The sequence below is a fragment of the Dipodomys merriami genome, unplaced genomic scaffold, assembly GCF_024711535.1.
Source record: "Dipodomys merriami isolate MVZ:Mamm:240054 unplaced genomic scaffold, mDipMer1.0.p SCAF_3, whole genome shotgun sequence".
NCBI lineage: Eukaryota > Metazoa > Chordata > Mammalia > Rodentia > Heteromyidae > Dipodomys > Dipodomys merriami.
Window position 1 is genome coordinate 65,288,649 of NW_027204492.1, and position 144,179 is coordinate 65,432,827.

The 144,179-nt window shown below is 40.7% G+C and overlaps 1 protein-coding gene, 2 long non-coding RNA genes and 2 pseudogenes across 3 annotated transcripts; 3 read left to right on the forward strand and 2 right to left on the reverse strand.

Moving 5' to 3' along the window:
- Positions 1–634: 634 nt before the first annotated feature.
- LOC138840240 (polyadenylate-binding protein 1-like 2) lies at positions 635–4,149 on the reverse strand. Its single transcript, XM_070040192.1, has 2 exons — positions 2,439–4,149; positions 635–1,913 (listed from the first exon to the last, which is right to left on the reverse strand). The coding sequence occupies exon 1, from the start codon at positions 4,099–4,101 to the stop codon at positions 3,499–3,501; it is 603 nt and encodes a 200-aa protein (XP_069896293.1). The 5' UTR covers positions 4,102–4,149; the 3' UTR covers positions 635–1,913; positions 2,439–3,498.
- Positions 4,150–43,656: 39,507 nt separating this feature from the next.
- Positions 43,657–49,096, forward strand: LOC138839512 (uncharacterized). The gene is made up of 3 exons (XR_011375984.1): positions 43,657–44,036; positions 44,741–44,818; positions 47,768–49,096. It is a non-coding gene; the product is annotated as an uncharacterized lncRNA (long non-coding RNA).
- Positions 49,097–61,653: 12,557 nt separating this feature from the next.
- LOC138839831 (TAF5-like RNA polymerase II p300/CBP-associated factor-associated factor 65 kDa subunit 5L) lies at positions 61,654–102,451 on the forward strand (annotated as a pseudogene).
- Positions 102,452–126,579: 24,128 nt separating this feature from the next.
- On the reverse strand, positions 126,580–127,242 carry LOC138839513 (uncharacterized). Its single transcript, XR_011375985.1, has 3 exons — positions 127,161–127,242; positions 126,844–126,986; positions 126,580–126,706 (listed from the first exon to the last, which is right to left on the reverse strand). It is a non-coding gene; the product is annotated as an uncharacterized lncRNA (long non-coding RNA).
- Positions 127,243–133,375: 6,133 nt separating this feature from the next.
- Positions 133,376–141,978, forward strand: LOC138839832 (cytochrome b-c1 complex subunit 2, mitochondrial pseudogene; annotated as a pseudogene).
- The last annotated feature ends 2,201 nt before the right edge of the window (positions 141,979–144,179 follow it).

The window sequence follows — 144,179 nt, forward strand, 5'->3', positions numbered from 1 at the left end:
AAGGAACATATTTTTTAATGCTTATATGCTTATATAATGGCAGTTGAGTTCTAGAATAGTGAATAGAAAAATGTAAATTTAGACAGAATACAACCCATATAAATGTAGACTACACATGATTTTCAGTATGATTTAGTACTTGTTTTAAATTTACCAAAGGCAAGTTGTGCAAATGCATAAATGGCTTAAAGTGATTGTATCCCAGCAGTCCACTTGAAAAGTGAGATAAAAGAAAAATCTACAATCAATCAATTCCACATAACCTAAAAATACTAACCTAAGAAGATGAGCAGAAGCTGGGCACCAGGGGCTCATGCCTCCCTATGCAATCCTAACCCTAGCTATTCAAAAGGGGGAAATGAGATGAGAATCACAGTTCAGAGCTGGCCCAGGCAGATGTGTATGTACCTCCAATTAACCAGCAGAAAGCTACAAGTGGAGATTTAGCTCAAAGGGTAGCATGCCAGCCTTGGAAAAGCCTAGTGCCAGCAAAACTAAACAAAAAGAAGGGTAGAGAAATGTGGAGTTTCTTATATTGTTGGTGGACATAAATTTTATGGAAAAAGCATGTGGCAACAGATGGCAGGGTATGAAAAGCTATTAAATATTTCTAGATATTAGCAAATACTCATATACAAGTGTTCCTTTAATATAAAATTTATTGTGGGGAAAAGCCAAGCGGCTTTAAAATATACCCAGGGGCTAGATTTTAGAAATCACAGATCTTCTATAAAATGCAACAATTTAAAACAAAATAGGAGGGTATAGAATATTCTGTGGATATAAGAAAGACGATATGGTGAAAATCTCATCACATTTTAATTTTAGAGATAGTATGTTTGTGTGTGCTGTACTATGGCTTGAACAAGGCCTTGTGTTCTTACTTGGCTTTTTCATTCAAGGCTGGTACTCTACTACTGGAGCCACAATTCCACTTCTGGCTCTTTGGTGGTTAATTGTAGATATAAATCTCAGAGTTTTGTCTGCCCAAATTGGCTTTAAATCTCTATCCACGGATGTCAGGAATTGAGTAGTCAGAATTACAGGCATGAGAGACTGGCCTCAGGTGAAGGTAGTAATTTTTATATATATATCCTATCCTAAATGTTTCAAAGGTGATAGGATTAGAAGTGATTTGTCTCTTTTCCTTATCAGTGTTTTAAGTGTTTCTATTATGATAATGTATTGTTTGAATAAAGGTAAACAAGACCAAAACTAGCTAATTATCCTGTTGAATTCCCAATGGAGTGCATAAGCCATAATTGTATAAAGTTCAGAATATTCCCCACATGACCATGAACTCACAAGAATTGTGTCCTTATAAAAACAAAAGGGTATCATCATGAATGGTAATTCACTACTGAAAAAATAAAGATATTTAACCTCCTATACCCTTTATTTTACTTTGAACATTATTTTGGGGAATAATCTTAAATGTCAAGAAAGGACTTTGCACATTGATATTCTTGGCAATACCGGTTTGGACAATGAAAAAATCTAATGCACATATTCAATAAAGAGTCATTAGTTAAAACATAACAAATATCCAATATCTGTATCTAAATACAGATATGGATGCATAATACTTTGATCCTTCCATTTAGTACATTCATACTCTGGAGCACTAAAGAGCCACAAAAAACTATTTTAGAAGAATATTTAATGACATGAAAGGAAGTTCAAGAATATCTATACATCTATGTCTATAATCTATATATTATATTTTATGCATGAAAAAGCAGATATTGAAACAGTATATACATAAAATTCACATATATATATATTTCACATGAAAAATACAGGGCACATACACATGAACGTGGGTAGTCATGTTCGTCTAGGTATGGGTAGTCTTTAGGATTGATAGCTGATGGCACTAATTTTCTTCTGTTGACTGCTTTGTAACAGTTTTCCTGCAAAGAAGCTGAATTATTTTTCCGACAACAAGGAAAAAGACAGGAAGGGGCAGCTGAGGAAAGGGGTGGTTAACAGCGTTCAATTCCAGAGAAACAATCAAGGACAGCGAAATACCAACTGCAGCCCATCAAGCTCTGGCCAAGACACACACACACACACACTCACACAAGCACGCGTACAGGCATGCGCACATACGCACGCACGCGCACACACACACACACACACAAACACACACATACACACTGATTACAGTGGACCAGGAAGGAAACTATACAGAGGAAAGGGGCATACTCGTTTTACTAGCTGCGCTGGCTGGCACAAGTGCAAATCAGTACAATGCTTAGGAAGGGGCCTTTTGGCAACACACAGGAAGTCTTTGAAAGGTCTGCGTGTGGATCCTGCAAGTCCACAGTTAAGCAGACCATCCAGAATGCTAGCAAAGATTTGGCTTGACAAGGAAGGATTCACTCATCAGAGCACACAGTGTTGGTTTTAAACACAGGGAAAGAACTAGGCACCACCTGAATGTCCAACAGTGTGGAATGGTTACAGAAACGTTAAGGTCCATGGATGCACAGGAGCACTCTGCAGGCACTGAAGATGACGGTTGGTTGGAAAGCCTGTTGAAGAACATGGAAAGAAGTTCAGTGGGTTGATTTCTGTTTGGTTTTAGTTGCTGAAAAAGCAGGTTAAGAAACACCACATACATGAACCACTCTACTAGAGCATGTTAACAGGGCAGGTGAGGAGGGGTTGGGGACAGGGGCGGGGCCAGAGGGGGCCAGAGAGGAGAGAGCTGGCCAAACGTTTAAGCACACCAAAAAAGGTCAAAAGTGGTTCTCTGGGTAGCAGGATCATGGGAAGCAACTACACTCTGGGGGTTTCCCCTCCTCTGATTGCCTTCTTCTTTCTGAGAGCTCTGCCATGAAATGGTATCTATCACCTGTGCTGTGAACAGAGCAAGAAAATGCCTTTCCAAAGCAAAGCAAACCACAGGGCAAGAAGCAGCCTTCACCTATCAAATGGCACAGATTAGTAGTATTAATCACAACTCCCTTGGTAGGGGTAGGGGGGGAGTGGGGGTAGGGGTGGGGTAGGGAGTGGAGGGCAGGACAGAAACAGAGGAGGGGAAGGAGAAGTTAGGGAGTGGGAGTAGAGGGAAACAAAAGGGGAGGGAGAGGGGGAAGGGAGGAAGCCAAAAAGGAGGGAAGGAGGGAAGAAAGGAAGGAAGGAAGGAAGGAAGGAAGGAAGGAAGGAAGGAAGGAAGGAAGGGGGTCAGGAGGGAGGGAATGAATGAATGAAAGGAGGGAAGGCAAGGAGGGAGGGGGAGAAAGCCAGGCCAGAGGGACAGGGGGAAAGGGGGAAAGGGGAGAAGGGACTGGGCAGGGGTGAGGCAGGGAGGCAAAGGCAAAGGCAAAGGGAAAGAGAGGGAAGGAAGGGGAATGGGGTGGCAGAGAGAGACCTGCACTCTCCATACAATACACTGCTGGTGGGTTGGGGGAGGTGCGGGGGGGGGGCGGGGGGATTGTAAACCGGGTGGGAGCCAGGGCTCGGCTCTACTGGGTGGCTCCTGGGATATCTTCATCGAAAGGTGGCCTCCTCGTCGGTGTCATCCTCGAAATCCCTGACGTCAGCGCTGGTGGACTGCCTGGCCCAGGCGCCCCTCTCGGCCTCTCTCTCTCTATGCGACTTGAAGCGGCCCACGAAGATCTTGCGGTAGTTGAGGAAGATGCCATTCATGGCATCGATGGCGCGGTCGGCCGACTCCTGCTTCTGGAAGTGCACGAACCCGTAGCCCTTGGGGCCCTTCTCGTCGCAGGCCACCTTGCAGGACAGGATGTTGCCGAAGGCTGAGAAGATGTTGTAGAGCGCCTTGTTGTCGATGGTCTTGCCCAGGTTCTTGATGAAGACGTTGCCCACCCCGCTCTTGCGGAGCGAGGGGTCCCGCTGGGACCACATGATGCGCACCGGCCTGCCTTTGATGACGTCGAAGTTGAGGGTCTCCAGGGCCCGCTTGGCGTCCACCGGCTGCTGGTAGTTGACATAGGCGTAGCCCAGGGAGCGGCGGGTGATCTTGTCCCTGCAAATGCGGATGGACAGGATGGGCCCGGCCGGGCTGAACTTCTCGTACAGCATCGCCTCGGTCACCTCGGGGTGCAGGTCGCCCACGTACAGAGAGGCCATGGGAAAGTCTGGGTTCCCGTCGTTGTCCTCGTCCGGCCCCACCCCCGCATCGGCCGCCGCCACCGCCGCCGCCGCCACCACCGCCTGGACTTCGGCCTCCTCCGCCGCCATCGCCGCCGCCAACTCCTCATCCAAATCCACCCTGGCCTCCCCCAAGGGGGGCGCCACCGCACCGGCCTCCGCCGCGGCGGCCGCTAGCGGGGCGCCGGCCTCCGTCACCTCCCCCAGGCTGGCCTCGGCCGCCGCCGCCGCCGCCGCCGCCGCCGCGGCCTCGGCCTCCACCTCAGCCTCCACCTCGGCTTCCGCCTCCGCCACGGAGGCCTCCGCCACGGCCTCCGCCACGGTCGCCGCCGCAGCCTCCGCCGCTGCCGCCGCCGCCGCCGCCGCCGCCGCCACCGCCGCCGCCACGGTCGCCGCTGTCGCCACGGTCGCCGCTGCCGCCGGGCCGCTGCCGCGACCTCCCTCGCAGAGACCTGAAGGGCCGGAGAGCAGGGGAGGGGAGAGTGGGAGAGCGCGAGGTCCGGTGGGCGCCGGAACCCGGGCCGGGGGCGCGCGAGGGGGTCCCCGGAGCCGGCCCGACCGGACCGAGCGAGTCACCTGGGCTGGCGAGCGCTGCCTGGAGCGCGCCGCTGCGAGTTCCGCAGCCCGCCTGCAGCTGCTGCTGCTGCTGCTGCTGCTGCTGCTGCTGCTGCTGCGCTGTGGCTGTGGCCGTCGTCGCCCCGCCGCCGCCGCCGCCGCCGACTTGGTCGTGGGCTAGAGTGTTGGGCGCAGGCGGGCGGGCGGCGTGTGGTGGGGGGCGGGGGTGTTGGCGTCTGTGGTCCGGGCAGCTGGGAAAGCTTCAGTCTCTTTGGTTCCCCCTGTGGCTGCTGCGGGGCTGCGGGGCTGCGGGCGGTGGGAGGGGGACGTGTGGGAGGCCCGGCGGGGAGGCGGGGAAGGGGAGAGGTGGGTGGGGTGACACAGCTCTGCCCCTCACGTCGTCGCCTGCCTGTTTCCTGGGAGCACGCCAGGAAAAGGGTGCCACTGTGCATAGACCCAAGGCTTTCGGGGACCTGGCATTGGAAGGGTGGGGGTCGGTGAGTGGGAGGGAGTGCTGGGGGGGGGGAGGGGGCGAGCTGTGGCCCTCTCTCCAGAATGACACATTCCAGGATGAAATCAAGTGCCTTGCAAGAGTGAAGGGAGGCCTGGAAGATACACTTCTTGTTTAGATGCCTGCCTAAACAAAGCCAAGAAAAAGGGTTGCTCACGTTGGGGGAGGCCTGTTCCCTGCCATGAAAGCACACACACACACACACACACACACACACACACACACACTCACTCCCCAGTGTCATCACCACCTTGTGGAGTCTTTCCACTGAATTCTGGGTTCTGAGGCTCCCCAGGTCCCCCCAAGCAGCAAGCCAGATGAACCATTTTCTGAGAGCTCTCTCTCCCCTTTCTCCCCTCTCTCTCCCTCTTTGCAGCTCTCTCCCTCCTAAGCAACACTTGCCAAAGAGAGAGAGATTCTGTGTTCATTCACAAGTCCCTGCCCCCACATATGGATAGGACCAGAGCCAGTTTCTAGGGATGCAGGGAGACAGCAGGACATGGGCCAGATCTGAGCTTGTCCTGGGGGCACAGCCTGGGCTGGAAAGCCTACCACTTGACTCCAGAGCACCAGACAAGATAAAGCAAGGGTCTGCATACCTGCTAAAGCCCACAGGCCTCCCAAGCCTCAGTCATCATTGCCTACAAGGGGAGGAATCCAAGAGACACCCTCATTCCCTCTTTCCCAGCCTCTGCGACCCCCCTGCCTCAGCCTGACCACTGTCACCAGTGCCCAAGCACCCTGTCCTCCATGGGAAGGTAAGGAAAACTAAAGGAACAGGGTCTGGTCCTCAGCCAGGTGCTCCATCTTCACAGGCCATCCTTGCACTAGTGGGGGCTAAAAGACATCTTCTGGAAAAGGAGCAGTTGGGGTTGGTGTGTCAGAACTGGGTTGGGGGAAGGGAGTAAGGAGAGAGGGAAGCCCAGGGCCCAGTGGAAGCAGAGGAGCTACACAGGGCTAATTGTTCAGGGGACAGCCCAGCTAGTGAAATGACCAGGGTAGCTGCTGGGGAGTGTTCTCCAAGGTCCTCCATGCAGGGTCCACCTCCTTTGTTATAGTCAGGTGGCTGGCAGTTTCTGCCACCTGCCATCCAAAGTCTTGAGTGCAAAGCAGTGAGAATCTACTGGGGTATCACTGGAGAGAGGGAGAGGAGCTTTCTTGTGGGAGAAAGCACTATTTATCTCCATTCATTCGTTGGTTCATTCATTCATTCATTCATTCCTCAGGTTTTTATGGAGGGCCTGCTATACATTATGGCTTCTTTCAGTCAGATCATCCCTGCACTCAGGGAGTTTACGTCCTAGTGTGGAGGCAGACTAGACACCCCTCAGGAAACTTATCAAGATTTCTATGAACTCCCAGCAATGGGAACAGGTGGTTTGGTGCATAGTTACCTAGGAAGTCAGGGAAAGCAGAGTAGCAGCTAGGACCTGGGGGAAGGCCTTTCTGAAGGCCAGTAAGGAACCTGTCTAGCAGCAAGAGCTGAGATTCCCTGGCCCTGTGCATGTCACAAACAAAGGGGCAGGGGGTGGAACAGAATGGCTGCCATCACAGCTGGAGCTCAGAGAGAGAGAGAGAGAGAGAGAGAGAGAGAGAGAGAGGACACAGAGGGAAAGAACAAGGGAGGAAGGTGCCTGGTAGCCCAAAAAGAAGGGCTGGGTTCTCTCTCAGTGAGCTCTGGGGAACCAAGGAGAGGCTGAACTAGGCCTAATTGGTATTCAATCTAATTGGTATTCAATCATTTCTATCAGGCTACGGAGGGTGGAAGATATGAAGTGCGAAGGGCACCAATGAAAGCAGGGAGATTCTTTGAGAGCCTCCAGCCCCTTCAGAGTCCTCCACCTGACAGAGTCAGTGCTTTGACTCAGAGTGCAGGCATCAAAAACAGTGAAGATGGAGCAGGCCTCACATGGTACTTTGAACCTAGAAGAGACAGCCCTTGGGATGAATGAAAGGCATTGGGTGAGAGATCTTCAGATGGGAATGATAAGGACAGGCAGTTGTTTTTTGCACTTCCTCTCTATGGAGGTGCTGTGTGTGGTTGTGGGCAATGAGGGGGGTGGGGTGGGGTAGGTATGGAGACCCAAATTGCCAGGTTTGTGTGTACCCAGGTTGGGTGGAGTGGGGGATGGTGCCCAGAGCTTCTGTTCACAAATGTTAAATTACTAGTGCCTATTTCTCATCTGCAGATGCTGGGGAGATTTGGGAGAATGAAGAATTACACAGGACACAGAAAGTGTTTAAAGAACTGAGTCTTGGTAGGATCTGCAGGAGACAGGCCAGCCATGTGTGCAAGGCTACTCCCTGAAGCTCTGTGCCTTTTAGAAGTTGGGTTGAAGAGGACAAGCCAGCAAGAGAGTAAACAGACCTTGTCCCCAAGGTCCTGCATGTCTAGCCACAGTGTTCCCACTCAGGTCCTCCCCTCAGTGGCTCTAGCTGCACGTGTGTGGGAGAAAAGAACAACTGTGGCTTTGGACTTTACTTTCTCATTGTTTCCCAGTAGAGCCTTACAGACACAGACATTCAAGCCAAGCACTGCAGCTTATGCCTGTACTCAGAGCTGCTTGGGAGGCAGAGATAGAGAGAATGGCAGTTGGAGGCTAGACTGGGGGGAAAAGCCACAAGATCCTTTCTTGACCCATAGTGGAATGCGTCTGTCAGATGAAGTGTAAATAGGCAGTACACAGTCCAGATGGGGGACCCAGGAAAGAAGCGAGAACCTTTTCCAAACAGAAGTGTAAGAAAGAAGTGCCTGCAGGCAAGGTTCAGTGGTGGGGCACCTGCCTAGCAATCACAAGCCTCTGAGTTCAAAGCCTGGTACCACATTTAAAAATTACAAGTTGACATAAACCTTCAAGTGTGATCTGCCAGGCTGTTTCCCAGGAGCCACCTTCTTCTTTGTTATCATGTGTGGAAAGCCTGAGAACAGAGGATCTGTAGAAAGGACAGAAGAAAGAAGGGGATGGGACACCAGTGTGGAGAGGGAAGGTGGCTTCTCTTGGCAGGACTGAGCCCAAACACCAAAGCAGAAGTCCACTTAAAGAATCCTCTTCTCTCCATGATTTGTTTTCCTTGCCACAGATCCAGGGAGGCTACTTAGGGGAATGGATGGAAACCAAGCTGTTTGGGGGAGCAGAGGAATAGTTTTGTGGTTTCACACTAATTCTCACTCCATTCCTCGATCCTCAAAAATAAAAATAGTTATGGGGTACAGGCCAACAACAATTCTGCCATAGCCTTTATTTAAGGAGCTTTGGGAAGTGCTTGCTCATGCCTTTGTAACTTAACAAATCATAACGCTGAATATTAAGTTGTGCTGAATCAATGCAACCACTCTCACATAGATCTGTTGGATCCTGTACAAGTGAACAGTTGGGAGAGACAGATGTGTCATTCAGGAACGTAATAGGACGTGGTCCTATAGAAATGAGATCATTGGGACCTCTGGCCATGCCCCAAGCATGCTGACCACAGAGCAGTCCGTATTGGACAGCAGACAAAATAAGTGAGCATGTTGGACCAAGTCTGCCTCTGTCAACTGTAGTCATTCTGTGGGTTCTTATGAAACTATCGACGGGCAAACAGCATATATATATATATATATATATATATATATATATATACATATATATATGCACATACACATACGTATTTTTAGAGACCCTTTATCTACCTACATATGCTGATTTTGTTAGATTGGTCAGTAGTATGCTTTGGCAAATGAAAAAAGTTAGTTAGAGAAGGGAATGTATATGGTCCAGATTTGATTTGGGAGGTGTGGCTGGGCATGGGGGAGAAATGAATCTATCAGATGAACGCACACTTTTTCTGTTTGACCTCACTTTGCCTCTGTTAGCCTCTTCCAAGGCCAAAATGGAGCTCCTGCCCTTCCCTTCCTTTTTTTTGTTCTCCTAGTTTTCTACCTTGACCACCAGCTTTCCCCAATGAATCCTGAACCAGCCAGCACTGATCTGGCAATTGCAGTGAAATATATGTAAAACCTCACCCCTTGTCCAGCCTCTCCATGCGGTCCTCTGGCCACCTGCATATCACTCAGCACTTGCCATTGCCTGCACCTCCCCCAAACCAAGGAAAACTTGAAAACTCTACTGGAATCCAGCATTGTGCTTACTGTAGCATGTCCACAGCCCATAACTAGCCATCCTTTGTTCCACCTCCAGTCTCCATCTAGTGATTAGAAGGAACACTATGAATGATGAAAACTGTCCTTTGACTGCCCTTTTTAGACCCCAGAGTGGCTCTGCATTTCACTTCAGAAACAGTGCAGACTGCTCAATGTGGCCTCAATGTAGTGATCTCCATGGTATGGCCCTTGTCCCTACTCCAACCTGTCCCACTCTACAGCTTGAGCAATAATAAGAAGTTGACTTAGTATGTTTGTGCTAGTCCACCTCCATGCTCCATCCCTGCATCCCTCCTGAGGGCATCCATCTACCTGAAAACTTTCTCCATGCTAATCTCTTAAGAAGGACATTACAACATGCAGACATTGAGAGTGACTCATAGAACACAAACTCGGGTACACAGCACAGGACTGTGAAGTATTCACAAGCACAAGAACAGTTGTTTCTGTACTAGCACAAAAAGGGTGACTTTTTATTTTTTGCCGCTATGTTTAGATTGAAATATAAAATACAGCTACCACTCCCTATGCATCCCTCTCCCATCCATTCCCATGTGTCCTTCCTCACAGAGACGTACCTAAGTCACCTGTGCAGGCAATTAACGGCAGGAAAGGAGCAAGAACTTGTCATCTCCTATTTCCTTCCCTGTTTCTGTCCCCTTCCCCTCAGCTTTCAGTGAGGTAGATAATTTGTTTGCCTCTTTGGTCTCTGTCCCTCAAAGTGCACAACCTGGTTCACAATAGGTGATGTTTTGGCTTCAGGGTGGTCATGAGATGAAGGAACCTGTATGCTGTCACTTCTTTCCTGTGCTAGAATTTGAAACCTACAGTGCTATAGATCAAAGATTGACTTTGGAGCAGGATGCCAGGAGGTCACTGCTATAGTCCTAAGCTGCTCAAGACACACATTCTGAGGGTTCCAGTGTGAGGTCATCCTGGGCAGGGAAATCCTTGAGACCCTTATTCCCAACATCCACCCAAAAGAGCCAGAAGTAGAACTGTGTTTCAGGTGGAAAAGTGCTAACCTTGAGCAAAAGTGTTCAGGGAGCCCACCTAGGCCCTGCGTTCAAGCCCAAGGATAGGTGCATGCCCCCCCCAAGATAAACCTAGGAAAGCATTTAACCCCCTAAGTAGGACTTCGAATTTGAATTTCAGAGGTTCATTTATATGGTCTTGTGCATTTCCTTCCAGGTAAATACCCTTGATCCTACTCTGATTTGGTAGCCAGACGACTCATTGCAAGTATTTGATGGTTTCAACATGGTCACTTGGGCAATTTTCTCTCTGGAAATCCTTCACTTTCCTATATATGCTCAGAATTTGCCTGGCACCTACTTCCTCATAGTGTTATGTGGTGTGCAGGAAGGGGCTGGTAACCCTGTGCTGAAGATGTCCCAGAGGCCATGGTTTCCTCTCCTTGCTTACCTGCCGAAGTTGCTTTCCTTCTTTTGTTCTTTTTAGCCTTGGAGTCCTTATCTGTTTAAAGGAGTTCACTCTTAGCTCAGAATGTGACAATTTGTTGTTGATGTTCCTTACCAGTGCCTGGCTCACATTCAATGCTCCACACAATAGACTCTTTTCCCTCCTCTCCCTCTGTCCTGACAGGGTGCTTGCTAAGCTGGGTTCTGAAGGGCAGTGTCCTGCCTTTCTGCTCCTTAGAAGGCCTTCCAGTTTCCATCTCATCAGGAACACAGTGTCACTCTGTGCTTCTGAGTGCCATCCTGACAATGGGTGCACTTCATTCCTATGACTAGTGATTCTGCAGCCTGCAGGTCCTCAGCTCCAAGTGTTTTCCACCATTCTCCCAATTACCACAACTCTAAGAAGCACTGATTTATTTTCTGGGGGATGGGGTCTGAGGATATTGCAAACCAAAATCTGAGACCATTGCACAGATTCCAAATTCAAGAAAACCCCAAAGCAGTGCTGGTACTTGCTAGATGAAATAGAATACAGAGTCAAGAATAAGATTTCTCATCACTTTGAGGACCTTCTTGGGAACCAATTTGGGCCTAACTACTGAATGAATACATGCCTTCCAATTCTGTCCCGTGCTTCCAGTGTAGCAAGTGTATTTTCATGGCCTCGTGTCATCGCTGGAACAATATTTTCCACATCCACAGCAGTGTTGGGACACATTCAATGCTTACTGAAGGGCAAGTGGCTGATCTTTGGTACCATGGGTTGGTTGCTGAGCAACTGAGGTTTCCTCTGTTTAACACTTGTCAGATGCAATCTTGTTTGAGTTGGTAAAGTCTTGCTAAAGTCATGGTGATAAAGCTTGGTGATACTCACCATCCACATGTAGTGATCATAAAGCTGAAAGGAGTCCTTGAAAAGCAGCAAAGTTCTGAGGTTCAGGGCTTCCTGCTCCTCAGAGTTCTCAGTTAGACCATTGTAATGGGTTGTTTCCATAGCTCTGCCAGCGCAATCCACACATCTAAATAAAAAGCTGTTTCTCCTTTTAAATTTTTTAAAAAATGTGATTGAAAAGGTGGTGTACAGAGGGGTTCCCGTAAGTCAGGCAATGAGTATCTTTTTGAGTGGTGCCACTCCTTCCTCATTCTCTCCCAGTTTTCCGCCTTCCAATTTCTCCCTCCCCCCAAATTTTGTAGTTCATTTCCCACATAGTGTCTGTGGGTTTCACTGCTGAAAATTCATCAACCTTAGACATCACGTGACCATAGTCTACCAGAGAGGCAGTCTATGTCTGTTTCTTTCTCTCAATTTGCATACCTTCTTGTGATTTTTTTAAAATTTAATTTTATTTTATTTGTGAACATACTGTACAGAGGGGTTACAATTACATGGGCAGGATAATGCGTACATTTCTTACCAAGCATTGCAGCCTCCTCCTTTGTTTACCCTTCACATCCCTTCCCAGCCTCCCCCCTCCTCCCCAATCCCAATCCTTCTCCTTCCCCCCTCTTCCCCCCCCCCCCACCGACGTTGTAAACCTCGGAAAACGGTACCAATTTTTATATCATGTGTTTAACTCTTTTATTTTTTCAAGATTTCTTGGTTTCTTTCTATGTAGGATGGTACCATCAGTGCCCTTGCTTTCCTTGACCCCTCCTCATCCCCCCACCCTTCTTTCATTTACATCCACTTGTGGAAACCTAACAAATCCTGTGCACCTGGAAACTGTGCAGGCTGTAACCTTTCAGTGAATCTGTAATATTGTGAGTCCTGGTTTCCATTTCTTCACTGAGTGCAGGCTGGCTCCCTAGATGGCGGTCAATCCCACTAGCAAGTTTGACTCATCTAATTTTTGTCTTCCCAGAACTTTGAAGGTGTCTGCTGCATGCCAGCTTAGTTTGTGTTTGATGTTTGCACCAAACACATTGCCCTTGGCTCTCTCACACATGCAAGGACTGACAGTGGAAGTCAGGGATGGGAATCTGCTCTGTTCTCATAACTCAGTTTTTTGCCCTGGCTGGGCCCACTGACTACTCCCTGGGGAGGGGGCTTTCACAATTTCTGCAGCCCAGTCTCCAGCCCAGAATCTCAATCTAAATATGAGTGCCCCCTACCGCTACCCCACACCCCCATGTGATAAGGGCCAGAGCTCCTGGCAGCAGAAAGGGCAGGAGACTTGCCCAAACAATAGGTTCCTGGAGCCACATACACTGAGGAAAGTCTTTGAACCCTCCTGCTACCTGGGACCCAGCCCCCTCCCATGACCTTACTTAAGTCCCTCCTTCCCTGCCCCCATTATTCATCCTGTCTCCTGACTCTCTTCAAGTCACCAGGGCATCCCACTTCAAGTTTCCATTAAAATCGATCTTGTCTGTTGAGTTTGCTTTTTACTCTTTTTGATGGTAATACCCTTTGTGACTCAATTTCCTCACAGTCAGGCCAGTGTTTCCTAACCTTGTTAAGCCTGGAGCAGCCTATGAGATGGAGAATATTCTAATGTCCACTTTTCCTGTGGGAATGCTTTCCCGCAGAGACCAAGGGTTTTCCCTGAATCAGTGGCAGAGTCTGGGATGCAAGTGGTGTAAGGAATTTTGGTGACAACTGGGCTGAATGAGCACTATATTGTTCTTTGCTCAGCTTCTCCATCTTGGTTAATCAGAGTCCATAAATGTTGCCCTAATCCATGTTCCTTATACAAATGCAACAAAGCAGAGATCAAAACACCATGCCCAACAATCCCCTTGTTCTCACAAACTTCACTGATCTCAGATGCCTGAAATTACAGAGAAACAAATTAAATGCTCTTTTGTAACATTTTATCAATCCCATGGAACTACAACAGAATATTTTGGTATTTTCCTGAGCAAGGCTTTCATTTTTTCAGCAGGGAATAATACTTACATTATTTCTGAAAGTTGTCAAATTCCGAGAGCAGGTTAGCACAGTTAGATCCAATTAATTCAATTGTATTAAAATGTGCACCACCATCCACACCAGGCATGCAATGAACTTTACTTCACAATTCTGTTTATTTCACAAGTTTGCTTTTTCAGTCACACTTTTCATCAGTGTATATCATTTCTCAGCCCACCTTCTAGAATTTTTATTTAAGTTTTTTTTGTCAATTTTCTTATAGTAGGTCAACTTTGTATTTTTTCTCTTGCTTAGAGGTCATACATTTTAAATTTGTAATTCTGCCTCAGATTTAGAACCTATTTTTCATTTTCTTTTGTCTGCGACCAGCATTCTAACTTGGTACCGACACTTTTGGTCATTGGTTGGTGCTCTACCAACTGATCCATGCCTGCAACCCCAGATTTACAACCTCCTGCACCAGTTTTTCATGGAGTCCTGAAGCTTGAACTCAGGGCCTCAAGCTGTTACTTTTTTGTCAGTAGTGGGAATTGACCTTGGGAACCAAGGACTATCCCCCTCAGCTTTTTTGCACGATGATAACACTTTGGTAGTTAATTGGAGACTTTGCTGTCCAGTATATCAGGCTATGGCTCAGTATTTTTATTCACATCTGGCACTCTACCGCTTAAGCTCTACCTTCTCTTCTATCTTTTGGTTGCATACTCTCTTGGCTTTATCTTCCCAGTTTGCTCCCAAATGTGACCCTCAAATCTTAGCTTTCTGAGCAACTAGGATTACAGGTATGAGATGAGCCAACCACACCCAGCTTTCTTCTAAAAATTTCCCAAGGTAATTTGATTATCTGCAAATTGTTGTACAATGGAGTTGTATTTAACATGTTCATTTATGTGTTTAATACTTCTTTATCAGAGTCACCACTTCCATCTGTTAATAGTTTTGTGCTTTTTGTCTCCATGTCTTTTCAGTCACTAATTACACATACATTGGGCTAGTTGAGAATTCTCCTGAGTCAGTGAATTACTTCACAGATTTCTATGTTTTTTTTGACTCCTTATTGAAGTATAACTGACATACAACAAAATTGTTATTTATATTGTTCAGAAGCAGATAGGGTTAACATAGTTTTGCCAAAAATTTTGTTCCTAGCCAGTTGCAGGTGGCTCATTACTTAGTTACTAAGATTGTACTTTAAGCATACTTTTGTGTCTGTCTCTTACCTTTTTCCTGTCAATTTTTGCCTTCTATTTCTTTGGAAAAGCAGTGTCCCATTTGTCTAGCTGCTTCCTGATGTTTTTGTAGGAGAATTTTCTGATGGGACACATAATATTTTTCTTTTCCAATCCTCCTGGTTGGTCTTAAGAACCCTAATAGTGAATTTCATATAAGTTGAGTATGCAACAGGTTGTTTAGAGGATAAACAATCCTATAATCATCATAATAGTTACATCAAAGTGAAAGACAACTAACAGAACAGTTGGTAGCCTTTGGATCCAGAAAAACAAACTAGAAAAATCAGTGTATCAGTTTGGCTCCTGAGGCCACCCAACATGGATGGACCCATGTTTGCTGGTCCCACTTTTCCTGTAATAGAGTAGCGTGTTGTCTCATGTTTTCCCCTCTACCTGAAGGGAAGTATTTATATGGGTACAACATGATCTAACTGCAATAGTACATACATTCCCTTGTTCAGCTATTGTATAATCCAGAGCCATTCTATTATCTAGCATGATTTTTGTCAAGGTATCTAATGAGCATTATAAATTAAAAATGAATATAGTAGGTTCATGAGCTATGATAAATCGGGTTTAGGATAGGTCTCAAAGCAGCTATTGACAGGCAGCTATACCCCAGCAGCGAGAGAAAGAGTATCCAGAATGATTCCAGGATTGGTTTGGTATTCCCTCTGACAATCCAAAGTTCACACTAGAAAAAAAAAACAAACTTTAGTTTATCTAGTGAGCTGGTTCATACAAAGAGTGAATGGGGAATGGCACAGAGCATCCAACAGGCATTGGGTAGGGGCAGAAATATTTTTAGATAGTTTGCTGACAGGGCTGTTCACTAACTTCACAAACACACAGCAGTTTTGAAAGTGTACGGAAAACCATTTTTCTTAAAATATTACACTGTGCCACCAGAGTGAAAGCATTTCTCATCTTGGATCCCAACATGTTCCATCCAAAGGTGATTTTGGAAAAAACAATTGATTCTTATCATAATTTCCTTCCTAGGAAATAGAGTATATTGGGCTGGGAAGGTGGCTCAGTGGTAGAGCACTTGCCTTGCATGCCTGAGGACCTGGGTTTGATTCCTCAGCACCACATAAGCAAAAAGAAAAAGCGGTAAGTGGTGTTGTGGCTCAAGTGGTAGAGCGCTAGCCTTGAGCTGAAGAGCTGAGGGACAGCACCCAGGCCCAGACTTCAGGCTGACATACAACAAAATTATTTATATTGTTCAGAAGTAAATAGGATTAACATAGTTTTGCCAAAAATTTTGTTGCCAGCCGATTGCAGGTGGCTCATCACTGTAATCTTAGCTACTCAGGAAGCTGAGAATTGAGGATTATGATTCTAATTCAGACTGGGCAGTAAAGTCTTTGTGACTCTTATCTCCAACAACCTATGCAGAAAAAGCCAGAAGTGATACTGTGGTTATGTGGCAGAGTGCTAGCCTTGAGCACAAAGGCTCAGGGACAGTATCCAGGCCTTGAGTTCATACCTCCTGGCAGGCAAAAAGAAATTAGTTCCTTGAGTTGCCTGCCCTTTAGAATGATAGGAATGGGTTTGAGAGGGAAAAGAAATGACAATTTTATGAATTGCGTCCTAATGACCAAATGACTGCAGACCTCCTCCCAAGGAGAAAAATAAGATAGTTTCAAGAGAGCTCAAAAGTCAGAAACTTCATGGAGTCCTGGTTTCCCAGTGGTTTCAATGTTCATTCCTCTCTGGACTGCTACTACCTAACACTTGTCTCCTGCTTGTGTTAATGCTCTTCCATGTGTTGGCAACTATTTGTGAGAAGTCTAACAAAACTTTTCCTTTGGAGGTAAAGGAGCATATCTGGTGAGATCACCTGATGGCTCAGTATGTGACTGAATTCTCTTAGGAAAGAGAATGGGAAGCACAGGAGAATAACAAAAATAGGCAACAGCCATACCCACTATATTTGAGTAATGGGACAACTGAAGTGATTTAGTTACTAAACTAGTGACTTCAAGCATACGTTTGTGTCTGTCTCTTACTTTTTTCCTGTCAATTTTTGCCTTCTATTTCTTTGGAAATGCAGTGTCCCATTTGTCTAGCTGCTTCCTGCTGAGGTTGGAGTAGGGGAATATTGTGATGGGACACATACATCTGAGTTTTCTCATTCTCCTGGTTGGTCTTAAGGGCGCTAAGAGTGGATTCTTCTATATATTGGGTGTCCAATATACAGTTACACCAAAGTAAAGACGTCTCACAGAACAGAGTTGATACCCTTTGGGATCCAGGAGAACAAACTAGAAAATCAGTCCATCAGTTGGGGCCCTGAAGCCACCCACCCCTGTTTCCTATAATCAAGTAGCATGTTGTCTTTTCTTTTCTATGTTGACCTCAACCTGAGAGAAAGTATTTATATGGGTACAACAGGATCTACCTGCAATAGTACATACATTCCCTTGTTCAGCCATCATATAATCCAGAGCCATTCTAGTATCTAGTATGACTATCTAGTATGACTTTTGCCAAGGGATCTAATGAGCATTATAAATTAGAAATCAATAGTTTCATGAGCTATGCCAATTCAGGTTTAGTATAAATCTCAGAGCACCCATTGACAGGCAGCTTTACCCCATCAGGGAGATAAAGAGTATCCAGAATGATTCCAGAACTCATTTGATTTTCCCTCTGACAAACCAAAGTTTACATTTAAAAAATGTTTAGGGGCTGGGAAGGTGTCTCAGTGGTAGAATGTTTGTCTTGCATGCATGAGGCCCTGGATTCAATTCCTCAGCACCACATAAGCAGAAAAAAACTAGAAGTGGCACTGTGGCTCAAGTGGTAGAGCGCTAGCCTTGAGGTGAAATGTTGAGGGACAGCGCCCAGGCCCAGAGTTCAAGCCCCATGACTGACAAAAAATAAAATAAAAAAGTTCAGTCAGGCAGATAGAATCTCAGTAAAAACTACTGCCCTTAAAATTAGGGAAAATGATAGGGAAATGCCAAAAGTTAGAACAGAAGTGCATGAGCACAAACTGCTGTGGAAGCCCATGCAAGGAGAAAAATTTGAATTATAATTAATAAATTTCTGGAAGTTCAGCATGGAGAAATCTGACTGATGAAAACTCGCATGACCCAATCTTGGAGGTTTCTCAAACTTTTATTAGTTTTGTATCTTTGAACTCAGTCTAGTTACCAGTGAAAAATTATTTTATACATTGGGAAAGAGAAAAGAAATATACCACATTTTCTTCATCACTCATCTACTGAGGGGCATCTGTGTTGGTTCCATATCTTAGTTACAGTTAATAATCCTGCGATAAACGTAGTTGTGCTCGTAACTTTAGTATGGCCTTGTTTGTGATTGTTTCAGTAAATGCCTAAAAGTGGGGTTGCTGGGTCATAAGGGAGTGCTAGGTGTAGTCTTTTGAGGAACCTCCATACTGCTTTCCAAAGTGGTTGAACAAATTTACCTTCCCACCAACAATGAAGTAGGGTTCCCTTTTGGCCACATCCCCTCCAGCATCTGTTATTAGATTTCTTGATTATAGCCATTCTAACTGTGGTGAGGTGGAATTTCAATGTTGTTTTGGTTTGCATTTCTTTTATAGCTAGAGCAGTTAAGCATTTCTTCATGTGTCTATTGGCCGTTCTTATTTCCTCTTCAGAGAAGTCTCTCTAAGTCTTTTTTTTTGGGGGGGGGGTCTGGTCATGGGGCCTGAACTCTGGGCCTGGGCGCTGTCCCTCAGCTCTTCAGCTCAAGGCTAGCGCTCTACCACTTGAGCCACAGGGCCTCTTCCAGCTTTTTTCTTTTTGCTTATGTGGTGCTGAGGAATCGAACCCAGGGCCTCAGGCATGCAAGGCAAGCGCTCTACCACTGAGCCACCTTCCCAACCCTCTCTCTAAGTCTTTAGCCCACTTATTAATCAGGAAATTGTTTCTTTGATGACTTGTTGTTGGAGGGTTTAATTTTTTGAGTTCTAAGTATATTTTAGATATGAGGCCCTTGTCCACTGTATAGCTAGTTTCTTTGCATGTTCTTCCCCCATGGTACAACCCCTGTTGTCACTGTGTTTGATTCTGGTGTCCTGCATCTTGTATACACATTTTTCTTATTGGAGCTGAAATAATGATACAGGCTGACCCATTGTAACAATGAGATGTACAAGACAGTATGCTGAAAATGAACTTTACAACTTTTCTGGGGGTGGGAGAGGAAAGGGAGGAGTTGGGGAGATGGGGAGGAAAGAGATGGTAGGGGAAAAATAAAGGAGGGTGTAACAATGCTCGGTAGGAAATGGACTCATTGCCTTGCTCATATAACTGTAACCTCTCTGTATAGTATCTGTACAATATATATATATATATAAACCATACTCTCATAAGGGAGCTAAGAGTTGTCATCAAGATTACCACCCAACATAATAAATTTAAGTTTTAAAAACTAAAAAAAGAAATATTCCATTCCTTGAGTTCAGTTCTTCTTAATGAGATCTACATTTAGAGAAAACTGTTTAGCCAATGACTGACCTATTAGGGTTTCATTAGTGCTTAAGTGACATGAAAAAAAGAGGGAAATAACCAACTGCAACCCACTCTAGCTACCCTATTCCATCAAATGAAGTGTAAAAATTTGAGTCATAAGTGAACATCAGAGCCCAGTAAGACAAGCTCACAAGAATACAGACCTACTCAGGACTTAAAAAAATGCCCATGTACACACAAACCCAGTTACACAGACACACACCTTGCCACATGAATGAAAGCCTGTTCAAATTAATGCTTTCAAAGGAGTACATTATATTACTTCAAGAAAACTATCACATGATACAATAAAAAGCAAAGGACATAGTTTGAAGAGACAGAGTAAGCATCACAATAAGGTTCATATATTTTTAGAGTTTAGAATTGTTCTGGAATAATGAAATAATTAATAATGGAATAAATAACAATCAATCTAGAATTTAAAACTACAATGAGCCAATGTTATGGATTCAAATAGAAAATGTAGACAGAATGTAAGAATAGATGGGTAACAAATAGAGAGATGGGAATCCTAAGAATCACTATGTATATCACATTGGAAATGAATGTCAGTGGCTCACATCTGTGAAACTAGCTACTTTCAGGAGGCTGAGATCTAAATGACTGAGATTTGAAACCAGTTGGGACAGAAAAGCTATGAGACATCATAAATGCCATGTATGACTCAAAGAAGAGCACCAGCTGTGACTTGCTGTGAGCTGTGAGTGAGAGCTTGAGTTCCCTGAGTTCAAGCCCCAGTACTAGTATAAGCATGGATATGTGCACATATGCATGTGTGCATGTGCACACACACATTCACACACACAAAGATCATGCTGAGTGTAGCTGGTTGGGGGTAGTAATCAGAAGGAGGGGGATGGTGCATGGAGAGACTGAAGAGGGGTGTGAATATGAAGAACTTTATATATATGTACATGTAGAATAGTGAAAGCTGTTTAAAAAAATCTTTCAAAGCTAAGCCAGGCACCAGTGGTTTGTGTCTATAATCCTAAGTAGAGAATAGAAAGATTGTGGCTCAGGCTAGCATGGGAAAAGAATTTGCAAGACTCTGTCTCAACAGAAGAAGCTGGTATGGTGGTAAACACCATGTCATCCCAATTATGATGGGAAGTGTAGGTTGGTTTATGTTAACCCAGGCAGAAAGCAAGACATTGTCTTCAAAATAACCAAGTAAAAAGAATGGAGGGATAGCTGAAGAGGTAGCATTCCTACCCAGCAAGTAAGAAGCCCTGAGTTAAAAAAATAAATAAAACAGTTTGCCCTAGCTACTCAGCAGGGGGATCACAACTTAAGGCCATCCCAGGTGAAAAGTTAGCAAGATTCTAATCTCAACCAATAAAATCTGGGTATAATGGCATTCCCCTGTCATCACAGCTATAGCAGGAAGTGTAAATAAGAGTGTCATGGTCCAGATCAGCCTGAACAAATACATAAGACTTTATTTGAAGAATAATTAAAGCAAAAAGATCTGGCTCAAATGGTAGAATGCCTGCCTAGTAAGTACAAGGCCCTGAGTTCAAATCCTTATAACCACTAAAAATTGCTTATAAAAGGAAAAGATGAAGAATAAGAAAGAATAATATAATGATGAATTTGATCAAAGTAATATTATAAATATACATGAAAGTATTACAAAAAATTTTATACAATTAATTATAAATACTTAATTCATGAGTCTCTTGTCTCCAAATAATTACTAAAAAGCTGGAAGTATAGCTGTGGCTCAAATGATAGAGCACCAGCCCTGAGCACAAAAGGTCAGGAACAGTTCCCCGGCTCTCAGTTTAAGCCTCAGGACTGGCACAAAAAATACAAAAAAATACTGATATAAAGTGGTACAAAAGACTAATACACTTTAAGCATATCATAGTCCCTGTTTAGCAACAGAGGATGAAAATGATAAATATAAAAACTTTAGGATTAGAATAAATAAATTAAAATAAATTTTTGCTTTTAGAAAAACTCATTAACCTGGATGCAGGTAGCTCACTACTATAATCTTAGCTACTCAGGAAGCTGAGATCTAGAGAATCACAACTCAAAGCCAGCCTGAACAAGAAAGTCTGTGAGACTCTTTCCTCCAATTAACCACCAGAAAAAAAAGAAATTGGGGTGTGATTTAAGTGATAGAGTGCCAGCCTCGGGCAAAAAGCCAAGTGAGAGCATGAGGCCCTGAGTTCAAGCCCCAGTACAGTACATATGCACACACATGCACAAACAAGCTTTTTGCCATCTCCTTACTAGTTTTAGAATAGAATTTCTAATAGGCATACTTAGTCTTATAGAATATGACACCCTCAGGAGGATTATATTATAGTTCAAATAAGTAACAAAAATAATATAAAATTTTAATAGCAAGAAAGATCATAGATAGTCTTGGATATACCCAAGAATGTGATCTTTCAAATAACAACCTTTGCACTCAGTGATATAAGGACACATCAACTGTTATGAAAATATAACTTCTTTGAAATGTTTTAAGTTTTAATCTGAGAATAGTTTTTATTACCAAGTATACATGTATAACACTTTTTGTTATTTCAAAATATGCATACCATAAGTGTTTAATAAATCAAAATGCTATTTTTAAAACATCATATTGGTGCTGAGGATGTTGCTCAGAGATAGAGTACTTGCTTAGCTTGTGAAATGCTATGGGATCAATCTCTAGTACTACAAAAATAAAAAATAAAGAAATCTTAAACCATACTCTAAGAGAAATCTGAAACAATGAGGCAACAGCCATTTTTGTTAATAAGTTAACTATTTCAAGTATTTTGTCAAAATTTTAGAAAGCCAACAAACATAGTATGCACTGGCAAGGGGTTAATATCTAGATTAGAAAGTGAATTTTAAAAATTCAATAGCAAAGATAAATAGTCCAATTAAAAATGGGCAACAGACCTAACCAAACATTTTTCAAAAGAAGACATATAAATGGCCAGCAGGTATGTTTTTAAAGTGTTCAATATCACTAACCATCAGAGAAATGAAAATAAAAAAATACGATGAGTTATCATTTCACTCCAGTAAGAATGGTTATTATCCAAAAAAACATTAGATAATAAGTACTGAGGCACATGCAAAGAAAAACAAATCCTATACAATTCTCTATAATTTCATAGAAGCAGGGAGAACATTCCATAATTCATTGAAGCCATCAATGCTCTAATTGTGAAACAAGGCAAAGTCATTATAGAGCAAAAAACACCTCTCATCAAAGTGAGTGCAAAAATCCTAAACAAAGTCAACCAAAATACAAATTAATACAGCCATTAGGGAAATCAGTATGGGAGTTAATGAAAAAAATTGCAAATAGAATAACCATATGATCCACTAATTCTGCTACTGGGCATACATCTAAAAGAAATGAAACCAGAATGCCAGCGTCATCTGCACTCCCATGTTTAATGCAGCACTATTTACGATATCAAAGAAATGGACACAGCCCCAATCTCCATCAACTGATAGAGAAAGAAAATGTGGTATATATTCACCATAAAAAGAATGAAATCCCAACATTTGTGATAACCTGGGTAGAAATTGAGATAGTTATGTTAAGTGAAATAAGTCAAGCCCAAAAGACATCTTTCCCATGGACAGAGAATATAAACAAGTTGGTCTCATACAAGTAGAGAATAGAGTGATGAGTAGAGGATAGGGAGAGTAGCATGTGACAGTTGGATTGGGAGAGGTTGATGAATGGATATTAAGGTACAGTTAGATAATTAGGAAGATGTTCTGGAGTAACAGAATAGTAGGGTAACTGTAGATTATAATAATGTACTATGTATTTTTAAAAATAGAAGAAAGGATTTTAAATATTTTTGCCACAAGGACATTTTATATGTTTAACCTAAATTAAACATTGTGGAAAAACCAGATGTCTATGGCTAATGTCTGTGATCCTAGCTACCTCAGAGGCTAAAATCTGGAGGACTGGAGGTTCAAAGCCAACCCAGGGTAGAAAAATCCATGAAAAATTAATATCTTAAAAATAATCAGCAAAAAACCTGGCTAGGGACAAACAAGTAAGCACAAAAGTTTAAGCCCTGGTACTAGCAAAAAAATATTTTACACAGACCTGTATTTATAACATCATATAGTATTCTATGAATATGTATAACTTTTGTGTTTTAAAGTATCAGTTCAAATAAATTTGCATGTGTCAAAACATCATGCTGTACACCATAAATATGTACAATTTTATTATGAATTTTAAAATATATTAAATTAAAAAAATAAAATAATTAAAAAAATAATTAAAAAAAATAAAATCAGTGTAATTCATCACTTCAATAGGCTAAAGAAGAAGAAAATTACAGAATCAACAAAAGGGAAACTCAACTCTGTATCTCACCTGAGTGACACAGTTAAGTTAAACTTCCTTCTGGAATAGATCTCTCCTAGAGCATAGCTATCTTTGTAAGAATAAACTGGACACAGATCAAAAAAAAATCCCTAATGATATTTGCCAGTACAAACAAGTTTCTTGTAGAGGGACACTTGGTCATAGCTCAGACATTTAGGAATTAGGCCATATATTAGGTCTAGAGTTTATTGACAATCTCTGGAAAGATCTGAAGACCAAATTGGAAAGAGTAAAACAGAATGTAAGTATTGCTTAGATACTAAATTTGAACAAGGACTCAAATAGGAAAAAAACCTCAACATAAAATAACAGCAATCCACTTTGTTGCTTTGTATGTCCCTCCCCCACAGTATAACCCTTGCTTTCACTGTATTTGATGTTGGCATAATTTGTGGAGGGAAAGGGGAAAAACAAGTCGTTTAAGTAAGGATACAGGTGGACCCGTTGCAACAATGAGAAGTACAAGTTGTCATGTGGAAAAGAACTTTACAACTTTGGTGGGGGGGGGGTGGGGGGAGGCTGGGAAGGGATGGGAAGGGTAAACAAAGAAGGAAGCTACAATGCTTGATAAGAAATGTACTCACTATCTTGCCCATGTAATTGTAACCCCTCTGTACAGTATTTTCACAATAAAAAAATAATAGCAATCCAGATGCAACAATATATTAAATGCTTATGTATTACAACGAAGTAAGATTCATCCCAGAAATACAAGGGTCAGTCCAGAAGGAACAAAAACCAACAATCCATGTATAAAATCTAACATCCCTCAATGATGAAAAACACTTAGCAATGTGGGAACAGAGCAAACTGGTCTTCATGAAGGGAATTTATGAAAAAGAGACTTCTTAGTTAATCATATAAATCATTGACAATTGTGAAAATATGGAAGCACTTCTGACAATTGTGAAAATATGGAAGCACTTCTCTAATATTAGGGAGAAAATAAGAATGCTTTCTCTCACCAATTTTATTCCACATTTTAATGGCTATACCAGCCATAGTTTAATTAATCATATGAAAGAAAGAAAGCAGGCAAGAAGGAAGTTGGAAAGAAGGAAGAAGAGAGTGAAGAGGGGAGGAAGGAAGGAGAGTAAGAAAGAAAAGCATGTAAGTTAAAGCAGAAGAAATAGTTATATCTCTATGATGATGGCATTGTTCTCTATATAGAAAATTTCAAATAATCCATCAAAATATTGAAATGAATAAAGGAATCAACCTATAAAATTAACACACAAAAGTGATATGTATTTCTATATACATTATGAAAATGTTGAAATATAATAATGATCAGTATGATATGAAACCAAGAGAACAATTCCATTTTGTAACACAATTAAATGATAAAATATTTAGTAACAAGATTAACCAAACATTTCTGCATTTCAGTAGGAGTATACACAGAAAACTATAACAAGGAACATCTTGCCTTATGCTTCTTTTGCCATCTGTATAGTCTATTCTGTGAAATGTCTGTTCTTTTGCCTATTCTGTAAATAGAGTATTTTTACTGTAGTATTTTAAGGGAAAAAACTGCCCATTAGTAATAGTTCTACTGAATAGGAAGCATTTCACCCTAGATGGTAGTTATAGCCTCATGAGGCTATATAAAGTAATAATTCTTTCTGGTGAATTCCCCACTTCTACCAGCCTTATCAATCTCCACCATATCTGAGGCTGCTACCTATGTTTACAGACAAAAAATGGCAAAACAAAAATAAGTAAGCATATAAGCATTTATTTAAAAGAAACAACTGAAAGAGGGAAAGAAGGTAAATGTGGCAGTGGAGGTGTCTACATAGTTTCATAGGTCTGTGTTTAGGGTATGCATGATCTTATGCCCTGGAATTTCTGTTTGTAATAATCATTTCCTACAAAGGAAGTTAGGGGGTCAACTTGTTCTGAGAATATTGTAATTAGACTTGGGGATTCTCCTGGTTTATCAAGAAGGGGAGAGAATTTAAAGGGAATAAATTGGAGGGTGAGAGATTAGAAAATAGATCTTACCCAAAGCATCTTTTGAATAATTCAGAATTTTCCTAAATGGGGTCATGTGAGACTCAAGGGGAACATCAGGTTGACAAGCACTGTCTTCAAATTTATCCTGTATAATATCAATAACTCACACCTCTTATCTGAGTTTTTGTTGGCCTGCAGAAAGAAAGCAAATCTCCTTACTCTAGCAGTCTAATCACTCTTGTCACTTATCACTTCATCTAGCCCTAGGGCACACTCCCAAGATCCTTTCCTCAGAAATGTTGTGTGTGTGTGTGTGTGTGTGTGTAGGACTTGGTCTAGGGTTTCTGAAGTCTGTGATAAGAATTAAGGTAGGAATGTCTGTTCTTCTCCACCCCACCCCCACCCCTTCGTATTCCACCCCCACAGATCCTTGAGCTAGGAAAATGCACCATTTTTTGAGTCTGGGCTACTTTTTTTAAAAACTTAATCTTTAGAAAACACAATTTAGGCAGTAAGTGTACCCATTGAGCCTAATCTTATAAAGAATAATTTAATTACTACATCGATAACTTCATCCTGTTTCTATACTTTTAAGGTAGCAGGAAAAGTCTTCATGTAATTTCCATTGGCATAGCTCCTATTTGAAAAATAAGCAGAAACACCAATTTCTCTATAATAAAATAGAAAGCCTCTTTTAAAAAGACAATTATGGGGTTTGTCCCAACAAATAGAATAATGTGTTGATAAATAAGTCATTGTTAGAGAATGTTCAGCTAGGTGTCACAGATCTAATCAGAGATGCTACTGCCTGATAAACAGTCTTTGTCATTTGTCAATAAAGGTTTGAGTGTTGAAGTGTGGCGGCCCAAAAATTTGAAAATCAAAGGGCTGATTTCTATTGTACTAATTTAATGTTTTAGGTAATCAGTAAATTGGACATTTTTCTGCAGGTTTATTGATTCTAAAAACCAATTGCCTATTCTTTTTATTTTCCCTTTCTGGGATGGTAATATAAACTCTTCCCTGCTCATTTGTACTATTACAGATACTAGACTGCTGCTGTCCGGAACCTTTACTATTTAGTGTTAACTGCTTCAGTTGTGACTCTCTGATCCATTCAAGGTTTCTCCTAGACAGTAACTACAGGGGCACTGATTATCTTGGCCTATCTAACTGCTGGCCGTTCACTTTATGGACTGGTAGCTAGTCCTGTCCACACAAGAATCCACATAATTTTAAAACATATTTAGCCAGACATCAAAGCTCATTTTATGTTAAAACTAAACATATTATTTTTCTCGAGCACAATAAGTTGAAAGGAGAAAATGAGCAACTGTCCTGCTCAGAAATTTGTCTCATCCACTGCTTGAGTTAGTATTCATTGAAAAATTCAGGCCACATAACATGAAAGGGAAAACTTTGTCATGAATAAAAATAATCAAATCTGAGACTCTATGACAAAGAATTCTCATGTGTCATTATTTAACCTTTTAGACCTTGGATGGCCATGTATTGCATAGACCTCTCCCTCTAGCTCCTGAAACACAAAATACTAAATTAGAAGATCATCCTGTCTTTTCCTTTTGTCCTATCTGCTTTTCTTGTCCTTCTGTTTTTACATCTTATAATAAAGAGGCTCAAAGTATAAAAACATGTGTAATGGTCAAAAGACTGGAGTCAAACTCAAGGGATTAAAGTGCTCAGGGTACCACTGATTACCAACTCCAACATCTTAGATTGAAACGTAGCACATCTTCTATCCCTTGCAACTAGCCACAAGAAGAATTGGTTGCCAACTTTATATTGTCTTCTACAAACATGCACTAATCTTGGCATAAGACTTTGTAACAGAAACAAAATACAAGAAACAGACCCAAAGTTACCCAAGTATATTAGTGATAGAGAAATGATACACTTTCAAAAAGTGGGGAGAGTGCTTTTGGTTTTTGTTTTGTTTTGTTTTTGTTTTGCTGCCTAAACTCTGGGCCTGGGCGCTGTCCCTCAGCTCTTCAGCTCAAGGCTAGCACTCTACCACTTAAGCCACAGTGCCACTTCTGGCTTTTTTTCACTTATGTGGTGCTGTGGAATCGAACCCAGGGTCTCATGCAGGCAAGGCAAACATTCTACCACTGAGCCACTTTCCCAGCCCTGAGTGAGTGCTTTTATTTTTATTTTTTTGAGAGTGATTGCTTTTATAACTGCTTAACTGTGGGAAATTTGGATGAAATCTTACAATCATGACATGACCCCAAGTATGCATCACAAACAAGTTATTGCTTAAAAAATTAAAACTAAAATTAAAATGATGCACAACTGGGAAGAACAAAGCATACCAATATCTTAATTTATTTTTGTTGTATGTTTGACAAGATGAATAAATTATTTATATGCTATACAAATGACTTTTTTGATATTTTTCTAATAAAAGGAGATGTGTAATTTGCAAATCTCTGTCATGCTGTGTCTCTCTCCCTCCTCCTCTCTTTGTCTCTTGTTATCTGTCTCTCTCAATTCAAAAGGACATGGGGGGTATTCCTAAGCAAGCAAAGGCCCTGAGTTCAATCCCCAGTGCCACAAAAAATGTGCATGTTTTATTTTTATTGAGTGTGTATTAAATGATAGGTTTCCTTGTGATATTTCTGTAGATTTACATAATGTATTTTGTTTACATTCATATCACCCCTATTTCCCTATTACATCCATCTTTCTTCTCCCCTAGTTCCCATTTTTTCAGGATCCCACATATGAGAGAAAGCATGTGGTATTTCTTTCTGAATCTTACTATTGAAATAGGGATGCTGGACCTAACCAGTGTCATCTGGCCACATGGTGGATGATAGGGTATTGGGTTTAACTGGTACCATCTCATCTTCATGGTGGAGGCAGGGAAGTCCCACCTCCCAGGTGATGGGCTTGCTTGAATTCCTAGAGGTAGGGATGAGGACTTGGACAATAGATTACTGGACCTGCCAGTCTTGAGTCGTGAACTCTCAAGCTCCCTGTTACTCTGCTTCATGACCTGACCCTATTTAGGTGCAGAACAGCTCAGGTACCATTTCACCATGCCTCCTGTTCTCCTGTCCTCTGTCTCCTGGCTCTCCTCTGGTCACCATGGTATCCCACTTCAGCTCTCCATTGGTCTGGTTTGTTGGTATTGTTTTTCTGCTCTTTCTTTCCTCTCCTGTTCTCATGGCTCAGTTTTCTGACAATGTTAAGTGTATTTGAAGGGCTGAAGTCTTTCTGACAAGTTGACCTGCGGTCACTGGCTTTCTGATACAGACTTGTGGATTCAACCTCTCAAAATGTGGCTTCTCAGTTTCTCGTGACTGATTTACTTTACAACACTATGAAATGATCATGATATAGTTTCACCCATTTTTGTGCAAATGAAATAATTTTGTTTTTCTTTGTGGTTTAACAATATACTCTTGTATAGATACACCACATTTTCTTATATCCACATCCATTGATAGGTACCTAGGCTGATTCTATAACTTGGCTACTGTGAATAGTGGTGCAATATAGATGGGTACATATGCACTGTGTTATTGTATTACTTGAGGTATATACCCAGGGGTAGTATAGCTGATCATAATCAAGCTCTACTTTTAGGATTTGAGAAAATTTTATACTGATTTTCATAGTGGCTGGTCTAATTTACACTTGCAAGCACTTTCCGACATCTTTCCCACATTTCCTACCCTTTTCTACCTACCACACCCTCATCAGTATTTGTTATGTTTTGATTTGTTGATGATTTTCATTCTTGCTGAGCTGAGATGGGAACTCAATAGGGTTTTGGTTTGCATTTTTGTATGTGACAGTACTGGGATTTGAAATCATAACCTAGCATTCTTGCTCAGCTTATCACTGGCATTTGATAAACTACAAATGCTATGAACAAGATTGGATTCTATATGCAAAGAGACCTCACTGGGTTTTGAGCCCAACACTTTAACCACTAAGACATGACATATCCTCATTTATCTTTATCTGCACAGTATATTTCATCCTTCTCATGTTTTTTTTTTTGCAGATACCAGAGACAAACAAAGAGCTAGGCCCACGTGGCTAGTGCCTGTAATTCTAGCTTAAGCACAAAAAAATAAGGTAAGGGACAGTGTCCAGGTCCTGAGTTCAAGCCTCAATATTAGTACAAAAACAAACAAAAATCAAAGAAAGGAAGAGTATGTAAATATCTGCAAAACATATGGCATTTATGACCTGTAAATGAACTATTCTGATATACAAAACACCCAAGAAAAAACCAGGCAATAAGTCAATGGGAAAGGTCCAAATAAGCAATAAAATAGACTAAAAATATGTGTTATCTCCCTACTAATCAAAGAACTGGACCTCCTATTATTGTTTGATGTACAGATGAAGGCACTATGTTAGGTAGGATAACTTGCTATTTGAGAGCAGAAGGGCGACTGGTAATGGCCTTAATACACTAGAGTGAAAATGTTTGCTCTCTTACATAGCTTTTATGTTCTGCTAGCTATTTCACCTCTGGTAACCCTCTACTCCCATGGCCATGTTTTATGTTTCAACAGTTGTTCCCCTGCTCCCACCACTTTCATTCCCATGGCCTTTAGGTTCAAGGCAAGGCAGATCTGCCCCAAGACCACTGGGAGGTATGTTATTCTCAGCATAGAAAGCACACATCTGCATTGTTTCTGCTGTCAACCATTCACATTAATTAGAAGACAATCAGGGTTGGAGGAGGGGAAAGACAAGCATGTTCTGTTGGATGGAGTGCTAGTGAGGCCAAGTTGGGCCAATGAGAGTGAATGAAGATAGATTCTTGAGACAGATTATCAGCAAGTATAGAAATAGAAATGAAAACTCTTGAAAGTGTATTAAAAGGAAGTAAGGGAGATTGATACTGTAGGGTTTATTGGAATATATTTTATACATATGTGGAAATGTCGCAATGAAATCTTCCTTTGTATAGTTTATATACACTCATTTAAAAAAAAGAAAAAATTCAACCAGGGAAATATATTTAAAACATATAATATAAAGTGTTAAAATCATTGAAATATTGTGCTTCTTCAAATACATAGTGGTATTCAAGTCCAAAATATGAAAAAGATTGTTAACCTGATAGAAACCTGAGTAAAGAACACTAAGAAATAATTAAGTAAAGAAAAAATTAAAATATCTGAAAAAAGTTGGAACTTACATAAATTAATTTAGATCAAATAAATGTTAACCAAAACAATCATAACAGATAAGAATGAATCCTTGCCAAGTAGATGTGTGATGGTTTGGAGCAGCATATTGGAATGTGCTACATAAGAAGTTGGCTAAAGAAGAAAGGAAATTTGCCAAGTAGTTAGAACAAAGTTCTTGTACTTGTACAGAAATATCATACAACAAACAGCAACTGTCAAAATAAGCTTTTACAGAACTCTGGAAACAGACTAAGTCAAGTTTTATAGCCACAACGTTGACATAAAATCAAGAAAAAGGCAACTTTAAAATGATATTAAAGTTGTGTGGCATTTTTCTGCTTTTATCTATTTTTATTTTATTTGTGTTTTAGATTACCTTTAAGTAGTTGTTTTAAAAAATACTCTTTTTATTATCTTTAAGCAGTTGTATAAAGAAGTTGCCATTTAACAAAGCAGTTTAAGAATATATCTTAATCAATATCACCCCTTTCAACTTTCTCACCTATACTTCCCCTATCTATCCCTTCCCTCACTCTTCTTAATTTTATAGGATATACACTGATTCTTAACTTTGTTCTTCATACCTTCTCCTCTTTGTCTACCCCCTTTCAAGTATCAGCTTTCTGGTGTCTTATTTTGCTGAACTCTGACTTTGCCTTTCTAAGGAGTTACTTTATTTTAGTTCTGCCTTGAATCTACTATATTTCAGTTAATATATTTGTATACACTTGCATACCACCCAACATATTTCCTTCTGAGTTTATAAGCTAACTCTAGCTTCTACAAATAGGGGAACACATGCATAATTTGTCTGTTTGGGCCTGACTTACTTCACTTAACAATTTTTTCCAGGTCTTTCCATTTCTTTATAAATAGTACAATATCATTCTTTCTAATGGTTGAGTAAAATTCCATTGTGTATATATATCACTTTTTTTTTTTTTTTGCCGGTCATGGGGCCTGAACTTTGGGTCTGGGCGCTGTCCCTCAGCTCTTCAGCTCAAGGCTAGCGCTCTACCACTGGAGCCACAGCACCACTTCTGGCTTTTTCTGTTTATGTGGTGCTGAGGAATCGAACCCAGGGCCTCATGCTTGCAAAGCGTGCACTCTAGCTCTGAGCTACCTTCCCAGCCCCCTATATATCACATTTTCTTGATCCATGTTTCCATTGAGGGGCATCTAAGCTGATTCCATACCTTGGCTATGATGTATAATGGTGCTACAATGAACATACTTGTGATGGTGGCTTTACTATATCCTGGTTTGTAATCTTTTGAGTAAATGCCTACGATTGGAATTGCTGGATCATAGAGTAGTTCTATGTTTAATTATTTAAGAAACCTCCTCAGTGCTTTCTAGAGTGGTTGAACAAGTTTATATTCCCACCAACAGTTTATTAGTGTTCTCTTTTGGCCACAACCTTGCTAGTATCTGTTGTTTTTTTCTTCATAATGGCCATTCTAACTGGGGTGAGGTGAAATCTTAATGTTGTTTTGATTTGCATTCTATTTTTAAATTGTGAAAATACCATACAGAGGGGTTACAATTACATGGGCAAGGTAATGAGTACATTTCTTATCAAGAGTTGTTGCCTCTTTTGTTTCCCCTTCCCATCCCTTCCCATCTCCTTTCCCCACCCTCCCCCACCCCTCCCCCGACACCAAAGTTGTAAAGTACGTTTTTCCACACAACATCTTCTACATCTCATTGTTGCAATGGTTCCACCTGTATCCCTATTTAAACAATTTGTTTTTTTCCCTTCCCCTCCACAAATTATACCAACATCAAATACAGCAAAAACAGGGGTTATATCATGGGGGAGGGACATACAAAGCAACAAAGAAATATCTTATAAATAAGTTAGAAACAATAACAAGAAAGAAAAAACATTTGAGTCCATATATTGGGGTTAATTTCACCTAACATCAACTTATCTGACCATTTCTGCTTGTCTCGACATATACTAGTTATTGCAAATAAGGGAAACCATGGGACCTATGTTTCTTTGGGCCTGGCTTACCTCACTTACTATAATTTTTTCCAAGTCTTTCCATTTCCTAACAAATGGGGCAATGTCATTCTTTCTGATGGAGGCATAGAATTCCATTGTGTATATATACCATATTTTCTTGATCCATTCATCTACTGAGGGGCATCTGGGTTGGTTCCATATCTTAGCTATGGTAAATAATGTTGCAATAAACATAGTTGTGCTGGTAGGTTTAGTACGGTCTTGTTTGTGATCATTTGGGTAAATGCCCAAAAGTGGGATTGCTGGGTCATAGGGGAGCTCTATGTGGAGTCTTTTGAGGAACCTCCACACTACTTTCCAAAGTGGTTGAACAAGTTTACACTCCCACCAACAATGCAGTAGGGTTCCTTTATGTCCATATCCCCTCCAGCATCTGTTGTTATTAGTTCTTGATTATAGCCATTCTAACTGGGGTGAGGTGGTATCTCAATGTTGTTTTGATTTGCATTTCTTTTATGGCTAGGGAGGTTGAGCATTTCTTCTTGTGTCTATTCGCCATCCTTCTTTCCTCTTCAGAGAAGATTCTCTGTAAGCCTTTAGCCCACTTGTTTATTGGGCAGTTGTTTCTTTGAGAATTTGTTGTTGGGGGATTTACTTTTTTGAGTTCCAAGTATATTTTAAATATGAGACCCTTTTCCGATGTATGGCTAGTGAAGATCTTCTCCCAATCCATGGGCTTTCTATTGATCTTGCTAGCTATGTCCTTTGCCATGGAGAAGCTCTGCAATTTCATGCAATCCCATTTGTCCAACCTTTCTTTGATTTGTTGTGTTTCTGGGTCTGTATTAAGAAAATGTCAGCCTATGACAAGGAGCTCTAGGGTTTCTCCTATTCTGTCCTGTAATGTTTTCAGAGTGTCTGCTTTGACTCCGAGGTCTTTGATCCAATTGGAGTTGATTCTGGTGCAGGGTGATATAAAGATATAGCTTTAGTTTTCTACAAGTCATTAACCAATTTTGATTTGCATTTCTTTTATGGCCAGAAATAGACTTCTCTCCCACGCTACTAGAGCTGATTCAAAATTTTGGTAAATTAACAAAATCAACCCATAATAATCAGTATCTTTTGTGTACTCTAACAACAAGAAGATTGAGACTGAAATCAGGAAAGTAATTCAATTTGAAATAATTCAAAAAATAAAATATTTAGGAATTAACCAAAGATGTGAAGGATCTGTATAGTGAAAAGTCTAAAAATTTAGAAAAGGAAATTGAATAAGACTTAAGAAAATGGAAGGACCTTCCACGATCCTGGATTAGAAGAATTAATGTCATGAAAATGGAAATACTGCCCAATGCAATCTACAAATTCAATGCCATACCCATCAAAATCCCAACATTATTCTTTAATAAGATAGAGAAAGCAATTCAAAAATTTGTATGTAACAATTAGACACAAGAGCAAAAGCATTCCTTAGCAGGCTGAATAGTATTGGAGGAATAACAATATAAACTTTCAAATTCTAGTGAAAACAGATTGATATGGGTACAAAAACAGGCCTAAAGACAAGGGACAGAATAGAAGACCCATAAAATATTCTATAAGAGAGCCAAAACCATAGGCTGGAAGAAAGACAGTCTCTTCAATAAATGGTCCTGGCAAAATTGGATATTCATGTGCAGAAAATGAAACTAAATCCTCATATATCACCTTGGACCAGCATCAATTCTAAATGGACCATACACTTTCACATAAGACTAGAAACAATGAAAATATTATAGGAAAGAGTGAGTAAGGGAAACATTAGGCCTCTTGGGCACAGGTAGAGACTTTCTGAGGAGAGATCCAGAAGCACAGCAAAACAAAGAAATGTTTGATAAATGGGACTGCATTAAACTAAAATGTTTCTTCATGGCAAAAGACATAGCCAACAAGCTAAAAAGACAGCCTATAGAATGGGAGAAGATTTTTGCCAGCTATAATATCAAAAATATACAGAGAACTTTAAAAATTAAATCTTCAGGTGCTGGGAAGGTGGCTCAGTGGTAGAGTGCTTGCCTTGCATGATGAGGCCCTGGTTTCAAACTACATTTGGAAAATCCTCTTATAACAATGCTTTCTAGGCCCAAAGGAAAAGGCTCTGCCTAAGACAAAAAGTTATTTTACTGTTTTTATATGCAGTGAAATTCTATGCTTCCATCAGAAAGAATGACACCACCCCATTTGTTAGGACATGGAAAGACTTGGGAAAAAATTATATTAAGTGAAGTAAGCCAGACTGAAATAAACATAGGTCCCATGGTTTCTTTTACCTGCAATAATTAGTATATGTATAGGACAAGCAGAAGAGGTCTAAAGCTATGTACATATGACCATATAACCCAATGATAGGTGAAATGAACCCCAAGATAGGGATACAAGAGGTTTTTATCTTTGTTGCTATTCTTCTTAATGTACTTATAATGTACTATGTGATTTTTTGTTTCTTTTGTATGTTCTTCCCCCATGGTATAACCGGTTTTCACTGTATTTGATTCTGGTGCCCTGCATCTTGTATATACATTTTTCTAATTTGAGGAGGGGAAGGGAAATAACAAAATGCTGAAATAAAGATACAGGATGACCCATTGTAACAATGAGATGTACAAGACACTATGTTGAAAACGAACTTTACAACAATGGAGGGGAGGAGGAGAGGGGAGAGAGAAGTTGGGGAGGTTGGGAGGAAAGGGATGGTAGGGGAAATATAAAGGAGGGTGTAACAATGCTCCATAGGAAATGGACTTATTACCTTGCTCATGTAACCGTAACCCCTCTGTACAGTATCTTTACAATAAAAATATATAAAAATGAAAAATAGTTTAAAACATAGGTTAGAGGGCTGGGAAGGTGTCTCAGTGGTAGAGTGCTTACCTTGCATGCATGAGGCCCTGGGTTCGATTCCTCATCACCACATAAGTAGAAAAAGCTGGAAGTGGTGCTGTGGCTCAGCGTGGTAGAGTGATAGCCTTGAGCTGAAGAGCTGAGGGACAGCACCCAGGCCCAGAGTTCAGTCCCTACAACCAACAAAAATAAAACAAAACAAAATAAAGTAAAATATAGGTTAGAAAATCTACTGAGAGGTCGGGGAGGATTGGGTGCGGGGTTGGGGGAGGATGGGAAGGGATGGGAAGGGGAAACAAAGGAGGAGGCTACAATGCTTGATAAGAAATGTACTCATTATCTTGCCCATGTAATTGTAACCCCTCTGTACAGTATTTTCACAATAAAAAATAAATAAAAATTAATAAAAAAGAAAATCTACTGAGAGAGATAAGGGGAAAGCACATGCATAAGGGCCTGGGTACAAGTCAAAATACCATCAAAAATAAAAAAGACAGAAGCCTAGCTTTTTTCTTTTTCTTTTTCTTTTTTTTTGAAATTGAGGCCTTTAAAATGTTTGTGTGGATTGGAGATATTAGAAAGCCACATGCCAATTCTTTCATCTTCTACTGATTTTTAGGCTAATTGGCAAGATTAGAGACTCAATTAGCAGAATGGTATGCAGCCTGAATGAGATTTTTTTTTTTTTAAATTGTATTTTATTTTATTTGAGAACATACTGTACAGAGGGGCTACAATTACATGGGCAGGATAATGCATACATTTCTTACCAAGCATTGCAGCCTCCTCCTTTGTTTACCCTTCACTTCCCTTCCCCGCCTCCCCCCTCCCCCCACCCAATTTTACCCCCCTCCCCCCACCCAATTATACCCCCCTCCCCCCCCACACCGAAATTGTAAAGCTGGTTTTGACATGACATTTTGTACTTCTCATTGTTGCAACAGGTCCACCTGAATCCTTAAACGACTTGTTTGTCCCCATCTCCTCCACATGTTATACTGACATCAAATATAGTGAAAGCGGGGGTTACACTGTGGGGGAGGGACATACAAAGCAACAAAGAAATAATCTTATAAATGCATTAGAAACACATGCATGAAAGAAACGAAAACATTAAAATACATATTTAAGGGTTCATTTTCCTAACATCACATTATCTGGCCTTTTCCGCTTGACTCATACCTATACTAGATATTGCAAATAAGGGAAACCATGGGACCTATGCTTCTTTGGGCCTGGCTTACTTCACTTAATATAATTTTTTCCAAACCTTTCCATTTCCTAACAAATGGGGAAATGTCATTCTCTGAATGAGATTTTTTTAAATAGTCCAGCACAGAATCCATTTTAAAAGACAGATGTCAATGTTTTCTTTGTATATATTTTTTAGTCCACATACATATTTTTTAGTGTCAAAGCACTAGTAGAAAACAAATTAAATGGACACCTCAATGACTACACACAAAAATATTCTCGAGAAGAAACTAAACAAATGGGTAACTAAAGTCTTCAACAATCCAATAACAGAAAACCATGAAGTGAAGGAAAGGAAAGAATCTGATTTTCAGACCTATACATTATAATATTTAAATGTCCAATTTTCAATGAAACAAGAAATTATGACCAACTAAGAGTAACAAAATAAATTGAGTTAAAATATCCCTAAAGAAGCTCAGATATTAAACTTCTTAAAAAATTTTATAACTGCCAAAGAGTTAAAGGAAACCATAAAGCTATGTATTAGTCAAATGAAAATAAAACTTGTAAAAGAAAAAAAAATAAACCAAACAGTGATTTTGATGCTAGAAACAAATCATTGAAGTGAAATTCCAACTATAGCATTACAACAACAGATATAAAAAGTGTTAAAGATCTTTAAGTAGGAGGACAGTGCAATTAAATTATCCAGCATGGAGAGCAGAGGAAAAAGACTAAAAACTAGGCTACCATCAAATGGAATAACATACCGACTTTAAAACCTTAGAAGAAAGAAAAGAAGACTAAGAGATGACAGAAAGAATATTGGAGGTGGTAATAAGGTCAAAAGCCCCCGGAGTTTGGTGAAAGGCTTAAATCTATGCATTCAAGTAATTTGATAGACATCAAATGAAATGCATGCAGAGTGTCCAAACTAAAACATTTACTATAAAATTATCAAAAAATACACAAAACAATGCTGGAAGTAGCAAGAGAGTAATAATCCATTATGTACAAGGAACCCTCAGTAACAGCCAAGTCCTCAAATGAATTATACTGGTAATAAGAAAGTAAGGTGGTTTACAATGCTAAAGAAAAGAAAAAACTAAAAAACAAAAGTCTTTTCTGTATCTTAGTTTAGTTTGATTTAGTTTAGTTTAGCTTGCTGTTTAGTATGGCAATCAAAATAATTATTCTGACCTTATTTGTGACATTAATGGGTATTTCTAATAATTATGATGTTTACATGGATATTTAATCAGATGATTTTAATAGATTAATAAAGTGTCTATTAAAAAAACTGTAAGCTAAGAATTTTACATCTAGAAAAATGTCCTTTCACAATCAAAACAAAAATTAACAAATTTTCAGATAAATAGTAGTTAAGTAAGTTTGTGGCCTGTAGACCTAATCCCAAAAAAATTGATAAAGTGTGTCCTTCAGTTGAAACAAAAACTAGACAGCAACTGTAAGTAATAGGAAGAAATAAAGATCTCTGAGAAAGTTAAATACACAAATACAGCATTATTTTACTATTGGTATGTAATTCTAGTTTTTGTGTGTGCCTATACTTGGGCTTGAACTAGGGCCTTGGCATTCCCTCTTAACTTTTTCACTCAAGTCTGGCACTCTACCACTTGAGCCACAGCTCCACTTCCAGCTTTTTTGTGATTAATTAAAGATAAGAGTCTCATGGATTTTTCTGCCTGGGCTGGCTTTTAACTGTGATTCTCCTATTTCAGCCTTCTGAGTAGTTAGGATACAGGTATGAATGATCAGCAATCAGCTCTATAATTCTTTTGATTTCTTTCTTTCTTTCTTTCTTTCTTTCTTTCTTTCTTTCTTTCTTTCTTTCTTTCTTTCTTTCTTTCTTTCTTCCTTTCTTTTTTTGTCGGTCATGGGGATTGAACTCTGGGCCTGGGCGCTGTCCCTCAGCTCTTCAACTCTACCTCTTGAGCCACAGTGCCACTTCTAGTTTTCTGGTGGTTTATTGGAGATAAGAGTCTCCTGTCCTGAAGGGAACCTTACTGCATTGTTGGTGGGAGTGTAAATTTGTTCAACTACTTTGGAAAGCAGTCTGGAGGTTCCTCAAAAGACTCCACATAGAGCTCCCCTATGACCCAGCAATTGGGCATTTACCCAAATGATCACAAACAAGGCCACACTAAAGCTACCAGCACAACTATGCTTATTGCAGCATTATTTACCATAGCTAAGATCTGGAACCAACCCAGATGCCCCTCAATAGATGAATGTATCAAGAAAATGTGGTATACATACATAATGGAATTCTATGCCTCCATCAGAAAGAATGAGATTACCCCATTTGTTAGGAAATGGAAAGACTTGGAAAAAATTATATTAAGTGAAGTAAGCCAGGCCCAAAGAAACATAGGTCCCATAGTTTCCTTTATTTGCAATATCTAGTATATGTCTGAGTCAAGCAGAAAAGGTCAGATAAGTTGACCTTAGGGGAATGAACCCCAAGATAAGTATTCAAATGTTTTTTTTTCCTTTCATGCAATTGTTTCTAACACATTTATAAGATTATTTCTTTGTTGCTTTTTATGTCCTTCCCCACCGGTATCCCTGTTTTCACTGTATTTGATGTTGGTATAATTTGTGGTGGGGAAGGAAAAAACAAATCGTTTAACTAGGGATACAGGTGGACCCATTGCAACAATGAGATGTACAAGTCGTTATGTAAAAAAACGAACTTTACAACTTTGGTGGGGGGTGGGGGAGGGGAGAGTATGGGAAGGGATGGGAAGAGGAAACAAAGAGGAGGCAACAATGCTTGCTAAGAAATGTACTCGTTATCTTGCCCATGTAATTGTAACTCCTCTGTACGTTATTCCTACAATTAAAAAAAAAAAAAGTGTCTCCTGTCCGGCCTGGCTTTGAACAGTGATCCTCAGATCTCAGCTTCCTAAGTAGCGAAGTTTACAGTCATGAGCCACTGGTGCCCAGGAATTCTTTTTATTTCTAATATGATATAAAAGTAGTGGTATTTTACACATAAATTCATAAAATAGCTTATAGTGTTTGGTAAATAATGTATAAAGATATTGTTTAAAATAATGCTACTCTGACAGCAATATAAAGGAGACCTGAACAAAATCAGCTTTATAATGCGATGTATTCATAATCTACTTTGTTGAATGGTAACTCCTTTGTACAACTAACGATAATAATTTTAGAAAGTAAGTTGGTTCAAATTTTATTGTTAAAATTTCGTACTTTAGTGATAAGTCCTATAGTAAACAACAAGCACACAGCAAGAGAATGTACAAAAAGAAATAAAAGACTCAAACTGGCTCACTACAAAAATGAAAGAACCAGTAAAGGAAGTAACAAAGAACATAAAATATGTGACATATAGAAAATGTGTTGAAAGGTGGCAGGAAAAGATTGTTAGTATTTTACATATACATGCACCAAATTCAATTTAAAAATTAAACATTGGCACAATGAATTAGAAAACATGATCCAAATGTTTGATCTCTATATATGACTCATTATAAATCTAAAAGTCACAAATCGTCTGAAAGTGAAAGATAAGGAAAAGATATAATCCATGTAGAAAGCAAACAAAAGGGAGCTAGGGTAACTATACAGACAGTTCCCAACTGAATGTGTTTTCACTCACATCTTTTTTCCAATGGTAGAGAAGTGGTTCTTTTCAGTAGAATTTGTACTTGAAATTTTGAATTATGACCTTTTCTCAAAGGAACAATATGAATTAATATACTCTCTCAGATATTGGGCAACAGCAGCAAGCCACAGAACTCAGTCAACTTTGTAATTACAAAGGTCAAATAAAAAAACCCACAATATTTTTCAATATACTGTGTTGTTAAACTATCATGTTTAGTGATTAGGTGTAATAAACACAGTTTTTATCTACAATATTTTCAACTTACAATGGTTTTGTTGGGAAGTAACCCCTTGTAAGTTGGACTAATATTATCTGGACTAATATTAGAAAAAGTATGTTTTAAGTCTAAGACTCTTACAGTAGATAAAGAATACTATGAACAGATAAAAGGTGTTGATCCAGCCAGGTGTTGGTGACTCACACCTGTAACCCTAGCTTCTCAGGAGGCTGAGATCTGAGGATCTCAGGCAGGAAAGTCTGTGAGACTCTTACCTCTAAATTAAGTACCAAAAAGCCAAAAGTGGAGCTGTGGCTCAAGTGCTAGAGTACTAGCCTTGAGTAAAAACGTTCATGGATATTACCCAGGCCCTGAGTTCAAGCCCCAGAACCAACAAGAAAGGGTTGATCCAACTTAGCAAAGTGGTTGAAGTCTATAATTCTAGCTCTTGGCAGACAAAGATTGAGAGACATGGCTCAAGGCCATCCCAAACATAGAAGTTCCTAAGACTTCATATTAATTGATGTCTGGGTAGTGTGGTACACACCTCTCATCTGAGCTACAAAAGAAAGCACAAAATAGGGGAATCATAGGCCAGGCCAGCCCAGGCATAAAGGAAGATTATCACAAAAATAATGCAAAAAAGAGTATGGCAGAGTGTCTCAAGTGGTACAACACCTGCTTAGCAAGGACTAGCTCTGCAGTACTGCAAAAAATAGAAGTGTCAATCCACTAAGAAATACATCCATTATGAACATATATTTAGCAACCAAGGTAGCACCAAAAAAATATGAGACAAAAATTGGCAAAATTAAATGAGGAAATAGGCAATATCATAGTTGGAAGGTTCAATATCTTAATTGTGTTTTGTGTATGTGTGTGTGTGTGTGTGTGTGTGTGTGTGTGTGTGTGTGTGTGTGTGTGTGTGTGTGTGTATGTGTGTTTTCCAAGACTGGGGCTTAAACTCAGGGTCTGGGCACTGTCCCTTAGCTTTTTGCTCAAAGCTGGCACTCTACCACTTGAACCACACCTCCATTTCCAGCTTTTTGTTAGTTCACTGGGGAAAAGAGTCACAGATTCTTCTGCCTGGGCTGGCTTTAAACCACAATCCTCAGACCTAAGCCTCCTAAGTAGCTAGAATGACAGGCATAAGCCACTGGCACCTTGCTAAAAATCTTTCTTTTAAATCAATGTAACACCAGATAGAAAATCTACAAGGAAATAGACTTTAACAATACTACATGCTAACTAGATCTAGTAGTCACAGAAACACTCTTCCAAATGGTAAAACACACATTTTCATTTAATGAGTATTGAACATTCTCTAAGACTATAAGTAAAGTATAAAATGAATTTTCAATAAATTTTAAATTTAAATTTCATAACAAGTATATTCTCTAGATTCTTTCAGTGGGAAAAAAGTTGAAAATAAATAAAAGAAAGAAAACTGGAAGTTGATAACTATTTGGAAATTAAATAACACATTCATTTACACTTTTTTGTGCTGGTCTTGGGGCTTGACTGCAGGGTCTGGGTGCTGTCCTTGAGCTTATTTTACTCTACCACTTGACCACAGCTCCATATCTGACTTTTTGGAAGTTCATTGGAGATAAGAGTGACACAGACTTTCCTTCTTAGGTTGGCTTTGAACCATGATCCTAAGATCTCAACTTCTTAGGTAGCTATGATTACAGGCATTAGCTGCTTGCACCCAGCTCTTTTCCACTTTAATTGAGGAATAAATGACAAATTAAAATTTTATACAATTAAGATGCATGATGGTTTGATATGCATATACATTGTGAAACAAATGCTAATCTCAGCATCAAAAAAATTACGTTTTGTATCTATTCTTTTTGTGCCAAGAACACTTAACTAGTTTTTAGCAAGTTTAAGGTATACAATATCATATCTATCGTGCATAAATACAACTTTGTACCCTTTGACCAATATCCCCGAAATTCCTTCTCTCTCCAGCCCCTAACACCCACCATTCTCTCTGCATCTATGAATTTGATTACTTTAGACCTTACCTATAAGTAAAATTACTCATTATTTATCTTTCTGTTTATCTAGAGAAATAGTAGGACAGTGGGAATTATGAAGGCTCTAACAGGGTGGCCAAAAGAAACATGGAGAAACAGAAATAATACAAAAAAGCAACAAACACTCCCAAAACACATCTTCATCTCCCACGAAGGGAAAGAAAGCTGAACATGCAATCATAAGGTAAGCCCTGGAGATTCTGTCTGCATGATAATCCCATACCTGCTGCAAGTCTTAAGCTCAGTGCAGAGATTTGGTGAGACAGTGATTGTTCTGGTGTGGAAGGCTCATTTCAGTGAAGACAGACATTCCGTTATTCTTCTCATCTCTGAAAGCTATAAGCAAGATGGCATCTTGAGAAGAGCCTATTGCTTGAGAATCAGATATGCACTCAAACAAGGAACAATTATGGCTCAGAGAGTCTTGTGGCACTCTGCCACAGTGTCTCGGTAGAAGCTGGCCAAAAGAGGTGGTCATGGAGATCTGATTATGATATCACCAGAGGAGTTCAAGCAGTGGGGAGCTCTGACAGTGAAAGACACAGTGTTCAGAGTCACAGCTCTATCAGGCAAGGAGCAAGTACTATCACCTGAAGTGAAAGATTGAAATTGGGGCTATGTCCATTTTACAATTTACTAACTGCTAATTCTGCTTCTGTAAACATGCTTGTGCTAACACTGACTCTTCCCCTCCCAGAAATAAGTTAAAAAGTTTCAGAGTCCAGATGCAGGCCCTGGGACAAGGTCTGCAAACATAGATAAAGAACAAAAGAGTATGTTCTTCTAAATTCCTGTTTAGAAACTCTCAGCAAGGGACTCAAGATAAAGACCATCTGGTGAGCCCAGCAAACTAGGTCAAATGTCAACCAATCGCGAGCCTGTAACTATGTGGACTCCCCTCCAGAGAAGCCTCCCCCTAGGGAACCAACCAGTTTTCAACAAGTGTTACAAAACTTCCCGCGCAGTTGATTTTTAAGCTGAGCCAATCCTGGGGAGCCTGGGGTCTTATGCTAATCCTGTGGTTTTTGTCTTTAAAAGTGCCTGTAACCACTGCTCGGGGCTTCCAGTCTGCCTTGGACAGGGAGCCCTTTTGCACAAACGCCTAATAAACTCCTCTTGCTTGTTGCATCTGCTGGTTTGGAGTCTTGGTTCTTGGGGTGCCCTCCCGTTGAAGAAAGCATCCCAGTGAGTCTGGGGTCTTTCAGTTGGGGGCTCATCCGGGATCCAGGCGCCCCCCCCAGGCCCCAAATTCCAGGACCGGTAGAGCTCTTGTGTCTCGCGTCTTCTGTGTTTGTCACTTTCGTTTTGCATTCTGGGATCCAAATCTGTATTTGGACTAGAGGGAAAAGCAGACGTGCCCAGTACCCTAGTCCCGCCCTGGAGCCCTGCTCCAGGGTCATCTGTATTTGGGCCAGAGGGAAAAGCAGACGTGCCCAGTGCCCTGGTCCCGCCCTGGAGTCCTGCTCCAGGGTCGTCTGGAGGAAGGAGGAGATCCGAGTGTCTCTCTGTTCTGGGGAGTTAAGGCAAGGCCGGCCACTCCCATCTGTAATTCCTTCCTCATCTGCACTCGGTAGCCGTGAGGCGTCTGGTTCTGTCTCTGTTTAGTGTTACTCGTTTTTAGTGTGTGTTTTGTATTCTCTATAGAGATGGGACAACAAGTGAGTCCACTCCCAGGACACCTGAGACCTTGTCCTAGTTCGTTTAAAAACTGCTGGTTCTGCTTTTGTAACTTGCTTGTTTGTCAATTATGAAACTGCCACTGACCACCTGCAAGTGGCCCCAGTTAGATCTCAGCCTCAGGCCTTGGCTCGGGGGGTCTGAGCGTGGGGGAAAAACCTGTCAGTCTGAGGGGACGGCTGCTAGGGATTTTTCTTTTCCTTTGCCCCAAGATGACTGGGAATTCTCCTCCACCTTGGAAGGCCCCTGGGTAAAAGTCTGCAGGAATCTAAGAGAAAAATCCTCCGGAGGTGAGTAGGGGGGTTGAGTCCCCTGGTAAGTGAATGGTGGTGAGATGTCGCCCCATTCACTGAGACTTGATTTTGTCTTTGTGGCCACTTGTTTGTCTTGTTAACTTTAGTGTGTGCTTGTTTTATGTTTTCTGGGGTAGGAAAGTTCTGGGTGAGTGTGGCAGGCTCACTCAGCAGACTCTGGATTCAGCTTGCTGAATGAGAACAGCACAGAGTTCTGGTAGGGATAAATTGGGTCCCATTAGTCCCCAACTCAGCCTTCAGTTCTTGTCTAGTTCTGTTTTAGAATTGGTACCAGTATTAAATGTGGATTCTTGGTTTTTGTGTTTACCTGTGTTTTTGTTATTTAATTGAACATCTCTGGGGGAATAAAAGTTCCAGCTGGGCTCGGTCACAGACCTGCTATGCCCACCCTCCCTGTGAGGCATGGAAGGTTACTGGGCTAGTTTGGTTCCTTTCTAGCCTCAGGCTGCATTTTCTCCTTGTGGAGGCTGCCAGCAGGGAGGGTGTAGAAGGCTATGTGCCTAGTTTGGACTTTTTCAGCTAGTCCTGACAATGTAACAATTTGTAAAGTGCTCTTGTCTGAAATTGGATTAAAAAAATCTGGCCAGTTTAAAGTGACCCCCTCCCCCAGCCCTCCTCCAACAGAAGGGATTCAAAAGACTAATTAGTGAATTGCCTTGCTAGACAAACAAGCTCTGGGAAAATAAAGCCCAACAAAGGTACCTAGTTTAAAAGAAATACTGTCTTAAATTTTTGTTTAAAAACTTTAAAAGGTGTATGTATGACTGATTTTGATTTTTGCGTGCTTTAAGATCTGTGTGAGTGTTTTGTGTGTGTCTGTGAACGTGTTCAAAGATAAGAATTGTCAGCATGCTGTAACAATTGGGTGAGTTTAAATTTAAAAATTCAAAAGGTTATGAGGTTTGGACATTACCAAAAATTTTTAAAAATCTTCACATTGATGTTTTAAAATGCATAAGACTATTTATACTGTAATTAAGTTATCTGGCTTAACAAAAATGCATTGGCAGTTTGGGATTTAATTCCCTTGGCTAAAATTTGGGGATAAATATTAAAAATTTAAATGTAAAGGTTAGTTTAACACTGTCAAAGATGTTACCTGTTCTGTCTGTCTAAAACTGTGTATTTCATTCAAGAACCAAGAGAAGAGACAGGGGGAAAAACTTAGAACCCAACAGAAGACCTGTCTTTTGGGGGTAAGGGATGAACAGGCAGAAGTGCACTTCAGCTGGTCATGCATGGTGGGACAGGTCCTTGGAGGAGTCCACGCATGGTGAAAGAGGGCAAGCTGGCACAAATGCAGTTCATCTAACCCTAGAGTCAGATTGGGTGTGCCCATTCCATAGAAGGGGCCGAACGGCCCATCTTTGTTCTCTCTTTTCTCTGCAGATAGACACTGAAAACATGATTGTTAAAATGAGTGATGTGATGATCTGATTAGTATTGCTAAAACTTCCCCTTGGATGTGTTAACATTAAAATTAGAAATGGATTTTTAGATATAAAGTTTAAAAATAAAATTGTTCTTAACATTGGCCTCAATGTGCACAGAGAAAAAAAATTAGGATTATCAAAATGATTGCTATTCCAGTTTGCTCTTATAGGTTGTTTTTTTAAGTTTCCAGCAAAGTCCAGAGAAAAGCACAGAGGATTCTTAATAGTTTGTCAGATGTAACTTTGACTCTTAATAAGTTTCAGGTAAGAGCATGCTTAAAAGCTACTTCTTGTTGCTTTTAATTGGAGTAAAATGGCCTTTTATAAGACTCATTGATCTGAAACTGGTTCAAGGCCAGCCCGGGCAGAAAAAGGTTCCTGTGAGACTGTCACCTCTACTCAGCCAGCAGAGTGCTGAAAGAGCAAGCAGAGTTGCTTTGGGACTCAAAGTGGCAGAGTGCTAGCCTTGAGCTGTAGAGCTGAGGGACAGTGCTCAGGCCCCGAGTTCAAGTCCAGTGACCAGCTAAAGGGAAATGCCAATGAGGCATTTATCCCAATGTGGAGAAGACACTCCTGGGACAAGAGCAATGGAGGAGCATCCAGAGGCAGTAAGCCACTGGTTGGATGGCAGAAATGTCAGATCCTAGAGTCACTTGTGCGTGGCCCTTCAAAACTGGTCAGAGCCAGGAGGTCATAAAAAGAGTTTGTAAGCATGCCTAATGTCCATGACTATCTACCTTGTAAGGGACAGGAACTTGCCAGTCCTCTGTGATAGTAAAAAGCTAATGTTATAAAATATGGGAAATAGTTTAAATCTCAACCCCTTTATGTGCCAAAAGCTCTAATTGAGCTGACACTAGTTACATGAAGTTCATCTGCTCAGGAAAAACTTTGTAAACCTGAGTCCATTGATCTCTTTCTAAGGCCTGCAAAGGTGACTTAGGCATTGCTGGGATCATTAGAGATCATATTCCTAAGCCATCTAGGAAGATGCTTTTGCAAACCAGAGTGCTAAACAAGCTACACTGCTGTAGCTGGAGAAAAGGTCTGTGCAGTTGTCAAAATATTGTTCTTAATGACATCTAACCCTGATGGCCTCTTTGTAAAATAGGCTAAGGTTATAGGTTCCTGGCTAGGTAAGATCAACGCCCCTGAAGTCAGCTTGAAAAAGTTGCAGATGGACCTTTGCCCTTCTACCCCCTTTTTAAGATCAAAGGTCCAGAGTCAATTTTGGAGAAATGAGGCAAAATAGATCAAATAATTTTTTAAAAAAGGCATAAAAAATAGTGTTAACTGTTGTAGGTGTGCAAGGTGTGGAGACTGCATCTGTCAGAAATGGTTACAACACTGAGCCTTCTGTGTCTATTTATAAAAATATATCTGGTTAGTAAAAAAGTTGTGATTTTGGTAAATTGTCCTGGGCTATTGTTTGAAGATCTTAAAACCAGCAGGATCAAAGCCTACCAAGCCTATGAAATGTATCTTTAACCAGTCTGTGTAGGAATTTACAGCCCAGCATGAGGTGTGACAGTCCCTTGGAGCCACTGGGAGACCCTGCTGCTGCTGCTGCATACCCTAATGGGTAAAGTTCAATGACGGCCTGACAGCCACCTGGAGGAACTCCTGCCTGATTCCATCACCTGAGTCTGCTTCCTGGCTGCCTGCTGCTAAATCTAAGATCTTGTGGGACATTCTTTTGGGAGATATCCAGAAACCCTCTCTTCCCACAGTGGATATTGGGGACAAGGATATCACTGGCTTGCTTGCCTTAGGCAATTCAGTGCATAGTGACTGGAAATCCACTCTATGGTCACAGCCTAGTTTGGCTCTGGTATGGTAATAACCTGAGTGTGTTATCAATGGAAGTAATAAACTGCAAAGGAGAGGGGGGTAGTAAAGAAAGCCCTGGGAAAGGAATTGGGGAAAAATTGGTATCCCCTTTGGATAAGAAAGGATTTGAAAAGTAAGGATTGTCTTTAAGACAAACCTCAGAAAGTTTAAGTATGTAGCAGATGGTATGAGTATGTCTTAAAATTGGAGCTTACAAGTACAGCTGGTATAAAATTAAGTTAATTGTGATACACGGAGTCAGGACTGGTGGAAAAAAATGTAAGGGGCCCTGTTACTGTTACTTTTGTTACAATCGGACCTTGTATACTCAACAGACTTGTAAAAGAAAAAGATCAGCTCAGTCCATCTATTAGTTCTGAGATCCAAATACCAAGCATTGAGAACAACTGACACCCCACAAGATAATATAGAAACACCCTAAATTTTAAGATTAAAATTAGTCCAAAGACAAGAGGAGGGAATGAAAGATTGAAATTGGGGCTATGTCCATTTTACAATTTACTAACTGCTAATTCTGCTTCTGTAAACATGCTTGCGCTAACACTGACTCTTCCCCTCCCAGAAATAAGTTAAAAAGTTTCAGAGTCCAGATGCAGGCCCTGGGACAAGGTCTGCAAACATAGATAAAGAACAAAAGAGTATGTTCTTCTAAATTCCTGTTTAGAAACTCTCAGCAAAGGACTCAAGATAAAGACCATCTGGTGAGCCCAGCAAACTAGGTCAAATGTCAACCAATCGCGAGCCTGTAACTATGTGGACTCCCCTCCAGAGAAGCCTCCCCCTAGGGAACCAACCAGTTTTCAACAAGTGTTACAAAACTTCCCGCGCAGTTGATTTTTAAGCTGAGCCAATCCTGGGGAGCCTGGGGTCTTATGCTAATCCTGTGGTTTTTGTCTTTAAAAGTGCCTGTAACCACTGCTCGGGGCTTCCAGTCTGCCTTGGACAGGGAGCCCTTTTGCACAAACGCCTAATAAACTCCTCTTGCTTGTTGCATCTGCTGGTTTGGAGTCTTGGTTCTTGGGGTGCCCTCCCGTTGAAGAAAGCATCCCAGTGAGTCTGGGGTCTTTAAGAAGGTCACAATAGAAAGAGAGCACCAGCCCGTGGCTGGTAAAGTATTCAGCCTCCAGAGCCTACCCCATAGTTCTATGTGTTGGCTGGTGGGTAGGTCTGAGGGCATTAAGCCCAAATCCTTCAAGTCATGTGATTTTCAGAGCTTCCTCACCCATAGGGAGACGAACATGACTGGGCACATGGCCCACTCTTGGAATTGCATTCATGCATGTGTTTGCTGGCCAGGTGGGTCTAAGGGACCAGAGACAAAACATTCCAAACGATGTGATTTCTGCAACCTCCTCCCAACCCCCATGCAGAAGTGAAGTTCTGGGCAGGGTCTGAAAGCACTGACACCTACCTCTGGGAACTGCTTTTTGGTGTGCTTTTGCTACAAGACATGTCTGATGACCTGACCCAGGCTCTCTGAATTACATGATTTCCATGGCTTCCCCTTCCCCTCAGTAGGGAGGCAAACTGTTGGACAGGCCTAGAAACATTCCCACCCAACTTTGGAAACTATATCCTGATTTGTTTGCTATCAAGCAGATCTCAGGGCATTGATCTCAGGACCTCCAAATCACATGATCTTTTCAGATCCTCCCCCCTCCACAGAGATGAACTACTGGGTGGTTTCTGAGCTTCCTTCTTTCCAACAGGGAGGTAAACTGATTGACAGGTTCTGTAGGCAATGAGACTACCAGGCAGAAATGTCTAGGGCCATCAGTTTTCCCTGTACCAATGCAGAAATCAGTACTCTGCTCCCCAATTCTCTGACACATTCAGGGGTTACCAGTGTACTTGGAAACTTACCGTCCTTGGGGACACAAACCAGAGGACTTACAAAGCAAGACAGAGCCTGATCAGCATACCTGACATACTTACTCCACACAGCAAGCACAGCAACTGTCAGTAAACAAACAAAGGGAAGCTTCTATAGTGAAAGCAGCCCAGAAGCAGAAAATCAAACCCCTTGTAGGGGGCTCCAGCTAGTTTTGTTCAATGTGAATGGTGATGGTAATCAGTCCCAGTGCCCTGAGCACATAGACAAATGCATAGGTCCTACCAATACACTCTCCTTCTGAATATTGAAAATATTTCAAGAAAAGACTGTACATGATAGAAACTTCTAACCAATGATTTGGTCACAGATTCACAAACCCAAATGCAGAAAGACAAGTAACATAAAACAAAAAAAGAGGCAACATAGCTCTTTAAAAACTCAACAACCCCACAGTAACAAACAACAGTTAAAAGGGTAAAATCTAAAATAATTCAAAAGAAATGATTATATGAGTGACCAATGAAAAGAAAGAGCACAGAATAAATATCTCAGAAAATTCCAAGAAAAATCAAATAACAAACAGTGAAATAAAAATAATGCAGGATATGAAAAAAGAATTCAATAAAGATGCACAAATTCTAAAAAAATAAGGCCAGGTGCTGGTGGCTCAAATCTGTAATTCTTCCTACTCAGGAGACTCAGATCTCAGGACCATAGTTCAAGCCAGCCTGGGTAGGAAAGTCCATGGGATTCTTATCAAAATTAACTACCAAAAAAGCTGGAAGTGAAGCTGTGGCTCAAATAATAGAATGCTAGCCTTGAGCAAAAGAAGCTCAAGAACAGTACACAGGACTTGAGCTTTAGTCCCAGGACTGGCACAAAAAAAATCAAATTGAAATCTTGCAAATGAAAAGTTCAATACTTCAGATAAAACCTTATTGGAAATCCTCTCTAGCAGACTGTCTCAAATAGAAGACAAACTGTAATCATGATGCATTTTGATAATGCCTTATGTTAATGACAACCTTATAACCTTAAAATAAATGAATATACCTTGTTTAATGTACTTTCCATCTTCTCAGCAATAAGGTTGTCATTAATATATGGCATTATCAAATGCATCATAATTACTCAAAGTAATTTTATTAAATCCCACTATGACTGCCAATTAAAGAAGTTGTAAAAATCTTGGGAATTTGAGAAATTCCTAAAGAAAAGGTGACAGTTTAAAAAACCTACAACTCATTTTTTAAGTACAAGTATGAGATTTAGAATAAGAACTAGAGTAGGCTCTGGAGTCATGACAAACATACTTATCAGCAGAATTATTGTTATTTGGGATCCAGAACTTGGGTTTAAGAGCAACTTGGGTTTAATGGTCCTATACTCGGAAATTTCAGGGAGTTACTTTAAAGTTTGAACCCAAGGCTTCTGCGTCTTATCATGTTCAATTGATTTTTACAGGAAGAAAGGTGATTTACAAAATGATCTTTTTCTCACTCTGAGTAGAGATGCTTTCTTAACTAGGTAGTTTAGTTTATATTGAGGAATACTATGCCATAGAACTATGAAAATAAACATGTTACGATATTGAAAAAAAATAAAAAAGAAGACAAACTGTAAAAGCTTAAAGTCAAGGCAGACATATTTGAACAAGCAGATGAAGATAAAGGAAAAAATATTTTAAAAGCTTGTGTGTAGGGGTCACCCATGCTGTCACCTACCATGTAGTCAAGTGAAATCTACAGACACTAGTCCCCCAAAAGTTTCCCCTATGGCCTGAGGCATGCAAAGTAGAGCTGACCTTTGGAAGAAGCCCTTGCCCCCAGCTCCACCCCTGCCACCTAACAAAGAATAAAGACTTTTGACTGAAAACAGAACAAATGGAACATGAATACCTTTAAAAAGTACATTTGAATATAGAAAAGTAAGGAGTGCAAGCTAAACATATAGAAAACACTTAAGGAAATAGTAGAAGGTGTCTCTAACTTGGTGAAAGAGATGAGCATCTATGCATAGCAGACCTTTAGGATTCCAGAGAGAAGACCAGAAAAGAATCTTTCCAAGGTTTATTATATTGAAATATTGAGTGTATGGATTCATGAAATGATATTGAAAGCTGAAAGAGTAGCACCAAGTCATCTATAAGGAAAATTAATAATCATAATATAGATTTCTCAGTGGAAACTTTCAAAGCAATGAGGGCATGAGCTTATTTATTTCAAGTCTCCAAATAAAATAACTGCCAACTTAGATTGCTATCCCCATATAAAATGTTTCATGACAAACAAAATCTTAAGAATGTATGACAATTAAACTATTGCTGCAGAAGATACTTTAAGGAATCCTACACATAGAAGAGGAAGATAAACACATCCATGGAAATATAGGAAAGAATAATCCTCAAAAGACAGGTAGATAAACAAATGGGGCCATTTGTTAAGAAATGGAAAGACTTGGAAAATTATGTTAAGTGAAGTAAATCAGGCCAAAAGACAAATGTTTTCCCTTATATGTGGAGTTTAGTTTGTAAACTTATAAGGAAACACTTTGGGTGATATGCAACTCTATCAACTGAAGTATGGTAGATTCAAGAGAGAACTCAAATCATGTAACTCCTTAGAAAGGCAAAATCAAAGTTCAACAAAATAAATGCCAGGAAGGGGGTACCAGAAAGGGGTTGGTAGGGCCAAGGAGAAATGACAAATGAAAAGGAGGGGTGGGGACAATGCAGTCAATAATCCAATGTATATCCTACAAAATTAAGAAGAGTGAGGGAAGGATTAGGTAGGGGAGGGATGGGTGTGAATGTTGAAAGGAGTGACATTGAAGAGGATGCATTGCATCCATGAACTGATTTGTTAAATGGCAACTCCTTGTGCAAGTACTTAAAGATAATTTTAAAAAGACAGAAAAAAATTAGAATCAAGGGAGAATCCAACAATATAAAACTAATAAAATGGAAAGAATTACTAATGTCTTTAAATAACTCTGAAAAACTCTATTCTCCAATCAAAATAAAAAGACTGGAACTGGAGGTGTGGCTCAAGTGATAGACTGCCAGCCCTGAATGCGGGGAAGAGGACAAAATGTAAATTGAATAAAAAAATAAGACCCAACTATGTATCCCTTATACAAAATTCACCTCACTGAAAAAAAAATAAGCTTAGAATAAAGAGATTGGAAAAGATTGCGGAATGAAAGCAAGAAGGCGTGGATGTGTGACAAAGCAGCCTTCAGTAAAATTTAGTAAAAAGAGACAAAGGGCACTTCATTCTGGTAAAGGAAACAATCCATCAGAAAGATATAACAATTATAAAATTATGCATTTCAATTTTATAAAGCAGACACTGCTGGATATAAATGCAGATAGATAGCAACAATAACAGTGAGTAACTTTATTATTCCACTCTTTTTTTGGGGGGGGGGGTCCAGTCGTGGTGCCTGAACTCTGGGCCTGGGCGCTGTCCCTCAGCTCTTCAGCTCAAGGCTAGCACTCTACCACTTGAGCCACAGCACCACTTCCAGCTTTTTTCTTTTTGCTTATGTGGTGCTGAGGAATCGAACCCAGGGCCTCATGCATGCAAGGCAAGCGCTCTACCACTGAACCACCTTCCCAGCCCATTATTCCACTCTTACAAATAGGTTGCATAGACAAAAAAAATCAAGAAGGAAACTTTAGAATTAAATGGCAGCTATTGATCAAATTGACTTAATGGGTATTTACAGAATTTTTCAACAGCCACAAAATACACATTCTTCTCAGTGGCTCACAGAATTTCTCCAAAATAGATTCTTTTTTTTTTTTTGTAGTTTTTTTTTTGTGTGTGAAAATATAGTACAGAGCAGTTACAATTACATGGTCAAGGTAATAAGTATATTTATTATCAAGCATTGCTGCCTCCTCCTTTGTTTCTCCTTCCGATCCATTCCCATCTCCTCCCCCACCCACCTCGCTCCCCGGCCAAAGTTGTAGAGTTCATTTTTCGACATAACGTCTTGTACATCTCATTGTTGCAATGGGTCCACCAGTATCCCTATTTATTGATTGATTAATTGATTGATTTTATTGTGAAAAAAATGCACAGAGGGTTACAATTACATGGGCAAGGTGAGTGCATTTATTATCAAGCATTGTTGCATACTCATTTGTTTCCCCTTACCATCCCTTCCCATCTCCCTCCCCATTCTCTCCCCCCACAACACGTGCCAAAGTTGTAAAGTTCATTTTCCACATAACGTCTTGTACATCTCATTGTTGCAATGGGTCCACCTGTATTCCTACTTAAACAATTTGTTTTTTCCCTTCCCCGCCACAAATTATATCAACATCAAATACAGTGAAAACAGGGATTATACCGTGGGGGAGGGACATACAAAGCAACAAAGAAATATCTTATAAATAAGTTAGAAACAATAACAAGAAAGAAAAAAACATTTGAGTCTTGTGTTGGAGTTCATTTCACTTAAAATCAACTTATCTGAACATTTCTGCTTGTCTCAGACATATACTAGTTACTGCAAATAAGGGAAACCATGGGACTTATGTTTTTTGGACCTGGCTTACTTCACTTAATATAATTTTTTCCAAGTGTTTCCATTTCCTAACAAATGGGGCAATGTCATTCTTTCTGATAGAGGCATAGAATTCCATTGTGTATATATACCACATTTTCTTGACGCATTCATCTACTGAGGGCATCTGGGTTGGTTCTATATCTTAGCTATGGTAAATAATGCTGCAATAAACATAGTTGTGCTGGTAGCTTTAGTAAGGTCTTATTTATGATCATTTGGGTAAATGCCCAAAAGTGGGATTGCTGGGTCATAGGGGAGCTCTATGAGAAGTCTTTTGAGGAAACTCCATACTGCTTTCCAAAGTGGTTGAACAAGTTTACACTCCCACCAACAATGCAGTAAGGTTCCCTTCTGTTCACATCCCCTCCAGAATCTGTTAGAGTTCGTGATTACAGCCATTCTAACTTGGGTGAGGTGGTATCTCAATGTTGTTTTGATTTGCATTTCTTTTATGGCTAGGAAGGTTAAGCATTTCTTCATTTATCTATTGGCCATCCTTCTTTCCTCTTCAGAGAAGTTTCTCTTTAAGTCTTTAGCCCACTTATTTATTGGGCAGTTGTTTCTTTGAGGATTTGTTGTTGGGGGATTTACTTTTTTGAGTTCCAAGTATATTTTAGATATGAGACCCTTGTCCATTGTATGGCTAGTGAAGATCTTCTCCTAATCCATGAGCTTTCCATTGATCTTGCTAGCTATGTCCTTTGGCATGCAGAAGCTCTACAATTTCATGCAATCCCATTTGTCCAACCTTTCTTTGATTTGTTGTGCTTCTGGGTCTCTATTAAGAAAATTTCAGCCTGTGCCAAAGAGACCTACTCCTATTCCTTCCTGTAATGTTTTCAGGGTGTTTGCTTTGACTCCAAGGTCTTTGATCCATTTGGAGTTGATTCTGGTGCAGGGTGATATATAAAGATCTAGCTTTAGTTTTCTACAAGTGATTAACCAATTTTTCCAGCACCATTTACTCAAGATGCTGTCTTTCTTCCATTCTATTTTTTTAGCTCCCTTATCGAAGATTAGATGGCTATAGGTCTGTGGGTTGATTTCTGAGTTTTCAATTCTATTCCATTGGCCCTGAGGTCTGGTCTTGTGCCAGTACTAAGCTGTTTTTATTACTATGTAATAGAATTTGAAATTTGGTATTGATATTCCTCCAGCTGTGTTCTTTCTGTTAAGGATTGTTTATGCTATTTGGAGTTCCATATGAATTTTTGGATTGCCTCTTCTATTTCCTTGAAGAATGAGGTTGGAATATTGATAGGTTGAATTTGTAGATAGCCTTGGGAAGTATTGCCATTTTCATGATGTTGATCTTTCCAATTCAGGAGCATGGGAGGTTTTTCCACTTTCCAAGTTTTATTTTGATTTCCTTTTTCAGGTTTTTAAAGTTTTCATCATAGAGGTCCTTCACTTCTTTGGTTAAGTGAATTCCTAGGTATTTTATTTTTTTGTGGGGCTATAACGAATGGGGTTACTTTCCTAATTTCAGCCACACTTTTCTCACTGTTGGCATACAAAAAAGCCATTGATTTTTGAGGGTTAATTTTATACCCTGCTACTTTGCCAAAGTTTTGAATCAGCTTGAGTAATTTGGGAGTGGAGTCCATGGGATTCTTTAAATATAAAATCATGTCATCTGCAAAGAGGGAGAGTTTTACTTCATCTTTCCCTATTTGGATCCCTTTTATGTTTGCATCTTGTCTTATTGCTGTAGCTAGGAATTCTAATACTAAATTGAGAAGTGGAGAAAGTGGACATCCTTGTCTCATTGCTGAGTTAAGAGGAAATGGCTTTAGTTTTTCACCATTAAGTAAAATGCTGACTGTAGGTTTGTCATATAAAGCCTTTATTGTATTGAGAAATGTTCCCTGGATTCCTAGTTTTTGCAGAACCTTCATCATAAAGGGTGTTTGATCTTGTCAAATGCTTTTTCTGCATCTATTGAGATAACCATGTGGTTCTTATCCTTGCTCTTGTTGATGTGATGAATTATATTAATAGCTTTGTGTATATTGAACCAGCTTTGCATCTCTGAAATGAATCCTGTTTGATCGTGGTGTATGATTTTTTGGATGAATTGTTGAAGTCGATTGGCCAAAATTTTGTTGAGAAGTTTTGCATCAATGTTCCTCAAAGAAATGGGTGTATAGTTCTCTTTCTTTGATGAGTCCCTGCCTGGTTTTGGGATGAGGGTTATGATGGCTTCATAGAATGAGTTTGGTAGTGAACTTTCTCTTTCAATTTCATTGAAGAGTTGGAGGATTATTGGTGTGAGCTCTGCTTTGAAGGCCTCGTGGAATTCCGCTGTAAATCCATCTGGTCCTTGGCTTTTCTTAGATGGGAGGTCTCTTATTGCTGTTTCTATTTCAGTGCTTGATATGGGCCTGTTAAGATGGTTTAATTAATCTTGGTTTAGTTTTGGCATGTCGATATTTGTTAGGAAAAGGTCCATTTCTGCCAAGTTCTCAAACTTATTAGCATAAAGGTGTGAGACGTATTCCCTTATAATTTTCTGAATCTTGGTTGTTTCTGTGGTGATGTTTCCATTCTCATCTCTGAGTTTATTTATTTCGATGTGTTCTCTTCTTTTTCTGATAAGATTTGCTAAGGGTCTGTTAATTTTGTTAATGTTTTCGAAGAACCAACTCTTTGGTTTGTTGGTTCTTTCTATGGTTTTTTTTTTTTTTTTGGATTCTAATTCGTTTAATTCTGATTTAATTTTTTTATTGTTAAAATACCATACAGAGGGGTTACAATTACATGGGCAAGGTAATGGGTACATTTCTTATCAAGCATTGTTGACTCCTCCTTTGTTTCCCCGTTTTGCCCCCACCCCATCCCCCCAAAGTTGTAAAGTTAATTTTAATTATTTCTTTCCATCTACTGGATTGGGGTTTATCTTGCTGCTCTTTTTCTTTTTTTTTCTTTTTTCTTTTTATTTTTTGTGAACATACTGTAGAGGGGTTACAATTACATGGGCAAGATAACGAGTACATTTTGGGCTTAGATGTCTCATTAAATTGTTGGTTTCAGATCTCTCCAACTTGTTGATGTAGGAACTCAGAGCTATAAACTTGCCTCTGAGTACTGCCTTTGCTGTGTTCAGAGGAGCTGGTAATTTGTGTGTTCTTTTTTGTTGAATATCATGAACATTTGAATTTTCTTTCTGATCTCTTCCATGACCCACTGGTAATTGAGCAGTGTGTTGTTCAGCCTCCATGTGTTACAGGACTTTCTTTGGTGGCTTTTGATGTTGAGTTCTAATTTTATTCCCTATCGGTCTGGAGAATGCAAGATATAACTTCAATATTTCTGAATTTAGACAAGTTTGCTTTGTGGCCTAAAATGTGGTCTATTTTAGAAAATGTTCCATGTGCTGCTGAGAAAAATGTGTATTCTGATGCTACTGGATGAAATATTTGGTAGATGTCTGTTAAATCTAGTTGATCTATGCAGTTGTTTAGATCTGCAGTTTCTTTGTTGAGTTTTTGCCAAATTGATCTATTTAGTGGGGATAGTGCTGTGTTAAAGTCCCAACAATTAATGTCTTTGGATCTATGTGAGATTTGAAGGAAAGTGGTGTTTCTTGGATAAATTTGGATGCTCTGTTGTTTGGCAAATAGATGTTTAGAATTGTAATATCCTCCTGAAGGAGATATGCCTTCATTAGTATGGAGTGACCTCCTTTATCTCTTCTCACTAATTTTAATTTGAAGTCTATTTTATCTGATATTAGGATTGCAACTCCTACCTATTTATGGAGGCCATTTGCTTTGAAGATTTTGTTCCAGCCTTTCACTTTCAAAATGTGTTTGTTTTTATGGGCAAGGTGTGTATCCTGAAGGCAGCAGGTAGAAGGATCTTGCTTTTTAATCTAATTATACATTCTATGTCTCATAATTGGACAGAAGTCTGTTAATGTTGAGAGTTAGGACTGAGAGGTGTTTGGGATTTCCTGCCATGTTATCCACTTTCTTGGGGACTGTGGTAACTGGGTTCTTCCTATGGTTCTTGGATTCCCAGTTTAAGTGTGGTTTCTGGCCTTTATTGTGGTCTTGTTGGTTTTCTATGTGCAGGACATCTTTAAGTATCTTTTGGAGCGCTGGTTTGGTGGAGATATATTATTTTAATTTTTCTTTGCTATGGAAGGTTTTTATTTGATCTTCAGTTATGAAGGAGAGTTTAGCTGGGTACAGTATTCTTGGTTGATTGTTGTTTGTCTTTAGGGCATGGCATACATCATTCCAGGCTCTTCTTGCTTTAATTGTCTCTGCTGAGAAATCTGAGGTGATTCTAATTGGTTTCCCTTTATAGGTGATTGATCTTTTCTCCTTGACAGCTTTAAGGATCTTTCCCTTGGTCTGAATTGATCCTGTGCTGTTTATAATGTGACTGTGGGATGTCCTGTTCTGCTCTGGTCTATTTGGGGTTCTAAAAGCTTCTTGTACCTGAATAGGCTATCTTTTTGCATGTTTGGGAAGTTCTCTGCTAGGATCCTGTTAAAGAAATTTCCTAGACCATTAACTTTTGTCTCTAGGTGCTTCTCTACCCCCATTATCCTCAGATTAGGCCTTCTGAGGTTGTCTTCCAAATGTTGAATAGAGCTATCATATTTCTTGGATTTGTCTTGGATAGTTGTATTTTCTTTCTCTATAATATCTAGGCTGTCTTGAATCCCTGAGATTCTATCTTCTGCATGATCTAACCTACCGTCAAGTCTTTCTACTTTGTTTTTTATTTCTTTTCCTTCTAATTGGTCGGCTTTGATGGCTTCCAATTCTTTGTTGGAGCTTTTAGATCTTGTATGAACTTCTTTACTTCCTTAATTTGGTGTTCCGTGCTTATTCTCAAATCACTTAGTTGATTGGTTATGTTTTCCTTGGACTCCCATTCCTTCTGTCGGGCTCCATTCAGCATTCCCTTCGTGGTCTCCCTTAATTCTTTCAGCTCTGTGTTCATTGATTCTATGAATGCCTCTATTGATCTTTGTCTATTCTCATCCCACTCTCTCAATTCCTGTATTACACTTTGATTAGCTTCCTCACGTTCATGCAATTGCTGTTTTTCTCTTTGACTTTTCTCAGCCTGCTCATGCAATTCCTTTATTTCTCTTTGACTGTTCTCAATCTGCTCATGCAATTCCTGTATCAATCTTTGATTAGCTTCCTCACTCTCACATGATTCCTGTATTAATCTTTGGTTTGCCTCTTCTCACTCCCTATCACGCTCACACTGAGTCCTTTGAAGGTTTTCAGTCTTTTCATTCACTATGTTTACCAGTAGTGTTTGTAGAGCTTTTTGGGAACTCTCCTCTGGATTATTCATTAACTGTTCTGTCACCTGACTATCATGAGTGGGAGTTGAAATAACCAGACTTGCCATTTTTCTTGTGATTTTCCGGCTTGTTCTGTCCATTTGTATGAAAGTAACATCAATTTTGTGCTAGAACACTATTTTAAGGCAAGCATCAACCAAAGTCGTGTAGTTGCACAGTCAAAATAGCTGCAGAAACAATCTAGTTCAACAGATACTATCTATTCAACATCAAAAAACTATGGTTTAATGCACTAAGAACAGCAAAGAAGAATTTGGCAAACCAAAAATTATTAGGTTTAGGGAGAAATGTGGGGAAAAATAGGATTAGAGGGATGTGGAGAGGTAAAAGGAGAGTGAATTTAACCAAGTCCTAATCTCAGAGAGGGAAATGGATTGGACAGAATGATAGGAGAGAGATTAAAAAAAACAAGAAAGAATGGAAAAACAAAAATTTAAATTTAAAATGTGAAACACTTAAAAATTATGTAAGATAAAGAAATGATATTGAGAGAAGAATAGGATGAGAGGAGGGGAGGTATAGAAAGGAGACATGAAAAACTAAAAGTAAAAATTCTTAAAATTAGTTACTTGAAAATTATATAGGTATAAAGAGATAATACTGCTATTAAAGAATTTAAGCCTAAGAAGTTGTGAATTGGGTAATAAATTTCTGGATTAAATGTCTACCCAATTGGGTATAAGGTCTAATAATTGGCAATGGGTATATATCTGGTAATGAGCAGAATAGCAATTAAGTCACACAAAAAAGAAAGAAAAAAATGAAAAGAATAAAAAAGAACCAAAAGATAAGAAGAGATTTTTTAAAAAGCACACACACACATAAATTCCTAAAATAAAAATTATGAGAGAAAAAAATTAATAGAAAACAATTTATAAAAAAAATTAAAAAGTAAAAAGTACAAAAAAGAGTTCTTTGGCTTTTGGGGGGGAAGTGGGGAATGGGAAGATCCTGTATCTCCCCTGTGTCCATAACCAGTCTCTTGGTGGAGTCTCTGGTCTGCTTGTGGTGTTTGGTTTTCCTGTGGCTTGATTGGTTTCTTAAGTCTGTTTGAGCAGGCAGAAAAATGCTCTGCATTACCCAGGATTTTGTGATCCTCTTCCTAGGCTACTTCAGTGGGAGGGAGATCTGCTTTGAGTATCACAAAAGAGGGAGATGGCTGTTTCCTCTAGTTTGGAGATGCTGTGATGAGGCTAGGTTCTGGGTAAGGTAGAGGCCTTTCAGCAGACAGTAGCTTTTCCCTGAGGAGCTAGCTCCTGTGACACTCACAGAGCCCAGCCTGGAGCCATTCTCAGGGTTTATGTTTACTGAATTTCAATTGATTGTCTAGGCTGCTTAGGGAGGGGCAGCCTCTGTCTCTGTTTAACCAGAGGAAAAAAATGTCACTCCTTTGGGGGTGGATCTTTCTCTGCCTGAGCTGGGTGACTTTTCCCTGGGTGGAGCTGAGCCTGGCAGGTCAGGTCAGGTTCCTGTGACCTGCTAAATGACTCTTGTTTTCTTCCAAGGCCTGAGCTGGAACTAGCTGCTCAGCAGGGCCTTTTTCAGTATCAAAGATGGAGATTTCCAGTGATGGGGGAGGGGCGGCCTTCCCTCTGTTCCCTGAGAAGGAGTCAGGATGCCAGGATTGTACTCACACCCGAGTCTTAGTTCCTGGGCCGCGTCTTATCTGCAGGATGAAGATATCTGCTCCTTGTCAGTTCTTGCTGGTGTTGAGCAGAATCTGCTCACCCGCGGTGTCTGGTGCCTTTGTCTCAGACTCTCTCTTGTAGGTATAGCAGCTATGGCCGCCGCCACTGCTGCTGCTGCCGCCACCACAGCCAGGGCTACCGGCAAGTGCTCAGATCTGTCTCCTTGCCTCCTGGATTTTCCCTCTCTGGCCAAATTCTCTGTACCGTGATGGTACATTTGGTGTGATTCTCTAGCCTAGGACTGTTCACTGGAACACTAAAACTGCTTTCTATGCAAGAGCTTGTTTAGCCTCCAGCTTCTCCTCCGCCATCTTCCTCTGAACCCCCTAGATTCTTCTTAAGACATAAAACAGGTCTTAATAAGTACATGAAAACTGAAATAATTTCCTATATTTTATCAGATCACAATGAAATACAGATAGAAATAAATAACTAGAGAAACTGTAGAAATAACTGAACACATGAACTCAAATATTCTCTCTGGAATGCTTAGGGGTCATCAATGTGATAAAAGATTTTAATCAAAACAATTCTAGAATCAAATGAAAATGAACAGAATAAAAATTTGTGACACTATAAAGAAATGCTAAGGCTGGGAACTGGTGGCTCACTCTGTAATCCTAGCTACTCAAAAGGCTGAGATCTGAGGACAAACATTCCAAAGCTAGCCTGAGCAGGAAAGGGTATGAGGTTCTTATCTCCAATTGACCACCAAAAACCCAGAAGTAGTGTTGTTGCTCAAGTGATAGAGCACTACCCTTGAAAACAAAAACTAAAAGACAGTGCCTGGGCCCTGAGTTCAAGCCCCAATACCTACATGTGCCATACCTACCTTAAAAGAAATGCTAAGAAAAAAACTGCAGCTATGAGTACTTTCAATAAATAATCACAGAGGTCTTAAATAAAGAACATAATTATGTCCCGCAAGCTTTTAGAAAAACTAGAATGAGCCAAACAAAAAAGCAGCATATAAGAAAATAATAAAGATTAGAACAGAAATTAACAAAATGGAACTAACAGAGCAATACAAAGCATCAATGAAACAAAAAGGTCTTTTGAAAATTTTATAAGATTGAAAAAATCCTCAGCTAAACTATACATAAAAATAGGAAGATTCAAAATGATAAACTTGGAGACAAAAAGGGTCTATCAAGCCAGGTACAAGTGTTGGCTCACACCTGTTATCCTGTTATTCAGGATAACAGCTTGTTAGCCTGTTATTCAGGATAACAGCTTGTTAGCCTGTTATTCAGGAGGCTGAGATCTGAGGATCATGGTTAGAAGCCAGTCCATGCAGCAATGTCTGTGAGACTCTTATCTCCACTAAACTACCAGAAAAGCTGGAAGTAGAGCTGTGGCTCAAGCAGTAGATCATTAGCCCTTGAGCAAAAGAAGCTCAAGAACAGTGGCCAGGCTCTGAGTTCAAGCCACAGAACTGGCATTCAAAACAGGGCGGTCTATTAAGAAAAAAACAATATCCAGGTGCTGGGTGCTTGTGACTTAGGCCTATAACCCTAGCTACTCAAGAGGCTGAGATCTGATTGTCAGGATTTGAAGCTAGACCAGGCAGGAAAGTCTGTGAGATTCTTATCTCCAATTAACTATAAGAAACCCAGAAGTGGAACTGTGGCTGGAGAGCTAACCTTGAGGAAAAAAGCTCAGGGACAGTGCCTAAGTCCTTAGTTTAAGTCCCACAGCAGACAAAAAAAAAATGGAACTCACAGAATCAATAGAGAATACTGTAAAAACTTATACTAAACTGGAAAATGTAAAAGAAACTGATGAATTTCTAGATGTATATGACATACCAAATTGAATGAAGACAATAAAAAACACTTAACAATGATATTAAGAGCATAATAACGGGTCTCACAACAACAACAACAACAACCAAGAACTGGATATATTCACTGATAAATTTTTCATTATCTTTAAAGAACCAACAGCAGGGAAGCCTGTGCCAGTTTTGCTCAGGGGCATCTATGCAGGGAAGACCCAGCCCACAAATGGAACGATCTTCACATGGCCTGATCACCTGTTTTGGTCTGTACTGGACTCAGGGAAGTGTGGGTGGTGACCTACCCTGCCCTTTGGCAGTGAGTCATACCCCTGCCTTCCATCGATTGTGATTCTGGCATCCAGAGGTTAAGAAATGTGAGCCTACTGATCAGATCCAAGTTGTGATGTCCAGCTACTTCAAACATGGCAATTCATGAACTCTGATAATTCCTTAAAGCATAGCCATTAGGCCTGGGAATGTGGCTTAGTAGTAGAGTGCTTGCTTAGCATGTGAAGCCTTGGGTTTGGTTCCTCAGTACCACATAAACAGAAAAAGCTGGAAGTGGTGCTGGGGCTGAAGTAGTAGAGTGCTTGCCTTGAACATAAGAGGCTCAGGGACAGTGTCCAGGTCCTGAGTCTAAGTCCCAGGATTGGCTAAAAAAGCACAGTCATTAGATGTCACTGACTGCTGAGCAGATAGCTGCCAACCTCAGAGTCCAGTTGGAATCTGGTCCTGCCAACATAGTGTGTGCAGCCACTTGCCAGGCAGAAACCCAGCAGTATGAAGTACAGTTTGGACAACTACTGAGTTTTCACACCCATTCTTATTCCCAGCACAGTCATGAAGTGATGCCTCTCTTCTATCTCCCTCCCCTCATCCCTTGTCTACCTCCACCTTAATCTGGTCCAACACAGCCCAAAGAGCACAGTGGAAAGCTTTACAGTCACTTCCATGGAATGTTTCTGCAGAATGCAAGCCAGAAGGATGCTATGGAGCAGCTGCAGACCACACAGACAATCTAGGACATTCTGTCCAACTTCTAGCTTTGAGCATTCCTAGACAATAAGTATGTGGTCAGTCTCCAAGAAGCCAATAGCTACAAGTACCTTTACTATTCCCAAAGCAATAACACTGCCCTGTGCAAGATCTTTACCAAGCACATCAACCTGGATGTGCAACCTGTTAAAAGGATGGACTAAGAGCTCTATACCAGTGGCAACTCCTCCCACAACGAGAGCAGCAGCCTGAAACCCCCAGAGTTGCCCACTTCTATTCTGCAGAATGAGGCTGCCGTGGAGGTCTTGGCAGGGGAGTCATGAGGTCTGTCAGGGATAGGCCTCCTCTCACTTCCATCTGCTTCTATGCCTTCTATAACACAGAGCAGCTGTTAAACACGGCAGAAATCTCCCCTGATAACAAACTGCTTGTTGCTAGATTTGACAGCTCCTGCATCAAGCACCATAAGTTGTGCAATTTGTGGTCCAAGATACTGAAGTCAGAGCCCCATTACATGGATGCATCCTGCAACCACCTGGCTTTTGATACTCTGGAGGTGGAGGAAGAGAAACAGTGTAGGCACAGAGATGACGATATGGTAGGGGCACTGTGGACCAGTATATAGCATGTGGTTCTTTTCAGACAGCTCCAGGTTGTTGTCTTTTTCTGAAGACACATTATCAGATACTGGGATCTTGAAAGTTTCACCAACACTGTACCAAAAACAAACCTACCATGTGTGGGACCTGGACATCAGCCAATATAGCCTGTGTTTCACCAGTGGCTCCCATGACTGCACCTCCAGACTGTGATCCTTGGATTGGAAGTACCCCACTGAGGATATTTGAAGGGCATCTGACAGATGTGGACTATGTCATATCTCACACTATCTCAAACTACTTGTTCATAGGGTCAACCAACAAGACTGCCAGGCTGCAGAGTGCCCAGCAGGGGAATTCTGTGTGGCTCTTTACCAGTCATGGCAGCCCTGTACACTCTCTTGCCTTTGTCCTCATGGCAAGTACTTAGTATCTGCAGATGAGGACAACCGTTGAAGCTGTGAGACTTGACCTCTGGGACCTTTTTAAAGAATTAAAAACTGGATGCTGGTGGCTCACACATGTAATCCCACCCATTAAGAGGCTGAGATCTGAGGATCATGGTTCAAAACCAACCCAGGTAGGGAAGTTTATGATATTCTTTTTTTTTTTTTGGTGGGGGGTCCAGTCGTGGGGCCTGAACTCTGGGCCTGGGTGCTGTCCCTCAGCTCTTCAGCTCAAGGCTAGCGCTCTACCACTTGAGCCACAGCACCACTTCTGACTTTTTTCTTTTTGGTTATGGGGTGCTGAGGAATCAAACCCAGGGCCTCATGAATGCAAGGCAAGCTCTCTACCACTGAGCCACCGTCCCTGCCCCAGGAAGTTTATTATATTCTTATCTCCCATTGACCACCAAAAAGTCAAAAGTGGAGCTGAAGCTCAAATGATAGTGATAGCTTTGAGCACAACTGCTCAAGAACAGTACCCAGGCCCTGAGTTCAAGAGCAGGAATAGCACAAAACAACAACAAAAAAGAAATTGAGAGGCTACATGGACAACATAACTAGCTTGACCTTCAGCCCAGATAGTGACCTAGTGGTCACCTCTGCCTCCATAGACAACTCTATGATGTCTGGGACATCAGGAATACATACTGCAGTGTGTTTGCTATAATTTCTCCAGTGAGGTTATGGGTGTATACACTACACAAATGAACAATGTCCTGGGTGTGCAGTTCATGGCATGCAATCTCCCCCTAGTGACTGGAATCACACAGGAAAACCAGGAACACTGATTTTTTTATTTTAGTGGCTGTGGACTAGCAAGGCCTAGAAAGCCTCTGGCATACAGAAACTAAATCACTGATTGTGGAAGAGCTCTTCCTTTCCTCCTGAGCACTTATTGTTCAGTACTATGGAAAGAATGATGCTTGAACCCTTGCTTAGAACTAAAGATCAATTGCAAGTTCTCAGAAAACCTGCCTGATCTCATCTTCTCATCTGCCTCTTGTCTTCTCCCTGGCAGGTTTGGCTGGGATAGCTGCAGAGGACTTCTTGGAGCAGCTAAGGCTGGCCATGCCACATGGAAGAAGGCTGGGACAGCAAATAGAAAGGAAGGGATGATCTTGGCAAAGTCTTTCCTTTTTCCAAAGAACAGAGAACAGAGGTGTGTGTGTGTGTGTGTGTGTGTGTGTGTGTGTGTGTGTGTGTGTGTGTGTGTGTGTGTGTGTGTGTGTGTGTGTACTAGTATTTTACAGCTTCAACTCAGGGCCTAGCTGCTGTCTTTAAGCAGTTGCACTCAAAGCTAGAACTTTATCATTTGAGTCACACCTTCACTTCCAGCTTTTGATGGTTACTTGGAGATAAGCATCTCACATACTTTCCTGCATGAGCTGCCTTTGAACCATGATCCTTGGAACTTAGCCTGAGTAGCTAGGATTACAGGCATGAGACACCAACATCCAGTTCTAGGATTTATTATTATTATTATTAGAGAGAAGAGGAAACCTCACCCTGGCAAAGAGGACTTTCGATATTTTTCTTTCATATTTGACCCCTGGCACTGGCTATGCTATTGGAATTTTAGGGCTCCGGGAACTCAGAGCATTTGTGGGCTCAGTGTATGAGAAGAAAGGGAAATCCTGGGTATAGATTGATCATGCTAGAGGACTTTTTTCTGGAAGTGGGTAGGTGAGTTAACTAACATTGGGCTGTTGCAGTGGTGGTGAAAAATATTCTATTCTTGGCTGCATATCTGTCAGGTAGAATTTTCTCCCCTGAAGAGAAAGAGTAGGACTGGCTGAAGATGTAGCTCAGTAGTAGAGCACTTGCGTAGCACAAATAAGGCCCTGAGTTTATTCCTAGCGTGAGCAAAAGATAAAAGGATTATTCTAAAATAATTTGGTATTAATCACAGATAAATATAGCAATGTTGGATTTCTAAATGAACATTTACTCCGAAGTGTGGTTCTCAGTGCCTTTTGCTCCTGTGCTTATCTGTTCCCACCCTACACTATAATACATGTCTGATAAACACCTTCTGAATGAATTATGCACAAACATGCACATCAGACCATGCTTTATTTTTTAAAATATATTTTTATTGTGAAAATACTGTACACAGGGGTAAGATAATGAGCACATTTCTTATCAAGCATTGTAGCCTCCTGCTTTGTTTCCCCTTCCCGTCCCTTCGTATCTTCCGCCCAACCCCCAACCCCTATCCTCCCCCACCAAAGTTGTAAAGTTTGTTTTTCGACATAACGACTTGTACATCTCATCAGACCATGCTTTAAAGGCAAAGCAAGTTCTAATGTGTAAGAAAAAGATGGAATATTTCTGTATTCTGAAAGTTATTTTGTATTTTGCTTTTTATTTTTAATATATATTTTTATTGTAAAGATACTGTACAAAGGGGTTACAGTTACATGAGTAAGGTAATGAGTACATTTCCTATCCAGCATCGTTACACCGTTTGTTTTTCCCCTACCATCCCTTCCCTCCCCACCTCCCCAACTTTCCCTACCCCCAGAAGCTGTAAAGTTCATTTTCAACATAGTATCTTGTACATGTCATTGTTACAGTGGGTCAACCTGTACCCTTATTTCAGCATTTTGTTATTTCCCTTCCTCTCCCCAAATTAGAAAAATGTATATACAAGATGCAGGGCACTGGAATAAAATACAGTGAAAACAGAGGTTATACCATGGGGGAAGAACATACAAAAGAAACAAAAAAAATCACACAGTATACATTATAAGTACATTAAAAACAACAGCAACAAAGAGCTCTTTTGTCCCTATGTTGGAGTTCATTTCACTTAGCATCATCTTATATGGTCATATGTATATAGCTTTTGATCTTTTCTCCTTGTACTAAACATATGCTAGTTATTGCAAATAAGGGAAAGCATGAGACGTATGTTTCTTTGGGCCTGGCTTACTTCACTTAATATGATTTTTTTCCAAATCTTTATATTTCCTAACAAATGGGGTGGTGTCATTATTTCTGATGGAGGCATAAAATTCATATATATATATATATATATATATATATGTATATCACATTTTCTTGATCCATTCATCTAATGAGGAGCATCTGGGTTGGTTTTATATCTTAGTTACAGTGAATAATGCTGTGACAAACATAGTTGTGCTGGTAGCTTTAGTGTAGCCTTGTTTGTGATTGTTTCAGTAAATGCCCAAAAGTGAGGTTGCTGGGTCATAGGGGAGTTCTATGTGGAGTCTTTTGAGGAACCTCCATACTGCTTTCCAGAGTGGTTGAACAAGTTTACACTCCCACCAACAATGCAATAGGGTTCCCTTTTAGCCACATCCCCTCCAGCATCTGTTGTTATTAGAGTTCTTGATTATAGCCCTTCTAACTGGGTGAGGTGGAATCTCAATGTTGTTTTGGTTTGCATTTCTTTTATGGCTAGAGAAGTTAAGCATTTCTTCATGTGTCTATTGACCATTCTTATTTCCTCTTCAGAGAAGTCTCTTTTCAAGTCTTTAGCCCACTTATTAATCAGCGGTTTCTTTTAAACTAAAATCAACAACCCATTTAAAATGTAATAACTATGATCAATTTAGTATCATTCCATGGATGCAAGTGTTGGTCAACATAAGCAAATCAATATAACACATTACAAAACATAACAAAGAGGAAAATCCGCGTGATCATTGCAATAGATGCAGAAAAAGCCTTTGACAAAATTCAACATTTTTCATGATAAAACCCCCAAAGATACAAGAGAAGGAACATATCTCATCATAATCAAGCCTGTATCTGGCAAGTGTATAGCCAACACTACAGTAAATGGGAAAAAACAAAGTATTTCTTTTAAGATCAAGAATGAGACAAAAGTGTCCAGAATTTCCATTTAATTGTAGTACTTGAATTATTATCTAGGACATGAAGGAAAGTGAAGAAATAAAAGAGATGCAGTAAGAAAGGAAGAATTGAAATTATCCATATTTGCAGATAATATGATCTTAGACATAAAAAACCCCACAGTTTCCACAAATATTCTTATATCTGATAAATACTATTGACAAAAGAGCAAAATACAAAATAAACACACAAAACCAGTTTTTTTATGTACTGATAAGAAATTTGAGAAGGAAATTTTTTTAAATCCCATCCTCAATAGCCAAAAAATTCAATACAATCATAAAAATTACCGTTTTTTTTCACAGAAATAGAAGTAACAATCCTCAGACTAATATGGAAGCCAGGCATAATGGCTCATATTTGTAACCCCAGATTCTTGGAAGAAGGAAATTCTTGAGGATCATAGTTTGAAGCCAGCCCAGGAAAAAAGTTCTCAAGGCTCCATTTCAGCCAACAAAACTTTAGATATAGTGATATGCTCCTGTCATCCCAGTTACATGAGAAACATAAATAAGATAGCGGTCCAGCCCAGCCCAGATATAAAGCAAGACCTTATATTTGGGAAAAAAAAGCAAAACTAGTGTTGGAAAACTGGTGATCTACATGTGGAAGACCTCATCTCTCACCTTGTACCAAAACTGATTCAAAAGAGATCAAAGATCTTAATGTAAGATCTGAGACTTGGCAACTACTACAGGAAAATTTACACACACACACACACACACACACACACACACACATATATATATATATATGGAAAACTTGATGATATAAATATTGGCAATTATTTTCTGAACATGACTTCAATAGCCCAAGAAATAAGAGCAAGAATTGATCAATGTGATTGCATCAATTCCACTAAAAAGCTCCTGTACATCAAAGGAAATAGTTACCATAATCAAGAGACAATCTACCAAACAGGAGAAAGTCTTTGCCAGCTATTCAACAGATAAGACATCAATGTACATAATATACAAACAACCAAGAGAACTAATCATCTAATTAGTCAATAAGCAAACTGAACAATTTTCAGAAGTACAAATAGGTATTAACTACATGAAGGAATATTCAATACCCTTTGCCATTAAGGAAATGCAAATTAAATTAACACTAGATTCCATCTCATCCCATTCAGAATGGCTATCATCAGGAAAACAAACATTAACAAATGCTAGTGAGGCTGTGGGGGGAAAAGACCCTCATATAGTATTGATGGGAATGTAAATTAGTACAGCCACTGTGAAAATCAATACATCTTCAAAAAACTAACCCAAGACCTACTTATGACCCTGCTATACTACTCTTGGGCATATATCCAAAGAAGCATATATCAGCATACAAGAGAAATACCTGCACACACCTATTTATAGCAGCACTGTTTGCAATAGCAAAGGTATGGAATCAGTTAATTACCCAACAACTGTTGAATAGAGAAAGTATTTTATCTGGGTGCAGGTAGCTCAGGCCTGTAATTCTGGATACTTTGCAGGCTCAGATTGGTGGGATAGCGGCTCAAGACAGCCTGTGCAGAAAAGTCCTTGAGACCTCTTCTCAATGAAGATGTGGTTGCAGTGGTACACACCTGTAGCTATCAGGAAGCCTGACATAAGTGGATCACACTCAGGCTATGAGCAGGAAGAAAACAAGGCCTAATTACAAAAATCACCAGCAGAAAATAGGGCTGGAAGTGTTGCCCAGCAGCAAGAGTGCCTGTCTGGCAGGCAGAGTTCAAGTCCCACTATCACAAAAAAAGAAAATACATAACATATACACAATGGGGTATTACTCAGCCATAATGAAATTCTATCATTTGCAGGAAAATACATGAAACTTGAAAACATGAGGACATCATATTGAATGGTTTAAGCTAAGCTCAGAAATCCAAATATCACATTTTAGCTCATATGTAGTGTGTAAGTCTGAAATGACAATGCTATAAGAAGGAGGAAGAAGAGAGGAAGAAGGAGGAAAAGGATGAGGAATGAGTATAAAAGAAGGATCGTCAGAGAGGATCAACCTGAGGGGTAGGGGGAAAGAAGAGGGTACTACAGGTTAAAGAGTTTTAAGTGTGTGTGTGTGTGTGTGTGTGTGTGTGTGTGTGTGTGTGTGTGTGTGTAAGTAACATAATGAAAGGCATCAAATACTATTTGAAAAAGGAAAAGAGGTTAAAGGAATATAATGTAGGTGAACTTGTTCAGAGTACACTGTATGCTGGGTGTCTGTAATCCTAGCTACTCAAGAATATGAGACCAAGAGGGTTACAGTTTGAAGCCATCCTGGGCAGAAAAGTCCACGAGACCCCCATCTAGAATTAACTAGAAAAAGTCCATGAAACTCTATCTACAATTAACCAGCAAAATGGAGGTGTGGCACCAGCCATGAACAAGAAAGCAGAGAGGGAGCTCAAGTCCTTTAGTTAAAGTCCTACTGGCACAAAATAAGTACACTGCATGTATCTATGAATGATCACAATGAAATCCCCTTGAAGTATTAATGCATGCTAATAAAATGTAAAAATAGAAAAAAGTAATTAAAATACTTTGAAAAGATAGCAACATGTTTATGCTACCATATATCAAAACATGCTCTACAATTATAACAACTAAAAAATACATTGGCTCAAGATGACAAAATTTCTAACTTTTATAAAAGCAATCTGAGAGATATATTGCAAATATTTTTCCAATAAGTGGCTTGCCTATTTGCATTACTTATAAATGCCTTGTTAATGCAGCTTTTACTTGGAAGGAAAACAAGTTTATAAATCTTTTGCCTGTTGTAATGTAGAAGGCAAGCCATTCCAAAAGATCAGTCCACCTTGGAAGCTGCAAGTGTGACCTTATTTGGAAAAAAAATCTCTACGAATGTAATTAAATTAGAGACCTAGAGACAATGATAAGATACGGTCCAGGCCCTAAAGATAATGACAAATGTTCCTAGAAGAACCAGAGATGACATACACATAGAAGGAAAGCATGCAAGATGAAGAGCCAGCAGAAATGGGATGGGACCATGTACAAGACAAAGAAGGCCATGAATTCTTTGCAAGCACCAGGAGCAAGAAAGAAGGCATGGAACCATTGACCTTCAGAACTTCCAGAAAAAACAAACAAGGCACTTGTGGCCTCCATACTATGAGAGAGCAAATTGTAGTAAACTAATAGAAGCCACCCACTTTGTGCTAATGTGTTTGAACAGACCAAAGGAATAGAGCTTTCCTGTTCCCGTTACCAATCATAATTATAATTATTACAATAATTATTATCATGGTTTATCTGTAACTTTTAATTCCTATGGATTTATAAATGTGGTTAGACACATAACTATTTTCCTAAATAGTCAGGCAATGCTGCTAATACCATTTACTGAGTGATTATTTTTTCATTGATTAGGAGCACTGGTTTGGAAACCATCAGGGGTCTGCTCTCTGGATCTATTTTTCCACTCCTTCCAATCTTCAGAATTTTAGAATGATCTTCTCAAGTCCAAAGTAAAATTCTGACTTTCTTGTGATTACACATGCATTTGGGGAGAACTGACACATTGACAATATCTAGCTCTCATCTATAAAAATGTTTATTTATTCAGACCTTTTTTTCAGTGTACTTTATACTTTTCTTTGTGAAAGTTTTACATTGTTTTTTGTTAGGTTTAGTTTTTGGGATTCTACTGTTTTATTGCTGTTATAAATAGATTTTTATTCTAATTTGTTTTAATCTAATAAAATTGTGTGTAAAACACTTTATGTGGTATATATACACAGTGGCATTCTATGCCTCCATCAGAAGGAATGACATTGCCTCATTTGTTAGGAAATGGAAAGACTTGGAAAAGATTATGTTAAGTGAAGTAAGCCAGGCCCAAAGAAACATAGGTCCCATGGTTTCCCTTATTTGAAATAACTAGTATATATCTGAGACAAGCAGAAACGATCAGATAAGTTAGGCGAAATGAACCCCAAGATAAGGACTCAAATGTTTTTTCTTTCTTGCTATTGTTTCTAACATGTTTATAAGATGATTTCTTTGTTGCTTTGTATGTCCCTCCCCCATGGTATAACCCCTGTTTTCACTGTATTTGATGTTAGTATAATTTGTGGAGGGGAAGGGAAAAACAAATTGTTTAAATAGGGATACAGGTGGACCCATTGCGACAATGAGATGTGCAAGACATTATGTCGAAAAACAAACTTTACAACTTTGGAGGGGGGCAGAGGTACGGGGGGGGTGTACGGGGTGGGAGAGATAGGAAGAAATGGTAAGGGGAAACAAAGGAGGAGGCAACAATGCTTAATAAGAAATGTACTCATTACCTTGCTCATGTAATTGTAACCCCTCTGTACGGTATTTTCACAATAAAAAAAAAGGCTTTATGTTTAACTTAAACCTATCTTGTGTTAACTTCTGATATTGGATAGAAAGGTTTGAAGTTGGTATTTCTAGATACATAGTAATTTCACTTCCAAATAGTAAAACTTGTGCTCTTGACTTTTTATTTCCTGTATCATGGCTTAAACTCAGAGCCTCCCTTGGCAGGTGCTGTATCACCTGGCTCCAGCCAGGTTTTCTGCTGGCTAATTGGAGAGAGTTTTGAGGACTGATTTTTCTTCCTGGACTATCTTTGAACCACAATCCCCTGTGTCTCAGCATCCTGATTAACCAACAGCTCCTGGCTTATCTTTTTCTTCATTCAGTACTAGGGTTTGAACTCAGGGCCTATGCTTCTTAAGCCACAGTTCCAGCTCAAATTTTAGTAATTCCTATAGAAAGTATAGTGATTATCATTTCTTGCTCCAGATTTTACTAGGAATGTGGCTAGTATTTTACTGTTATATATAGGTATGCGTGGAAATGTCACAGAGAATCCCTTACTTTGTATGATTAATACACACTAGAAAAAATGTGTGCAGTAAGGTTTTGGAAGATACTATTATCAGTTTAAAATACTTTTTCAGCTGAGCACAAGTGGCTCACACGTAGCTATAAGAGGATCATGGTTCAGAGCTAGCCTGGGAAGGAAAGGCCAAAAAACATAAGTGGATCTGTGGCTCAAGTGGTTGAGTGCTAGCCTTGAGCACAAAATCTCAGGGACAGTGCCCATGCCCTGAGTTCAAGCTTTAGTACCAGCACACAAAAATTACTTTCTCTCTTGGCTTTCTAAACTACTATTTATATACTATTAGTATAAATGAATGTTGAGTCTATTGTACCAGAACTCAGTTGCGAGAAAACAGAGAAGCCACATTTTGAGAGGTAGAATTGGGAGTCAATATTGGACAGTCAGTGTCAGCAGGTGGACTCCTGTCTCAAAGACCTGCAGCCCAGAATCGAGCTTGAACAAACCTTTTACAGACAAAGACCATATGCTGGGGGTGGAGACAAAGCCTTAACAAAAGCAGACCTTATATGAGACTACTTAGGTCCAAGCAGAACTTTCCATCTAAGGAAGTAGCTCAGGGGTTAGCTTAAACTTTCCGTATAGGGGATATGCCTCAATCTTTCCCTATTAAGGGAATACTCAGAGGTGAGCAAATCAGACCATTTATGGAGATAATCAACGCAGAATAAGAGCTTCTCTGTAGCAAAGCTTTCCTAGGGCCAAACAGCAAGACATCTGCAATTTAACAAATAGCCTCTCTTACTTCATAGGCTTTCAGAGCCTGGTGGAAAACCCCCTTCACCCAGCAATGCATCAGGATGGCTGTAAGGACAAGGCATATTGCTTACAGTCTCCTTACTTTAAAATCTTTGTAGCTTCCTTTTTTGCACATGTTGAAAAATAGATTCAACTTTAATTCAGCATTTTATTTAGAATTTATGCATATTTTTATTTATATTGGCCTATACCCTTGTATTTTTCTGGTGTCCTTGATGGGTTTAAGTATTGAGATCATATTCAGTATTCGGTAGTTTCTCATCTTTTGCTGTTCTTTAGAACCATTTAGATGAAATAAAAATATTTTACTTGAAGAATAGAACTCAGCTGGTAGAATTTATTACCTTGGTGTCTTTTGGGGAACAAGTAGCTTTATCAAAAATGTTTCGATTTCTTCTCCAGCTATTACATTACCTAGATTATCAATTTCTTTATGGGTCAATTTTTGTAATTAATATTTTCCTAGATGATAACCAATTAGCTCAGTGTATCTCATTGGTGGTTGGTGTTTCTTTGTTGTGAGACACTGTCTTGTATACTGTGTGGACAGGTAGCAAGCTGCCACAGACCAGCTGGATCAAGCTATCTCTGAGGAAAGATGGTTGGAGATTGAGGAAAAGACACACATACACATAATATAGAAAGCTGGGACCAGATGGGTTGTCAACATTCAAAGGTTTTGGAGACTGAAGCAGCACACACCATACATAGTTCAGCACATTTATTTATATAGACACAAAGTAAAGGCAAGTAGAGAGTATAAGCTAGCAACAACAGGATGTTGCCAGCTCAGCAATTTACGTGAAGGTATACGGTTTGCAAATGAATCTATCTGAGGTCTTTGTTCTAGCCTCAAAGGTGAAGATAAAAGAACTAACTATGCCTTCCTACTGAACAACTGTTGCCACCTCAGGTCTTCAGGAAGAGGTGATGGGTTCTGAATTGTTGCTCAAGGAACTCATAACTCTGGCTCCATGGCTTCAATCAACTGAAGGGTCACCACACATTGCAAAATATCCCCAAGAAGCCAGGTGCCAAAGGCTCATGCCTGTAATCCTAGCTACTCATGAGTCTGAGATCTGAGGATTGTGGTTCAAAGCCAGCCTGGGCAAGAAAGTCTGTGAAACTCTTATCTCCAATAAAGCTCCAGAAAACCAGAAGTGGCGCTATGGCTCAAGTGGTAGAGTACTAGCCTTGGCTGAAGAGGTGAGGGACAGAGCCCAGGCCCAGAGTTCAAGCCCCACAACTGACAAAAAGAAAAGAAAAGATGGTTTCCCTTACAAAGTAAATAAAAGTGGTAATTAAGTTGGCTGTGAATTGTGTCATTCCTATGTCCATCTATGCTAAGAGTTAAATTTTGTACTCTGACCATGGCTAGTAAACTAGGTCTAAGAGTTTAATTCTCCATTTTCTCCCCTGTGTGCCCATCAACTCCCTTTAAGATCAAGGGACCAGAGTAACTCAACATGTAGTGTGGCCTGTGAATGGAAAATGCCCAGGAAACGAAACTAGGTTGTCACAGCTGCCTAAACCAGTGGCACCTGCCTGCTTTAAAAGCTAGTGTAAACCAGGTCTTTAACCAATATATATATAGAATCTTGCAGGTAACCAATGGGAGGTGCAACAGTCTATACATGCTGGGAGATGCCACAGCCTTGCCCAGACCTTGCCAGCCTTGCTCCATCACACGTAACCAAAAGCCTGCTGATTTGGAGTAAAATAATAAAAATTAATAATAATGTTAATCCCAAATTAGACCATAAGGGGTGTATGAGCAAAGGATATAAGTTGACTTCTGTGCTATTTTACAATTGGATGTATTTCTAAATGAAAAGAGATGCTACAGTGTTAGTACATTAAAAAAAACAAACCTGCTAATTTCCTAAAGGTAACTCAGACTGCAGAAAAAAGTAGCCAGTTTAAACTTTTGGCCAAGAGGTAAAGGGTGTACCCCAGTGTTTCAATGTGGCATTCAAATGCAAATTAAAGTATCTTTACAATAAAGGATTAAAATGGTGTCCCCTTTGTAAAAATTTGGGAAGTTGTAGGGAGTGGCTAGCCTCCCAGACAAAATGTTTAAAAGATAAAATTGTCCAAAAGGTTTATTTTAAAGTAAAAAAATAAATTAAGATTATTCCAGTTTGCCCTTAATATTTTTTGTAACAGTTTTCAGCAGGCCCACAGTAAAAGACAGGTCAAGTTTGTCAAATGTAACTTCATAAGTTCCAGGTAAGACCATGCTTATAAAACTACTTCCAATGACAATCTTTGTTGCTTTTAATTGGAGTAAAAGTGGCCGTTTGTAAAAACTCATTGATTTGAGAACTGCAGTTCGAAGCCAGCCCGGGCAGACAAAGGTCACTGTGAGATTGTCATCTCTAATCTGCCAGAAGAGTGCTCAAAAGCCGAGTTGCTTTGGAGCTCAAAGTGGCAGAGTTCTAGCCTTGAGCTGGAGAGCTGAGGGACAGCACTCAAACCCCGAATTCAAGCCCAGCAACTGGCCAAGGAAAATACCAAAGGTGCATTTATTCCAGCAGTAAAAAAGGCACTCCAGGGACTCCAACAATGTTAAAGCATCCAGAGGCAATTACAAGCAATTGCTTGGATGAAAAAATGGTGTCAGATCCTGAGTTACCTGAGCTTGGGCCTCCAAAAATTGATCAAAGCCAGGAGGTCATGGAAAGATAGTTTGTAAACATGCCTACGCCCATGTTGGTCTAATTGGACAAAATTTGCCAGTCTTCTGTGATAGTGGGCTGTAAAAGCTAAGGTTGTAAAATGTAAAAAATAATTTAAATCCTGAACCCCCTGTATTTGCTCAAAGTCCTGATTGGTAGTAACTTTTGAGCTGGCACTAAGCACATAAATTTATCTGTTAAAAAAGCTTGTACAGCTGAGATTATGTCCATATTGAGATCTGTCTAAAGGCCTACACAGGTAGGCATTGTTGGAGCCACTAAAAATCAGGTTCCTCCACCAGCCAGAAAATGCTTTTATAAACCAGGGTGTTAAACAGGCTATGTGGCCGTAGCCCAAGAAAAGGCCTGTACATTTGTTAAAGGTTAAATGTGGTATATAAGCCACTTTAAACAGGCTGTCCAGAGGCAGTGGGTGGTACTTAGAGTGCCAATCAGTCACAGGTTAAAAATATCTGCTGGGTTTAATTAGAAAACTCTGACAAGTAATTGTTAGTCAATTGTTAACAAGTTATAGGTAACCTCTATCTCATTAATCTCCTTGTAGCTATTGTGACTCTAAGTGGTAGAGCTCTAGCCTCAAGCAGAAGTACTCAGGGACAGTGCCCAGGCCTTGAGTCCAAACCATAAATGCCAACTGGGACAAGCTATCCCAGCAATGGATGCTGAGACACCTGCCAGGACAACTTCAGTCCTGACAATGGAAAACCATGGAGAGGAGTAAGAGGATATGATATCCTAACTAGAGTCACTTTATGCTCATCCTTTCAAAATTAATCAGAGCTGGGAGATGAAGTGAAATAGTTGCTTGCCCACCTAATATCCATACCTGTCTACCTTCTAACTGGACAGAAAGTTAACTGTCTTGCCTTTGTTACCTGCTATTTGTATTTATAGTAGCTTCTGACTGGTATTCTCAACCAGTCCATAATGCTGTCCCCTACTCACTTGCCCAAAAGACCGTAGACACCCCCTTCCTGCCTTTCTGCCCTGAGTTCAGTTATTCCTCCTTCCCTGTAATGGGGCCAAACTGGGCTTATACTCCAAATGGAATGTTTCTGACCATGGCCAATGTGTGTTCTTCTATGTCATTCATTTTAACTGACCTTGTCGCCTTGTCAGCTTTTTGCCTGATCTTTCCAAAAGTCTCTTTCAACAGGATACTATCCCCTGCCCAGGATACCACTTGGGAACAAGTCAAGGCCATCCTGTTCCTACAGGCAACCAGAGACATCAGTTACACTGCTGTGCCTTTCCCAGTGCAGACCCGGACCCTAAAAACCCCAGCTCTAGGGATTCCTAAATGCTTCCAGGCCAGCAGGATGTAGCCAAAAGCGCTCATGACACCTGTTGGCTTTGGTACCTTTAAATATCTCTGCTACCTACTCCTCAGGTTACTGTGATCCTAAAGCAGGAAAAGTCTTACGGAGTCAGGTACCATGCTATGTCTCCAATCAGAGACAGAAAAGGCAATTTCAGGTCTTTGATAGCCCCTTCTGGAAATCAATCCCCCCATAGCATATTCCTCTCTTATACTGCTAACAGCAATTTTTTGTCTTTTATTAATTGTATCTTACATTTTAGATGACTATTGTCATACAAAAAGGAGGACCTTTACCAACCACTGTCAAGCAGAAGCTTCTTGGACTGTACCTGTCAGAGCAACAAAACTGACTACTTTGCCCATTTACATCAGGAAACAGCTCCAGAAGAAATGACCTGTACTCATACCCCTGGCCTGGTACCCCCTATTTTTATCAACTAACAGAGCGGGGAATGTTAATATTATGCTCACCTTCGGTCCTCAGCTCCACCCAGACCTAATCCCCTTCCATCCCTGGAGCTCTAGCCATACAGCTTGCCTCTCCCTCTGTCCACCCAGATCCACCTGGGCTCCCATCTACCTCACTTCTGACTCTCATGCTCCTCCTGCTACCTGGATGATGATGGAGGCCATGTGCTCCCTCTTGGGGGAAATATGGCTTCTCTAATATACCTTATAATAATCTTTCTCCTGTGCTTGCCTGCCTCTGCCTGGTCCCTTGGGATGGATGTGTGTTCATATAAGGAATTTAAGCAAATATTCTATCTGACCATAGTGGAATCAAGCTAGTTCTCAATAACAAAGCATACAGTAGAAATTACTGAAACACATGGAAATTAAACAGCATACTTGTGAGCAACACCTAGGTCACAGAAGAAATTAAAGAAGAAATTCAAAGTTCCTAGAATTCAATGAAAATGAATGCACATCACAAAGAAACCTGTGAGATATGACAAAAGCAGTCCTGAGGGGCAAATTTATTGCTCTCAGTGCACACCTGAAGAAAACAGAGACAGACCAAATAAACAATCTCATGATGCAACTAAAACTGCTAGAGAAACAAGAAAAGGTTGAACCTAAAGTTGCTAGATGGAGTGAGATAACCAAAATAAGAAATGAAAATAATGAGATAGAGACCAGGACAACTATAAATAAAATTAATAAAACAAAAAGCTTTTTTTGGGGGGGATCAATAAAGTGGATGGACCTCTGGCAAGATTAACTAAGAAAGAAGAGGGGAGACCCAAATCAATAAGATCAGGGATGCCACATGAAAAGTTACAACAAACATCCAAGACATCCAAATGATTATAAAGAACTATTTCAGGACACTATACTCACCAAGGAAGGAAAACCTAGCACAAATGGATGGATTTCTAGAGAAATACAAATTGACCAAACTGAACCAAGAAGAAATAAATCAATTAAACAAGGCAGTAACCTACAATGAGATAGAGGAAGCAATCAGAAATCTTCCAACAAGGAAAAGCCCAGGACCGGATGGATTCACTATGGAATTCTATAATACCTTTAAAGAGGAACTAAAACCCATACTCCTCAAGCAATTCTAAGAAATAGAAACAGAGAGAGCAATCCCAAACTCATTCTATGAAGCCAATATCACACTTATCCCCAATCCAGGCAAAGATCCAACAAAAAAAGAGAACTATAGACAAATCTCTTTAATGAACACAGATGCAAAGCTCCTCGAAAAATTTTTACCCAACAGAATCTAGAAACATATAAAAAAGTCATACATTATGATTAAGTAAGCTTCATCCCAGAGATGCAGGGATGGTTTAACATATAAAAATCAATAAATGTAATCCATCACATCAACAGATCCATGGTCAAGAACCACATGAATATCTCAATTGATGTGGAAAAGGCTTTTGATAAAATACAACACTCATTCATGTTAAAAGCTCTGGGATAAATAGGAAAAGAAGGAATATTCCTTAAAACAATAAAAGCCTTTTATGACAGACAAATAGCCAATATTATACTTAATGGGGAAAACTTCAACCAACTCCCCTAAAAACAGGATCAAGGCAAGAATGCCCACTATCTCCACTCCTCTTCAATATAGTTCTGGAATCCTTAGCCAGTGCAATAAGGCAAGAAAAAGATATTAAAGGGATCCGCATATAGAAGGAAGAAATTAAACTATCCCAGATGACATGATACAATAACTTAACGATCTCCAAAACTCCACTCCCAAACTACTAGAGCTTATACCACTTGGGCAAAGTAGGAGGATACAAAATTAACCCACAAAAATCAGCCACCTTTCTGTATACCAACAATGTACAAGCAGAAAGGGAAATCAAAGAATCAACCTCATTCACAAAAAAATATCTAGGAATTAACCTAACCAACGATGTAAAAGAACTATTTAATGAAAACTATAAAAACTTAAAGAAAGAAATCATAGAGGATACCAGGTGAAAATGGCTATACTGCCAAAATTGATATAAATATTCAATGTAATTCCCATTAAAGTCTCAATAACAAACTTTACTGAAATACAGAAAACAGTCCAAAAATTCACATGAAACAACAAAAGACCTAGAATAGACAAAGCAATTCTAGACAAAAGCAAGAATGTGGGAGGGATCACAATACCGGATTCAAGCTCTACTATAGAGCCATAATAACAAAGACAGCTTGCTACTGGCACAAAAGGAGACCCGAAGACCAATGGAACAGATTAGAAGATCCAGAAATAAAACTGCATAAGTAAAATCAGTTGATATTTGACAAAGGAGTCAAAGCCATGCAGTGGAAGAAGCATCACCTCTTAAACTACTGGTGCTGGGAAAACTGAGTGGCCACATGAAGAAAACTACAAGTGGATCCCAGCCTATCATTATGCACTAACATCAACTCAAAATGGATTAAAGACTTTAACATCAAACCTGAAATCTGAAACTACTTCAGGACAGAGTAGGCGAGACATTGAACTTATAGGCACAGGCAAGAACTTCCTGAACAGAGTCCCAGGGTCACAACAAATTGGAGAGAGACTAGACAAATGGGACCGTCTTAAAATAAAGTTTCTGCACAGCTAAAGAAATAGCAACCAAACCAGAAAGACAGCTAACTAATTGGGAAAAATATTTACCAGCAAATATCAGACAAGGGCCTAATATCCATTATAAACAGGGAACTCAAGAAACTAACCCGTCCCAAATCTAACAAACCAATCATTAAATGGGCAAGGGAGCTAAAGAGAGACTTCTCAGAAGAAGAGATAAAATGGCAAAAAAAAAACCACACATGAGGAAATGTTCATCATCCCTGGCTGTAAAATAAATGCAAATAAATACCACCTTACCCCAGTTGGAATGGCCCACATCCTAAATTCAGCCAATGACAAATGCTGGAGGGGATGCAGAGAAAGAGGAACCCTACTGCATTGCTGGTGGGAATATACACTAATTCAACCACTTTGGAAAGCAGTCTGGAGGTACCTCAGAAAGGTAAATATAGACCTCCCTTATGACCTAGCCATACCAGTCCTAGGCTTCTACCCTGAGCAGCAGGAACCAGGATACAAGGACACATGCACCTCCTCCATGTTCACTGCAGCACTGTTCACAATAGCCAAGATATGGAAACAACCCAGATGCCCCACTACAGATGAATGGATCCAAAAGTTGCTGTACCTATATACAATGGAATATTATGCAGCCATTAGAAAGGACAAAATAATGCTATTCACAGGGAAATGGATGGAACTGGAGCAAATCATTTTGAGTGAGATAAGCCAAGAGAAAAGAGACAAATGGTACATGGTCTCCGTGATATGTGCATGTTAAATCCAAAATGCAAGGAAATATGTCAAAATAAACAGGACTCCAGAAATAAAGGACTTCTACTCATTTTGTCGTATCATTGCTGAGGGAAGGTAGGAGGAGGACAGAGAATCAAAGTGAAATGGGAAAACATATAACAGAAGGGCCCATCAGCTGCACTGGACATAGATGAAAATGAACTAAGCAATTCAAAGGCAGCAGTGGGAGGGAAGGAATGAGAGGGAAAGAGGGAACAGCTTACACTAAGCAAAAGAAATGTAAATATCGCCTGATGTGGAAGAAATAGTTGCATTGTCAAAGATTATAGAATTCACAAACATTAGAGAGCATGATAATAACAATTTGCCTTGTGAAGGTTAAAATGTGTTTGTGACATTAACTAAGTATCACTATTCCACAATATTGTGAAATATGTGAAATTTAGGTAATCACCCAATCTCAATTAAAAAAATAGCTAATGCTTAAAAAATAAAGTCAAGGGACATCACCCAGGTCCCAAGTTCAAGCCCCAGCACTTGCACATGCACACACACACACACACACACACACACACACACACACACACACACACATATACACACAATATTTCAACACATGTAAAACAATTTAGCGTTTTACTTTTCCAAACATGAAAAGGTTTGTAAAATTCCTTATCAACTCATTCAACTATGTTCTTCATTTATTATTGCCTAGAATGTTAGTCTCATCTTTAATTTCAATTGACCTTTTCTCAAGTTGGTAATGCATTCATATCATTCCAAAGCTGAAATAATAAAATATATAAAGTTTATTTTGAGTCTTGGGTCAACTATGGATTTAGGATAAGCCTGGGCTTCGATTGCCCTCTGGTGCTGAAATAGTGATAAGACACTAATGGCCAATTCAGCAAACTAGAATCTGGGTACCATTAAGTGCTGAAATAGTGAAGGTGTCTATAAGCTAGGAGAAAATATGCAGCCTGCTAAGATACTGGCCAAAGAGGCACAAACAAACACATAATGGTAAGATGACAATAAAGACCCATGTCTTGCAATACTCACACAATGTTGCACATAACTAAACATTGAGAACTATCGGGATTTTATGATCTGACCTACGAATCAAAAAAGGTTTTAGAGACTGACCAGATAGTAATCAATATGAGAGTACTCTCAGATAAGAAATTAAAATACAGGGATTGGGAGGAAGATGGCAGAAGAGAAGTTGGGAGCTAAAGAAGCTCTCGAATAGAAACCAGTTTTAGTGTTCCACTGAAAAGTCCAAGGCTAGAGAGTCACACCAAGTGTGCCATCATAGTACAGAGAGTTTGGCCAGAGAGGAAAAATTTAGGCAGCTTGGTTAAGGAGACAGATTAGAGCACTGGCCAGTGTCCGCCATGGCAGTGGTTGTGGCTGCTCCTTCAGCCACCATATCAACAGAGAGAGCCAGGACAAACATAGTAGAGGTGCTGTGTGAGCAGATTCTACTCACCACCAGCAAGAACTGACAAGGAGCAGAAATCTTCATCCTGCTGACCACAGACAGCCGCAAATTGTGGATGGCCCAGAAACCAAGGGAAAATTGTGAGTACCCCAAGACATTCTCACTCCTTCTCATGGAGCAGCAGTGGGAAGGTAGTCCCTCCCCCCCACCAAAGAAGAACTCTACCTTTGAAACTGACAAAGAACAGGCTGGAGCAAAGAGCAGTAACTCAGACCTTGGAAGAAGACAATAAGAACCATTCAACAGGTCAAAGGAAACTGACCTGCGGAGGCTCAACTCCACCTGGGGGGAAAGTTTTCCTTCCCAGACAGAGAAAGCTTCACCCAAGGAGGAGTGACTTTCTTCACTAAGTAAACAGAGCCAGAGGCTCTCCTCCCCTCCCCCCACCCCAACTGCAGCACAGATAGCAGACTTGGAGTGTAAAAAAAAATTGGAAAATCAATACACATAAATCCTGAGAATGGCTCCATGCTGGGCTGTGTAGCTCCTGAGGGAGCTAGACCCTCAAGGAAAAGCTTCCGATTGCTGATAGGCCCCCTACCCACAACCTAGCCCCATCACAGCAACTCCTAGCTAGAGGAAGCAGCCATCTCCCTCTTTTGTGATACTCAAAGCAAATCACCCTCCCACTTAACTAGCCTGGGAGGAGGGTCATAAAGTCCCTGGTAAGGCAGAGCTTCATTCTGCTTGCTCATACAAACTGATTTAAGAAACCAGTCAAGCCACAGGAAAACCAACCACCACAAGCAAAACCAGAGACCCCACAAAGAGACTGGTTATGGACACAGGGAAGACACAAGATTCCCCCTTCTCCCCCCAAAATTGAAGAACTCTTTTTTCTACCTAATTTTTTAAATGTTTTTAAAAATTTTTTCTATTTTTTCATCATTTTTATTTTAGGTTTTGTTTTTAATTCTCTTTTTACTCTTTTCCCTTTTGGTCCTTTTTTTTTTTTTTTTTTTTTTTTTGCTTTACGTAATTGCTGTTCTGTTCAAACCCAGATTTATAGCCATCTTTGTAATTAGACCTTATCCTTCACTGTATGTATACTTTATTCAGATATTGACTACTCAGTTCACAAACTCTCAGCATTAACTCCTTTACTTATAGTATTATTTCTTTAAACTTATATAATTTATGTGTTTCATTTTTAATTTTTAAAATTTTTTATTTTTCCTTTTTCTGTATTTCTCTTCTCCTTTCCTTCTATCTTTTTCCTCTCTCTGCATTTAGGTCTCGGTTATATTCCCTCTCTCCCTTTCCCTCCCCACATTCCTCTAATCTTATTTTCAACTTACAGTTCTCCCTAAACCTATTAATTTCTGGTCTGCTAAATTCTTGATGTTCTGAGTCCATTGATCCCTAGTTGTTTGTTGTTGAACTAGATGGTATCTGTTGAGCTAGATTGTATCTGTATTCATTGTATCTGTATTCATTGTATCTGCATCAAACAATCCATGCAACTTCAGGGCTCTGGTTGATGCTTGCCTTAAAATAGTGTTCTAGTGGGGAATTGGCTTTGCTTTCATACCCAAATGGACAGAACAAGCCGGAGAAACACAAGAAAAATGGCAAGTCCAGGTATCTGAACTCCCACTCATGATAATCAGGCAACAGAACAGTTAATGAATAATCCAGAGGAGAGTTTTCCAAAATGCTCTAAAAACACTACTGGTAAGTAAACATACTGAATAAAAAGACTGAAAGTCTGCAAAGACTCTGTGTGAGCATGACAGGGAAATGCATGAGTGTGATGAGGCTAACCAAAGATTAATACAGGAATTTCACAAGTGTGAGGAGGCTAATCAAAATTAATTGAGGAATTGAGTGAGTGTGATGAGAATAAACAAAGATTAATAGAGATTCACGTAATCCACAAACAGAAAGCTGGGGGTACCCATGGAGGCCACAAAGGGAATGTTGAATGAAGCCCAACAGAAGGAAAGGGAGTCCAATAAAACAATAACCAATAAACTAAGGGATTTCAGAATGAACACTGAAAACCAAATTGAGGGGGGTAAAGAAGTCCACATAAGATCTAAAACAAAGCTCCAACAAAGAATCTGAAGCCATCAAATCTGACCAATTAGAAAGAAAGGAAATAAAAAACAAAGTAGAATGTCTTGACAGTACGTTAGACCATGTACAAGATTGAATCTCTGGGATTGAAGACAGCCTAGACATTATAGAGAAAGAACACACAAGTATTCAAGACAAATCCAAGAAATATGATAGATCTATTCAATATTTAGATGACACCATCAGAAGGCCTAATTTAAGGCTAATGGTTGTAGAGGAGGGCATAGAGACAGAAGTTAAAGGTCTAGAAAATTTATTTAACAGGATCCTAGCATAGGCCCATTCAGATACAAGAAGCCTTTAGAACCCTAAATAGATCAGACCAATACATGATACCAACCGTCACATTGTAATTCTCACAGGATCAATTGAGACCAAGGAAAGGATCCTTAAAGCTGTCAAGGAGGAAAGATCAATCACTTATAAAGGGAAACCAATCAGAATAACTTCAGATTTCTCAGTAGAGACAAAGCAAGAAGAACCTGGAATGATGTATGCCATGCCCTAAAGCCAAACAACTATCAACCAAGAATACTGTACCCAGCTAAAGCCTCCTTCAAGAGTGCTCAAGTGCTCAAGAGTGGCACTCTACCACTTGAGTTCCTGGCCTGGAACACTTGATTCTCATGGCTTAGCTTCTTAATGACTGAGATTACAGGTGTGCACTACCAAGCACAGCAATGAGCACTTGTGTGTGTGTGTGTGTGTGTGTGTGTGTGTGTGTGTGTGTGTGTGTGTGTGTGTGTGTGTGTGTGTGTGTGTACTGGTACTAGGGCTTGAACTCAGGTCCTGACCACTGTCACTTAGCTTTTTTGCTCAAGACTTGCACTCTACCACTTGAGACACACCTCAACTTCTAGATTTTAATAAATTAAAGAGAAGAACCTCACAGACTTTCCTGACTGGGCTAGTTTTGTACTGCAATACTCAGATCACAGTTTTCTGAGTATCAAGGGTAATAAATGTGAGCTATCAGTGCCTTGCTTGAACATGCTTTTAAAGATGTTGTTCATCTGGGTGGTTGGTGGCTCATGCCTGTACTCCTAGCTACTCAGGAGGCTGAGATCTGAGGATTGCAGTTTATCTCTGATAAATTACCAAAAACCTTAGAAGTAGAGTTGTGGCTTAAGTGGTAGATTGCTAGTCTTGAGCAAAAGAAGATCAGAGACAGTGTCCAGGCCCCAATTTCAAGCCCCAGGACCAGCAAAAATGTTTTTAAAGATGTTCTTCAGGGTGAGTGCAGTGGGTCATTCCTGAATAGGAACATCACAAGTTCAAGGCCAGCATGGGCTACATAGGAAGATCCTATCTCAAAGAAAAGAACTAGGGGAGGGAAGGAAAAGAAAGCAAAAGAAGTATGCTCTTGTTTGAAAGCATCATAGTCTTGTACTTGCTGGACCAACAAGTGGGGTTAACTTCACTCAGGAACTGGTCAATCATTCATGTAGAATTCCTCATCGTTTTGCATAAATGTCCCAGCCTTGTGGTTTGGTCAGGGCCTTATGACAAGGCTGAAGGACTGTAGATGTTGAACTGCCCAGAAAGCACAAGGATGGGGTGGAAAAAATACACATCAGCTACAACAGGCAGTAGGCCAAGTTCGCTCACATTACAGTCTCAGATAAAGCCTCTCTTAAATGAACAGAAGTCTGCATGTGGTGCTAAGTAGTCTGACTCAAAGGTTGAGGAACAAAGGAAACAAACCAATAAGAAAACAGAGAAGCCAAGCCTTTTATCCCATTTTAGTCACTGATCAGATAACTAAAGCCTTTAGTCAAGCAACAACATTTTTAGCAAAAATGGCTTTCAGGGCTCTGCTAAGTAACCTAGGCAACTGTTATCACAGCCCTGACGTCAGAGCTGTTACCTGCAGTGAAGCAAGGGGGAAGCTAATAATGTAGTGCTCATCTGTGATCTCCAGAATTGGTGATCTAAGTCAAGTGAAAGCAATTCTGTTTTTCTCAGACCGATTGACATCTGACTTGCTTCTGGAAGCTTCCCAGGGCATTTTATTGGATGAGGATTTTTTTTTTGGTAACTATCCTCCTTGTGTTGATCATTTATATAGCTATCTCAAACCCCGTTAGTTTTAGCTTGGTCTAGTCTTGAGGGGTACCCAGTCTGTAAATGTTTGGTCTGTCCTGTGCCCTACTCTAGTGTTTTATGACAAAGCTTTGAAAACATGCATTTTAATAGGTAACTGGTGAAAGGCTCCAGTGAGTTTATTTGCTTTGTTCCCCATATGGAGGCTGCTACCTGTCCAAATCTGACTTCATTGCAGGGAGTGGCTCAAAACTTGTCACTCAGCAGATTGCATTGCATTTTTCTGAAAATTTCACAATTTGTTCATTGATTCATTCAACAAATAATGTTTTCAGAGTGTCTGCTTTGACTCCGAGGTCTTTGATCCATTTGGAGTTGATTCTGGTGCAGGCTGATATATAAGGATCTAGCTTTAGTTTTCTACAAGTGATTAACCAATTTTGCCAGCACTACTTACTGAAGAGGCTGTCTTTCTTCCATTCTATTTTTTAGTTCCCTTATCAAAGATTAGATAGCTATATGTCTGTAGGTTCATTTCTGGGTTTTCAATTCTATTCCATTGGTCCTGAGGTCTGTTTATTGCAGCATTATTTACCATAGCTAAGATATGGAACCAACCAAGATGCCAAGAAAATGTGGTATATACACACAATGGAATTCTATGCCTCCATAAGAAAGACTGACATTGCCCCACTTGTTAGGAAATGGAAAGTCTTGGAAAAAGTTACATTAAGTGAAGTAAGCCAGGACCAAAGAAACATAGGTCCCATGGTTTCCCTTATTTGCAATAACTAGTATATGTCTGAGACAAGCAGAAAAGGTCAGATAAGTTGATGTTAGGTGAAATGAACCCCAAGATAAGTATTCAAATGTATTTTTTCTTTCTTGCTATTGTTTCTAACATATTTATAAGATATTTCTTTGTTGTTTTGTATGTCCCTCCCCCACGGTATAACCCGTGCTTTCACTGTATTTGATATTGGTATAATTTGTGGAGGGGAAGGGAAAAAACAAATCATTTAAATAGGTATACAGGTGGACCCATTGCAACAATGAGATGTATAAGTCGTTATGTTGAAAAATGAACTACACAACTTTGGCCAGGGGTGGAGGGTGGGGGGCCGGGGAGTGGGAAGATGGGAAGGGATGGGAAGGGGAAACAAAGGAGGAGGCAACAATGCTTGATAAGAAATGTACTCATTACCTTGCCCATGTAATTATAACTTTTCTGTATGGTATTTTCACAATAAAAAAAAGCAAAAAACAAAAAAAACAAAAACAAATAAGAATAGAAGGCTGTACAAGGAAACTGTTGTTACTTAACAAGTTACCAAAAGATAGTGAATTAGTTATCTCTTTTGCATTATTCTGTGTTGTATTCACAATTCTTCAGCTGTCTCACTTGGGTCTCTCATTGCTGCTGTACTTAGCTGTTATATTGGCTTAGGATTGGACTTACCTGGGAAAGCTGAAATGAATGGACTGTCTATGTGCTATTTTTTTTCCAGTACTACTTCTGGGCATCATGTTGCACTCCAAGACAACAAAGAAAGAGTTGCCAAGGCCACTAAATTCTGTGGGTCAGGAAGTCACAGACTAATCCAGGTTTACAAGTATAGAGAAATGGACTCTACTTCTGGCTGGTAGGAGCCAAAAAATTAATAACTGATAAAACTTGTTGCATTTGTGAAACATTCTACTTTCTCTGAACAAGGCTATGACAAAAAGCCTGCCCTTCAGCCCTTTCCTCTAGCTAGACCATAAAGAATTTGACAAGTACAAATACCAGGGAAAACTAGAGGTGGACTGAGCCCTAAGAAGTTGAGCACTTCCTCGAATGTTTCTTAAGTTCCCATTGGTTGACTTATCCTGTTGTAAGACTGCTCTTAGGGAAAATGGATAGTATATGAGGAAAGATCTGGGGCATCACTCCTGGTTGTTGTGATGTCCATGTTGTTGTAAAGTGCAATGAGTGTGACCTGGTAGCCAAGTCCCTTGTTTCCTCCTACTGCTTTAGCAGTTGTGTCTCCAACTGCGGTCTCCATTGGTCTCGTCTACCCTGTTTAATGCCCATTAAGGGACCTGTCTAGCAATGCACTCTTGGAAGAAACAAGTCCAGGGAAGTGAGAGACAGTAGCAGGCCCTGGCAAGGAGGTCATGATAGGGCCCATCCTCCAGCTCAGGCATTCCATGAAGCTGAGGGGCAAATACTACAATAGGAGGGAGGCCTGTATCAGAGAAACACTTTAGCTTCCTTTCCTTCTCATAGCCTGGGAGGCCTCTGCTGCTGCATCCACCCTGGAATTCCTGGCAACCTTTCCTGTCTCCTGGCCAGTGCTCTGAGGTTTCATCACCACTCAAATACTTTCTGCACTTCCTCATTCCTGTATGATCTCTTCTAGCCCTCCCTCTCTCTGACGATCTGCTAGCTTGTTTCCCAAGCACTAGCCTTCTTGCCTCATGTCTCTCTTCAACTAATTCACACTCCCTTACACCTTCCCATTCCCTCCTGCCTCAGGCTCTCAGTTTACCTCCTCCTCTTTCAGTGAAGATTCATCCACAATCTCTTCCACACTCCCCTCACGACTACTCATTTACTCTTCGGAACCACACACCTCCCTTACCATTGCTTATAGCTTCTTTCTTCTACAACTCTCAATCTGCTCTTCCTCTCTACACTCTTCAGGGCTTTTACCACAGTCATGCACACAGATTCACTTTCCTCTAAGCTGTTCTCTCCTTTCTTTGTCCTCAATTTCTCCCCTCCTGACAACAGGCCTCTTCTGTTCTCCCCAACAGCCAGCAGACCACTGCCTCTTTCAGAGCCCATGTCTCCCTTTCATCCCTTCAGCCTTCGTGTTCTGCTTGTGATATCCCATGCGTCTCCCACCTGCCTATCCTCACCTGCAAAAGCAGTGTCAGGCCCCTGCCCCTGTTGGCCCCACACTGCCCCTACTTGCCTCCCCACTGTAGGACAAGATGTAACTAGCCCTAATGAGCCTAGGCTCATACAGCACTGACCCTCTCTCTTTGGGCACCTTGACATGATAATGAGTCACACGTAGAACAACATGATGGGGTACCTGGCTATGTCATAAGCCAGTGTGACTCCACAGTGCAACTCTGCTGATGCCACCCTGCTCACCCCCCTCGCACCCCTAGGCACTCTGAACATGATATGGTTCTGCTCCAACAGGAGTCCTGGATTGTGAACAGCAGCTTCAATGTGACCTAACACGGTCACATTGACCTAGAACGACCTGGTATGCTTCCACTTGTAGAACCCACAATCCAACTGTGTTTGGATGTGACCTGCAGCACCTCTACTCTGTTTTTCAGGGCATACCGGATATTCTGTGGGGTGCCACAGCACACACCGCATGGCACTGGGCTTGACATGATGCCATGCTCTCCACAGGACACCACGAGGTGAGGTGCTGCTATAACATGATGTCATGTTGCACTTGAGATGATGTTGTGCTTGAGGTGATGCCACACTTGGTGTGATCCCAGTGTGGGTTACTTGTTCTGTACCACCCTCCTGATGTAGTGGTAGTGAGTTAACCCAGTCTACTGGCCTGTCCCAACTTACCATGAAGCGATCCGCCCCCAGGAGATGGGACTCAGTGCACCCCGTTTAGCCCAGTCTGGACCAGCTTCTCTGTGCTGCAACCTGGTGCTCCCAACAGTGTCCAGGCGAATCCGACCATACCCCTTACCACTTGCTACAACCAGTTCCCATGTATTGCACCCAACCACTACACTCCCAACATTGCTCCACCCCAGTGACATGACCTGGCCCTGTGGAACATAGCCTGTCTGGTGCTGAGGTGACCCTAAGGCGACCTGCCACACCACACCCCTCCATTAGCCAGCCTGCCCCACCCAGGCTGGAAGTGACATGCAGACACTGAAGTTCTGCCACCCCATTGTATACTGCTTCCCCCATAATCCACCTTCCCACCCTGGTGAGACCTCCCACAGGCTAGGCCCCGCGCTCAAGGTCCAGAAGTTTAAAGTGGAGTAGGTCACGTGATTACGGGATGCCTTTCAATGGCGACACCTTGCATTTGGATATGGCCATTACCAGACTAGGCGCCAATCCTCAAGCTGCGGATCTTCAGGGCTGGTGGTGACAGTTAGTTGGCTGGAGCCAAGCAGGAGCCAGACCTATTTGTTTCCCGGGCCCTGGAGAAGATCCTAGCCAACAAGGAAATGAAGCACTCCAGCTGCTGGCTCCTAATGGTAGCCGCCCTGTGAAAGTCCGGTTCCCAAGGCTGCCATTACTCAGTCCAGCTAACTGGCCTTTTCTTCTCTCCATGTCCTATGCTCCACATTTCCTCCTTGTGTCCCCAGGAAACTGATGCTGTTGCAACTGTTGACTGGTCCAAGGTCACCTAGTAACTTGGTGATAGCTAGAGTTTCTTCTCTAACGTTGCTCAAGTCCCTTGCTACAACTCCTTGTTGTCCTATTTCCAAGTCCCCAGACAAAATGGTCCTTGCCCAATACTTTCTTTGCCTGGCCTCTGATGGTGGGGGTTCCCTTGTGAGCACAGCTAGAGGCAAGAGCTGCAACAGCATTGCAGAGTTTTCCTTCATTTTGAGGCCTTTTCTCTCAAAGAAGGCACATAGAGGCTGATCTATATGTTCCAGGCATTGTAATGTGCAAGATTATTTATTTTGGATGGTATCCTCAAATATAGGATCTGCTTGTATCATTTTGCAACTAAAAATGGTACAAGCTCAGTAAATGTTTTCCACAGAGGATGGAAAGAGGGAGAGAAGTCTCATAACTAGTCAGATGCATGGTGATTGATGACAACATTAGTCTTCTATTTTTTTGTTGTTAGTCTATCAAATGCCTGCTGGGTACTAGGCTCTGTGGCAGGCACTGAGAATACAATGGGAAACAAGAAAGGCACAAAGATCTTGCTCTTGTGGGCCTTACCTTATACTCTAATGGAGCATAGAAAATAAGTAAACAAATTAGGCATTTTAAAATTAAATACTATTGTGTTAATAAAAGCAGAAAGAGATCTTAGTACTCACTCAGATCAGATAATAAAAAAAAATCTTTGGGGCTGGGAAGGTGGCTCAGTGGTAGAGCGCTTGCCTTGCATGCATGAGGCCCTGGGTTAGATTCCTCAGCACCACATAAGCAAAAAGAAAAAAAAAACAGAAGTGACGCTGTGGCTCAAGTGGTAGAGTGCTAGGCTTGAGCTGAAGAGCTGAGGGACAGCACCCAGGCCCAGAGTTCAGGCCCCATGACTGGACCAAAAAAAAAAGAGCTCACAGACTTTCCTGCCCTGGCTGGCTTTACACCAAGATCCTCAGATCTCAGCCTCCTAAGTAGTTAGGATTAAAGGCATGAGCCACTGGCACCCGGGTAAATTTCTTTTTGAACAGTGTCACCTCTCTCTCATTTTTCCCAGTTTTTACCCTCCCAACTCCCTTCCTCCCAAGTTATATAGTTCATCTCTGTTAGGAAAATGAAGGAGAATGGAAAAGGAATAGACTGGACTGGATCATCAACAGGCAAGGACTATTTATTGAGGAACAACAAGGGGCACAGACCTTCTGGTGGGTTTGGAGGTTGTGCAGAAGAGTTGGAACAGGATTGGGTTTTTATAGAAGGTCTGAGCAAGGAGGCAGAGGCTAATGAAAAAGCCACTAGGTCAAGGAAGGTGGGGGCTTTCAGTTGGGCACACCATGGGATGTTTACAGCTGGGCTTAGGTGGATTGCCCTGCCAGCACTTCAAACAAGTTCACACATACCTGGGATTTTGCCTGGAGACTGTATGGGCCTGGGACAATAGGATGGGGGTCAATCCTTCAATCTCCAACATGGTGTGTAGTGAGTATCACTACTGAATTGGTTCATACTTTGTCCTACCATTTCTGTGCTTCCTCTTTCCCTCCCCAAATCAGATAAACTTATATACAAGACAAAAGGCACAGAAATCAAAATGGCGACAAGGAGAATAAACCAAGGGAAAAAAAGAACTGCAAACAGTACAATTAAAAGAAAAAACTCATGCTTCCATTCCTTGGAATTCATTTTGATAAGCACCATTTTATATGCTCATATGTATATAGCTACTGAACCCTTGTGATCTCTCCTAAGAATATCCTCCTTTATTCTCAGTGTGTGAATGTTTAGAGTCTTGTTTAATCATGTCTAAGTGTAAATTTTTTGTCTTTTATTATCCATTTGGTTTACTTGTAGATTCACAGGCACATTCCAATTCACAGAAACAAGTGAGAAAAGCCATACAGCCCATGTTTCTTTGGGTCTAACTTACTTTGCTTAATATAATTTTTTTGTCTTTCCATTTCCTTAAGAATGGGGCAATGTCATTCTTTCTGATCAAAGCATAGAATTCCATTGTGTGTGTGTGTGTGTGTGTGTGTGTGTGTGTGTGTGTGTGTGTGTGTGTATGTATGTATGTATGTACCACATTTTCTTGATCCATTTATTCAATAAGGGGCATCTGGGTTGATTCCATATCAATGCTTCAATGAACTTGGTTGTGCTGGTCAGAGCCCCTGCTCTTATTGCCAGCTCAGCCTCCAGGGGACCTATGTCCTTGGTGGAGCAGCTGCAACTTAGGAAGTGAGAGAGCACAGATCAAGGGCCTTTGAGTTTACTCAAAGCCAAACTTCAAAGCAGAACATCTGTGCCAAAAAGTTCCAGAGTACAAGTATAATCTGGGACAATGAAACCTTCCCATTGCCTTCTACAATGTAACTCCATGAGGACATTGCCATAACCTCCTTTTCTCCCTTCTTTCTTTTCCCTGGAAATGCCCATGTGGGACTGAATATTTGGATGTGTAGGGAAAGAAGTCTGAGCTTAGGAAGTGATCAAGATCATGCTTGATCTGAAAGGTGAGAGCCAAGGTCAAACACCCTGTCCTCAGCCTCTTTCTTCCAAGAAGTCCCTGCTATTCAGTGGAGTCCTGCCACCTGTGCTGTGAGTGTGTGGAAACTGAATCTACCACTGCCTCCTTTTCTGCATGTGCGAATCACAAGTGACTCTGTCTTAGTGACCTCTGGCTTGGGTTCCTGGACCAAAGTGTGGTTGTGGTAGGTACACAAAGGACCACTGCACATGCCTTCCTGATGTGTCCAGGGTACATATGCAGTCAGCCTTGCTTGGTTTACAGCAACACTTCATTTTACTGCTGGCTATCAATAAAGAGCTCCTTAGACTCATGGTATAGCTTTGGTGCTGTTAGATTTGTAGCTCAGAGGGACAGCTGCTCCAAGTTTCAAATCATTTTGCTGTGAACATGTGATTCCAATGCCAATAAGCTGTTATTTAGACTAGAAATAAAACTGTAATGGGTTGCCATCAGTATTTTTTTAGTGGAGGTGGGTATCTATATGCTGTGACACAATATTAAGAATTAATTTCTTGGGGTGGTATGCGAGTATATACTTTTTATTATAGATTCAGGGGAGAACTCAAATGGTGTAATTCCTTAGCAAAGCTAACTCACAATTCAACAAAATAAACACAAGGAAACTAGATACTTGAAAGGAGTGGAATGGGGCCAAGGGGAGGAGGTAGATGAATGAAGACAGGAAGGTGGGGGAAGAATGCAGTCATAAAATTCAATGCATATTCTACAAAATTAAGAAAAGTGAGGGAAGGGGTTAGGAATTTTGAGACAGAATGTTGAAAGGAGTCACATTGATCAAGATGCATTGTACTCATAAACTGCTTTGTTGAATGGCAACTCCTTTGTACAACTACTTAAAATAATAAAAACAAGCCAGGTGCCAGTTCCTCATGTTGGTGGCTCATGCATGTAATTGTAGCTGTAAGGTCTGCCATGTGCAGACACCTCCCTACCACTTGGCTAAGTTTCTGCCCATTATCTATGTTACCTAGATAACTGGCACATCTGGAAGCAGTAACCCCCCTCTTCTGCTAGGTTACATTCTGGGCTGCCCCTGGTCATGCCTCCCTTCTGACCATAGGAGGGTCCTAAGCCCTGAGGTCACATCCAGATCCAGTGTGGCCACACCTTTCTCCCACTTGACTACTCATCTTCCTAAATAAATCTGGCCTAGATATGTCTTGGCTCAGGGGTGGGTCGACATTTAGGCCATTCCTGACCACCACACACAGTGGGGAGGGAGGGCAGCTGTTCAGTAAATAAACTTCTTTTCCTGCCTGAATATCGCATGGTGTTCTGTTCCTCAGTTACCTAATAAAACCTACCTATTTAATATACTGTATAGTAGGTACTCAGGAGACTGAGACCTGAGGATCTTTGTTCAAAGCCAGCCTGTGCAGGGAAGCCCATGAGACTCTTTTCTCCAATTAACTACCAGGAAAGCTGGAAATGAGACTGTGGTTCAAGTGGTAGAAGGCTAGTCTTGAGCAAGAAAAGTGCACAGACAGGGACAGGCCTTGAGATCAAGCCCCAAGATCAACACATATATACAAAAATAACAACAAAAAATTAAAAAATGTATTTTTAAAAATAAGAGCAAAATGTGATTTCTGGGCTGCAGAGACTGATTAAGCAGGTTTTTAATGATGCTTAGGAATCTGCATTTTTTTGTAGGCATCCTAAGTTATTAGAAGCTATGGTCCAGGGAGCACATTTAAAAAACATTTATTCTGACTAACTATCCATCATTGTTCTAGTCAGTCTTTTCTTTCCTTGATCTAGTGTCTTTCCTCCTCCCCCATCCTTTACCTCCCATTCTCACTTTACAAATTGCAGCATTATCAAATACTTTGTTCTGTAAACTGATGGAAAAGTGGATATAAATACATAAAATATAAGGAATAACCTTTAAATAACCTTTATTTTGCAGTGCAAGACTTCATAGATGCCTCTACCACTAAGTTACACTCTGGTTCTGACATCATGATTCAAAACCCACATCTCTGAGCCCGGTCATTTTGTTAAGTTAGCATGCTAAAACCTGCTTGAAGATTCCATCCTGTATTTAATTCTTCGTGAAAAGATCTTTAAAACAGAATAATTTTGTTTCTGATGTGTGTATAGTAAGTCGTCATCTATCCTTGTTTTTCTGCCCTGTCTGCTCTATCCTCCCCTTCCTACATGTCACATAGGCAGTTGATGGGTATCCGTTAAATAAATAAATGCTTTCTAAAACTATGATGGAAGCTTGTGGTAATTATCTCATGTCCCTTACAGATACAAATGACAGATTCCTCTTAGATGCACTATTCTACTCATTAGATTGGATTTCTTTTGTTAAATGATGATATCTATTTAATTGTATTTTTCATGTGGCTGCCAGGAAGCTCAGGTCCATGTTTTTTCCTGTAACTAAGGTTTTTTTTTTTTATTATTATAACTTCTCTATTTCTTCTATTAAAATTCCCTTCAAATCTGTAGGGTTTTTCCATTTAGCTATTTTTAACCTTTCTCAAAGTGGATGGAAAGAACTGAATAATTTTAGAGACACCATAGCATGGATCGTGGCATGAATGAACATCTTGGTTCATTCATTCATTCATTTTCATGGCTCTGGAAATGAAGGTGGGCCCAATAGACACAAAGCTTAAGCACCAGGAGTGTGACCGGTGGTATGTCAACATGTGCTAGTGAGAAAGAACAAGAGAGAAGCAACAGCTGAAAGTTTGTGTGAATAACCTCCTTCTGATGTCAGGCAGCCTTTGGTGCTACACATTCATCTCCAATGACTTTTGCACTTGTGTTTTAAGCAGCAATAAAAATGCAAGGTTGATGGAACCCACCAGGGTCCTGGGTGAGCTGGAATGCCAAGAATGTACTGTTCTCCTTGGAGTTGATGAAAGGTCACCATGCAATGAAGTAGCAGATGTTATCATTGTCATCAGTGGATAATCTGGTATGTTGACAATTATCCTACACAGACATATTTCTATTTGTATTTGTTTAGGAGATGCAGAATTAAAATCTCTATCAAAAGAAGGAAGTGAAATAGGCAATTTTTGTTCAATTTTTAGTCAGTCACACAGGCCATTCTGATACTCTATTATCAGATTCTGTCTCAGAACATAATAATGTTGGCTGAATATAATGTTGTTAGACCTCTGTGTGTGTACATACATGTGTGTGTGTGTGTGTGTGAATGTGTGTGTCTGGGTCTGTGTGTGCCAGTCCTAGAGCTTGAACTCGGGACCTTGGTGTTGTCCCTGAGCTTTTTTGCTCAAGGCTAGCTCTCTTTTTTTAAAATTTTATTTATTTATTTTTTTATTGTGAGAATACCGTACAGAGGAGTAAAGGCTAGCTCTCTTATCACATGAGCCACACCTCCACTTCTGACTTTTTTGTGGTTAATTGGAGATAAAAGTTTCTTGGGGGGCTGGGAAGGTGGCTCAGTGGTAGAGTGCTTGCCTTGCATGCATGAGGCCCTGGGTTCGATTCCTCAGCACCACATAAACAAAAAAGCCGGAAGTGGTGCTATGGCTCAAGTGGTAGAGCGCTAGCCTTGAGCTGAAGAGCTGAGGGACAGTGCCCAGGCCCACAACCGACCAAAAAAAAAAAAAAGTTTCTTGGACTTTTCTGCATGGGTTAGCTTTGATCCTCAGATCTCAGTCTCCTAAGTAGCTATAATTGCAGGTGTGAGCCACTGGTGCCCAGCATCAGACTTTCTAAAACCTAAATTTCCTGCCATTTTTTTCCTCTCAAAATAATTGGGAAGTCAACATTATGGATAAGTTATAATCATCACTTTAGTTATATCCTTCTGGAATTTTCTTCCCATTAACTATTTTTTTTCCTGCTTAAATAGAATGACACAACATATGCACTATGTTAAAACCATTTTTCCCTCTCTTACTGGTGTTGAGGATTGAACTCAGGGCCTCATTCCTGCTAATAAGCTTGTGATCTACCATTGAGATTCACCCCTAGCCTGTCACCAGCTATAAACTTAATATATATTATGAAAATCTTTTTAAGCCTACAGGTGTGCCAATCACAATATTTTTAAATAGCTTTATTAATCTTTTGAAAATTATGTTTTTAAGTATTCCAAATAGAAGGTAATATGACGTGGCTATCCATCTAAGTCCCCCTTTATAAGTCTTTTTACCAATGTCTCAAACTAACTCTTGATTTTCATTCTTCACTCTCAGGAACCTTTTTAATTTTTTTTTATTTTATTGTACAGATGCTGTACAGAGTGGTTACAGTTACATGAGTAAGGCAATGAGTACATTTCTTGTTGAGCATTGTTACCCCTTCCCTTGTTGTTCTCCCACTATCCCTTCCCTCCCCCACCTCCCTCATCCATCTCCCCCCTGCTGCCCCCCACACATAGCTGTAATGTTCATTTCCAATATACTGCCTTGTGGATATCATTGCAATGGGTCATCCTGTGCCCTTGTTTCAGCATTTTGTTATTCCCTTTCCCCTCCCCAAATTAAACAAATGTATATATAAGATGCAGGGCAGCAAAATCAAGTACAGTGACAACAGGGGATATATCATAGGGGGAAGAACATACAAAGGAAACAAAAAAATCACATAGTACATTAAAAACAACAATAAAGAAAGACCTCTTGTGTCCATATCTATGGGTTCATTTCACTTAACATCATCTTACATGGTCATATGTACATAGCTTTTGAGTTTTTCTGCTCATCTGATAAAATTATCCTAGACAAATACTAATTATTGCAAATGAGGGAAACAATGGGACCTCTATTTCTTTGGGTCTGGCTTACTTCACGTAACACGAGTTTTTCAGGAACTTTTTTATATACTTTTTCTGCTCCCTATCAGTTCCTCATCCCATTGAAATTTTAATGTAGCATTGGGTTAAGTATATCCTAAATACATATGTCTATCTGTACGATTCTTTTTACCCTTCAGGAACCTATTTTTGTCCCCTTGGTATTATGTCATTCCCAATAAATGTCCCTACAAGATGTATTTAACCCTTATAAGGACTCATGTCTAAACACTAATCTGTGACTTGTTTTGTTAATGTACCAGTGTATCATAGACATTCTTTCAAGTCAATACTTCCTTACACATCTAACTAACTTGATTTTCCCAAAGGTGAAAAAGAAAATCTAATAAGTATAACATGAATTGTGATGGCCATGTAAGATTCTAAATGAATCTTATTATACCATAACCTATTAAACTAAATTTCCTACTAGGTTTTCTGATTATTTCAGTTTTTCCACAAGTCAGTTTATAATGAATGTGCTTATGAGTGAATCCTATGTACATCGCTAGTTCTTTCTTAAGGGTAAATTCCTCAAGTAGTGTTACTAGATCAGATTTGGGCTAATCTTTAGTTCTAGAAGTAGAACTTCTCTAGAACCTTTAAGGTTTCAATGCATTAATTTGATTAATGTTCTGAAAATGTTCTGCTGAAGTCTCTGCCTGCCCTAGACTGACAATGCCAATTTTCCTATTTCTTCATTGAACAGGACAGTAGCTCATTCACATATTTGCTAGTATGGTGGGAATAGGGTCCTGAGGACTGGTATGTTTCAAGTTTGTCATTTACATCTCATAGTAAGTTCCTTATTCATGGCATTTCCTGTTTTCCATCTGGGAGGAGAAATTCCATATTTCCTTAGTGAATTCGAATGGTATTAATCCTTACTATATTTTATAAATACATTTCAATTTAAAAATTATTCTTTTTTTAGTGTGAGTACTGGAGCCTTAACTCCAGGCCTAGGTACTCTCCCTGAGCTCTACTCAAGGCTAGTGCTTTATCAGAGCAATAAGCTCTACTTCCATACCTTTTCATTTTCAATATAGTTTTCTTTATTAGATAAAGATGTTGGCATTGAAATGCCTATCATTTTTTCATTTATTCTGAAATAGTATTCTTAGAAATACATAAGCCAGCTGTACTGGTGCACACCTGTAATCTCAGGACTCCTGAGGTTGAAGCAGGAAGATTGTGGGTTTGAGGCCAGCTTGTGAATTGGATTGAACACAAGAGAACCTTTTTAAAATAAAAAGAAATAAAAAATTATTCTAATGACTCCTGCATAGGACCTTTTTGTCATATACCCCTACCCCCCCCTTCTCTTGAATAAATTTAAGACCTTTAATTTCCATGAGATAGATTTCTTCTTTCTCTGCTTGCTTGCTTGCTTGCTTGCTTGTTTTCTTTCTTTCTTTCTCTCTTTCTTTCTTTCTTTCTTTCTTTCTTTCTTTCTTTCTTTCTTTCTTTCTTTCTTTCTTTCTTTCTCTCTCTTTCTTTCTTTCTCTCTTTTTCTTCTTTCTTTCTTCTTTATTTCTTTCTCTTGTTTCTTTTTCTTTTTTGTGTGTGTGTGTGTGTGTGTGTGTGTGTGTGTGAGAGAGAGAGAGAGAGAGAGAGAGAGAGAGAGAGAGAGAGAGAGAGAGAGAGAGAGAGAGAGAGAGAGAGAGAGAGAGAGAGAGAGAGAAGAGAGAGATTGAGACTGGGGTTTAAACTCAGGGCCTGACACTCAACTGCTTGCTCTGCTGATGCTCTACAACTTGAGCTATGCCTCCACTCTAGCATTTTTTCCTGGTTATTTTGGAGATAGAGCCTAAAGAACTATTCTGGACTGGCTTCAAACTACAGGTGGTGAACCACCTGTACCACCAGCTACATTTCTTACTGTTTGAAAGTGTCATTCTTTATTTTGTCTCATTCATTTTGCCATTGTGTGTGTGTGTGTGTGTGTGTGTGTGTGTGTGTGTGTGTGTGTGTGTGTGTGTGTGTGTGTGTGTGTGTGCATGTGCACTCAATGGTCCTAGGGCTTGAACTCAGACGCTATCCCTCACCTTTTATGCTCAAGGTCAGTACTCTATCACTTCAGCTACAGCTTCACTTCCAGCTTTTTGCTGATTAATTGGAGATAAGAGTCTCCTGGGCTCACAGGCTTTCTTGCTCAGGCTGGTTTTGAACTGTAATCTCAGATCTCAGCCTCCTGAGTAGCTAGCATTACAGGCATGAGCCACTGGCACCTGGCTCATTGGTAGCCTTGGGAACTGAATTGTATAGCTGTTAGGTTCTCTCTCATTTTACAGAACCATGCCTTCCTGGTGTTTGACTTCCTGTGTAAGCTGTCTATGAAGCCCCTTGGAGAAGATTTCCCAGATCCAAAGTGAACACCCAGAAGTTCTTGGAATCTACATCCAATCCAGGAAACCAAATTGCAGGATTTCATCCTCCCCTGGCTCCCACAGGTCCCAATGCTAAGTTTCCTGGTTGGTGTGGGGTGGGTTCATAGCTTTCCAGACTTTTTTTGTCGGTTGTGGGGCTTGAACTCTGGGCCTGGGCACTGTCCTTCAGCTCTTCTGCTCAAGGCTAGAGCTCTACCACTTTTGGTTTTCTAGTGGTATACTGGAGATAAGAGTCTCTCGGACTTTCTTGCTTGGGCTGGCTTGGAACCGTGATCCTCAGATCTCAGCCTCCTGAGTAGCTAGGATTACAGATGTGAGCCACCGGTGAGCCACCGGTGCCCGGCTCCAGACTTCTTCAGTCACTGCAGTCCTTTTCTATTGAATTATCTCCCTGTCTCCTAACTATAAACTCCTAGTTCTGCCTTTCTCAACTTATATGTTTAAAAACAATCTGTTAAGAATGTGTGTTGTTTCTTACACACTGAAGCATATAATATCCTGTGTGAAAGGCCTGTGCAGTAGACTCCTTTTCTCTGCCCTGTAGGAGACCTCTGCTTCATGAATAAGATTTTAAGCCCCAAATTCTACTCAGGGAATACAGATATTTCTCCGGAGTGAACAAGATATCCCACTGGTATCAGTGCTATGTTGGTACTAAAACAAACTTTGGAGATAGAAGGAGCAGAATTCAGATCTGGACTCCTCTGCACTGTTAGATCTCCAATTTTATTTTATTATATTTTGTCACTCATGGGGCTTGAACTCTGGGCCTGCACACTGTCCCTAAGCTCTTCAGCTCAAGGTGAGCACTCTACCACTTGAGCCACAGAGCCACTTTGGTTTTCTGGTGGTTAATTGGAGATAGGAGTGTCACAGGCTTTCCTTCTCTGGGCTAGCTTTGAGCTGTGATACTCAGATCTCAACCTCTTTAGTAGCTAGGATTACAGGCATGAGCCAATGCTACCTGGCTCCAAATTTTTTTAAATAATTAAATTTTGTGCTACATTGAGAAATAATATTTTACATAAAAATTATGTTCTGATCTCTCTCAAACTCCCATTACATATAATTTCTGCATTTCTACCTGGAAACTGGGTGGGAGCCCAGTGGCAGCTATCCACCTAAAGGGAATAGCTGTCCTTTGACCAGCTTTCTCCTACCCAGCCAGGGTTCTCACACCTTTAAGCAACAAGATTGCACTCATCTTTTCTTTCTACCCAGGATGTTTCACTTGTAGGATCTGTTTGGCTCCAAGGACTTTGGAGTTTTGAGTCCTAACTGAATCTGTTTATTATCCTTTGTTTTTAAAGAGATTTTCTTAAACATTTTAGAACCATGCATGGGTTCTTTTGAGCACAGGTATATGGATAGTCATTCAGATCCTGATGAGAATCTTTGTAGGTATGTCAGCTTTGAGCATGACATACCTGGATATGTATGACCACTGATCATGCATGGGACATTTTGATGCTTTCATCTACTAAAACCCAATTCTGATTTTTTTTAGCTTATCTTATAGAATGTTAAGGAAAAGTCAGGAAAAAGTGTGTCCCAAGTGGCTTATTCTCACCAAATGAGAAGTCTTGTCTAAACTCTCTTTTAGAGCATGACCAGCTTAGGCCAGTTTACTGGACTGTGGATGTGGTATCACAGGGCTGAGGATTCTCAAGCCTTGAGGAGATAGATGTTCCTTAGGATGCACTCAGGGAGGAGGTCAAGTCCAAGCCACCAACCATCTCCACTTCACCTGACGGTGCTGGAGTTAGTTTGATGTAAGGGTTGTACGCTAAGGGTAGACACCTTGGTGGACATCTGTGGCTTGTCATCACTCCCTGGGCTGGGTGAAGGGACCAGTGAGCCGATAAGAACTTTAGCTACTGAATGACTTCTGCTACAATGCCTGGAAGATCTCTGCAGTCTGGGCTGAGTTGGGCATCTTGTCTCCAGGATTTCCTCCAGAGGTGAGAGCTGTGCCCTGTTCTGTCACTAAGGTGACATTGGTCTCGCCCTGGCAGGGCCCAGCACAGAGCTCCACATGCAGCCAGAGATTGCTGTTGATGGAACAGACTTCAAAGTCGTCCTCTTCTTGGGCTATTATAGATATGGGGAACAGGGGCAATGAGAGTTTTTCTAAATCCCTTACAAGTGTGGGATTCAGTGATCATAGTAATGCTCAAGTGGGGCTCTTTGGTGATATTTGTCTAACTGCTGCAGAAGAAAGATTATGTAGAGCCCTGAGGCTGGACCAAGGACTTCTGACAAAGTCAATGAGTATAACTTCATTACAGCTATTGGGGCTTGTTTTAGTGTCCAGCACACAGGCTCAGGGCTTTGGTAGTCACAGTGCTTGGGGCAGGCCCAACTTCTACAGGTCTATTCTCTTGACATTGCTGGAACAGTGATTTTGTTCCTCGATCACAAGGATGTAGGTTCCCCCCCAAAAACTCCCTAGAGACTTGATGGGTCAGTAGGTGCTGACCTTCACACTCAGCAGGTTTGGAGAGTCCATGGGGCTCCCCAGATACAACTCATCTATCCTGTAGATGAAGCCCCACTAGCAGCCGTGGCCAGTGTCACTAGCACTGTGTGGAGGAATCTATTCTACAGGCACTGGGCTGATGTCCTATGCTGACAGGCAAGCCATGGAGATAATCATGTTGTGAAGAGTCCCCCTACATACACAATGTCAGTGTGCTCTGCCTGGTACCACTAATGGTTCTTAGTCCTTCCATTAATGACAGTGATAACATCATTTATCTGACTTGTGGCTTGTCTGGTTCCTCAAAGTCTTGAAGACCCTGCATGTCAGTGGGCTAGGCCTCCAGCAGAAAACCTTGCAGGGCCACAGATGTGAGTCTGCCTCTGCCTTGTGAGACCAGCACTGGGCTATGGCCTAGGTATCCTCAGGGCAGTCTGTGGTTCCCCATCCTTATCAATCTTATACAAGATCTGACTGTCACTGATGCCAATCCAGAGCTTTGGGATCATCTGGTCACATGACCCTAAAAATCCAGGTGTTACTGGCATAGAAAGTCTGTGTACTCCAGGTACCCATGACCCACCAGGTAAAGGAACCTTGTTATGTTCCTTCATGACTTAATGGTTGTCATGCTTGGGCAAGATTTGTATTAGTCCAAAACCCTTGATCCTGACCATGTCTTGAGTAGTCAACAGCAGATTTCAAATATCCAAGTCACAGTGAATAAAGCAATTGGACACCCACTAGTCCATATCTTCAATCACCTGCAGTGTGGCAGTTGACATAGACAGTACAACAAGAATCCAAGGTGCTAGTTCTGTCATCATCTTCATGGGCAGTGTGAATGCCTCACTTAGGGATAAATCAAGTATATAGCATTGTCCTCAGGATGTAGTTTTCCATAGCCCCTGGCTAGCTCAGCACATCAGGCTTTAGGCACTCAAAGCCATGTGTATCATACTCCCCTCAGAAGTGGCTGAGTAGTTCATGTGCACTTTGCCTGAGGAACTGTATCCCAGTTTCTCCAGGAAGCACAAGTCCTTCTCTGCATTGAGGCAGATAAGACTGTGCAAGATCTTCCATCTGTTGGGCCAGCCTGGTGGGTGAGGGCTTCTGGAAAGTGCGTTAATGAAGAGGGAAGTCAGCCTCCAGCCAGCCACTGAACACCTTGCTCATCTACAACGACCTCCCATCCCTCACAGCCTTCCATAGCTGCTATTGGCCGGGCTGCTCCATACCTGGCTTTTTCTAGGTATTGGATTTTTTTTTTAATTTTTATTGTTTTAGCATATACTGTTTTTTTTCTTTTTCATTTTTTATTGGAAAAATACCATACAGAGAGGTTACAATTACATGAGTACATTTCTTATCAAGCATTGTTGCCTCCTCCTTTGTTTCTGCTTACCAACCAATCCCATCACCACCCTCCCTCCTGTCCCCCCACCACCCCCCCCACGCCAAAGTTGTAAAGTTCATTTTTCGACATAACGTCTTGTACATCTCATTGTTGCAATAGGTCCACCTGTATCTCTATTTAAACAATTTTTTCCCCTTAGCCTCCACAAATTATACCAACATCAAATACAGTGAAAACAGGGGTTATACCATGGCGGAGGGACATACAAAGCAACAAAGAAATATCTTATAACTATGTTAGAAACAATAGCAAGGAAGAAAAAAAACATTTGAGTCCTTATCTTGGGGTTCATTTCACTTAACATCAACTTATCTGACCATTTCTGCTTGTCTCAGACATATATTAGTTATTGCAAATAAGGGAAACCATGGGACTTATGTTTCTTTGGGCCTGGCTTACTTCACTTAATACAATTTTTTCCCAAGTCTTTCCATTTTGTAACAAATGGGGAAATGTCATTCTTTCTGATGGAGGCATAGAATTCCATTGTGTATATATACCACATTTTCTTGATCCATTCATCTACCGAGGGGCATCTGGGTTGCTTCCATATCTTAGCTAGGGTAAATAATGCTGCAATAAACATAGTTGTGCTGGTAGGTTTAGTGTGGTCTTGTTTGTGATCATTTGGGTAAATGCTCAAAAATGGGATTGCTGTGTCATAGGGGAGCTCTATGTGCAGTTTTTTGAGGAACCTCCATAATACTTTCCAAAATGGTTGGACAAGTTTACACTCCCACCAACAATGCAGTAGGGTTCCCTTCTGTCCACATCCACATCTATTTCTTTTATAAAAATTTTTATTGTGAACATACTGTACAGAGGGGTTACAATTACATGGGCAAGATGAGTACATTTCTTATCAAGCATTGCAGCCTCCTCCTTTGTTTACCCTTCACATCCCTTCCCAGCCTCCCCCAGTCCCCCCTACTCCTCCCCCCCCCCACCAAAGTTGTAAAGTTCGTTTTCGACATGACAACTTGTACTTCTCATTGTTGCAACGGGTCCACCTGTATCCTTAAATGACTTGTTTTTCCCCTTCTCCTCCACAAATTATACCGACATAAAATATAGTGAAAGCATGGGTTATACTGTGAGGTTGAGCATTTCTTCATTTGTCTATTGGCCATCCTTCTTTCCTGTTCAGAGAAGTTTTTCTTTAAGTCTTTAGCCACTTATTTATTGGGCAGTTGTTTCTTTGAGGATTTGTTGTTGGGGGATTTAACTTTTTTGAATTCCAGGTATATTTTAGATATGAGACCCTTATCCATTGTACGGCTAGTGAAGGTCTTCTCCCAATCCGTGGGGTTTCTATTGATCTTGCTAGCTATGTCCTTTGCCATGCAGTAGCTCTGCAATTTCATGCAATCCCATTCGTTCAGCCTTTCTTTGATTTGTTGTGTTTCTGGGTCTCTATTAAGAAAATTTTGGCCTGTGCCAAGGAGACCTAGGGTTTCTCCGATTCCATCCTGTAATGTTTTCAGGGTGTCTGCTTTCAATTCAAAGTCTTTGATCCATTTGGAGTTGATTCTGGTGCAGGGTGATATATAAGGATGTAGCTTTAGTTTTCTACAAGTGATTAACCAATTTTGCCAGCACCATTTACTCATTCTATTTTTTTTGCCTCCTTTATCAAAGATTAGATGGCTATAGGTCTGTGGGTTGATTTCTGGGTTTTCAATTCTATTCCATTGGTCCTGAGGTCTCTTCTTGTGCCAGTACTAAGCTGTTTTGATTACTATGGCTTTGTAGTAGAGTTTGAAATTTGGTATTGATATTCCTCCAGCACTGTTCTTTCTGTTAAGGATTGTTTATGCTATTCAGAGTCTTTCATTGTTCCATATGAATTTTTGGATTGACTCTTCTATTTCCTTGAAGAATGAGGTTGGAATATTGATAGGTATCACATTGAATTTGTAGATAACCTTGGGAAGTATTGCCATTTTCACGATGTTGATCCTTCCAATCCAGGAGCATGGGAGGTTTTGCCACTTTTTAAGCTCTGTTTTGATTTCCTTTTCAGGTTTTTAAAGTTTTCATCATAGAGGTCCTTCACTTCTTTGGTTAAGTGAATTCCTAGGTATTTTATTTTTTGTGGGGCTATAACGAATGGCGTTGCTTTCCTAATATCAGCCACGCTTTTCTCACTGTTGTCATACAGAAAAGCCATTGATTTTTGAGGGATAATTTTATACCCTGTTACTTTGCCAAAGTTTTGAATCAGCTTGAGTAATTTGGGAGTGGAGTCCATGGGATTCTTCAAATATAAGATCAAGTCATATGCAAAGATGCAGAGGTCTACTTCATCTTTCCCTAGTTGGATCCCTTTTATGTTTGCATCTTGTCTTATTGCTGTAGCTAGGAATTCTAATACTAAATTGAGAAGTAGAGAGAGTGGACATCCTTGTCTCATTGCTGAGTTAAGAGGAAATGGCTTTAGTTTTTCACCATTAAGTATAATGCTGACTGTAGGTTTGTCATATAAAGCCTTTATTGTATTGAAGAGTGTTCCCTGGATTCCTAGTTTTTGCAGAACCTTCATCATAAAGAGGTGTTGGATCTTGTCAAATGCTTTTTCTGCATCTATTGAGATGACCATGTGGTTCTTATCCTTGTTCTTGTTGATGTGATGAATTATATTAATAGCTTTGTGTATATTGAACCAGCTTTGTATCCCTGAAATGAATCCTGTTTGATCGTGGTGTATGATTTTTTGGATGAATTGTTGAAGTCGATTGGCCAAAATTTTGTTGAGAAGTTTTGCATCAATGTTCCTCAAAGAAATGGATGTATAGTTCTCTTTCTTTGATGAGTCCCTGCCTGGTTTTGGGATGAGGGTTATGATGGCTTCATAGAATGAGTTTGGTAGTGAACTTTCTCTTTCAATTTCATTGTAGAGTTAGAGGATTATTGGTGTGAGCTCTGCTTTGAAGGCCTCATGGAATTCCACTGTAAATCTATCTGATCCTTGGCTTTTCTTAGATGGGAGGTCTCTTATTGCTGTTTCTATTTCAGTGCTTGATATGGGCCTGTTAAGATGGTTTAATTCATGTTGGTTTAGTTTTGGCATGTCAATACTTGCTAGGAAAAGGTCCATTTCTGCCAAGTTCTCAAACTTATTAGTATAAAGGTGTGAGAAATATTCCCTTATAATTTTCTGAATCTTGGTTGTTTCTGTGGTGATGTTTCCATTCTCATCTCTGAGTTTATTTATTTCGATGTGTTCTCTTCTTTTTCTGATAATATTTGCTAAGGGTCTGTTAATTTTGTTAATTTTTTCAAAGAACCAACTCTTGTTTTGTTGATTCTTTCTATGTTGTTTTGGATTCTAATTCATTTAATTCTGATTTAATTTTAATTGTTTCTTTCCTTCTACTGGTTTGAGGTTTATCTTGCTGCTCTTTTTCTGTCCCAACCCGCAGGACGTCAACAACGGCAGTGAACCTAAGTGAGAAGGAATGAAGGGACAATAGACACGAAGAATGACAGCAAGACAGGGATTCTGATCAAGCTGCAAATTTTTATTTTTCACACAGGGGTATTTATATGCTTGGAATAAGGAAGCTTTTTCATTGGCCGTTAAGGAAACTTTTTCATTGGCTGTAACAGCTGCAGGATGTTTGCTTAGGGCAGGGGGGAAGGGTGGTCGTTAGCGGCTTCAGGGTGTTTGCTTAAGGCAGGGTGAAAAGGTCGGATTCTGTAAACTCAGCCTCAAGATGTTCCAGTGAGATAGTCAAGCCTATCATGTTGAGAGACTCCCTTTTGGCTCCCGACATTTTTCAAGGAGGTTCAGATGTCTCATTAAATTGTTGGTTTTAGATCTCTCTAAGTTGTTGATGTAGGAACTCAGAGCTATCAACTTGCCTCTGAGTACTGCCTTTGCTGTGTCCCAGAGGAGCTGGTTATTTGTGTGCTCATTTTTGTTAAATAGCATGAACATTTGAATTTTCTTTCTAATCTCTTCCATGACCCACTGGTGATTCAACAGTGTTTTGTTCAGCCTCCATATGTTACATGACTTTCTTTGGTGACTTTTGATGTTGAGTTCTAATTTTATTTCCTTGTGGTCTGAGAGAATGCAAGATATAATTTCAACGTTTCTGAATTTGGACAAGTTTGCTTTGTGGCCTAAAATGTGGTCTATTTTGGAAAATGTTCCATGTGCTGCTAAGAAAAACGGGTATTCTGATGCTACTGGGTGAAATATTCATTAGATGTGAAATCTAGTTGATCCATGCAGTTGTTTAGATCTGTGGTTTCTCTGTTGAGTTTTTGCCGAGTTGATCTATCTAGTGGGTATAGTGGTATGGTGAAGTCCCCAACAATTAATGTCTTTGGATCTCTGTGAGATTTGAGGGAAAGTAGTGGTTCTTGGATAAATTTGGGTGCACCGTTGTTTGGCAAATAGATATTTAGAATTGTAATATCCTCCTGAAGGAGAGATCCCTTTATTAGTATGTAACGACCTTGTTTATCTCTTCTCACTAATTTTAATTTGAAGTCTATTTTATCTGATATTCGTATTGCAACTCCTGCCTGTTTATGGGAGCCATTTGCTTGGTAGATTTTGTTTCAGCCTTTCACTTTCAAAATATGTTTGTTTTTATGGGCAAGATGTGACTAAGGCAGCAGATAGAAGGATCTTGAGTTAAGTCTGTTAATGTTGAGAGATAGTACTGAGAGGTATTTGGGAGTTCCTGCCATTTTATCTATCTTCTTGGATGTTGTGGCAACTGGGTTCTTTCTATGGTCCTTGGATACTCAGTTTAGGTGCAGTTTCTTGGCCTTTATTGTGGTCTTGTTGGTTTTCTATGTGTAGGATATCTTTAAGTATGTTTTGTACGGCTGGTTTGGTGGAGATATATTGTTTCAGTTTTTCTTTGCTATGGAAGGTTTTTATTTGACTTTCGGGTATGAAGGAGAGTTTAGCTGAGTACAGTATTCTTGGTTGATAGTTGTTTGTCTTTAGGGCATGGCATACATCATTCCAGGCTCTTCTTGCTTTAATTGTCTCTGCTGAGAATTCTGAGGTGATTTTAATTGGTTTCCCTTTATAGGTGATTGATCTTTTCTCCTTGACAACTTTAAGGATCTTTTCCTTGGTCTGAATTGATGTGTGCAGATTATAATATGACAGTGGCATGTCCTGCTCTGGTCTGGTCTATTTGGGGTTCTAAAAGCTTCTTGTATCTGAATAGGCCTATCTTTTTGCATGCTTAGGAAGTTCTCTGCTAGGATCCTGTTAAAGAAATTTCCTAGACCATTAACTTCTGTCTCTAGGTGCTTCTCTACACCCATTATCCTCAGATTAGGCCTTCTAATGGTGTCTTTCAAATGTTGAATACATCTATCATATTTCTTGGATTTGTCTTGGATAGTTGTATGTTCTGTCTGTATAATATCTGGGCTGCTTCAATCCCCGAGATTCGATCTTCTGCATGGTCTAACCTACTGTCAAGACTTTCTACTTTGTTTTTATTTCTTTTCCTTCTAATTCGTCAGCTTTGATGGCTTCCAATTCTTTGTTGGAGCTTTGTTTTAGATCTTGTATGAACTTCTTTACTTCCTTAATTTGGTGTTCAATGTTTATTGTCAAATCAGTTAGTTGATTGGTTATGGTTTCCTTGGACCCCCATTCCTTCTGTCGGGCTCCATTCAGCATTCCCTTTGTGGTCTCCCTGAATTCTTTCAGCTGTCTGTTTTTGGATTCCATGAATGCCTCTATTGATCTTTGTCTATTCTCATCCCGCTTTCTCAATTCCTGTATTACACTTTGATTAGCTTCCTCAAGTTCATGCAGTTCCTTTATTTCCCTTTGACTGTTCTCAGCCTGCTCAAGCAATTCTTGTCTTTTCTATGACTGTTGTCAGTCTGCTCATGCAACTCTTTTATTTCTCTTTGACTGCTCTCAACCTGCTCATGCAATTCCTGTATTAATCTTTGAGTAGGTTCCTCATGCTCACAAGATTCCTGTATTAATCTTTGGTTTGCCTCCTCTCACTCCCTATCACACTCACATTGAGTCCTTTGCAGGTTTTCAATCTTTTCATTTACCATGTTTACCAGTAGTGTTTGTAGAGCTTTTGTTTTGTTTTGTTTTGTTTTGTTGGTCCCATTGTGGGGCCTGAACTCTGGGCCTGGGAACTGTCCCTCAGCTCTTCAGCTCAAGGCAAGCGATCTATCACTCGAGCCACAGTGCCACTTCCGGTTTTTTTCTTTTTGCTTATGTGGTGCTGAGGAATCGAACCCAGGGCCTCAGGCATGCAAGGCAAGTGCTCTACCACTGAGCCACCTTCCCAGCCCCATGTTTGTAGAGCCTTTTGGGAACTCTCTTCTGGATTATTCATTAACTGTTCTGTCACCTGATTATCATGAGTGGGAGTTGAGATACCTGGACTTGCCATTTTTCTTGTGTTTTTCCGGCTTGTTCTGCCCATCTGGTATGAAAGTAACACCAATTTTGTGCTAGAACACTATTTTAAGGCAAACATCAAAGTCCTATAGTTGCATAGTCAAAATGGCTGCTGATACAATCTAGTTCAACAGATACAATCTGTTCAACATCAAACAACTATGGATTAATGGGCTAAGAACAGCAAAGAAGGATTTGGCAAACTAAAAATTATTAGGTTTAGGGAGAAATGTGGGGAAAAAATAGGATTAGAGGGATGTGGAGAGGTAAAAGGAGAGTGAATTTAACCAAGTCCTAATCTCAGAGAAGGAAATGGATTGGACAGAATGATAGGAGAGAGGTTTAAAAAAAAAAAACAAGAAAGAATGGGAAAAGAAAAATTTAAATTGAAAAAGTACAACACTTAAAACTTATGTAAGTTTAAAAAATGATATTGAGAGAAGATGGATAGGATGAGAGGAGGGGAGGGATAGAAAGGAGACATGAAAAACTGAAAAATAAAAATTCTTAAAGTTAGTTACTTGAAAATTATATAGGTATAAAGAAATAATACTGCTGTTAAAGAAGTTAAGCCTAAGAGGTTGTGAATTGAGTAATAAATTTCTGGATTAAGTATGTACACAATGGGGGATAAGGTCTAATAATTGACGATGGGTATATATGTGGGGATGAGCACAATACCAATTAAGTCACACAAAAAAGAAAGAAAAAAATGAAAAGAGGTACAGGCACCTGTTGCTCATGCCTGTTATCCTAGCTACTCAGGAGGCTGAGGTTGAGGATCACGGTTCAAAGCCAGCCTGAGCAAGGAAAGTCCATAAGACTCTTATCTCCAATAAACCAGTAGAAAACCGGAAGTGGTGCTGTGGCTCAAGTGGTAGAGCGCTTGCCTTGAGCTGAAGAGCTGAGGGATACCACCCAAGCCCAGAGTTCAAGCCCCATGACAGACCAAAAAACTAAAAAGAATAAAAAAAGGACCAAAAGTTCAAAAGACTAAAAAAAAAAAAAAGCACCCACACCACACAAATATACACCTAAAATAAAAATTATGATAGAAAAAAAGATTAATAGAAAACATTTTTTAAAATAAAAATTAAAAAAGGTACAAAAACAGTTCTTTGATTTTTTTTTGGTAGGGGGTGGGAATGGAAAGATCCTGTATATCCCCTGTGTCCATAACTAGTCTCTTGGTGCAGTCTCTGGTCTGCTTATGGTGTTTGATTTTCCTGTGGCTTGATTTGTTCTTTAGTCAGTTTGTTTGAGCAGGCAGAAAAATGCTCTGCATTATCGAGAATTTTGTGATCCTCCTCCCAGGCTAGTTCAGTGGGAGGGAGATCTGCTTTGAGTATCAAAAAAGAGGGAGATGGCTGTTTCCTCTAGTGTGGAGATGCTGTGATGAGGCTAGGTTCTGGGTAGGGTTGAGGCCTTTCAGCAGACAGTAGCTTTTCCCTGAGGGGCTAGCTCCTGAAATACTCACAGAGCCAGCCAAGAGCCATTCTCAGGGTTTATGTTTACTGAATTTCAATTGTTTTTCTAGGTTTCTGTAGGGAGGGGCAGCCTCTGGCTCTGTTTATCCAGTAAAGAAAGCCACTCCTCTGGGGGCAGAGCTTCTCTGCCTGCACTGAGTGACTTTCTCCTGGGTAGAGCTGAGCCTGGCAGGTCAGGTCAGGTTCCTGTGACCTGCTAAATGACTCTTTTGTTTTCTTCCAAGGCCTGAGTTGGAGCTAGCTGCTCAGCAGGGCCTTTGTCAGTATCAAAGATGGAGATTTCTGGTGGGGGGAGGGGGCAGCCTTCCCTCTGCTCCCTGAGAAGGAGTGAGGATGTCAGGCTTCTACTCACACCAGAGTCTTGGTTCCTGGGTTGCCTATGGTCTGCAATCTGCAGGATGAAGATATCTGCCCCTTGTCAGTTCTTGTTGGTGATGAGTTGAATCCACTCGCCCACTGGGTCTGGCACCTTCGTCCCGGACTCTCTCTGTAGGTATGGAGGCTATGGCTACCACCGATGGCACTGCTGCTGCCTCAGCCAGGGCTACCGGCAAGTGCTCAGATCTGTCTCCTCGCCTGGATTTTCCCTCTCTGGCCAAACTCTCTGTATTGTGATGGCACACTTGGTGTGATTCTCTAGCTTAGGATTGTTCACTGGAACACTAAAACTGCTTTCTATGTGAACCTTGTTTAGCCGCTAGCTTCTCCTCTGCCATCATCCTCTGAAAGCCCCTATATTGTTTTTGCAAGGGGATTTCATTGTGATATTTCCAAACACGCATACTGTGTCCCCTGATCAAGTCACTCCCTCTGTCACTTTGCCTCACACTCCTTCCCCCTCCTTAAAACAATTTCAAAAGATTTCAATGTTCTGTTTTTTTTAAGTTGTATTATGTTTAAATAGTTGTACAAAGGTGTTTCAATAATCATGTCACTTTATAAGTACAATGCATCTTGATCCCCTCAAGTTACCTGGTTCTATCACATATGTAAAGTGGATATTATGACTCTATTCCCCCACCCTTCTTTTCTTAATTCATCTCCCACACCACACAAGACATGTTTCATCTTCTTGGTTTTTCTTTTTCTACACTGGAAATTGTTCAAAGGAGTTAAACCATGGGAATCCCCACCTGCATATACCATATATTAGTTACTTGGCCCTGTATGTTTTTTCATATGTTTATATTTTAAATATAACTTTTATATATGAGAGAAAACATGTGCCCTATGTTTCTTTCAGACTTACTTATTTCACCTAACATATTTTTTTTGCACATGAAGTACTTTGCAGGTCTTGGATCTTGACATACTCTCAGTAGTATAGATGTGTGACAGTGAAGTCATGGCCCAGGGCAGGAAATACTTCTGTCTGCACCTGGGATAGCAGCTTCAGTAGCCAGCCTGTGCATGCTGCTATTAACCAGACTCTGGGCCCAAGACTTTGGCATTAAGTTCCACAATGAAAATCTCACAAGCCTATACAATCTAAAGGTAAGAGGAAAAGATTGTGTGTTCTGGGAAGGCTATTTTAAGAAATTCAGGTGATGGTCTAGGGTATAAGTCAAATGGTAAAGTGATTGCCTAGCAAACATGAAACTGTTAGGTTTTTAAAAAGAGGTAGCCGAGTAAGAACAGCACCAGCATGCATGTGGTATTCAGGTAAGGGGTAGGTTTATTCAGTAGACCTGCTGGGACCAGGCAAGGTTGGCACTCCACACGGCTGAGAAAGGCTTGGGAATGAGAGAGAGAGCTGGGAAAAAGAGGAAAGAGAGAGAGGAAAGAGCTAGAGCAGAGAAAAAACAGAGAGAGCTAGAAAAGAACAGAGAGCAGAGAGAGCTAGAAAAGAGCATCAAGAGAGAGAAAAGAACAGCAAGAGAGCATCTAGGCCTGGGCTAAGGCCTTACCTAGGGTATGGGCAGAGAAAGGTGTGGCCACATCAAATTCAGATGTGACCTCAGTGGATGCAGATGTGACCTATTCCAGGTGTGCCAGTTGCCTAGGTAAGGCAGGTACTGGGTGGAGACTTTGCTGTGAGGAGGGTGGAGTCTACTAGCCATCCAAGAGCGGACCTTACATTCCAGCCTTTTAATAATCATGAAATAGGGCACAGATTCTCTCTGGCTACTTCCTGCTGACAAGGGGCGTAGACAATAGGGGTAAAAGGCTGGAATTTGGTCTCCTTCCAAGGAAGGCAGTGGGCAGCAGCTGTCCCTTGGTGGTGTTGAATCCTTAGATGAAGTCAGGAGAAGTCTCATGAGCATTGAGGGGCTGAAAAAAAATACTAGAGAGCAAATAAATGGCAAGAGGAAGGACTTGGGGCTGAAAATGTTGGCAGAAATGTCCCTAGTTACTTCTGACACCTGGCGACTACGTAGAGAAGTAAGGTGACAAAGGCAAGAATATAAATTCCTGTTCAGTTAATAGGTAGACAGGTATAGACATTGGATGGGCAGGCTTCTTACTTCTACTGACCTCCTAGCTCTGGTTAATTTTGAAAGGGCAGGCACAAAGTAGCTGATGTGACATCTCCTCTTACTCCTCTCCATGTTCCCTTGTTCCCCAGACTGGCTGAGTCTAGGTGCTTGTTGCTGAGATAGCTTGTCCCAGTTGGTATTCAAGGTTTGAACTCAAGGCCTGGGCACTGTCCCTGAGCACTTCTGCTCAAGGCTAGCACTGAACCACTTTGAGTTATAGTACCACTTGCAGAGTTTAGCTGGGAGATGGAGTCTTAGGGATTTTTCAGCCCGGGCTGGCTTTGAACTGAAATCTTTGCCACAAAAGCCCTTTATTATTTCCAATTAAAGCAACAAGGAGATCAAGTAGAATAAGTAGAGCTTACCTGCTCCTTATCAAGAACTGACCAACAAATATTCTGCAATGACAAAACTCATTAGATGTGATGAGAATTTTAACATAGATATGCCCAGTATTTTAGAACCATGTAGTCAGTAGTAGAATACACAACACAAAACAAAAAAGGCAAAACTCAAAACCTAAAATTTTGACAACGCTTAGACATCTTTGCTAACAAAGCACATCAGATGGTTGGGCCTCAGTTACTAGGGCCTGTGAAAAGAGCAACTTGTTAGCAAGGCACCTTAGAATAGATGGAGTAGTAAACTTAGTGGAAGGTTAAGGGTCAGATGGGGCCAAACCCTTAACCCACCACGTGGCCAAGATGGCAAATTCAAGATGGCAAATTTCTGAAAGAATGCAAAGAAAGCCTGAACAAATAGACCAAGCCTACATTGGCTAGCCTTTGAGAGGGAACCTAGAGGAGGATACCCGGGACCCAGCATGCATCGCACTCTTCAGGGCACAAGCCAAAATGTAGAAAAGAGAAAGGGAGAGATAGGGAAAGTTGGACATGAATGGCAGAGAGAGAGAGAGCAAAGAGAGCCCAAAAGTAAACAGACTTCTGACCATTTTCCATTGCAGTAGCAAAAACTGTCTACATCTGAGAATGGCATAAAAATGAGGCTCTCTGGCTTTCCAGGGAGCACAGGAAGCATTTCAAAGGGGTTTCATGTCTCAGGCATGATTCGCAACACCCCATTAAATGAGTAGGAGAGTCAGTCTGGTGAGTGAAGGAGAGCTGACCACGCAGAAGCGGCATCGACTTCCCCCAGAGCCCTCTAGAGAGAAATGGCCAAGCCCCCAAAGCCAAGCGTCCTCGGCTTCAGAGGTGACTGGCCTTTCAGCTAAAGGCCGTAGGAGCTCTCTGGCATGGCGCCACGTCTGGACAGAGACTGAGTGACAGAGAGCCGTAGAGAGTAGTTTCACTCACCAGAGTAGAGAAGTGGTGTGGACGTGAAGGCAGCAATGGTATCGATGGGCTGTGTCCGCAGCAGACAGATGGGTTCGCAAAAGGCCATCAAAACTGTGGGTATTCCTCAGAGCAAAAAGGGAAAAACAAACAAAAAGAAAAAAGGAAAAAACAGAGAGGAATCCCAGCTATCCTGACTTTAAGCCCTTTATCCAAGTCACGGCACCATTTATGTTAGGTTTTTAAAAGAGGTAGCCGAGTAAGAACAGCACCAGCACGCACGTGCTATTCAGGTAAGGGGTAGGTTTATTCAATAGACCTGCTGGGACCAGGCAAGGTTGGCACTCCACATGGCTGGGAAAGGCCTGGGAATGAGAGAGAGAGCTGGGAAAAAGAGGAAAGAGAGAGAGGAAAGAGCTAGAGCAGAGAGAGCTAGAAAAGAACAGAGAGAGCAGAGAGAGCTAGAAAAGAGCATCAAGAGAGAGAAAAGAACAGCAAGAGAGCGTCTGGGCCTGGGCTAGGCCTTATCTAGGGTATGGGCAGAGAAAGGTGTGGCCACATCAAATTCAGATGTGACCTCAGTGGATGCAGATATGACCTATTCCAGGTGTGCCAGTTACCTAGGTAACGCAGGTACTGGGTGGAGACTTTGCTGCAAGGAGGGTGGAGTCTGCTAGCCATCTAGGAGAGGACCTTACAGAAACCTCGCGTCATTTTCCAGTACTGCAAACAGAAAAGAGGTCATTTGAACCTAGTGCTGATGGCTCACTCCTGTAATCCTAGCTCTTCAGGAGGCTGAGTTCTAAGGACTGAAGTTTGAAGCCAGCCCAGGAAAAAAAATCCATGAGACTCTTATCTCCTATTAACAACCAAAAAAGCCCAAAATGGAGCTCTGGCTCCAGTGGTAGAGCACTAGTCTTGAACAAAATAGTTCAGGGACAGCACCCAGGCCCTGAGTTCAAGCCCCAGGACCAGCACACACAAAAGAGGTCATTTGAGACCCTCAATAGGTTAACTAACAGATTACATGAAATGCACTGTGGTCAATCTCAGGATGGGACAAGTTTAGGTCAAGGTTAGTGCTGAAGATGAGTAATAGCAAAACTTCTCCTTCCATCCTTTGACTAATGTCGTCCTGCATTAGAATCTCAATGTTACATTAAGATGTTGAATTTAATTTTTAATTTTAAACTGACATCAGTAATTGCACATATTTCTGGAGTACAGTGTAATAAGTTGCCACTATATAGTGATCCAATCAGTAATGAGCATTTCCATCTTCTTAAACATTAAAACGTTTCTACTGGGACATTGCAAACTCCTCTATGCCAACTATAGTCACTCTACTGTGTGGTTGAACATTAGAACTTCTTCCTACTATGTAAGTATATTTTGGTACCCATTGCCCAGCCCCCCTCAGTACCTTCCATTGTTGGCCCTGGAAATAAAACTTTGTGAGTGTTTATGGCACAAATCAGTCAATGCAATCCACCAAATTAACAAAGTGAGAAAGAAAAACTAAGGATCATGTCTATTAATGAATATACATTTGGAAAAACAACATGCATGTATAAACCAAAACTGTTAGCAACTGAAGATATAAAGGATCTTCTCAACCTGGTTAAAAGTTATCCTCATTTTTTTTCTTGGTCTGAGAGCAGGACTTGAACTCTGTACCTTATGCTTTTGCTCAACTGAATCTTGCCTCCAACCCCAAAGATTGTCTTTAGAAAGCCAGAGGAAATGGCATGCTTGAAAAGCCACAAATTAGACACTGTCAAAACCAAAATCTGTACACTGAGAGAAATATTTCAGAACATATTATTGATCAAGGATTTTTGTATATGTGTGTATGGTAGTATTGGGGTTTGAACTCAGGACCTGGGTGCTCTTTCTGAAATTCTTTTGTTCAAGGCTAGCACTCTACCACTTGAGCCACAACTCTACTTAAAGCATTTTGTGTTTATTTGGAGATAAGAGTCTCACAGAGTTTCCTGCTCTGGCTGGCTTTGAACTATGATCTTCAGATCTCAGCTTCCTGAGTAGCTAGGATTATAGGTGTGTGTCACCTGCACCCATCTGATTAAAGATTTTTTTTATGTGTGTGAAAATACCGTACAGAGGGGATACAATTACATGGGCAAGATAATGAGTACATTTCTTATCAAGCATTGTTGCCTCCTCCTTTGTTTCCCCTTCCCATTCCTTCCCATCTCCCCCCCCACTCCCCTCCCCTCCCCCCATCCTTGGCCCTTGTAAAGTTCGTTTTTCTACATAACAACTTGTACATCTCATTGTTGCAATGGGTCCACCTGTATCCCTATTTAAATGATTTGTTTTTGCCTTTCCCCTCCACAAATTATACCAACATCAAATACAGTGAAAGCAGGGGTTATACCGTGGGGGAAGGACATACAAAGCAGCAAAGAAATCATCTTATAAATATGTTAGAAACAATCGCATGAAAGAAAAAAAAACATTTGAATACTTATCTTGGGGTTCATTTCACCTAACATCAACTTACCTGACCTTTTCTGCTTGTCTCAGACATATACTAGTTATTGCAAATAAAGGAAACCATGGGACCTATGTTTCTTTGGGCCTGGCTTACAGATTTTTATCTATAATACATAAAAAGCTCTCAAAACTCAATAGTAAAAAAGTAACAACTGTACATATGATTTGAAAAGACATTTCACTGAAGAAGATGCACAGATAGGAGAGAACAGGGAGGAAGTGTGAGCTTGTGCCTAAGGTAGCACTCTCTGGAGCAGTGTCAGGTTGCAGCTGGGAGGTGCAGAGAGCAAGTGCCCTGTGCTGGGGGAGGGAAGAAGAAACAGAGGGAACTGGATCTGTAGCCCCAAAGCTAGGGGGTGGGTATGTTTCTTAGCAGGAGCCCACAAGAGCTCTATGACTGAAGCTCAGTTTGGAGGAGCACGATATGGAAATGATGCCAGCCTGGGGTAGTGTGGGAACATTAGACAGTGAGTCACAGCTGCTTGTGACTCAGGATGACTAGACCCTCCCCCGCAGCATCACAGCATCGTGAGAAGGTGGGAGGAGGTAGCCCTGCACTGCAGTAATCTGGTGAGGCCCTCACTGGAGTGCAGGAACAGGGGAGGGGTGCCCACAAAAGCTGCTGCAATGTCTGGAGTTTCTGCAAGTGAACAGGCAGGGGCTCCAAGCTCTAGGGATATTGGGAGACATGCAGCCAACTCAGACTGGAGGCATTGAAAAATGGAGGAAATCCAACCCCAGGCCATGTACCAAAGAAACAGTTTCCTTTATTTGTAATAACTAGTAATACATCTAGGATAATCTTAGCAAATGAGCAGAATTATTATGTACTTTTGACCATATAAGCAAAATGAACTCCAAAACATGGGCATAAGAGATTTTTCTTTGTTGTTGTTCACAATGTACTATGTGATTTTTTTCTTCTGTGTTTTCCCCCTATGGTTTAATCACTTGTTGTCACTGCATTTGCTTTTAGTACCCTAGGCATTGTATATACTTTTATCTGAATTAGGGAATGGAAGGAGAACAAAGAAATGGTGAGACAAAGAACAAAAGGGGAACCAATGTAACAGTGATACTCACAAGACAATATGATCTGTACAACTGGGGGGAGGTGGAGGGTATGGGAAAGTGGAAGAAAAAATGAGGGAGGGGGTAACAAGCTCAACAAGCAATGTACTCACTACCTTACTTATGTAACTGTAACTCTTCTGGACATCACTTTGACAACAAAATTAAATTTTTTTTTAAAAAAAGGAGGAAATAACTGGTGTACAAGATTGCAGTTTGAGGTTTCTGGTGGTGATGTGACAAGTGCCAGTGTTAGGGCCAGTTTCAGGGTCTATGCCATAGCTGAAGCAAGAGTTAGCACCAATACATATGCCAGGGCCAGAGCTAGAGCCATGACTGGAGCAATGGTCAGTACCTGTCTGGTGCCAGGGCTGGTTTTTCTCAGGCTAGCATCAGGGTTTTGCTGCCAACAGGGAAGGATCAGGCTGAGTCTGCATTGCTATGGTTGTGCAAAGACAATGGGACACTGGAGCAGTGGGCACTGGGGCTCTGATTTAAGAAGAGTCCAAAGGTAAAGTGAGGTGAAGGAGAGCATATGGCCAGTGGCATTTATGTTCCAGGTTTCTTTGTGTTTCTTGGAGATCTCACTTTCAGTTGGTACATTGAAAAGTTGTGCTGGTTTCAGGCAGCTTTTTTTCTATTGAGAAGTGAATTATGGACACAGACTGATTAAAATTAAACCCCAAGGGATTGAGGATGTAACTAAGGGGTATACAAAAGTTTCAAGCTTGTGCACAGCCCTTGGTTTGCACAGTAGAACAAAACAAGAACACCTAAATGAGAATAGTGTTAGATCAAAGTTGAAACAAGTCATATCTAACCATTTATTCAGATCTTTATTTATCTAGAGATGTGCCTAAGTATTTAAGTTCATCATCTGTGTTTCTGAATGACATGGGTCAGATGTTTTGTAGTTCCTTCTTTCAGTTAAGACAGGTTTGCCTTTTCATAAGAAAAATGGTAACAGCATAATTTTATGTCTGAAATAGTACTGGAATAATTATTCTCATCAAAACATAAGAAGATAAAAAATAAGGCAAGTGGACATGGCTTATGGTTATAATTCTAGCTAAGCAGGAGGCTGAGATCTGATGTTTACAGTTGGAAGCCAGCCTGGGCAGGAAAGTCCATGAGACTCTTATCTTCAATTAGCTACCAAAAAAAGCCAAAAGTGGAGCTGTAGCTCAAGTGGTAGAGCGCTAGCCTTGAGCCAAAAGCTCAGGGAGAATGCCCAAGCCCTGAGTTCAAGCTCCAGGACCATCACACATACACAAAAGATAAAAAAGTGGCCCAGCCCCCAAGCTAGAAAACACAACTGTTATTTGCCTGTATTTAGTTCCTGCAATGTAATATTTGCTGCCAATGATTACGTGTGTGTGTGTGTGTGTGTGTGTGTGTGTGTGTGTGTGTGTTTGTATTACTGCATGCTATTTGAGGCATTGTGCCTGGCACTGGAGTTACAGTAATGAAGCAGATTCAACCTCTCCACATATCTGGGTTGGTTGGGATAAATATATAAGGTAATCAGCTAGAGGTGTCAGTGTACTCAGTGCTTGGATGAGGATATGCAGCAGGTTATATGTAGAGCAGGTTAGAAGGGAGCATATAATCCCACAGAGGTTTCCTTGGAGTGAGGTGTCACTTTAGATCTTAAGCAGTAGAGGAGTGAAATGTAAAAAATGTTCTGAGGCAGGGTGTTGTGGGCACCTGGGGACATTCATGTGCTTCCATGAAATGGTAAGGTTAAGATTTCAGGAAATTGGAGAGAGAAGATCTGTGAATGAGGACATGTATCGGAGCCAGGCTCCCAATTGGTAGAATTTGGGGCTGAGAGAGAACACAGAGGCACTCAACCATTTGGAAAGAAGCCATACTTGGCTCTTGGATAAGCCAAGGAAAAGACAGCATAAGGCAGGTGTGGTAGCTTTCTTAGATTTGGTTCCTGTGCAAATACTATACTGCATTCCCTGGGTACTTTTCACTCATCATCATTAAAGAGGGATGATGAGGGAAGGGATAAGTGTCCACTCACTGGAGCTAATTTCCAGAAACAACTAGCTGAGCCTTTCCCTGTAGCCAGAGAGAAACAGAGCCCAGTGTACTATGAAGATGATAAGGTTACTGTGATGCTTGTAAAAAACAAAACAAATAAAAAGGCCTGAGTGTTAGAATGTATGAATGATCTCACATCTAAGTTTAGTTGGGACTTTCATGTAAGGAAATTAACCAGATGTGGCCGTCAGTATAGTAAATACTAAGGTGGAGAGGAACTCCAGCCCCATTTGGTGGCCCATTATGCTCCAGAGGCCTTTAGAGAGAAATCTGAGGAAAGCTCAACTACCTAATTACCATGGTCAATGCGACATGACTTTGAAAGGACCAGCGTTCAGGGTTCCTTGCAGTAGGTGTGTATCATGCCCTTCCTTGGCGGCTACCATGGCCATAACAGCTGACCTAGAGTTACCTTGGATCTGTACAGGCCAATATGCCTGTTCCACACATGTGATTGCAAGCCATGGGAACTTCTTTCTATCCAGAGAGAAATGCCATGGGATCAGGCTCCAGTTTCCTCAGGGCCTCTCTAAAATATGTAGAGTCTAGAGAAGATTATACTGAGAGTCCCCATGCTTCACATTTTTTCTGCTTACATAAAGGAATGGCTGATGATGTCAGAGGATCAGAATACATGAATGTGCCAGGCACCAATGACTTATATCTTAGCTACTCAGGAGGCTGAGATCTGAGGATTGCTGTTCAAAGCCAACCTGGACAGCAAAGTCCATGAGATTCTTAACTCCATTTAAGAACTAAAAATCCAGAAATGGAGCTGTGGCTCAAATAGTGGAGCACAAGCCTTGGGTAAAAAATAGCTAAGAGCCAGTGACCAGGCCCTGAGTTCAAGCCTCAGTATACAATGTTAAACTATTAGGATGTGCAATCTGAGGGCTTTGGGAAGAGTTCTGTTTTTCTCTGAGCTGGGTGACTTGTGCTTATTACGAATACATAAAAAGCTTTTCCTCAGGGCCCAAAAAACCTGTTCCTGTTTGCAGCCCACATTCATGTCACACATGAAGGTTATGTATGTTGTCCAGGGAGTAATATAATGTCTCTTGTGCTTATATCTAATTACCTCCCTAAGGTCCTCACAAGATATCCTTGGAAAAGCATTGTGTATAGGACCAAGTCATAACAGGTACTTAGGGACTGGCACTAGTGCCCCATGATAAGGACTATAGACATACATCTAGCTATTTGGCTATGTCTAAAAACCTTCCCTGTCTTCAACTGCCATCTTACTCCCCAAATTAAGATCTTTCTGAGGAGGTACAGGAAACATAGTGATACAAAAATCAATAGACATTTCAAGATTTCTCCCATCTTCATGAGTTAGAAACATGAGGAAGGCAGAATGTGGCAGGAGAGAAGGGTGACATCATACTGTGGGAGTGGCTTCTGCAGAGGGCTGCATTCCTCTAGGCAGGAAGAGACAATAAAGTCACCAAGCCATGAAGACCCAGGGCTCCACTCTGCATAACTGGGATTGAATTCTCCAATCAGTAAGGGAGCACTTCAGAGTGCTCTCTGCCAACTTACCCATTACACTAGGTGTGAAGGGACCAACATTCTTCTTCTTTTTTATTGTGAAAATACTGTACAGAAGGGTTACAATTACATGGGCAAGATAATGAGTACATTTCTTATCAAGAATTGTAGCCTCCTCCTTTGTTTCCCCTTCCCATCCCATCCTTCCCTCGCCCTCCCCACCCAATCCTCCCCTCCCCCCAACCAAAGTTGTAAAGTTCGTTTTGGACATAATGACTTGTACATTTCATTGTTGCAATGGGTCCACCTGTATCCCTATTTAAACGATTTGTTTTTCCCCTTCCCCTCCACAAATTATACCGACATCAAATACAGTGAGAGCAGGGGTTATACTGTGGGGAAGGGACATACAAAGTAACAAAGAAATAATCTTATAAATGTGTTAGAAACAATCACATGAAAGAAAAAAACATTTGAACACGTATCTTTGGGTTCATTTGCCTAACATCAACTTATTTGACCTTTTCTGCTTGACTCAGACATATACTAGATATTGCAAATAAGGGAAACCATGGGACCTATGTTTCTTTGGGCCTGGCTTACTTCACTTAATATAATTTTTTCCACACCTTTCCATTTCCTAACAAATGGGGCAATGTCATTCTTTCTCATGGAGGCATAGAATTCCATTGTGTATATATACCACATTTTCTTGATTCTTTCATCTACTGAGCGGCATCTGGGTTGGGGACCAACATTATTCTACTAACCTCTTTGACAATGTTGTGATCTCTAACACAGCCTGCTCCATAGTGTGACCTGGAGGAGGTCACAACATGACAACTGTGCTCCAAACTTCTGGAAGAACTTGTCTTGAGGAAACTAGGTCACCCCAGGATTGACTAGGCTCCCATCATATGGAGAGGAAGTCTCTGTAGTTGGAAACCAGATCTATTTCTTAGAGGTGCTCTATATGAGGATGGGTAGAAAGCTTGGAAGCTGTTTGTAAGCAGGGGTGTCTAAAGCCCTGCAGGCTCCTTTTCCACCAAACCCCTTCCCTGTATAAACAACACCCAGGCTCTTTCCCATATGGAGCACAAGGGCACTGAAGGAGAAGAGACCTGCTATTCCCTCCCACTCCTGCATGCTGAGACCCATGAGGGCCAGAGCTGCCAGCCCTGGGAAATTCATAGTAGCTAGAATGCCATTCATTGCAACCAGAACCTTACCTCCAGCAAGCTGCCCTGTCTCAAAGGACAGGGTGGACAGACTTAGAGGACTAGGGAAGATGCTAGGTGCCTCCTTCCACAACCCCATCACCAGAACTGCCCCTTCACCAATGCACACCCAACGTTGACTGTGGTGCAGAAGGTGACATCAACTGTCATGACACAAAAATTGGGTAATATAGTATAGTTTATTTAGGCCCAGGCACAGGTATATTGGGAAGAGTAGGAATTTCAATCAGCAGAGGGTCTTGGTCACTGTTCATGCCTCTGGCTGTGACTTTTGTGGTCTCAGTGGTAAAGTCTCTGGTATCCTTTCCTGGCAAAGAAAATAGAGTGAGAAGTGGACCATCAAGAGGCCTGAAGGGATTCAATTTCCCCTGGGGGTTTTCTGTAGGACAGGGAGGAAAGGAGCTGGGCTGGGCTGAGAGTGACAGAGATTGGCTCCAAGCTCACCTGAAGGGCCTGGTCATACGTGCTAGCAGTCTCCAAAAGCAGGTCCCCCAAGTCACTCTCAGTCGAGGAGGCTTCCTGGGGGCCTCCTGATTGTCACACATGTCATCCTGTTCCTTCGGCTCTCTTTGTGAGTTGTTTAAATTCTGCAAAGGAGAGTCAATGACTTCATCTTTACAGTTCCACCATGATTGCCACCAATTGTTGCTTTCCACAACCGTGACATGCACCCCTCCCCATCCCAGGTGCAGTCTGACCTGGGCAGTCCCGTTGCCAACCCTCTAAAGGTATTCAAGATAAGAGAGGGAGATGAGACTCACCATGTTCACAGGTGGAAGGAAAGGAGAGAGGATCATACTTCCAGAGTGTCCAATGTGCCCAGAGTGACCAACAGGACTTCCTTGAAGAGACTAGCCCCCACCCCCTGCACAGCCCTTGGTCCTTGGCTCCACCCAACCTTCCATCCTACAGCCCAATTCACTGTTCTGAAGCAGTGGATACATTTCTGGTATGTGACCTCTCTTTTGTCACAATGTCCCTTACTCCCACTCTCCAATCTTACTTTCCTGTTTCCCTTCCCCTCTGACTGACCCTGCAGGTTCAAGGCAGGATTTTACTTGGGGCATAGAACAGCACAGAATTGTCTCATTGCAAAACTTAACCTGAAGACTTGTAGAAACAACTCATTGTATTTGACAGTGTTTGATCTCCTGCCTGTTGTAGTCACTGTGGTCTGGGTATTTGTGAGACTGTTCTAGAAGTTCCCCAATGCCTAAATAATCCTTCAGCATCAGGCAAACTGGAAAGACACTCTCTCACTCTATCTCACACAGACACAATTTTTGTTTTACTCTACATTGGTTTTTACTCATTAACGGTTGAATCCTGTAGAGACCCAAAATACAGAGTTGTGCAATTTGTGAGTAGTGGGTAGGTAGTGAGTGCTTTATATCATCCCAGTATAGAAGTTAATGGAGGATGTTCTGCTTGACTCATACTTAAGTATCAATTGTAAAGCAATTTTTGGGTCTCAACTATCAACCCTGTTCCATAGGTGCCAGGTGAGACTTCTACATAGGCCTAGAATAGTAGCGATAAAGTCACAATAAAGGAATATGGAAGGGGATACTTCTCAGACCTCTGACACTGTGGATGGGATTTCATGAATTGCCCCTTCCCACAGCCTTGTCTATCCCTGGCTTAACAGGTGATGATGATCAACATCAGAGATGGACCTTCACTGGTACCACATGCCTAGAAGGGAGGGTACAAATGATCCCAGACAGCCTTGAGACCAAGGGGTTCTTGTGCAAATCTGAAGTTTAGCAGACTTTAGCTTTCATATACTCAGTTATCTGATTTGCACAAAGTTCTTAAGAAAATCAGTTAGGCAGGTTTTATAAAATACTCAGAAATGCCTGCCTGAAGTGAGCAGGTCTCAATGTCTGTCTTTTTTTGTTGTTTTCTTATTCTTTTTTAAATAAGTTTTTTTATTGTGAAAATACTGTACAGAGGGGTTACAGTTACATGAGCAAAGTAATGAGCACATTTCTTATCAAGCATTGTTGCCTCCTCCTTTGTTTGTCCCCTATCATCCCTTCCCTACCACCTCCACAACTACACTCGTCCCCCACTCCCCCACTTAAATTGTAAAGTTCATTTTTTGACATAGGGTCTTGTAAATCTCGTTGTTACAATGGGAAAACCTGTATCCCTATTTAAACATTTTGTTTTTTTCCTTCCCTCCCCAAATTATACCAACATCAAATACAGTGAAAACAGGGGTTATACTATGGGGGAGGGACATACAAAGCAACAAAAAAATCACATGGTTCCTTATAAATATGTTAGAAACAATAGCAAGAAAAAAACCATTTGTATCCCTATCTTGGGGTTCACTTTGCTTAACTTCACCTTATCTGCTCATTTGTACATAGCTTTTGACCTTTTCTACTTGTCCCAGACATATACTAGTTATTGCAAATAAGAGAAACCATGGGACCTATGTTTCTTCGGGCCTGGCTTACTTCACTTAATATAATTTTTTCCAAGTCTTTCCATTTCCTAACAAATGGGGCTATGTCATTGTTTCTGATGGAGGCATAGAATTCTATTGTGTATATATACCACATTTTCTTGATCCATTCATCTACTAGGGACATCTGGGTTGGTTCCATATCTTAGCTATGGTAAATAATGCTGCAATAAACATAGTTGTGCTGGTAGCTTTAGTGTGGTCTTGTTTGTGATCATTTGGGTAAATGCCCCAAAGTGGGATTGCTGGGTCATAGTTGAGCTCTATGTGGAGTCTTTTTTTTTTTAATTTTATATTATTTTATTTGAGAACATACTGTACAGAGGGGTTACAATTACATGGGCAGGATAATGCATACATTCCTTACCAAGCATTGCAGCCTCCTCCTTTGTTTACCCTTCACCTCCCTTCCCAGCCTCCCCCCTCCCCCCCACCCAATCATACCCCCCTCCCCCCCTCACACCGACATTGTAAAGTTGGTTTTGACATGACATTTTGTACTTCTCATTGTTGCAACAGGTCCACCTGAATCCTTAAACGACTTGTTTGTCCCCATCTCCTCCACATGTTATACTGACATCAAATATAGTGAAAGCGGGGGTTACACTGTGGGGGAGGGACATACAAAGCAACAAAGAAATAATCTTGTAAATGCATTAGAAACACATGCATGAAAGAAACGAAAACATTAAAATACATATTTAAGGGTTCGTTTTCCTAACATCATATTATCTGACCTTTTCCGCTTGACTCATACCTATACTAGATATTGGAAATAAGAGAAACCATGGGACCTATGTTTCTTTGGGCCTGGCTTACTTCACTTAATATAATTTTTTCCAAGCCTTTCCATTTCCTAACAAATGGGGAAATGTCATTCTTTCTGATGGAGGCATAGAATTCCATTGTGTATATATACCACATTTTCTTGATCCATTCATCTACTGAGGGGCATCTGGGTTGGTTCCATATCTTAGCTATGGTAAATAATGCTGCAATAAACATAGTTGTGCTGGTAGCTTTAGTGTGGTCTTGTTTGTAGACATTTGGGTAAATGCCCAAAAGTGGGATTGCTGGATCATAGGGGAGATTTATGTGAAGTCTTTTGAGGAACCTCCATACTGCTTTCCAAAGTGGTTGAACAAGTTTACATTCCCACCGACAATGAAGTAAGGTTCCTTTCTGTCCACATCCCCTCCAGCATCTGTTGTTGTTAGAGTTCTTGATTTTTGCTGTTCTAACTGGAGTGAGGTGATATCTCAATGTTGTTTTGATTTGCATTTCTTTTATGGCTAGGGATGTTGAGCATTTCTTCATGTGTCTATTGGCCATCCTTCTTTCTATGTGGAGTCTTTTGAGGGACCTCCATACTGCTTTCCAAAGTGGCTGAACAAGTTTACACTCCCACCAACAATGCAGTAAGGTTCCCTTCTGTCCACATCCCCTCCAGCATCTGTTGTTATTAGAGTTCTTGATTATAGCCATTCTAACTGGGGTGAGGTGGTATCTCAATGTTTTGATTTGCATTTCTTTTATGGCTAGGGAGGTTGAGCATTTCTTCATGTGTCTATTGGCCATCCTTTCCTCTTCAGAGAAGTTTCTCTTTAAGTCTTTAGCCCACTTATTTATCGGGCAGTTGTTTCTTTGAGGATTTGTTTTTGGGGGATTTAATTTTTTTAGTTCTAGGTATATTTTAGAAATGAGACCCTTGTCTGTTGTATGGCTAGTGAAGATCTCCCAATCCGTGGGCTTTCTATTGATCTTCCTAGCTATGTCCTTTGCTATGCAGAAGCCCTGCGGCTTCATGCAATCCCATTTGTCCAACCTTTCTTTGATTTGTTGTGTTTTTGAGTCTCTATTAAGAAAATTTTGGCCTGTGCCAAGGACACCTAGGGTTTCTTCTATTCCATCCTGTAATGTTTTCAGAGTGTCTGCTTTGACTCTGAGGTCTTTGATCCATTTGGAGTTGATTTTGTTATCAGGTTATATATAAGGATCTAGCTTTAGTTTTCTACAGGTGATTAACCAATTTTGCCAACACCATTTACTGAAGAGGCTGTCTTTCTTCCAGTCTATATTTTTAGCTCCCTTATCAAAGACTAAATGGCTTTAGGTTCACTCTCTGTTTCTTTCTTCCTTCCTTCCTTCCTTCCTTCCTTCATTTCTTTCTTTCTTTCTTTCCTTTCTTTCTTTCTTTTCTTTCTTTCTTTCTTTCTTTCTTTCTTTCTTTCTTTCTTTCTTTCTTTCTTTCTTTCTTTCTTTCTTTCTTTCTTTCTTTCTTTCGTGTGTCAGGTTGGTTATGGGACCTGAACTCTGGGCCTGAGCACTGTTCCTCAGCTCTTCAGCTCAAGGCTAGCATCCTACCACTTGAGCCACAGTGCCACTTCTGGCTGTTTTCTGCTTATGTGGTGCTGAGGAATTGAACCCAGGGCCTCATGCATGTGAGGCAAACACTCAACCACTGAGCCAACCTTCCAGACCTCACTGTCTGTTTTTGATACCTCTCTTTCATCTCTTGGCATCTGACAAAGTTTTCTCCTACAGTACTCAATGGAAACTTAGGACTTAGTGTAATAAGGACCAATGGGCAAGTGAAGTGATGGTTTTCATTCTTATATGTGATTAGTTATGAGAATACAATACAAGTTTGTATGTTTAATTCAGCATTTAAGAAAAACATAGGTTGAAAGCGCTAGTTAAATGGGGGCCAGTGGTTCATGCCTGTAATTGTGCCTACTCAGGAGTCTGAGATCTGAGGATCATGGTTCTGTGAGACTCTTTTTCTCCAATTAACCTCCCAAAAGCCAGAAGTGTGAAGTTGTGTTTCAACTAGTAAAGCAGTAGACTTGAACACAATAGCTCAGGGACAGTGCCCAGTCCCTGAGTTCAAACCCCAAGTCCAACACACATACATAAAAAGGAAAAAAAAAACTTGCTAGCTTAACAATAATGAAAAAGAACAAATACCTAACCCATTACACTGTCCTCCTAAAAGAAAATGAATTGGCAAGTAAGGAGTTTCTTCTAAACCCCTGGACAAACCTCTTTACTCCCAGAGAGAAAGGCCACGTTTTTTTCCAGTATCCGTACTCTAACCCCCATTTTCCTTTTTGAACTTGTCCACCGACTAACAAGCCATAAGGTAGCAAATAAAACTAGAAAGCTATTTCCCCATGTTAAAAGCATGCTCCTTGTGCTGTGATTTCAGAGTGAGCTTTCTTAAGAAGAGGGATCAGTCCTGGGGAACCATACCAAGATCTTGTCCTCTGAGGTGTACTAGGATATGGTCAGGGCCTGGTCTAGGTTTGTGGCATTACTGATGGTGACTAAGACACTGACACATCAGTGGGTGAGGGATCTGAGCACAGGAACTCTCACCTCCACTACATTAGTGACACTGGGAAGTGTCAGTCAACTGCTCTAGGGTGATGAGGGGCCAGTTGTGTCTGTGAGTATCTCACAGTAGCAATGACAGTGATTTGGACATCAGGGAGGCAGGAACACCAGAATATCAAGGTCAGAAAGAAAAATCTTTCCCATTGCTCTGGACTGAACTGTATCTCCTCACAATCCATGTATTGAAACCTTGACTCCACCAAATGTGACTGTATTCAGAACTGAAACTTTAGGGGGCATTGAAGATTGAGTCTTATCTTGGGTGTTGTTTTTTTGATAGGATGATACCCTTATAAGAAAACATTCACACTTATAATCTTAGCTACTCAGGAAGATGAAATCTGAAGATAGCAGTTTGAAGCCAGCCTAGGGAGGAAATTTCATAACTCTTATCTCTAATTAATCACCAGAAGTGCAGTTGTAGCTCAAGTGGTAGAATGCTAGGCTTAAGCACAAAAGCTTAGGGACCCAAGTTCAAGCCCCAGAACTGGCACACATACACACACACACACACACACACACACACACACACACACACACACACACACACACACACGAGTATACATACCAGGAAACTTCCTCTCTTCCTCTTGGCATGCACATGGGCTTTGTGGAAAGGCCATGTAAGGATCTGGCAAGAAGGAGATAAAGCATGAAACTCACCAAAAACCAAGCCTCCTGGGAAATACCTGGATCTTGGACTTCAAAACTTGCAGAGCCACAAGAAAATAAATTTGTTGTTGTAGATTACGTTGTTACAGATTAATAGACAAACCTTGGGATATCTCTAAGAATGAGTTGGGGTTGGTTTGATTTAGTGGCCAGGCTCTCTTATTCCCTGGAGCCTGATGCAGGGTGAGGCTGACAGCTCTATTTGGCCTGGTCAGAGTTTTTCTTTTTGATTCTCTTTGGAAAATATGAACTGTCTCTGTGCAACTGCTTTTAATGGGCCTAGATTTCTATGTGGGGCCTGGGAGGGGCTGTGAGCAGTGGCAGTGGTAAAAAGATTCTTATTTTGTGCATGGGATTTATATCACAGAGTGCTTCCCTTGACAGCCTTGGCTTCCTAAGGTGCTGAGGTTAGCAATAACATAGGGATTCAAGATGCTGTTGAATTTGTCATTTGGAATGGCTGTTGCAGGAAGTCAATGTCGATGGAATACTGTAAGCCTGAGACTTAACTGGGGAAATCACTGGTAATTATTTGTGTGAAAGCACTATGTATCTTGTAGGCCCTCAAAAAATTTCACTGAGGGCTGGGAAGGTAGCTCAGTGGTAGAGCGCTTGCCTTGCATGCTCGAGGCCCTGGGTTCGATTCCTCAGCACCACATAAGCAAAAAAAGAAAAAAAATCCGGAAGTGGCACTGTGGCTTAAGTGGTAGAGCACTATCCTTGAGCTGAAGAGCTGAGGGACAGCACCCAGGCCCAGAGTTCAGACCCTACGACAGGACCCAAAAAAAAAATTCACTGAATTGCAAACTACTAGAATAAAGTAAGTCATTTTTATCTCCAATAGTAAGTTTCTTTTCATGAACACACTAAGAACATGTCATTTGTTTTCAATATTGTCTTATACAAATAATCCCCATGTACCTTCTATCCAAAGCCTACTAGGCTAACATAGGTCATGTGGAAGACTTTCACCACTCCCAGTCCATTAATCTCTAGCCCTCTTTACCACCGATTAAATGAGTGTCTTCAAAAACTCTTCAAGGGACTCAGGGATAGAGCTCGGAGGTAGAGTACTTGCCTGGCATGCTCAGGACCCTAATTTATTTATTTATTTATGAATACAGTATATATTTTTTAGTTTTTAAATTGTCATTGTAAAGTTAATGTACACAGAGAGGTTGCAGTTTTATGAATCAGTAATGAGTAATGAGTACAATTCTTTGAACCATGTATCGCCTTCCATCACTCTTTCCTGGTTTTTCTCTCCCATCCCCACCCACGAGATATGTAGTTCATTTTCCATGTAGTGTCTAATGAGTACCACTGTTGTATTTGTTCACCCTTGTTCCACCTTTTCTGCACCCCTTTACCCTCCCAGATACAAACAAACTAACAAGACAAAAGGAAAAGAATACAAAACAGCAACAATGGCAACTAAAAATGTCTCTTCTTTCGTTTTCTTTTTTTAAATTTTTTATTGTGAAAATACCATACATAGGAGTTACAATTACATGGGCAAGGTAATGAGTACATTTCTTATCAAGCATTGTTGCCTCCTCTTTGTTTCACCTTCCCATCCCTTCCCATACTCTCCCCACCTCCCCCCACCCGATCCTTCCCCCTCACCAAACTTGTAAAGTTCGTTTTTCGACACAACGACTTGTACCCCTTCTTTTACTTTTCTTTTTTTTTTTCAAATTCTTTATAGTGATTATGTGATTACATAATTTCCCAAATTTCACAGTATTGTGGTATAGTGATGCTTAGTTAAAGTCACAAACACATTCTAGCTTTCATGGTGCAAATTGTCTACCATGATCTATAAAATTTATGAGTTCTATGAGCTTTGCAATACAGTTATTTCTTTTTTTTAATTTAATTTTATTTTATTTGAGAACATACTGTACAGAGGGGCTACAATTACATGGGCAGGATAATGCATACATTTCTTACCAAGCATTGCAGCCTCCTCCTTTGTTTACCCTTCACCTCCCTTCCCAGCCTCCCCCCTCCCCCCAACCAATTATACCCCCGTCCCCACCCCACACCGACATTGTAAAGTTGGTTTTGACATGACATTTTGTACTTCTCATTGTTGCAACAGGTCCACCTGAATCCTTAAACGACTTGTTTGTCCCCATCTCCTCCACATGTTATACTGACATCAAATATAGTGAAAGCGGGGGTTACACTGTGGGGGAGGGACATACAAAGCAACAAAGAAATAATCTTGTAAATGCGTTAGAAACACATGCATGAAAGAAACGAAAACATTAAAATACATATTTAAGGGTTCATTTTCCTAACATCAGATTATCTGACCTTTTCCGCTTGACTCATACCTATACTAGATATTGCAAATAAGGGAAACCATGGGACCTACATTGGGTGATATGTACACTTCTTTTGTTTTGCATAGCATCAGCTGTTCCCTCTTTCCCACTTGTTCCCTCCCTCCCATCGCTGTCATTGAGTTCATTTTGATCAATGTCCAGTGCAGCTGATGGGTCCCACTGTTGTATGTTTTTCCCTGATTCCCTCTAGTTCTGTGTCGTCCTCCTAGTTTCCCTCCAATGTGCACATATATACCATATATGTGATCAGCAGCATGGGGTTATTTAGTAGTGATTCGACCAGATGAGTTTCTTAAGTCTTGTTAATTTTGTCGTATCACCTTACATTTTGGATTTAACATCCACTTATCAGGGAGACCATGTGCCGTTTGTCTCTTTGCTCTTGGCTTACCTCGCTCAACATTTCTTCTAGCTCCATCCATGTCCCTGCAAATGTCATTATTTTGTCCTTTCTAATGGCTGCATAATATTCCATTGTGTATAGATACCACAATTTTTGGATTCATTCATCTGTGGTGGGACATCTGGGTTGTTTCCATATCCTAGCTATTGTGAAAAGTGCTGCAATAGACATGGAGGTACATGTGTCCTTGTTGTTCAGGACAAAAGCCTAGAAGTGGTATGACTGGGTCATAAGGGAGATCAATATTTAGCTTTCTGAGGACCCTCCAAACTGCTTTCCAAAGTGGTTGTATTAGTGTACATTCCCAGCAACAGTGTAATAGGGTTCCTCTTTCTCTGCATCCCCTCCAGCATTTGTCGTTGGCTGACTTGTGGATGTGGGCTATTCTGACTGGGGTAAGGTGGTATCTCAGGGTTGTCTTTATTTGCATTTCCTTCACAACTAGGCATGGTGAACATTTCCTCATGTGATTCTTTGCCATTTTTATCTCTTCTTCTGAGAAGTCTCTCTTTAGTTCTCTTGCCCACTTAGTAATTGGTTTGTTAGGTTTGGGAGGGATTAGTTTCTTGAGTTCCCTGTATATACTGGATACTAACCTCTTGTCTGATATATTGCTGGTAAATACTTTTTTCCAGTTAGTTGGTTGTCTTTCTAGCTTGGTTGCTATAGCTTTAGCTATGCAGAAACTTTTTATTTTAAGGTAGTCCCATTTGTCAAGTCTCTCTCCAATTTGTTGTGACCCTGAGACTCTGTTCAGGAAGTTCCTGTCTGTTCCTATAAGTTCAAGTGTCTCTCCTACTCTGTCCTGCATTAGTTCCAGAGATTCAGGTTTGGTGTTAAGGTCTTTAACCCATTTTGAGTTGATGTTGGTGCATGGTGATAGGCTGGGGTCCACTTTTAGTTTTCTGCATGTGGCCTCCCAGTTTTCCCAGCACCAGTGGTTGAAGAGACTGTGTTTCTTCCATTGTATGTCTTTGGCTCCTTTGTCAAATATCAGATGACTGTAGGCATGTGGATTTATTTCTGGATCTTCTATTCTATTCCATTGGTCTTCGGGTCTGTTTTTGTGCCAGTACCATGCTGTCCTTGTTATTATGGTTCTATAGTAGAATTTGAAGTTTGGCATCAAGATCCCTCCCATGTTGTCTTTTTTGCTTAGAATTGTTTCGACTATTCTGGGTCTTTTGTTGTTCCATATGAATTTTTGGACTGTTTTTTGTATTTCAAAATGTACGTCATTGGGATTTTAATAGGAATTGCATTGAATTTGTATATTAATTTTGGCAGTATTGGCATTTTCACTATATTAAGTCTGCCTATCCAATAGCATGGAAGGTCTTTCCATTTCCTGGTGTCTTCTGTAATTACTTTCTTTAAGGTTTTATAGTTTTTGTTAAATAGTTCTTTTACATCTTTGGTTAGGTTAATTCTTAAATATTTTATTTGGGGGAGGTGTTATTGTGAATGGGGTTGCTTCCTTTATTTCCCTCTCTGCTTGTACATTGTCAAGAGTACAGGAAGGCGACTGATTTTGTGGGTTGATTTTATATCCTGCTACTTTGCCAAAGTGATTTATAATTTCTAAGAGTTTGGGGATGGAGTTTTTGGGATCATGAAGGTATAGTATCAGTATCATGTCATCTGCAAAAAGGGATAGTTTAATTTCTTCTTTCCCTATGCTGATCTCTTTAATGTCTTTTTCTTACCTTATTGCTCTGGCTGAGGGTTCCAGGACTATATTGAAGAGGAGTGGAGACAGTAGGCATCCTTGCCTTGTTCCTGCTTTTAGGAGAATTGGTTGTAGTTCTTCCCCATTAAGTATAAAATTGGCTATTGGTCTGTCGTATATGGCTTTTATGGTTTTAAGGAATGTTCCTTCTATTCCTATTTTCTCCAGAGTTTTTAACATGAATGAATGTTGCATCTTATCAAAAGCCTTTTCTGCATCAGTGGAGATAATCATGTGATTTTTGACCTTGGTTATGTTGATGTGTTGGATTACATTTATTGATTTACATATGTTAAATCATCCCTGCATCTCTGGGATGAAGCCTACCTGGTCATAGTGTATGATTTTTTTTTTATGTGTTTCTAGATTCTGTTAGCTAGAATTTTGTTAAGGATCTTTGCATGTTTGTTCATCAAAGAGATTGGTGTGTAGTTCTCATTTTTGTTGGGTCTTTACTTGGTTTGGGGATGAGTGTGATATTGGCATCGTAGAATGAGTTTGGGATAGTTCCCTTCTCCTCTACTTCTCTGAAGAGCTTGAGGAGTATGAGTATTAGTTCTTCTTTAAAGGTCTTATAGAATTCTATTGTGAATCCATCTGGTCCTGGGCTTTTCCTTGTTGGAAGACTTTTGATTGCTTCCTGTATCTTGTTGTAAGATATTGGCTTATGTAATTGATTTGCTTCTTCTTTGCTCAGTTTGGGCAACTCGTATTTCTCTAAAAATGCATCATTTCTGCTAGGTTTTCTTTCTTTAGAGAGTATAACTTTTGAAAATAGTTCTTTATAGCTGTTTGGATATTTTGGGTATTTGTTGTGATTTTTCCCATTGCATCCCTGATCTTGTTAATTTGGGTTTCCTCTCTTCTTTTCTTAATTAATCTTGCCAAAGGTCTATCAATTTTATTTATTTTTTCAAAGAATGAACCTTTTGTTTTATTAATTTTATTTATAATTTTCCTATTCTCTATCTCATTAATTTCCGCTCTTAATTTGATTATCTGGCTCCATCTAGTAACTTTAGGTTCCATTTTTTTTCATGTTTTTCTAGCTGTTTTAATTGCAACATGAGATTATTTACTTGGTCTGTCTCTATTATCTTGATGTGGGCACTGAGGGCAATAAATTTGCCCTTCAGGACAGCTTTTGCTGTGTCCCACAAGTTTCTTTGTGATGTGTCTTCATTTTCATTGAATTGTAGGCACTTTTTAATTTCTTCTCTAATTTCTTCTGTTACCCAGTTGTTGCTGAGAAGTGTGCTGTTCAATTTCCATGTATTTGAGTAATTTCTGTGGTATGCTTTGTTTTTGAGAACTAGTTTGATTCCACTGTGGTCAGATAGGATACAGGGGATGATGTCAATCCCCTTGTATTTGCTTAAGTTCCTTGCATGAATTATGATATAGTCTATGTTGGAGAAAATTCCATGAGCTGCTGAGAAGAACGTGTACTGTGTTATTTTAGGGTGAAATACTCAGTAGATGTCAATTAGTTCTGCTTGAAGTATGGCCTCACTTAATTCGGTAGCTTCTTTGCCAATCCTCTGGTTGGTAGACCTGTCCTTTGGTGAGAGTGGGGTGTTAAAGTCTCCTAGTATTATTGTATTTGGATCTATTTTATTCTGTAAGTTTTAGAGTATTTGCTTAACATATTTAGGTGCTCCAATGTTTGGGGAGTATAAGTTGATAATGGTAATATCCTCCTCTTGGATTGTTCCCTGTATTAATATGTAGTGTCTGTCCTTGTCTTTTTGTATTGATTTTAATGAAAAGTTTATTTTGTCAGATATCAGGATAACTACTCCTGCTTTCTTACTGGGGGCATTTGATTGGTAGATCCTTTTCCAACCCTTCACTCTGAGTTTGTTCGTATATTTGACTGAGAGGTAGGTCTCCTGAAGGCAATAGATAGATGGGTCATGTTTTCTGATCCAATCTGCAGTTCTTTTTCTTTTGATTGGTGAATTAAGTCCGTTAATATTTAAGGTTATTATAGAGAGATGCTTTGTGGTCCCTGACATTCCCTGTTTTTCTAAGTTTTTCTTCTTTCCTCCTGTGCTTACTAAGTTAGACTTCTATTAATATCTGTCTGGTATGGGTCCCCGTTCCTGGTTGCTTTCTCCAGGTTGTGTTCCTCCTCCTAGTATTCTTTGTAATGCTGGCTTATTGTTTATGAATTCATTTAGTTTTTCTTTACTATTAAAAATTTTTATTTCTACATCGAATGTGCATGCTAGCTTTGCCAGGTATATCAGTCTGGGTTGGCAGTTATTGATTCTCAGGGCTCGGATGGTACTTTCCTAGGCTTTTCTTGCATTGTGTCTCTTCTTTCCTTTTCTTGGAGCTCATTTCACAGACTATTATTTAATATGATCATATGCACATCACTGTTGAGCCTTTGTCAACCACTCCTATGCAAATCCTACTTTGGCCTCAGTGTGTGAATGTCTAGACTCCTATATAATCTATCATGTCCCAGTGTGTGTGTCCATATATATATATATATTTTTTAATGTGTTTACTTGTAGATTTATGTGCACATTCTAGTTACCGCAAATGAGGGAAACCATGCAGCCTATGTTTCTTTGGGCCTGGCTTACTTCGATTAATATAATTTTTTCCAAGTCTTTCCATTTCCTTGCAAATGAGGCAATGTCATTCTTTCTGATGGATGAGTAGAATTCCATTGTGTATGTAAGGTCCGCTCCTGGAGGGTGAGCAGACTCCACCCTCCTCGCAGCAAAGTCTCCACCCAGTACTTACATTACCTAGGCAACTGGCACCTGGAAGAGGTCACATCTGCATCTGCTGAGGTCACATCTGAATATGATGTGGCCACACCTTTCTCCGCCCATACTCTAGATAAGGCATAGCCCAGGCCCAGATGCCTTCTTTCCCAGCTTTTTCCCAGGTTTTTCCCAGGTCTTTCTCAGCCACGTGGAAGGGCAACATGGCCTGGTGCCAGCTGGAACGATGAATAAACCTACCCCTTACCTGAATACCACGTGTGTGGTGCTGTTCTTACTCGGCAATCTCTTTTTAAAAACCTAACAGTGTATATATACCACATTTTCTTGATCCATTCATCCACTGAGGGACATCTAGGTTGATTCCATATCTTGGCTATGGTAAACAATGCTGTAGTGTCCATCTTCCTTTTTATTAGCAGCAGTGACAGTGGGTCACTGCGATCCTGAGCCATGAAGCGGGGTCCTTCTGGAGATTTTATTCCCTCAAAGTTGCCCCCAAAGTTAAAGCTGCAGCTGGCCCTACAGGAACACCTCAACAGCCTCAAGACCTTGAGTTCACCAAATTACCAAATGGTTTGGTGATTGCTTCTTTGGAAAATTATGCTCCTTTCTCAAGAATTGTTTGTTCATGAAAGCCAGCAGTAGAAATGAGGACTTCAGCAACATTGGAACCTCTCATTTGCTTCGTCTTGCATCTAATTTGACTACAAAAGGAGCTTCATCTTTCAAGATAACCCGTGGAATTGAAGCAGTTGGTGGTAAATTAAATGTGACTGCAACCAGAGAAAACATGACATAACTTGTGGAGTGCTTGCAGGATGATATTGAGATTCTAATGGAGTTCCTGCTCAATGTCACCACTGCACCTGAGTTCAGTCTTTGGGAAGTAGCAGCCCTTCAGTCTCAGTTAAAGATTGACAAAACTGTGACTTTTCGGAATCCACAGGCTCATGTCATTATGAACTTTCATGCTATTGCTTACAAGAATGCCTTGGGTAACTCCTTGTACTATCGGATTGGAAAAGTGGCATCAGAGGAGTTACATTTCTTTGTTCAGAACCATTTTACCAGTGCAAGAGTGGCTTTGATTGGAATTAGTGTGAGCATCCCATTCTAAAGCAAGTAGCTGAACAATTTCTGAACATGTGAGGTGGGCTTGGGTTATCTATTCCCAAAGCTAAATACCTTGGAGTTGAAATTCGAGAGCAGAATGGAGACAGCCTTGTCCACGCTGCTCTTGTAGCAGAAAGTGCAGCCATAGGAAGTACAGAAGCAAATGCTTTCAGTGTTCTTCAGCATGTCCTGGGTGCTGGGCCTCATGTCAAGAGGGGCAGCAGCAACACCGGCCTCCTCCACCAGGCCATCGCCAAAGGAAGTCAGCAACCCTTTGATGTTTCTGCTTTTAATGCCAGTTACTCAGATTCTATACTCTTTGGGATTCACACTATCTCCCAGGCTGCAGCTGCTTGAGATGTTATCAAAACTGCCTACAACCAAGTAAAAGTAATTTCTCAAGGCACACGTACCAGTACAGATGTCCAAAATGCCAAGAAGAAGCTGAAAGCTGGATACCTAATGTCAGTGGAATCTTCTGAGGGTTTCCTAGATGAAGTTGAGTCCCAGACTCTCATTGCTGGTTCCTATGTGCCACCCCTTACCACCCTTCAGCAAATTGACTCTGTCACTGATTCTGATATCATAAATGCTGCAAAGAAGTTTATTTCTGGCAAGAAGTCAATGTCAGAAAGTGGAAATTTGGGCACTACCCCTTTTGTCTATGAGTTGTAACCTGGAAGCTCTCATGGCAGGGCAGAGAAACATTTTCAGAGAAACCCTTCAGCATCAAAAGTCTCTTAACATGTATATTTTTCTCAGTGAAGTGAAATACCTAAAGCATAAATACAGGTCATTATCTCAATGACCTAGAGACAATAAAACAATCTGCTTAAGAAAAAAAAGCAATACTGCAGTGAACAAGGTTGCGCTGGTGACTTTAGTGTGGCCTGTTTTGTGGGCCATTGGATAAATGTCCAGGAGTAGGATTGCTGGATTATAGGCAAGCTGTATGTTTAATTTTTTAGGACCTTCCATACTGCTTTCCAGAGTGGTTGAACAAGTTTACATTCCCACCAACAGTATAATAGAGTTCCCTTTTGACCACATCTCCTCCAGCATTTGTTATTGTTAGTTTACAGGACCCTAACTTAATCTCTAGGCCTGACAAAGAAAACAACCACAATCTTCTAAAAAGGAGAATTCTCATCTGTTATACTGATATATATCCACACACAGTTCTGCTATTCAGAACCACATAAAATTTATGGCATTTGGTTTTGTTTTTCAAGTCTAGGTGACCTTTTCCATCAATCATATATAATTGCATCATTTACAACTTCTACATAAGGGTATAAGAAATCTGCCACAATTCTTTATGTCTATACATAATTACCTTCATTACTTTTTTCTTCTTTTTTCAAAGTTGTCTTTAAGTAGTTGTACAAAGGAGCTACCATTCAATAAAGCAGTTTATGAATATAATGCATCTTCAACAATGTCACCGCTTTCATCATTGTTTCCTAGCCCTCCAAATACCACTTTTCTCTTAATTTTGTATGACTTCTTTCTTCCCCCTTTCCTCTCATTTATTTTTTCTAACTCTTTTTTCAAGTTTACAAATGTTTCTCAAATGTTTCATGGATGTGGATTTCTCTGGAAAAGATACATGAACATGGAATATGGGAGTGAAAATTCAATATGCACTTAAAAATCAAGTAATCAGTCCAGGTGCTGGTGGCTCACACTTGTAATCCAAGCTGCTCTGGAGGCTGAGATCTGAAGATTATGATTCCAAGCCAGCCCAGGAAAGAAAGTCCAGGAGGCTCTTATTTCGAATAACCCAGAAAAAAAACCCAGAAGTAGAGCTATGTCTCAAGTGATAGAGTGCTTGCCTTGAGCAAAAAAAAGCTAGAATTGACATCACCCAGGTCCTGAGTTCAATCCCAGTACCAGTACAAAATAAAGTCTAGTAGACATTGGTCAACATATCTCCAAAGAGGGGACAAAAATATTACTTCTGGGAGCAGCACTGGATATTATTTATTGTCCTCTTCACCACTGATTTATAAATCATTGATCGGTCCCTTAAATAGTTAACTCCAGTTTGATGAGAAAATGAATCTTTTCATCTTCCATGAGGGCCCAGAGTTGGTTATGTCTGGAAATCTCAGAGGCCTCCTCTGGGGTCTGGTTGAGGAGAGATCAGGACAGGCACAAGGCCAGAGGAGGATGACAAGAGGTATAGCAGTTATGTGAGTGCTTACTCAAGGTACTCTCCAGCCCTGAGGGTTATGTTAGAGTCAGTGACATTTTCTAGAGGAACATATGCCTGGAATGAGTGAGGAAAGAAGTTAGTGAGGTCAAGGGTGAGAAAGAAGAGTACTGAAAGTAGGAGACCAGGCAACTGAGATGAATTTGTCATGGGGCAAGTGAATACATCCAAGCTTCCCTTCTGTGCACTTGTAGAACCTAAGTGTAGCTACTAGGGGGCAGCACAGGAATAGCAAATTGGGTCCCAAGAAGACCTTTAATTTTGAGGCCAAAGTTTTCCAGAGTGAGGGTTCTCAGGAACTGGAGTGTGTCCCAACATGCAGCTCTTCAGGGCCTTTCATGGCATGTTCAGGTATGGGTTTGCAATTTTTTGTTGTGTTGTGTTGTTGTGTTGTTTGTTGGTTAATTGTTTTTATGCCAGTCCTGGGGCTTAAACTCAGGGCCTGGGTGCTCTCCCTTAGTTTTGCTCAAGGCTAGCACTCTACCACTTGAGGCACAGCTCCATTTTCCAGCTTTTTGATGGTTAATTGGAGATAAGAGTCTCATGGACATTCCTGCCCAGGTGAGCTTCATATCACAATCATCGCATCTCAGCCTTCGGGTAGCTAGGATTACAGGTATGAGCCACTCACTGCCAGTGATACGTAGTTTTTGAAGTCTGTCCTGGGACAACTGG

What these genes read in the sequence shown, in the direction of transcription:
- LOC138840240 (XM_070040192.1), bottom strand. Translation starts at nt 4,101, where the DNA reads ATGGCCTCTCTGTACGTGGGCGACCTGCACCCCGAGGTGACCGAGGCG.